At 44.7% G+C, this 143,701-nt stretch overlaps 7 protein-coding genes and 1 long non-coding RNA gene across 12 annotated transcripts in view; 2 read left to right on the top strand and 6 right to left on the bottom strand.

Annotated features, from left to right (window-relative positions):
• si:dkey-6n6.1 (uncharacterized protein LOC100170811 homolog) overlaps positions 1-667 on the bottom strand; it is a 16,618-nt gene extending 15,951 nt beyond the window's left edge. The window contains exon 1 of the mRNA XM_060930961.1: positions 523-667. Within this exon, the coding sequence (XP_060786944.1) occupies positions 523-667 (145 nt within the window). The remainder of the gene's footprint in view (positions 1-522) is intronic.
• A 7,370-nt stretch (positions 668-8,037) lies between these two features.
• Positions 8,038-14,616, top strand: tpk2 (thiamin pyrophosphokinase 2). 2 transcript variants are annotated; one of them, XM_060932609.1, is made up of 8 exons: positions 8,038-8,222; positions 9,006-9,244; positions 10,672-10,735; positions 11,370-11,500; positions 11,871-11,989; positions 13,049-13,181; positions 13,747-13,843; positions 14,154-14,616. In XM_060932609.1, the coding sequence occupies exons 1-8, from the start codon at positions 8,147-8,149 to the stop codon at positions 14,198-14,200; spliced, it is 906 nt and encodes a 301-aa protein (XP_060788592.1). In that variant the 5' UTR covers positions 8,038-8,146; the 3' UTR covers positions 14,201-14,616. The 2 variants fall into 2 exon arrangements, with proteins under 2 accessions (XP_060788592.1, XP_060788593.1); XM_060932610.1 differs by having other exon boundaries at positions 9,006-9,193.
• On the bottom strand, positions 14,326-21,172 carry rhoaa (ras homolog gene family, member Aa). The gene is made up of 5 exons (XM_060932611.1): positions 21,071-21,172; positions 19,692-19,847; positions 19,422-19,542; positions 15,536-15,666; positions 14,326-15,425 (listed from the first exon to the last, which is right to left on the bottom strand). The coding sequence occupies exons 2-5, from the start codon at positions 19,845-19,847 to the stop codon at positions 15,252-15,254; spliced, it is 582 nt and encodes a 193-aa protein (XP_060788594.1). The 5' UTR covers positions 21,071-21,172; the 3' UTR covers positions 14,326-15,251.
• A 648-nt stretch (positions 21,173-21,820) lies between these two features.
• ndufb11 (NADH:ubiquinone oxidoreductase subunit B11) lies at positions 21,821-28,336 on the bottom strand. Of its 2 annotated transcripts, none has more exons than XM_060932613.1 (3): positions 28,091-28,336; positions 22,320-22,450; positions 21,821-22,039 (listed from the first exon to the last, which is right to left on the bottom strand). In XM_060932613.1, the coding sequence occupies exons 1-3, from the start codon at positions 28,277-28,279 to the stop codon at positions 21,910-21,912; spliced, it is 450 nt and encodes a 149-aa protein (XP_060788596.1). In that variant the 5' UTR covers positions 28,280-28,336; the 3' UTR covers positions 21,821-21,909. The 2 variants fall into 2 exon arrangements, with proteins under 2 accessions (XP_060788596.1, XP_060788597.1); XM_060932614.1 differs by lacking the exon at positions 28,091-28,336 and adding an exon at positions 25,489-27,595.
• A 3,038-nt stretch (positions 28,337-31,374) lies between these two features.
• Positions 31,375-62,446, bottom strand: def6a (DEF6 guanine nucleotide exchange factor a). The gene is made up of 11 exons (XM_060932615.1): positions 62,272-62,446; positions 57,777-57,917; positions 53,233-53,412; positions 46,645-46,872; positions 44,440-44,586; positions 44,097-44,205; positions 37,185-37,483; positions 36,924-37,090; positions 35,019-35,217; positions 34,831-34,921; positions 31,375-32,455 (listed from the first exon to the last, which is right to left on the bottom strand). The coding sequence occupies exons 1-11, from the start codon at positions 62,365-62,367 to the stop codon at positions 32,289-32,291; spliced, it is 1,824 nt and encodes a 607-aa protein (XP_060788598.1). The 5' UTR covers positions 62,368-62,446; the 3' UTR covers positions 31,375-32,288.
• A 135-nt stretch (positions 62,447-62,581) lies between these two features.
• Positions 62,582-81,100, bottom strand: sin3b (SIN3 transcription regulator family member B). Of its 3 annotated transcripts, none has more exons than XM_060932619.1 (20): positions 80,939-81,100; positions 80,516-80,804; positions 72,731-72,837; positions 72,204-72,357; positions 71,798-72,091; positions 71,557-71,709; positions 71,342-71,464; positions 71,151-71,240; positions 70,928-71,046; positions 70,617-70,830; positions 70,260-70,376; positions 69,520-69,758; positions 67,796-67,979; positions 66,921-67,608; positions 64,891-65,060; positions 64,573-64,746; positions 63,938-64,030; positions 63,760-63,854; positions 63,469-63,667; positions 62,582-63,288 (listed from the first exon to the last, which is right to left on the bottom strand). In XM_060932619.1, the coding sequence occupies exons 2-20, from the start codon at positions 80,615-80,617 to the stop codon at positions 63,055-63,057; spliced, it is 3,549 nt and encodes a 1,182-aa protein (XP_060788602.1). In that variant the 5' UTR covers positions 80,618-80,804; positions 80,939-81,100; the 3' UTR covers positions 62,582-63,054. The 3 variants fall into 3 exon arrangements, with proteins under 3 accessions (XP_060788602.1, XP_060788599.1, XP_060788601.1); XM_060932616.1 differs by having other exon boundaries at positions 71,798-72,094; XM_060932618.1 differs by lacking the exon at positions 80,939-81,100 and having other exon boundaries at positions 71,798-72,094; positions 80,516-80,932.
• An 11,657-nt stretch (positions 81,101-92,757) lies between these two features.
• Positions 92,758-143,701, bottom strand: part of xpr1a (xenotropic and polytropic retrovirus receptor 1a) — a 151,350-nt gene continuing 100,406 nt past the window's right edge. The window contains exons 3-15 of the mRNA XM_060932620.1: positions 114,156-114,257; positions 110,377-110,588; positions 109,796-109,945; positions 108,182-108,265; positions 107,994-108,075; positions 107,241-107,428; positions 106,928-107,107; positions 104,370-104,538; positions 103,778-103,972; positions 94,020-94,186; positions 93,556-93,692; positions 93,258-93,479; positions 92,758-92,848 (exon numbers count right to left, since the gene is read on the bottom strand). Of these exons, the coding sequence (XP_060788603.1) occupies positions 92,791-92,848; positions 93,258-93,479; positions 93,556-93,692; positions 94,020-94,186; positions 103,778-103,972; positions 104,370-104,538; positions 106,928-107,107; positions 107,241-107,428; positions 107,994-108,075; positions 108,182-108,265; positions 109,796-109,945; positions 110,377-110,588; positions 114,156-114,257 (1,946 nt within the window). The 3' untranslated portion in view covers positions 92,758-92,790. The remainder of the gene's footprint in view (positions 92,849-93,257; positions 93,480-93,555; positions 93,693-94,019; positions 94,187-103,777; positions 103,973-104,369; positions 104,539-106,927; positions 107,108-107,240; positions 107,429-107,993; positions 108,076-108,181; positions 108,266-109,795; positions 109,946-110,376; positions 110,589-114,155; positions 114,258-143,701) is intronic.
• LOC132893461 (uncharacterized) overlaps positions 112,631-143,701 on the top strand; it is a 113,403-nt gene continuing 82,332 nt past the window's right edge. Inside the window, exon 1 of the long non-coding RNA XR_009655561.1 lies at positions 112,631-112,978. This is a non-coding gene — a long non-coding RNA (uncharacterized LOC132893461). The remainder of the gene's footprint in view (positions 112,979-143,701) is intronic.

Raw genomic sequence — 143,701 nt, forward strand, 5'->3', positions numbered from 1 at the left:
GTGTGTGTGTGTGTGTGCAGATGAGAAAACACTACAAAAAAAGCATAAGCTGCTTTATTAACAGGATTTATGAATGAGTGTGTCTTTCATATAAGCCAAATAAGATTGTTTTTCAGATTTGCATTAATTAATATGCAAAAAAGAGAGACAGGGTGGAGACAGGTTAATTAGGGTAAGTAATCACTTGCAGTGTGATTTAGTGCAGTCTGAGAAGTACTTCGGGAACAGAGACTGTGTGTGTTAATGAATACGACTGAAGGGCAAATAATAAACATGAGAAGCCTGTTTTCATTAAATCTCAAAATTATGAATTAATTTTACAAATTGGCTTCAATACAAACATTTCACAAGGCTGTAAAAATGTTTTCTTTCCATCTTTTCCACCTTCACACTGCTTCCAAAAAAGACAGACTCTGTTATCTGGGCCGAACACGTCCCTGTCATGTGTGTGATTTGAGACACCGCTAACTTCAGATAAAAAGTTTGAGATTCAGATAATATACAAGAGTCATGAAAACTCACCTGGATTTGCAGGTGTGTTAAATCCAGCTGTTGCTGCCACAGTCCGGCTCTTCTGTCTCTCATCCCTCCAGCTCACTCGTAGGCCGTATGTGGCACTCACACACACAGACAGATACACACACGTGTAGAATAAATGCAGATGCATGATTTGTGTGTATGTATGTGAGATTTGCGTAATGCTGAGTAGTGAGTGTACGAGTGAGTGTGTGTGAGCCTCTTATACTCTCAGACTGGGGGTGGAAAACATCTAACAAAACCCCTCTTTCATTCCCCCTTAACACTCCAATCCACCCCCTAACACACACACTGAGCTCAGTCGGACAGAGAGGGCGTACCTGTGGCCAGAATAATTACTACAGAAACACACTTCGCCTACCATCAAGTTGCGTTTGAATCCTGCACTCTGATTGGTCAAAAAGTGTTGATTAATTTTCTCTGACAGTCATGCCACTACAGCACTGTTTATAGCTGCTATACCATAAATAAGAACACAAAGTAACTTCCAAACCATTAACTGTAACTGTAAAACTACAGGTTGTTATTTAATTAATAATAATTAATATAAGTAAATGTTATTGAATTGGTGTGACGTGCTGTTTATGTCTCTCTGTCAACGTGCTTAGCTTAGCAGCTGCAGGATGTTAAGAGGCCAAACATATGTGTTAACAGCGCCATAAAATAAATCATCATCCATACAGCACACTTTTTGAATGGAATAAAAACGTGTTCTGTTCCCTTCTAGCGGGCTTCATTCATTTGGTTTGATAGTATGCAATATTGTTAGCATATCGCTTATCCTACGTGTATTACGTCACTCTACCCAATGGAGAAAGAGCGTTGAATATGGTTTACGATATTGCACATTGTCAAGACAACATGACGTCACACATCGGGGCTCATGTGAATATCCAGTGACTTTTCTGCTGCACATGTACAGAAGCATTTCTTTGTTCGCCAGGAAAGAGAGAAGATGAGGCTAATCCAATGCTACTGCTAGGATTAGCTATGCTAATAAACTGAAAACTGAAACTAAAGACCTGCTGAAAAACCGAAAGGCTACCAAAACTTCATTGTAGTTTCTTCACGCATATTTACAAGAGAAAAACATACCAACAGTCATCAAAAAACTGGAAAAGAGACACGTTGGAGATGTAAAACTTCTGCACTAGTGAGCAACTATGACAATTTGTAAGAAACATGGCCGCCAGGTTTGCTTTGTTAAATACGGAAGATTCTGAGAGAATTTTGGCTGCCAGATCACTCCATTGTGTGTAGCTGTCGATGTTGATTTTAAAAGTAACTAAGTAAATTACACAGGGAAATGAATACTTAAGTCTGAGTGAAAAATACTGTGACGAGCGTGCAGCATGGAAGAAGAGTCTGGAGACAGAAATCTTAGTTTCTCAGTTGTTAGCCTATGCTACTTGCTTTCGATAGCACTGCCTCATTAGCATTCACTAACATTACTAATGAACGCTACACCGGCTGGAAGGTGACTTCACTGCTGCACTAACTTGCGGGTAAGCTAGTGTTGGCCTTTGAGAATGCTGATCTGCTGATATGAAGAGAATGTGGATGTATAATAATAATAATAATAATAATAATAATAATATTGGCTGGCTGTTTTCGTGGTCTATCAGATATATTCCATTCAGCTACTCATCTTCGACTCGTTCAGTATCATGCTAGCTGAATGGAATATATCTGATAGACCATGAAAAAAGCCAGCCAATATTTTTAAAATATTACATGCAAACAGCTAGCTAGTAATCACACTGGTCAGTTGGTGTTGAAGTGGCTAGTAATCTTGGTGGTTAGTTAGTATCACACTATAAAAAATAATATATTAAATAAAGTCAGAGTTACAGCTAGAGGCCTCACTGCATTAGCTACACATTAGCTACAGAAACTAGCTACCTAGCTTGGATTGGGTTCTAAAGGGAGACTCTTTCTGTTACAGCGATAATAAAAATTTTATTTTATGTAGTTAGGGTCAAAGTTAAATTAATAATAAAGCGGGATAAAAATGTCTGGCTGCATTTGCAAGTATCAGAGTCAATGTCCTGTAGCCTGGAGCTAATACAGGCACTTTAGTGTTCAAGTGTTTAGAACGATAAAGTCAGACGAGGTGAACTTCCTTTGAAGTTTCTGACTGTAACTGATCTAGCGGACCAATCAGAGCGGAGTATTCTACAGAGCCGCAGTGTGAGAGAGACGCTGGAGTGTTTCCTCGCTAACGGCTGGAGTGAAGGTGCACTGTATCACACACACACGGCAGTGAAGGAAAGCTTTGTGTGTGTGTGTGTGTGTGTGTGTGTGTGTGTGTGTGTGTGTGTGTGTGTGTGTGTGAAATTCCTGTCTGAAAACAGTGTCTCTCTGAGGCAACCACAGTCTGATTTACATAAATATTACTGGATAGAATAAAGACACTTACTGCTAGTGCACTCAGACATTAGGGCCTAAGTGTACATTAGTGTACATGATTAGTGTGCACTTACTCAACATACTCAAATAAGATGTACTGTATTTATATAAGCGGTTTGGACAGAGAGCGCCCTTCTATATTACTGACATCAGCATTACAGCCTCAGATGTACCTACAGACTTCAACATGGTTCAGAAGTTACGGTACGCGAGAGTTACGCGTCTGTGGGCGAAGCTTGTCTAAATCAGAGGCGGCTCAAGTTACGCTTGATTCTGAGTTTTTTCTTACGTATTTTTTTCTCGTGTGATTTCAGCTCCAGTGAGGAGCAGGATTAAGTCCAGCGCCACCATCTGACAGTGTGATGTCACCATGTTTGACGTTACGCTGAAACGTATTTAATTTTGGCTGTAAATTTACTGACACACTATGGAACATTATTCAAGGACAAAATTAAACACATACATAACATTGACTCATTAATAACGTGGCACTCGACGTCTTTTCTCAGAGCGAGGACACCGGAGGAGACGCATCATAATCAGAAACATCGTTTATCTCGAGGAGTAAATTGATGAACCTGAAGTTTGTCTGTAAGTGTAGCGGATGAGCGCTCAGTCAGATTATCCTTCAACCTTCAAACCATGCACTGGTGTTAATTTCATTAATTCAACAAATCGAAATAACTCAGTGTGATCTAATAGAGTATGAGTATATCCACAAACACATGATGATTTCATAACCTTTCATAAACATAATACTGGAATAAAATATAAAATAACAGCGTGTGCTGGATCAAGTGCTATTCTACGTCCTGCTGAGTAATGAGTGTGGAAGCCATTTGTTGAATTAAACCAGTGATTAATGAGATTACAACTAGGACTATTCCTGCAGTAATATATTAGCAATATAGTATACCATGAAATACTTTCTCATTCATACATCATCATATGCAATTTGCTTTTATTTTACATCATAATTCATTTGAAGGCATAGAAATGAAGCTATTTCCTTTTTCAGTCCGTATTTTCTATCCCTGATTTTTTTAAAGGGTGACTTTGTTTAAAGTCAGTGGTCTGGATCAGTGTTTCTCAAACAGTGGGCCATCTAGTGAGCCGCAATTGTTTTTTCAAGTTAAAACTAATTTTTAGTAGGGTACAATTGCTGGGTTGCATCCAATATCACATCCACCTCATTAGATATGTGAGACAGGAAGTGGTGGTCAGCTGAGCTCACTGTTCACAAAGCGTTACCATCACTGGAGTGCCTTACTAGTCGTTAAAATGCCCTAAGCTTGCTTTGCACTGTTCAAATTGAACAAACCATGAAACTGATGAAAGGTTCTTCTGCGTTCCTCATGAAATGATAAAAAAGGGTGAAAGGGCAAAGAATTTTACCAAAAGACGACAAGAAAGGTGGCTCTTGAACCTTTCACTGTGATGGAAGGGAGCCGAGTCGCAGAACGCTCGAGTTTGCAGTGATCACTTTGGGAAAGGTTTGTAAATTCCTCTGATTTCTTTAGCTTGGATTCGCAGATCACTGACTTTGCTCACCATTTTCTGTTATTTCATGGTATTTTGAAGTTGAGGAGACGCTTCAGTCCTCAGATGTGTTTTTGTTTACTGTTTGATCGTGGTCGCCATATTGTAAACTAACGTGTATGTAATATATATAATCCCCAGGTCTTTAAAGGGGTTTCTGTGGATCTTTGTGAATGATTTACCTGGAAGAGAAGAGCAGGGAGGATTGAGACTCGAGCAGCTGTGGTTTGTTTACACCCGATACTAAAACATGTAGCGTCCTAGCAACCATCACAAAGACCTGGACAAAAAGCCCAGAAACTCCTCCTTACCCGGGCAAAAACGATACAGGATTTATCTTGTAGTGTCCTGATCCCCAGATCTTTAACCCAGACACATATAAAAAAGTTGTTCTCCTCCAGGATCTTCCAGGTTTCCATCTGTGTGTCTGTGTAGAACGATGTTTGAGATGTCGGGGAACTCAACGGATGGATAATTTTCCAACTCATAGGAAAAATCCTTCTTTGTTAGTGTGTAAGGATCTAATCCCATTGAGTGGTTTCTATATCCACTTCTTTTGAGTGTACTTCTTGGTTTTAATAACTTGCTTATTTGCTGAACACAAACATGGCAATAAGTTCTTGTGTTAACGGACCAGACTCCACTTTTGGATCATTAATCCCTTTTGACTGAGAATGACTTGCACGCATGGGCTTGGCTTCTGGCACATCCATACAGTTTTAAATACAATACCTACAATTAAAAACAGTTTATTTTTATTGGGGACTGATGTTGCCTCCCATTAATGCACTTTACAATAGATTATTAGATTCTAATAGAATAGATGAGCCAAAATAATTGGGGGTCATTTAGGGTCACATTATTAGTCTTTGCTCATATTAGGAAGCTGTTTGCTATGATGGTTGTTGATTCACTTCCTGTTGTTCAAATCCAAAATAAAAAAGTTAAATAGGGAATCATTTTAAACACATAAACAGTCTCCAGCAGCTTCCTGTCTGTCTGTCTGTCTGTCTTTAATGTATTCTCAAACTTTCAGACGAAAAACAAAACATTATATGCCTGTAATAGACACGAGTGGGACGTTTTTAACCATGTAAGTGCACTTCAGGATGTGTTTGGGATGTGACAGCAGAGCCTCGGAGGGTTTGGGCTGAGCGTAGGCGACCCCTCACATCACGCCACACTGTTTTCTATTTTGTTCATGACCAAGTGCGAATCAATGGCTCCAAGGTTGACCTACACACCTACACACACGCACACACATGTATATAGTTGGTGGAGCCAGACATGTCAGAAATACGATTGCACTCACCTCACATGAGGATGGATTTTCACAGCCAGTGTAAACAGTGCAGACTGTGGAGGAGACGCTGGTGAGGGAGTTCAAACCGCAACCTCAGCTCATACCTACACACACTCACACTTCAGCAATAATAATAACAGCAACTCAAAAAACTAATTTTTACAAAGTCGTGCTTGAGTTGGGTCATAATCTTTATTGGCAAACACACCCATCAGGCATATCATTTAAACCCACTGACAGGTGAAGAAGTGAATAACATTGATTATCTCATTACAGTGGCACCTGTCAAGGGGTGGGATATATTAGACAGCAAGAAAGAGAACAGTCAGTTCTTGAAGTTGATGTGTTGGAAGCAGGAAAAATGGGCAAGTGACTTTGACAAGTTGTGATGGCTAGATGACTGGGTCTGAGCATCTCCAAAATCTTGTGGGGTGTTCCCGGTATGCAGTGGTTAGTACTGAACAAAAGTTGTCCAAGGAAGGACAACCGGTGAACCGGTGACAGGGTCATGGGCATTGAAGGCTCATTGGGGCATGAAGGCTAGCTCATATGGTCCAATCCTACAGAAGAGCTACTGTAACACAAACTGGTGGAAAAGTTAAAGCTGACACCTTTCTGTTTTATCCAGCATTAACTTTTTCAGTAGTTTGTGCTACAGTAGCTCTTCTGTGGGATTGGACCATATGAGCTAGCCTTTGTGCCCCGTGTGAGTCAACGAGCCTTCGACACCCATGACTCTGTCGCCAGTTCACCAGTTGTCCTTCCTTGGACCATTTTTGTTTGGTACTAACCACTGCATATCGGGAACACCCCACAAGATGTGCCATTTTGGAGATGCTCAGACCCAGTCATCTCACCATCACAACTTGTCAAAGTCGTTCAGATCCTTACGCTCGCCCATTTCTCCTGCTTCCAACACATCAACTTCAAGAACTGACTGTTGTCTTGCTGCCTAATATATCCCATCCCTTGACAGGTGCCACTGTAATGAGATAATCAATGTTATGGTTTTAACGTTATAACTGATTGGTGTATTTATTTACTTTTATACCATACCACTGCTGAATTCTGGATTCTGAGTCTTTTCTGGAAGGAGTCTCCAGTGTCAGAGCTTTTTAACAACAAGTGGTAAAGCTGTAACTTTACCATGTTTCCAAACATGCTGTGTTTTTTTTATCTGATTAGCTTCAAGAGAGAGAGAAAAGAGAAACCAATGAGGGAACAACTGTTTATAGCTGCTATAATGTAGATGATAACAGAAACTAGCCTGTATTATGGATGTTCCACAACAGTAAATGTTTTGTTAGCTGCAATTTGAAGGTTGGATTGATGTCGTTTTCCAACTCGGCACGTTTGACTTGCGAAGTGGGGAAAAAGCACGGATGCCTCATTCTTCTGTTAGCAACAAGCCAGAAAGCTAACTGTGATGAGTGATATACAGTATTTAACTCCTCAAACCACAAACTGTGTAGTCAGTGTTTTAGATTTAATGTCTGTATGTTGATTGAGCTAAGGCATGGTGGAGATGGCGGCAACATAAACAGATCAAAAGTATGATGTGTTGTTCTTTAATCAATAAAGCTGCAATCACTGGCAAATCGTTGTGTTATGGGAGAAATAAATCACTTTAGTATGTGTTAATAGGAAAATAATCAACGTTTGAATGGTAACTAATGTTACCATCACTCAGGATTTAACTGTAGCAACAACAAGAAGACAAGTTAGTGAGCTATGGCTGTACTTTAAAAATTTAAATTCATTATTAAGATTATTTGTGGGCGGCACGGTGGTGTAGTGGTTAGCGCTGTCGCCTCACAGCAAGAAGGTCCGGGTTTGAGCCCCGTGGCCAGCGAGGGCCTTTCTGTGCGGAGTTTGCATGTTGTCCGCGTGGGTTTCCTCCGGGTGCTCCGGTTTCCCCCACAGTCCAAAGACATGCAGGTTAGGTTAACTGGTGACTCTAAATTGAGCGTAGGTGTGAATGTGAGTGTGAATGGTTGTCTGTGTCTATGTGTCAGCCCTGTGATGACCTGGCGACTTGTCCAGGGTGAACCCCGCCTTTCGCCCATAGTCAGCTGGGATAGGCTCCAGCTTGCCTGTGACCCTGTAGAACAGGATAAAGCGGCTACAGATAATGAGATGAGATGATTTGTGATTCTAAACAAGCATCGTGTTTCTGAAATAAAATCACTACCAAGTATTATTTTGTCGCCACCTCGTGGCCGCTCGTGTTACTGCAGCTGTATTGTAAATGGCGTCTATGGGAAGTTAATGGAGTTTTCACTTCTGGCTCTAAAACGATCACTCGTTAAGTGTCTTATGATCATTATTTCAGTGTAAAGATCAGCACAGCGCCTGAAGATGAGCACAACGTTGTTGTCTTGGTCTGAAAAAATACTGCAGCTTCTGCGCCGGATGAACAGCTTTCATTTGCCAGGTCTGTAGCCGCCGGGGGTGTTTTAACATTTCACTGCACCGCTGTATATCTTGCATCTGCCTGGACTTCCGGTTTCTATCAGAGACTGTATTTCGTGTTGGAATGTAACAATAGATAAATAAATAACCAGGAAAGCACAAAACTAGACGACCACAACATATAAAATCTCACTTTTTTTTTAAACTGATATCCTGAACTACTGATATCCTCGATAACCGTGATCATTGAATTCGGTCTATGTATTTATTTACTTTTATCCCGTGTTACTTTCATATAATTCAGAGTGAAATAACAGTTAGAGTTAATTAATTTAAATATTATTTGGACGACTTTAGATTGAGTGAATACTCGCCCGGTTTGATTGGTTTTAAATCAGGCGCTGATAAAGCCACCTCTGAAAAGGTCCTTGGGATGCAGAATAAATCAGCAAACCGAAAGTGACAGAACAATATACAGCACTAAATGGTGTCAGGATTGTAGAAACAGTTAAATTAACTACTTTCTGGTCTAAAATGTGAAACGTGAATAAAAGTTGTATGTGATACAAAAGTTGAGCTGTTTTGAAAATGTTTATTCAGGAACATTTAGCCAAAATGTAGAGACTAGCATTAATGCCTTACATTTCCGGGGGGCGGGGTTTGATCCTAAGCTCCAGTTTCTATCTAAATTCATTTAAATTTATCCAAAAACATAATGCTAGGTGGATTCATGGATCGAAATTGCCCTAAGATGTGAATAAGTGTGATTCACGTGTTTTGTTTGTTTGTTTGTTTGTTTTTGCAGGCTCTAGTTTAGAGAAATGTCTGCGGTTCGAGATTGCAGGTCAGCATGTGGGCTGGATCAGGCCGGATGTAGCGTCAGTGCTGCACCGTTTCCCAGATGTCTTCTGTACAGTAGCGGGCGCTATAGAGCTCTGCCCCACGCTAGACTCGTATGAGCGCAGGACTCAGGCGGTGGAGGTCGTGCTGCAGGTGCTCAGAGAGGAGGCGGGGTTTACATGTCTAAAGGGGTGGAGAAATGAGGTCAGAGCTGAGAATGTTTGTTTTGGTCAGTAATTCTAAGGTCTCACATAGCCGATTGATCCTTGAGAACCGTGGCTGGGGCTGTCGTGGCCATTCCGGCAGATTTTGGGGGTGATCTGTTGCCTAAATCTCATCTCATCTCATTATCTCTAGCCGCTTTATCCTTCTACAGGGTCGCAGGTAAGCTGGAGCCTATCCCAGCTGACTACGGGCGAAAGGCGGGGTTCACCCTGGACAAGTCGCCAGGTCATCACAGGGCTGACACATAGACACAGACAACCATTCACACTCACATTCACACCTACGGTCAATTTAGAGTCACCAGTTAACCTAACCTGCATGTCTTTGGACTGTGGGGGAAACCGGAGCACCCGGAGGAAACCCACGCGGACACGGGGAGAACATGCAAACTCCACACAGAAAGGCCCTCGCCAGCCCCGGGGCTCAAACCCAGGACCTTCTTGCTGTGAGGTGACAGCGCTAACCACTACACCACCGTGCCACCTTCTGCAGAATGTTGTTTCATGAAAATTTTGAACTTGATGGTTACAGTGGAATGCTACAGTAACCCCCGGTAGCCCAAGTAAGCCTCACAAATGCCCTCACAGTTGCGATGGATGAGTTCATCCAGCACTTGACCCACAATTTTCAACATGACCAAACTTTCCGGGGATGGAAGCCACACCCTCACGGTTGTCAAGGTAGCTCCCTGGCTGTCACGCATTCCAACGGAAGGGCCTGGAACGTGTACCCGTTGAACCCCAGAAGGTTCAAAATCATCTACCGTGAAGTGACTCCTGCTCTGTCAGACCTTAGCTTTACAGAACCTTAATCTCTGAGCTGCGATATTTTAATATTTGTAATCTAAAATGTTCTTCATAACCTGAACTGTTCTCTATAATTTCAGATGATCTTCCTATGTGCTGCTCCTCATAATTTGAGATGTTCTCTGTAATCTAACAGATTTGTAATCCATGCTGTTCTTCCTAATCTCAGCTGTTCTTGAGATGTAATATGAGATGCTTTAGGTTAGCTGAGATGTTCTCTGTAGTTGCAGAGGTTCTCCATATTCTGAGGTGCTCTCTGTAATCTGAGAGTTTGTTCATAATCTGAACTGTTCTTTGTAATATAAACTGATATTTCCTGTTCTTTTTCGTAATGTAACCGATGTAACTGTTCATCATAATCTGAGGGGTTCTTAATATACCAAGATCTCCTCTATAATCTAGACTGTTATTCCTAATCTGAGATTTCCTCCATAATCTGAGATGATCTGTGTAATCTACAGTGTTCTTCATAATCTGAGATGTTCTTTATAGTCTTTGAGTATAAACTTTCCTGGAATGTGAAATGTTCTTTATACTTAAACAGTTCTTCATGATCTAAACGATCCAGTGCAGGATTGATGTTTTGTTTTTAATCTGTAGAAGTACGCGGTGATGCCAAGGTTCTGTGACACTCCGCTGATGGACATAGAGAGAGCAGCGACAAGTACGTGTTCATACGTCACACACACCAAACGCTTCACTGAAAGGCGCTGTGTGATCATGCTAATGCTAATCGTTTTATTTTATAGTACATTTTAGATGGTATCATTTTAAACTGGAGAATAAATCCTAAATATAAAAGCAAAAATTTTCGTATCATGTTAATAAAACCAAATTATAAAAGTGTCATCAAAGTATGTACCAGTAGAGGGCGCTTGATAAATGTTACTTAAATATTCAGCAGCACATGTATTTGGTATGAAATGTTCATTTGACAAAACAGGTTTTTCTGAATCGCTGGACTTGACTGGTTCGAATCGACACCAATCATTTAAAAAAATTCCACTGACTGAATGTTATTTAGCGCTAAACTAATGCGCTAGCTGTGTGACATTACTACATTCGTGTTACTGAAAGTCTGAATGCAAGCTTGCGAGATGTTTCACAACAGAATTTATAAAGTTACTGTGATTATTTAATAGACTTGAAGCTACAGTAAACTAATGTGCTCACATTGGGGAAGTTTTCTGTTAACTCAGTTGTTGAAAATCACATCCAAGAATGTTTTTTAATTTTCGCTCCTCTCTGTTGTGTGTGTGTGTGTGTGTGTGTGTGTGTGTGTGTGTGTGATGGTGCAGGTCTGTTTGGAGTGAAGCGTTATGGCGTCCATGTTAATGGATTCAGTCGAGACAGAGAGGGGAAGCTGAGCATGTGGCTCGGCAGGAGATCCAACACTAAACAGACTTATCCTGGAAAACTGGACAACCTGGTATACACACACACGAATGAATGCTTAATTTAATCTAATCTCAATAAGATGATAACATGATGTTATCAGGAAGTCAGAGTGAGTCATGTTAGAATGAGATTAGCGAGAGACCGGAGTAATGTTAGCATGAGATTTGCGTGACATTAGTGAGAAACCGGAGTCATGTTAGCGTGAGATTAGCAAGAAATTGGAGTAATTTTAGCATGAGATTAGCGAGAAACCAGAGTAATGTTAACCTGAGATTAGTGTGAGACTGGAGTAATGTTAGCGTGAGTTTAAACTTTACTTTAAGTTTAAGCAATCTCAGAACAAGATACAACACTTCTATGACCACTTGTGTGTGTGTGTGTGTGTGTGTGTGTGTGTGTAGGCAGCAGGGGGTCTTGCGGCCGGATGCAGTGTTAAACACACGCTGGTGAAAGAGTGTGAGGAGGAAGCATGCATCCCTCCATCACTGGCACAGAGAGCACAACCTGTAGGAACCATCAGGTACATCATCCTAATCCTCTGACATCACTTTCTGTTTAGCCTGGGCCCGCCCATCCTAAGCATGACGCAACATGAGGGCCTGTTGCGAGCTTAGTCTGGCCAGGCAAGCTATCTCCAGCTCTTCCAAGCTCCCGAAAAATCGGGAACCAATCAACTTTGAGCATCTCCAACGGCCCTGGGTAGAGGCGTGTTCAAGGCAGTGACGTAGTAGAACTGCGACCGGAAGCCATAGATTGTTTACAGAATCTATGCCGGAAGCGCTTCATTCACTAGAAACATTACGAACATGGAGCAAGTTCTCATTGAAAACGGAGCAAAGAGCAGCCCTGGAGGTATTTATTGAAAGGAAGGATGTTTTCGCCTTGCTCCCGACCGGCTTCGGTAAGAGTTTAATCTACCAGTTAGCCCTGTCGCGTCACATACAGTGGATCATTGTCCTCAATAAATAAATGAGCAAGTATAATATTTTTGTCTCATTTGTTTAACTGGGTTCTCTTTATCTACTTTTAGGACTTGTGTGAAAATCTGATGATGTTTTAGGTCATATTTATGCAGAAATATAGAAAATTCTAAAGGGTTCACAAACTTTCAAGCACCACTGTATGTCAGAGGAAAGAGTGATGTGATTGGTTTAAGCTTCGTCACAGCCTTTTCTGGCTTCGACCAGTAGCAAACTGAGGCATTTCAGGGAGGCGGGTCAACCACGGGCTCTGGGAAACGGTTGGGTTTAATATCTTGGCCAGACCAATAGCTCGGAGAGCTTTGCAGTCGGGTTAGCCAGACTAGTTTCTGTTATCATTTTCAAAACAGTGATGTCAGTGAGGTCCTCTGTAATAGTGCGTGCTAAGCTTGTGCTTGGTGCTTCAGTAAAATGAGCCATTGCATCATCAGATGGGTGGGTGTGTCCTAATGATCACTATAACCATGACAACAGGTGTGATGGATTAGATTGGAGGTTTAACGAAGCAATAGAACTACAAAGCTCTGTTCTCTAACTTCGATCCTCAGGGTTCTGTAGATGTACGTGTTTTAATTACATCTGTCCTGTTTCCTGTTCAGCTACACGTACGAGGACGATGAGGGCGTGTTCCCCGAGTGCCAGTTCGTCTTTGATTTGGAGCTCCCAAACGATTTCAAGCCTCAGATTGGAGACGGAGAAGTGCAAGAGTTTTATTTCTACCCCATCGACAAGGTAAAATATCTAGTGGATAATACACTATATCGCCAAAAGTTTGTGCACCCCTGAATCACAGCTTGTCATGTGACTGAGAAATCACAAAGAAGTGTAAACTCATCTGTCCTGAAGACGTCAGACAACTTAGTTACATAGCGCTGACACTGGAGACTCCTTCGAGAAACGTACGTTCAAGTGGAGCGTCTGCTATACATGTCCCTGTGAATGAGCTGTTACTATAGAAACAATATAGCGGATAAGAATGACTGTGTGAGCTGCCATTATAGAAAATTAATCAACACTTTTAGATTAGAAACTTTGTCTGTTCTTCAGTAAAAAAACAGAAATTTGTCTTAGACACGGCTTCAACAGAAATTAAAAACAAACACATTCACACACAACAACAAATAGTGCAGCCTATTTTGTGCTGTTTAGAAGTTATTACAGTTATTTCTGACTTTTTATATTTCAAGCAGCGCTGAAAACTTCTGCTTCATTACACAACAAGGCACATTAGCTGGACAAGGCAAAATTATTCGTTTGAGGAACATTTTGGTAACGGTGTGTGTGTGCGCGCACGCAGGTGAAGGAACTGATCACAAGTGAGGAGTTTAAGCCAAATTGTGCCATGGTGGTGCTGGATTTCCTCATCAGACACTCCGTCATAGAACCTGACTCAGGTGGGTTACACCTCATCAACCCATTCTCTAAACCTGTGTGTGTGTAGCATGAAATTAAATTCTCAGACCTCCCCATGTGAAACTAATCCTATCCAAATAGGGCTTTAAACAGCAACATACTATCCAAACCTTCCTTAAATACTTGCAGTGTATTAATGCTTTCATTTTTGACAGTTTACACACTTTTACAGCACGCTAGCATCCGTTTTGTCTTCAACATGCAGCCCTTTGTTTAACCTCTACAGTCAGGGTGCATGAGAAACAAACCAGACTCTTGTTTTTAATGTCGTTTTGCACTTTTCTCTTTCAGAACTGTATTATCAGGAGTTTGTCGTCGGTCTGCACAGATCATTATAGAAGATGGACAACTGACTTTTTATATTTACAATCATTATAGAAGATGCAACCAAAAACACACCACTGTGAGATATGAACCTCCTAAAACATTGACCCAAGGCTGAATGAAACTTGAACACAGCATGACAGAGTTACACAAAGTTTATTTTCCATCTGCTTTTGTATACAAAAGATCATTGCTGTATCAAAAGCTTTTAATTTTATAACAATATCAACAAGAAAACGCAGAATCCCTCAAGAAATCATTTGTGTTTTATAGCCTGGCATTAAACAACAACTTTTAACTAAGTTTTCTTAAAACCGTAAAACTTCTTTTTGATTTTAGATTAAATGAAAGCGATGCAGAAAAGCCAGCAGAATGTCACAGAGCTGTTAAAGCACAGCACAGACAAGAAGTAGAAAAAAAAAAAAACAACCTAACATCACCAGAAAAAAATATATATAATATAAAACTCTGAGACGCGCCGTCATTACAGCTGAACAGTGAGAGCTGCAGGTCCGAGTCGTCCTCAGTTTACCGTGCCGAGCTCTAATCGACCTGAAACAGCTTTTAAAATGTTACAGTACGTAATTGAGCGTATAAAAAGTGAGGCGTTAGTAATGTTACTGCTAAATGCGTTTTACTCTGGAGCGCTTACACTCCAAATCACTGAGTGCCCTTCAGAGTGTGTGAGACTACAGCACTGTATCATGTTAAACACCACTAGAGAGAGAGTGTGTGTGTGTGTGTGTGTAAAATGACCAGTTCCCTTAATTAATTAAACCACATGATTCCATGCACCTGGACAGCTGATGGAAGCACACGGCTGCTCACATTCAAGAACGTTGCTATGGGAACAGCGCATGTCATGGGGGAAAACGACTCAATCCCTTTTACATTGTTACCCCACTCTCTTTGGGTCCTTTGGCCTGCTTTAGTAAATGACTTTCCCCCAGGTGTTTATCTAACCCCTAGGTTTCTCTCTCTCTCTCTCTCCACCCTTCCTTCACTTCTATGGCCTGTATTTCTGTCCCTCCCTCCCCCACTCCCTTGTTATTCCCTCATCCTCCTTTATAGGAGAGCACAAACGTTCTTCTTGCTACGTTTCTTGGCCTGCAGCGCCGCCCTGGTAGCCATTTCAAACACTTCCCTCACGCCGTCTTTAGTTTTGGCAGAACACTCCAGATAACCGGAGGCGTTGATGCGATTGGCCATGTCTCTGCCCTCTTCTGCTTTAACAGGCTCCTGTTTACAAAGAAAATAAAATATTGTTGAATAAAACTAGCATAGCAAAATTAAATATAATAATATTAATCCTAAATAATGGACTCAAAGAACCACTGATCCATAATGACCTGTTTCATCTTGGCAAGCTCCCTCCGTGTGTGTTCATCGTTCCGAAGGTCCTTTTTGTTTCCCACCAGGATGATGGGAACGTTGGGACAGAAGTGCTTCACCTCTGGTGTCCATTTCTCTGGAATGTTTTCTGTGAGGACAAAATGAAATAAGTATAAATAAACACTAAGCCAATAGTCAGATGCTTGGTTCTAACCAGGAGTCTGAAACCAATGGTCTAGAACTAACCAGCATTTAGAGCTTGAATGACTGGGACTAACAACTGGGTTTAACCAAGAACTAGAGACAAACACTGGGACTAACAAGTGTCACAGACCTAAAATCCAAAACTGACTCACCAACACAATTCGGGCTAATGAAAAAGCAAAATCAGAGACCCTGGGATCAGGCTAATGTCAAAGGCCTGTAAACTCTTCGTAAAGACTGACTACTACACAGAACCCTAGACTTGGACGAGACAAGACCTAACTATAAAGATTGAATCTAACCAAGAGTCCGAAACCCAAACTCAGGGAGCCATGACTAACCATCAGTCAGACTTATAAAGGCTGGTACCAACCACAAGTTAAACCCCAAATACTGGGAATAAAACATGTAAAGACTAACAGATAGTCAAAATACAAAGGACTGGGATTAAGCCAAGAGGTGAGCCCTAACCAAGCAACAGAACCCCAGAGACTGGGATTAACCAAGAGTTAGAACCTCAGAGACTGGGAAAACCAAAGAGTCAGCACCCCAGAGACCGGGAAATCACTGAGAGCAAAAACTCCAGACACTGGGAATAAACAAGGGTAAGAACCCCAGAGACTGAAAATAACCAAGAGTCAGAACTGCAAAAATTGGGAATAAGCAGGCATCAGAACCCCAGAGACTGGGAATAACCAAGGGTCAGAACAGCAAAAATTGGGATTAACCAGGCATCAGAACCCCAGAGACTGGGACTAACCAAGGGTCAGTACCCCAGAGACTGGGAATAACCAAGGGTCAGAACAGCAGAAATTGGGATTAACCAGGTATCAGAACCCCAGAGACTGGGACTAACCAAGGGTCAGTACCCCAGAGACTGGGAATAACCAAGGGTCAGAACAGCAGAAATTGGGATTAACCAGGTATCAGAACCCCAGAGATTAGAAATAACCAAGCGCCAGAATCCCAGAGACTGGGAATAACCAAGAGTCAGAACTGCAATAATTGGAATTAACTAGGCATCAGAACCCCGGAGATTGGGAATAACCAAGCACCAGAACCCCAGAGACTGGGAATAACCAAGAGTCAGAACCGCAAAAATTGGGATTAACCAGGCATCAGAACCCCAGAGATTAGAAATAACCAAACACCAGAACCCCAGAGACTGGGAATAACCAAGAGTCAGAACTGCAATAATTGGAATTAACTAGGCATCAGAACCCTGGAGATTGGGAATAACCAAGCACCAGAACCCCAGAGATTGGGAATAACCAAGCACCAGAACCCCAGAGATTGGGAATAACCAAGAGTCAGAACCACAAAAATTGGGATTAACCAGGCATCAGAACCCCAGAGACTGGGAATAACCACGAGTCAGAACCACAAAAATTGGGAATAACCAGGCCTCAGAACCCTAGAGACTGGGAGTAACCAAGCACCAGAACCCCTGAGACTGGAAAGAGTCAGAACCCCAGAGACTAGGAATAAACAAGGGTCATTTCCCCAGAGACTGGAAATAAACAAGGGTCATTTCCCCAGAGACTGGAAATAAACAAGGGTCATTTCCCCAGAGACTGGGAATAAACAAGGCTCATTTCCCCAGAGACTGGGAATAAACAAGGCTCATTTCCCCAGAGGCTGCGAATAAACAAGCATCAATCGTTGTCGGCTGTCCATCGCTAGCAATGATGGCTGCTTCATTAGGATGCACAGAAATGGAGATGGGCTGTGAGGCCCGCACCAGAGCTCCTCTCCTAATGAATCACCTTGCACAGTAAGGTAAGACAAACAATGTTGTGCCCCCATTATGTTGTCTCTCTGGACCTCTAGACCTGATGCCAAGTGGTGAACAAAAGTGCCACAGACCTGACAGGTATGGAAGTTGTGCCGCGACAACTGACTTGCTGGGTGATGCCATCCGTTGGCCATTTGAGTGGCTCTAACGCATGCCATCTGGTGATGTGCCATTGCCCCTGTTGGGTTCATCTGCCACTCTGCACCAAAAAGCATCCTTCTGCCAGCGCCTTATTGGTGATGTACTATTTAACCCATAGCTGGAACCCAGGCAGGTGCTACCACTCCGGGTCAGAGCAGACCTGGGAGCAATGGTGATTATGGGGTAATTCCACTTTCCCCAATACTCAAGGCCTCCTGGGCCTGAGACTCATCTCCGGTTGCAATTTAAAAAGCCGTACCCAGGACTAGGAATGACAGTATAACGCTTAATGGATAGAAATAGAGAATAGGATAGACTAAGATAACTTGGGAGATAACAGAATAGAATGAAAAATTAGAATATAGAGAAATAGAAAGTATGTTCACAGAACAGAAGAGAAAATGACAAAAAAAATAGGATAGACATTAGGACAATATAAGAGAGTATATTATGAGAAAACAGAAGGAAATATGATCGAATAGAAAGCATTTTGAAGATGTAGAAAAGAGTATGACAAAATGCTACACATATTCCTTTTAGTTCGTAGAAAAGAATACACAATCATCACAATACAGCAGAACAGATTAAAAGAAAGAAGGAAATATGCCAGAATAGAAAGCGTTATGAAGATGCATAACAGAACACGACAAAACACTACACATTTTATCCACAGAATAGACAGCCACCACAATACAACAGAATCCATCCCAAGAGAAAAAAAAGAAGGGAACACATCAAAATAGAACAGAATAGAACAAACCATGGTGGTATAAAACAGAACACAACAAAAGTGTCAGTAACCCAGTACCCCAAGGGTCAGTACCCCAGAGACTGGGAAACCACAGAGTCAAAACTCCAGACACTGGGAATAACTAAGTCATTACCCCAAAGACTGGGAAGAACAAAAGGCCAGTTCACACCAAAGACTAGTAACAAGACGAGCTGCAACTACTTTTTACCAGCAACTTCTTGCAACTTGTTACAACAAAGCATTTTAAAACCAGGGAGTTCACACCACTGCTTGCAACAGCACCACCATTTCAATAACAATCCCTTTGTTATACACCATTTGTTGTTAGCCTACTTCAAGATGGATGCAAACACAGCGGTAACCACTTTACTGAGAGTAATAACCACTACCGGTATGAACAGGTAACAGAGATAGAGCTGTATAACAAAAAAGGAACCCTGGATATGGACTTGGAAGCGGATACTACATTGGCAGACACTTGGAGCGTACACTACGCTTTGCAGGGAGTTGGAAAGTGGTGACAAGCAAGTGACATTCTACAATGGTTTCATTATGTCGCAAGTCTTTGGTGCGAACTGGCCTTAAGAGTCCCAACCACAGACACTGGGATTAACCAAAAGCCAAAACCACAGACCCTGGGACTAACCAAAAGTTAGAACCCCAAGGAGTACGACTAACTGAGTGTGAAAGATCTAAAGACTGGGACAAAACACAAGAGTCCTAAAGAAAAGGAGTAACCAAAAGTCAGAAACTCAACAACAAAGAGACAGACCCCCAGAAACTGGGAATAACCAAGTGTCAAAACACCACTGACTGGGAATGAGTCAGAAACCCAGGGAATAACTAAGAGTCAGAGCCCCAGAGACTGGGAATAATCAGGAGTCTCAAGGACAACAATTAACCATTAAAATTATATACTTCTTAATTAAATTCTAATCCCAGAGTGTGTTCCATGTGTAAAATTCAAGATACCCTGTATGTTCAGTTGTGTTGTTGTGTTTGATGGACTCACCCAGACTGTCAGGGCTGTCAATAGAGAAGCACATGAGGATGACATCAGTATCGGGGTAGGAGAGTGGCCTCAGTCTGTCGTAGTCTTCCTGTCCTGCCGTGTCCCACAGTGCCAGCTCCACCTAACACACACACACACAACAGAGTGTTAATTACGCACACAAACAGGTTCATATCTCAGTTTGTTAATTAGTTAGGTACAACAGCAGGTGAAAGGCAGCACAATCAAACTCGTTCGCATAAGTGTGACCGTCTGGGGTGAAACACTCACCTGTTTACCGTCTACCTCGATATCTGCGACGTAATTCTCAAACACTGTGGGGACGTAGACCTCAGGAAACTGGTCCTTACTAAAAACGATGAGTAGACAGGTCTTTCCACATGCTCCATCACCAACTATCACCAGCTTCTTGCGAATTGCAGCCATCTGAACATCAAGGCAAAGCGACTTAGCAAAAGATCGTCCAGTAATAATATTCACTATGTAAGAGACAAAGTTTCTAAGAAACAAGAATTGTTTGTAGTATCTGCATTTTCGTAAAAAGATTACACAACAAATTTTTCTTTTGATTTTAACCGCTAGATTGTGCGTTTTAAAATGGTAAGTTAAGACCATGATATTTTTATCATACCGTGTGAATTTCGTTCTACTAAACAACACTAAACTGTCCTGAAATAATAGGACGACTTGGTATCTGGAAACTTTTAGTGACAGAACGTTCAGGCTCAGCTAGCTAACTATTTTGGCGAATATTAATGATGAACAAAATTGTAATTGTTGTGGCTGCGTTATAGTTGTACAGGTTTGGCTTCTGTTAAATAAATTACAGATACTTTGACTATATAAATTGTTGACAGCCTACAAAAGTCCCTCTCATGACATCCTGTGACAGACCTGAGTAAGTTTACTAGCAGATAAATATCCAACTAGCTAACATTGGTAATATTAGGCTACATGGGACGTCAAAGGGGCGTTCCTAATTTGCATATTCATAAATTCTGACGTATTTTCTCCGGATAAAGGACTAGACGTGTTCCTAACCTGCTTTTAAAACCTTTAGACATTACAATTATGTTACATTCTACAAATCAGTTTAATTTGTTTACAAATGAGTTCTGTGGAACTTTAATTTTTTTAAAGCCATTTCAACACAGCAACATTGTTCTCTTTTTACCTGACCTAAAATATCAGGACGAAGGGGCTTGTTACAGAGTCTTACATAATTTGATCACTTATAAAGTTTTGGTTTTTAGCTCAAATTTAAAGTGCTTTCGCTCGGACTCGGATTCTTTACTTTGTTTCCGTCATCAGAATTAGCATCGTTGTTTTTTTTTCACACCTGTAATAATAAATCCTGCCTTCTACACCAGGACTGGGCAAACGATCAATAGCTGCCCACCCATTGGACAGTTTAACTCATGAGTATGACCCACTAGCCAATCCTACGACAGAAGGCGGGATTTCAGAAAATACGGGTAGGATATAAAATATCCAAAGTAGCTTCCTTGCTAATTACCGCATTCGTCACTTTAATTAAAAGTGTACGACGTGTCAGTAGTTTATCGGATGTAGTAAACTCGATATTATATTCACGGTCTTTATGGAGATTAAGCCAAGAAGTTTATAACAAAAGAGAATATAAATTTTACCGTTCTGCTTTCGAAGGTCCTCCCGCTTTCTTTTCCTGTTCACGACCCACAGGCCCCGCCCCCTCAGTACAGTTCGGTACCTCCTGACCAATCAGAGCAGAGCTACCGCGACAGAGAACTGAATACCGGAAGTGCGATCACGGTTTTTCTTTTATGAGTAATAAATAAATAAATAAATAAATAAAACAAATAAACAAACAGGAAAAAGTACACAACATTTATTCATTAATTAGTTGGTTTTAAAAATCAACGAAGGAACAAACTAAGGATTTTTTGGACTATTTGATATAAGAAACGATAAAAATTCAGTAAAATATTTTTCATTAAAACAAACAAAGCCAAAAACAAAACCTTTTGCTCATCTGCTGTTGGAGCTGGAGCTCTCTCTCAACTACTGACTGAAATTAAAATTATTCTTTAACAAATCAATTTTAAATGAATTTAAGGAATAATTTTAACCAGGTGAAACAAAATTAAAGGCAGGATAAAATACAAAACACGAATTAATTTATTAACTTAAAAATTAAAATCATTTTAACCATGCAAATCAGGAAAAAAAAAAAGTCACATAGCTGCGACATTAAAACTTGTTATAAAAAACTAGACCAAGATTTTAATTTAATGGAATAAAATCCTTTTAGTGATATTTTAAAATGGGTACACAGTCTGTTCTCAATAGTTTAGTCGCAATGATTTGTACGATGTGATACACAAGGCTGAAATTTAAAGATAAAACTGAATCACATGACACTGAGTAATAAAGTTTTATTGTGAGTTTACTAGAATTAAATGTACAGTTGAACACAAATGAACAGGAAAACATCCAAATCAGTCATTTTTTACTCGTCTGAAGACGAAGGGAGGACGATCTTGCTCGGGTCGTAGTAGTTCTCATCGATCAGAGGCAGACCCTGAGCCTCTCGGAGTACAATGAGCCGCTCGGCCTCCCGTCGAGCCCACTGCCTCATACTGCGGAGAAACGACATGCGAAAGAGGAAAAACAGGACGCAGGAATGAGCAATCATGTGCAAAAATCTGAGCCCACCACTTTTTCCTCCATTTCTGATCAGGACTACGATTTTCTGTCAAAATTCCCCATAGGCCTAGATCTTCATTAGAAAAAAAAAAAAACACACAAAAGGCTCATAAAATGTCCATCATTCAGGACCAACATTCATTTCACCCAGAGCTCATGATTTGTAGCTGAAGATTACATTCAGCTCCGTCATGGAGGCTCCTGCTTACGTACCCGTGATCCGGTAAATAGTGGATGAACGTTCCCCCGATAACAATGGCCATGGAAATGCTGAAGAAAAAAGACAACCTCATGTTCCACTCGTCTACAAACGGGTCGTCCGAGAAGCCATGGTAGTCTGGGTTCTGTCAAAAGAGTGCACACACAAACACACAAAAATATTGGCACCCCATCTAATTGCATCATTCAATGAAACTGGTTTATTCTCTGTACAGCGGTGACACTCTAACGAGAACAAGAATGTCCCTCAGAGTGTTAGTGACTATCCATTAAATACTGACGCCCTGGTGCATGACGCCTGTATCGAAGCGAGTATCACTTTAAAGAGAACCACGTGACCGATACAGTCAGAGTAGTGTATAAGGAGGTGAAGTGTTGACTGACCATCAGTGCCAAGAGACGAGTGTGAAGTTTTCCTGATGTCTGTGGTTAAGAAATGGAGGAGTATATGAGAGGGACACGACATGTAGGACGGCTTGGAGACGAGTGAGAGATGAGATTGAGATGGTTTGGACACGTACAGAGGAGAGATCCAGGGTATATTGGGAGAAGAATGCTGGAGATGGAGTTGGCAGGTCGAAGGAAAAGAGGAAGAGATGAGGAAAAGACGAGATTTGTGGATGTGGTGAAGGAGGACATGAGGACGGTTGGTGGGGCAGAAGATACAGAGGACAGGAAGAGATGGACCGACATTATCCCTCCATCCCAATTATATTACCCAGTACAGAAAGGAAGTATTATTTGGAAAGAAGACCAAATTCCTACACCCGTGTGTCTCCATGGAAATGTTTCTTTACACTCCAATATTCATATACACACACCATCAACACATCAATTATTCATTTGGTTTATTCATCCAAACACAATTCCACAGTTATGTGCATAATGCATGGAGCGAGGCTGAGCTGTCAAAGGAGGGCGGGGCTGGGCAGAAAGGAGAAGTGATATTAGTGGAAAAGCTCATCATCAGTATGTTTTAAAACTGTGGAACAATTTAGAGCAAAGAAAAAAAAAAAAAAGCAACTGGTCTGACGTGTCAGAATCTTCACCGAGCCGTAAACACCCCCCCAGCGTGTGCCGCACATCGTCATCCGACATGTTCCTGAAGACATCCGAGTGAAAAGCAAAGGTCTGAACTGAAGATAGAACTGGTTTATTCTCGTACTGCTTTCAGCTCTGCCTCTGAGAAACACCTCTTCTCTTCTTTCAGCTGTGAAGTCGTTTTGCTGAATTTAAACACACCTCAGATGTTCATTTTAATCTCGCTAATATAAAAAGGAGCTGATCAATGATGCGAAGGATAAACCAAATCTCATCCCCGGTCCTAAAGAGGAAACGAGTGCTGAAATCAACACTTCTAGTAAATTCTGTAAAATGTCGGAGAAACCATCAGCCGCTCGCACTTTATCAAACGGCTTCACCGAATGCTTTCCACGTCATCCATCAGGACTCCGCCTTTATTCATCTTCTACAGCGTTCGACATTAACGGGAGTCCCACTGTCCGTGACGACCAAACATCTGGTCAAATCCGCATCTCTCTGTCCGATGTGACGAGGTGAATATTTGTTGAAAATCACCATTTTTATAGTAATTATTCCAGAGTTAAATAAATCACAGAGGAGCTTCTGTAAAATAGGAAAGGACTCCATGTATATCTAATCCCACCCAAATAGGGCTTTAACCCACTGTATTAGCGCACCAGGAGCACACTGTCACTCTCACACAGAGTCCGATAGTTAATTGGACACAATGGTTTAAATGGTTATTTACTCTTCTATTTTAGGGGTGGCACGGTGGTGTAGTGGTTAGCGCTGTCACCTCACAGCAAGAAGGTCCTGGGTTCGAGCCCCGTGGCCGGCGAGGGCCTTTCTGTGTGGAGTTTGCATGTTCTCCCCGTGGGTTTCCTCCGGGTGCTCCGGTTTCCCCCACAGTCCAAAGACATGCAGGTTAGGTTAACTGGTGACTCTAAATTGAGCGTAGGTGTGAATGTGAGTGTGAATGGTTGTCTGTGTCTATGTGTCAGCCCTGTGATGACCTGGCGACTTGTCCAGGGTGTACCCCGCCTTTCGCCCGTAGTCAGCTGGGATAGGATCCAGCTCGCCTGCGACCCTGTAGAACAGGATAAAGCGGCTACAGATAATGAGATGAGACTCTTCTATTTTAACAGATTATTAAAAGGATATTACTCCACCTCGTGTAAACAGATCAGTCATTTCATTTCATTTCATTCAGCCTCAGTTTCCTGTATCGTGACTGAGGTGTTTATAGGAACGTTTTCTGTTCAGATTGAGCTCTCGGACGGATTATTAAACAGCGCGAGTGTAAATTGTGTCACTGAGCTCTGTATAAAATCTTGTGTGTGTTAAACAGCCTCAAGAAAAGCATCTGCTGACTCTCTATTCCCTGCCATTACCTTATTTTCTCAAGTTCACCCCCATTCCTTACATATTTTTACAGCTATTTTACATATAAAATTTCCCAATTTATGTCCCATTTCCCAATCAACTGTCAGTGAAATATAAATATAATAAATGTCTCCCGTTCACTTTGTACAGGAGATCGTTTATCGGACGCCGTCCAGGAAATCTGACAAACCCTGATTTAAGAGTATTCAATATACTCTCACTCGATTTAAACTAAAATCACGAAGTTGAAAAAGAATCACACCCACTTTGTCAATTTGTCGAAGCAGGTGTGACGTGTAGATGATCTACATAGTCAATTGTGCTTAGCCTGAGGTAAATGAAAACTCCTGACCAAGCGAGAACATTAACATCTCTCTTTATTTGCATCCCTCACTGCCATTTCTGCCTCAGGCTCTGGTCCGTCTTTCATTAAGGCTCCTGAGGCTAATTTACTCCGTTCATTTTTATTTTTGAATTTGAGCCGTTGAGCTTGAGCACCCTCATTCAACATCAAACACGTCTTGATTCTGATCTAGTCTGGAACATTTCCATCGAAAATCTGACAAGAGTCACAGTGTTTATCACAGACATCACAGTCAGATTTTCAACAAAAACAGGCAAAACGACAAGATGGATTTTCTGGGGGTTTTTTTTCCCTTTCGCTCTTGCAAACCATCCTAAAATGCTACAGGGGGTCCACGCAAACGGCACTGTGCACACACACGTGTAGAAACGATCACACACCATCAATACTCACAGGTGAAATGTCCATCCCATCCATAACCTCTGACGTGACAGTTTGTACAGGTCACTGCTGCACATGCAGCCATTTTTCTTGTAATTTTTCTCACCAGCTACATCAATAACTCGTCCAGTTTTGCGTAGCTTCCCGTAGAAAGATAAATAACCATTCCGCTACGCGATGTGAGTGGTAAGATGGTGGCCAGATGGCTTCACTCTGACGAGCCTATGAGCTCTCCAGATTTTTACATCGAGCTCTACACTCAACCAATTAAAACTCTCCTCCAGCAGCCAATCAGAAGCTGCCCCGATGAAGGCGGGTGTTTACCCCAGACAGCTGTGATGACAAACCGGACGAGATCAAACAGAATTAATACCAGTATGACATTTAGTACGTGAGATTTCAAATTTTTTGGGAGAAAAATGTTTTTCATCGATTTGTGTGGACAGTTCTAGAAAAATCACAGATTTTAGGTCACAACTGATTAATTACTTAATATTAAATCTTTATTATTTTAGTTAGTTATTAACAGGTCACTGAAATTGAACTGGTTTAATCTGAAGCGCAAATGTTCAGGAAGTTAGTAATAAACCACCGCATGTCATTCTGTAACAGGAAACTAAGTAGTGAAGGCGTGGCGTGATGAGGCGGAGTTACTCTTCCCACCCTGAAGCTGATTATTTTCCAATAACAGCACATCCCGGAGTGTTTTATTCTTCTGACACCACAGAAACTTACCAGCCATTACGATGAGCTTTATTACAGAACGACGTGTCAAACTTTTTATCCATTTATAGTTACATGGAAGTTAAATCGGTTCCTGGTCTCACTTACGTTAAAACACCAGGCTCTTGTTAATAAGACTAAAACAAACAAACAAACAAACAAACAAACTCTCTCCTCTGTCCTGAAGATGTAAGGAAACAAAGTTCCAGCTTGACCTCTGACTGTTACACAGCACTGATACTGGAGACTCCTTCCACAAAGCTTACATGGACACACCCCTGTGAACGAGCAGTTGCTATAGAAACAATAGCCTATTAGAGTGAGCGTATTTATTATAAATAAACCTGTGATGCAGAGTTGCACTACAGTCAGAGCTGCTGTTATAGAGAATCAATCAACACCTTCTCTTCTGACCAATCCGAGTCCACCGTGGAGTAAGAAGAAGAAACCTTTATTATTTGTCACATGCACAGTTCAAGCACAGTGAAATTCATAGTGCTGCCGCGATTAGTCGGCCATAAAAAATGGTCGACTGGAATTTTTTTAGTCGATGACTTTTTTTTTTGTCGGCCTATTTATTTTTGGTCTTCAGTCTCAAACGGCTCATCCGTGTTCAGGTAATTCCGCTCCACACCACTAGTTTTGATGTGCGCACCCCACCGGTCAAATTGGCTCTCTTTCCCTCTCCCATTATGATCTTCCTTTGGTTTTGAGCATGCCTTGACATGAAAATGGCAGCGGCAAGTGACTCTGATGAATCAAGGACGGCGACTTCTAACGTTACGAAAAGACCAAAAGCATCGAAAGTATGGGAAGACTTTAGGGCAGCTGGTGATAGGGTGGTTTGTACACTAAGACTTTGTTGGCTTATCACGGGAGCGCATCCACGATGCACGAGCACCTTAAAAGGAAACACACAGGAGCTGTTGAGGATGCTTCAGAAAAGGAAAAGACAATGTGAGTAGCCCAACACTATGATTACTGTTTACATGCCTAGCTAGCGTGTGCTTTTTATAAATCTTGTGAAGTACGATGACCGACTGTCTTTGGATGTTAAGCAGGCCCCCTCGACTCTTTGGTAATGTTTTAGTTGAACAATGCTAGTATGCACGCGCATTTATAGTAATTTTAAATGGTGTAACACTTTCGAGACGGCACCAGACTCGAGACAGAGGGTTTATTGAATAAGCACACAACATAGATAAAAGCCATAACTTATGCAACTTGGAAATTAGTCGAAAGATTAGTCGTAGCACTAGAAATTCATCTTCTGCATTTAACCCATCTGAAGCAGTGAACACACGTGCGCGCACCCAGAGCAGTGGGCAGCCACACCAGAGCGCCCGGGGAGCAGTCAGGGGTTCGACACCTCGCTCAAGGCCACCTCACGTTAACCTAACTGCCTGTCTTTGGACTGTGGGGGAAACCGGAGCACCCGGAGGAAACCCACGCGGACACGGGGAGAACATGCAAACTCCACACAGAAAGGCCCTCGCCGGCCACGGGGCTCGAACCCGGAACCTTCTTGCTGTGAGGCGACAGCGCTAACCACTACACCACCGTGCCGCCCTAATAATAATAAACAAAGTCTAATACTAAATAACTTTAAACTAAACCAAAAAAGTGGTGTTGTGATTATTCTAAAACCTAGAGCTGGAAGTTCTTGAATATAAAGCCAGACCTCTAATGACTCCTGAAACGCTGGGTGCAAAAGTATTGGCCCCCTGACCTGTGTGTCCCTGAGGAGGTGTTGATTAATTCTCTGTAGTGCAACTCTGCACCACAGCTTTACTTATAATAAATAAACCAGACACGTGATGACGTCACGCAGGCCGGATTGGCACCGTTTCCTCTCTCTCACTGGCCGCAGCGCGCGCTGCCGGTGTCGCACCTTGTCGAACGGGTTGACCTCTGCGTGTCCGTGGCTGTCGTCCGCGTGCGCCGCCGGCTGTAAATCCGTCACGCTCGCGGTTCCGGCGGCTCCGGAAGTCCGGCTCTGAGACACCGCGCGCCGCAAATGAGCCGAATTTACCCGAGTCCGGCACAAACCGGCCCAGACCCGGCTCAGCTGGGACGCCATTTCACTGCAGCTGCCTGTCTGCTGGAGGACAGCGGCGCCTCTTCCGGATGTAAATAAGTACTACTTCCGGGTCAGACAAATAAAATCCCGTCACCAAAATATTTATAGTTATTTTTATTGATTGATAATAAAAATAATAATTTTTTTTTTTTACAAATGATTGTTTTAAACATGTTTGAAAAGACTGAATATAAATCTCAGAAAAAATAGCGATGTGTAGCTTACACTTTAAGAATATTAAAATACACACGGTGGTGTAGTGGTTAGCGCTGTCGCCTCACAGCAAGAAGGTCCTGGGTTCGAGCCCCGGGGCCGGCGAGGGCCTTTCTGTGTGGAGTTTGCATGTTCTCCCCGTGTCCGCGTGGGTTTCCTCCGGGTGCTCCGGTTTCCCCCACAGTCCAAAGACATGCAGGTTAGGTTAACTGGTGACTCTAAATTGACCGTAGGTGTGAATGTGAGTGTGAATGGTTGTCTGTGTCTATGTGTCAGCCCTGTGATGACCTGGCGACTTGTCCAGGGTGAACCCCGCCTTTCACCCGTAGTCAGCTGGGATAGGATCCAGCTCGCCTGCGACCCTGTACAGTGGTCGAAATACTTTGTTCCAGTGTTCTGCAATATTGCAGAATGTCAAAATTTTGTTCTGCAATTTGGAAATATTTTCTGCAAATACACAAGCCTCCATACTACACCCCTCTCAACCTAATAATGCCTCTATTTACATCATATCTAGCTTTACAACTCATAGCATTACTGTAATTCGTTATTCTCTCACTCTGTTTTTAATTTCAGTCTTCACAGATCCTTCTCTGCAGCAAAGTTATCATTCCATGATCCCTCCACAGGTCTTTCATCCCCCTCGCCCTGACACTACGGGCTACTACAACTTGAAGTACGGTATACCAACTAATTCATAAATGTACTAGTTATCACACCCACACATTATCCTTCCACACAACATACTAATAAAGGCATCACCACAATAAAAAATAGAACACAACTGTTCTTCAAGAAACAAAACATTCATTTTCATGTTACACGTCATGTTACATTTTGTCAAGATTAAGTAAAGGAACAATAGATAGAACACTGCCGAGGTAGCTGTCGGGTCCTCCCGGCGGGTATTAAAATTGACGAAATCTCATCTCATTATCTCTAGCCGCTTTATCCTGTTCTACAGGGTCGCAGGCGAGCTGGATCCTATCCCAGCTGACTACGGGCGAAAGGCGGGGTTCACCCTGGACAAGTCGCCAGGTCATCACAGGGCTGACACATAGACACAGACAACCATTCACACTCACATTCACACCTACGCTCAATTTAGAGTCACCAGTTAACCTAACCTGCATGTCTTTGGACTGTGGGGGAAACCGGAGCACCCGGAGGAAACCCACGCGGACACGGGGAGAACATGCAAACTCCGCACAGAAAGGCCCTCGCCGGCCACGGGGCTCGAACCCGGACCTTCTTGCTGTGAGGCGACAGCGCTAACCACTACACCACCGTGCCGCCCTTGACGAAATCTTACATCAGAAAATGGCAACTGCCCTTATTTGGTTGTTGTTGCCTTTCTTTGGTATTACGTAAATATTGCTCAACTTTGACCTGGAAAACACCATCAGGTTCACGCGGCACAGGTTTCAGTTTATTTACAGCGCCACTAGTTTGCTAAATTGAGAACCATTGAATCCCGAGCCTGACTTTTTCATTCTGCAAAATTGCAGATTGTTTAATTTTTCTTCTGCAATCTTGAAAATCATTCTGCAAAATGCAGACTGCAGACGGGTATTTCAAACACTGCTGTAGAACAGGATAAAGCAGCTACAGATAATGAGATGAGAGACAAACACTCAATTAAAACCATGATAATTCAACCAAAATCGAAGTCACCATGATTATTTCTTGCGTCATTAAGGCTAGGAAGCTAAACTAAATACTGTATGAGCAAGTCGATGTAAACTTGTGTGAAAGTTCAAATACAAAAAACAAAACTGGAGACGGTTTTATAACACCACAGTTTAATTAAATACTCCAAATATGGGGGGGGGGGGGATTGTTATATTCTTCTTACTCATTAGGTGATATCTGTTATCACCCAGATGAGGATGGGTTCCCTTTAGAGTCTGATTCCTTTCAAGGTTTCTTCTTTGTCATCTGAGAGAGTTTTTCCTCACCACCGTCACCACAGGATTGATCGTCAGAGATAAATTAGGGATAAAATTAGCTCATCTTTAAAGCCTTTAATTTTCTGTAAAGCTGCTTTGTGACAATGTCTGTTGTTAGAAGCACTATATAAATAAACTTGACATATATAATTTAAGGGCGTGGAATATCTAATATCGTATTTTGATATCTTCAGTTGGTGCCAGATCGCCATGGTTACCGTGGCCCAACCCAAAGGCTGTGAAGTGACAACAGCGCCCTCTGGTGTCCAAGTACACTAAACAGTTATAGCAGTTTTAATTTAATTATAAAGATGTAATTAAATTGTGTGCAATTCTACAGCTACAGTATAAATTCTATAAGTACCATGTAATATTTTCTAAACTCTGCACGTACAAGATTTTTAAAGGGTCTTTTTTTCATTACATGTTAAAGCAATAGTTGTCTTGGTTCATATCCATTGTGTTTCCTTAAACACAAACCTTATTCAGCAGAACATTTAAAGATGTTTAGAACCAGGACTCAGTGGAGGCATTTCATGTCCCAGCTGATTCAGAAGTCAAAGCAGAGGCACAATTTGGAAAAAAACAAAAAGGAAATCTGATGTTCACTTCACACCATTTTTTGGACAATCAATCAATAATTATTCATAATTCACTGAAGAAACATTTCAAAGCCTGGCATGTAAAGCACTGTAATAGTTTGACTAAAACTCAAGCGTTTGGCCTGTGTGTGCATTCTCAGTTTTGACATGCTTTCTGCAGCATGAACAGGAAGTGCAGAAACCACAGTGGGTGTCTTCAGAGTTTCAGCTCATTTCCTTCAGTCTTATACACCCTGTAACTTAAAATCTGAACAGAAAACCACCAAGGCCCTTCAACCTTGTATGTGTTCGTATGACTGGAAACCGTGTTTATCATCACTTGGGACTCTGGTATTGTGCCATTTTGATTTATTGTACACTTAGCCTTTACATGCAGACGAAGCAATAAAAACTACAATGTGAAATACAGAATAATCGTTAGCCACGTTTACAAGCACACAAAAGGTCTCAGCATACTTCATGACATCTGCGAGGTTTACATGAAGGTGAAACCACACCCTCAAGCTTATTTACTGAATTTGTGGTCCTGTATGAGTCCTCCAGTACTGCAGGTGGCGCTGTTAAAATTTCAGGACTATTTCTATGATTACAGGAAGATGACCGGTTGCTGGTGGGTGAACAGAAAGACATGATGGAACAAGAGGAAGAGCTGCTTCTGTTATTCCATATTTACAAAAAAAAAGGGACAATTAAATAAACTGAGGGATGAGGATGGTGAGGACGGCGAGTGTGATACATTGACAAGGAGACCCACTTTTCTACTTTTTTTTTTATACCTTGAGATGATGTCTGTTTGCTCCACATTACCGTCACGTTGTTTGTGGAAGCTAGCCGAACGTCATCTTTGCTTGAAGTACACCGAGGCCTTTAATGCTCAGGTCCTCTGAGAAAATCCAAGTCTCGCTAAACCGAGTGTAATCATCACGTGTTTGTAACGTACAACATGTATACATCTACAAGCAAAATTCAGGATTAAAACTGTTGTGAACAGTTAATATTTTCCACAAGGAGTGTGTAAACACAGGAGTTGTGTTGGATTCTGCATTAGTTGCATTAGTAGCTGTATGCTTTGCTTCGATTCCGTCATGCATCTTAAAGGAAGCGTTAAGTATTGAGGTAAGTCACTGAGTCTGTGGGGTTTTGGGAGATTTACACTGCTGAAGTGGTGGCTTCTGTAGTGCGCTCTCGCTCTCTCTCTGCCAATGAAAACTGAAACCGAGGTGTGGATCTTGTTGGCCACGCCTCTCAGTGTGTGTTCATGGTTCCATTGGAGGGCTTTGAGAGTCGGTTCTCTAACGTGTTCTCTTTGCTCTCCTCATCCTGTTCGCTGCTTGTCCTTCTGAGCCGCAGCCCCGGATCCTTCTGCGGCGGGATACGGAAACTGGAGTAGCCTCCTGGCGACATCCGCTTCTCTGCAAAACACACAGAGGATTCAAAACACACACACACACACACAGCCTGAAATGCAAATCATAACTTTAATCTATCAAAGCCAACAGGGGTCAAGGTTTTAAAGCACCATTTTAATATATAGGTAGGCAGAAAGAAAAAGAAAGGTAGGTGCTAATATTAGACAACTTCATCTCACAGAAAGCAAGATATGCACACGGACAGGTGAGGAAGTGAATAACATTGATTATCTCATTACAGTGGCATCTGTCAAGGGGTGGGGTTTATTAGGAAGCAAGAGAACAGTCAGTTCTTGAAGTTGATGTGTTAGAGCAGGAAAAATGGGCGAGCATAAGGATCTGAGTGACTTTGACAAGGGCCAAACTGTGATGGCTAGATGATTGAGTCTGAGCATCTCCAAAATGGCACATCTTGTGGGGTGTTCCTGGTATGCAGTGGTTAGTACCGAACAACAGTGGTCCAAGGAAGGACAACCGGTGAACCAGTGACAGAGTCATGGGTGGCAAAGGTTCACTGATTCGCATGGGGCATGAAGGCTAGCCCATATGGTCCAAATCCACAGAAGAGCTACTATAGCACAAACTGCTGAAGAAGGTAATGTGTCGTCATTCACATTTCCAGCAGTTTGTGCTACAGTAGCTCTTCTGTGGGATTAGACCATATGGGCTAGTCTTTGTGCCCCATGCAAATCAATGAACCTTTGACACCCATGACCCTGTCACTGGTTCTCCTTCCTTGGACCACTTTTGGTAGGTACTAACCACTGCATACCGGGAACAAGTCAAGTCAAGTCTATTTTGTATAGCGCTTTTAACAATAGATATTGTCACAAAGCAGCTTTACAGAATTTGAATGAATTAAAACATGAGCTAATTTTATCCCTAATGATGAAGCCTGTGGTGATGGTGGCAAGGAAAAACTCCTCCAGATGACACAAGGAAGAAACCTCGAGAGGAACCAGACTCAAAAGGGAACCCATCCTCATTTGGGCAACAACAGACAGCATAACTATAACATTAACAGTTTTAACATGAAGTCAGTTTCGTTGATGTTATAAACTCTTCACTGATGGAAACTTGAGTGCAAAACTGTTCATGACAACTGCAGTCCTAAAGTTAGCAAGTCAACTGTAGTCCTCAGCCATAAAAGCATTACTGTAAGAGTCCAGAGCGTCTTCCAAGTGTGACTTTCAACTGTCCTCATGGGGCCGTCCTCCACAGGAGCGATGTGATGAGACTCCAACCAGACACAGGGCACCAGGATGGATCAGGCAGGTCTGAGGAGCAGAAGAGGTTCAGCACCTCGATCCCAGGACCGACATGTAACTCAGAGGAACAGATTGGGGGGGGACGTGACACACTCCACAAGATGTGCCATTTTGGAGATGCTCAGACCCAGTCATCTAGCCATCGCAAAAAGGATGGAACAGAGATGCTAATGAAGGTTTTCTCGCCAAGTGAAATCAAAGTGAGCTCCCAGATCCCCAGTTCACTCCTCAACTGTCCAGAGAGATAGAGAACGAGAGAGATGGACAGGTTTCCTCCTTACCTCCCAAAATGGAGGCCCACTTCTCAGCTCCCCTAGGAAGCATTACAACAGCGTCTAGTAAAGGAGGATCTGACAGACACTCAAACCTAACATTCAGGAGAAATAATCTGGATTTCGTTACAGGACCAGCTTTTAATCCTCTTGCTGATGATCAAAGGGGTCATCAGCGTTGACCAAGCCAGTCTACCTGATGAACATGTGCACTGAGAAGGATTAGGACCATGTTCACTGAGGTTCTCTGGAAGTAGGGATTGGTGTGTCCAGTACTGCGAGTCATTCGGTCCCAGTGAGAGCTGCACTCACATTCTTAAATGTTAAATCCATGTTAATTCAGGGTCGTTTCTGCAAATGATGCACCTTTTGAAATTGCCATGTAAAGAATATCCAGTCAGGAGAACATCTGAAGATGATATTGATTGACGTTGTCCTGTTTACAGCTGAATCTGAGGCTTTGATGCGAGAAGGTGGAGATTAGAATTATGCCACTTTCAACCGCCGTAGCTTCAAGCTACAAATTGGGTGAAAATCTTGGACACATCCATGTTCATCTTTTGTTAGCAACAAGCTAGCCAGCTAACTGTATAGTCAGTGTTATTGATTTAACAAGTGAATATGTCGATTGATCTAAAGCTAATATGTGTGTACTGTAGTGCTACTGTGTGTACTGTCAATGCTGTTGATGAGCGGCCATCTTGTTTTGATGTTTTAATAAATGGAGGATAACCAAGTGCAAGTGGAGGAGATTGAATCAACTTGGGCCAAATTCACAAGCAATGGGATGAAGGAGCATGAGATTGAACACCCACCCACCCAACACACACACTCCTACCTCCAGGTCCAATAGGGTGCATCAGTCTGTTCATCTGAACGTTCCAGTGTTTGACATTAGTGCTCGCTTGCCGGAGCTTCCTCTGAGCAGCCTGATGATCGAACACACACACACACACACACACACACACTTAGCAATCAACAGAACCAGTGAATCCAGGAATATATATTTATACACAGTGTACCGACCACCACGTCCTGATCCACTCTGTGTCTGTTTGCTCTGATCTCTTCCAGCTGTTTCTGCGCCTCCTCCAGCGCTCGCGTTTTGTTTTCCATTTCCTGTTTGAGCTCCTGTTTTTCCTTCTGCTCTCTCTGAATGAACTCCTCCTGCTCCTCCTGCAGAGTCATCAGGGACTTCATCTTGTCCTCCTCTTCCTCCAGCAACCTGCACAATCATCATCATCACTACCAACATCATCTGCTCTTCCTCCTCCAGAAACCTGCATAATCACTAGCTCCATCACAATCATTACCATCATCACCTTCAACATCGTTCCATCATCAGTGATCAGAGCCTTCATCATTCCCCCTCCTCCTCCTATACATTTTAAAAGCTGGAGGGCTCTGCTAGGAGTTGTCACTCAAAAATACACAAAAACAATTTCCTCTCAATAAAAACCAATCAACATTCGACTCGAGAATGATTGACAGCTGGATACGAGTTCTGAACTCTGATATTACAGACACCCTGTAAGCCCCGCCCCTTTCCTCCATCTCGTATTTTTCCAAATGCTGTCTCTCATCTGGACTCGAATTTTCCGGCTTGAACTACACACTGACATGCTGTCCTCACTTTCTGTCACAGTAAATGGAAAAAGTTTTGAGTTCAACAATATGAAATAAAATCCTTCAGTGTGTTTGACTTCTGCTAAAATTAGACAAGTTAAATCAGATAAATATATTTACGAGGGGGGCGGCACGGTGGTGTAGTGTTTAGCGCTGTCGCCTCACAGCAAGATGGTCCGGGTTCGAGCCCCGTGGCCGGCGAGGGCCTTTCTGTGCGGAGTTTGCATGTTCTCCCCGTGTCCGCGTGGGTTTCCTCCGGGTGCTCCGGTTTCCCCCACAGTCCAAAGACATGCAGGTTAGGTTAACTGGTGACTCTAAATTGAGCGTAGGTGTGAATGTGAATGGTTGTCTGTGTCTATGTGTCAGCCCTGTGATGACCTGGCGACTTGTCCAGGGTGAACCCCGCCTTTCACCCGTAGTCAGCTGGGATAGGCTCCAGCTCGCCTGCGACCCTGTAGAACAGGATAAAGCAGCTACAGATAATGAGATGAGATATTTACGAGGGATGTCGAACGATGTGAAGTTTACTTTACAAAAAAAAAAGTATTTTCAAATAATTTTAATGTTAATGATAATTACAAAATTAAGCACATTTGCAAATAAAAAAAACCCTGAAATTTTAAAAAATTTATAATTAAAATAAAAAATTAGTATTAAAAATGATTAAAACATTTTGGTAGAAACTGTAGTGTGTGTGTAGACATGGTGTGTTTTTGCTTTGTTTTTTTTTGGGGGGGGGGTGCAGCGGCCTCTTGTCTGTTCCAGATAAAACACGAGAAAAAAAGTTTACATGCACACTTTCTTATTAACTGTATTAGGTAACATCTTTCACCTACAGTATGAGAGGAAGAAGGAAATTGCCCTTGTAAACTTTTCTCGTGTATAACATTTTAATTAAGACGGACAAGACAGTTTTTTTTTTTTCCTGATGCACACGCGCGCGCGCACACACTCCGGCTTCTACCTTAGGAAATGACTACAGCAAAAATGTTCTGTGATCATCACCAGAGTGTACATTGTCTCCTCCTCCTCCAGAAAACTGTACAGTCATTGCCTTCTCATTCTCTTTTAGTGATGTTCACCTTCTGAAAATAGCTGTGTGTGTGTGTGTGTGTGCGCGCGCGCACACGCGTGTGTCCATCCTTCAAGTTGAGTGTGAGATTAGCACTTCCTCTGGTGACTTCCTGATGAATGTTGTGTAAGTGCTTTATAGGGGAAGTTGTACACACTGTACTGATACACGAGGCCTCGAGCCCTTACAGCATTTCAAATCTGCGATATGTGTGTGTGTGTGTGTGTGTATACCTGGCTTGTTTGTATCGGTGCTGCTCCTCATCCTGTCTCGCTTTGATCTCCTGTCTCAGTGCCTCCTCTAATCTCTGCTGCAACTCCTCCAGCTCTTGGATCCGCCTCTTCTGACGCTCTGCCTCCTCCTCCTTCAGAGCCATCTCAGCCTGCATAAACACGCGTGCCTATACACACACACACACACACACACGTTAGCACTTATCATATTACTATTGCCCAGCTATAACCCCCCCACCACCACCAGAAACCCCCCAGTACCTCCTGTGCCTCCCTTAGCTGGAGCTCCAGTCCTTTTTGGAGCTGTTCGTGCTGTTCACGTCTCCGCTGTTCCTCTTGTTCGAGCAGTAGCTGTGCTTGTCTCTGCGCCTCCTTCAGGAGCTCCAGCTCAGCATTCTTGCGCTCGCGTTCCTCCTGTAGCAAATGGAGGTGCTGCAGCTCCTGCTCCTTCTCCTCCCGCCTCCTCTCCCTGCGTTCACGCTGCTCCCGCCGCTTCAGCTTCAGCTCCTTATGTAGGGAGCACTTCCCCTCTGCGTGTAGCCGGATAGCCGTCTGGATCGCTGGGGGACCAAATACAACATCCCACTTCAGTCTATGATGGACAAATTCATCACAACTTCTCACCATCATCATGCCATTGTGGAAACATCTCAAACCACATACTATTCACGATACAGACCATCACTGGTCCATGATGACACAATCAAAAATGTCACATCAGTCCACACTGGATACGTCTCAAACCACACCCTATTTACCATCACAGACATCTAACTATGCCATTCCTGAGCAGTCCGTTGTGGACCTGTCCAGAACCACACAGTGGGGCAGTGGTAGCTCATTGCCATTAGGCCACTGATTGGAAGGTTGCAAGATCAAACAATAACATCATCAAGCTGCCAATGTTGGGCTCTTGAGCAAGACCCTTAAACCTCATCCTGTCTCCACTGTACGTCACTTTGAATGAAAGCATCAGCCCAGTCACTGGCTCTTCATTTCAGTTTAATTTATACAGCACTTTAAGGAAAGACAATCACAAAGCAGCTTTACAGAAATACAGATTTAGATCTCTAATGTGTAACCCAGAGGTGACAGATCTGTTTAGTCAAGCCTTGTGTTAATGGTGTTTATGAGGTAAAGGAGTAGATCTGGAGGATCCTCAGACAGAGTGTTTTGGTAAACTGGGATGTACGGATGCTGTCAGTCCCCACTCGCTTGCTCACTCGAGTTTGTTGACGGTGTAGTGGCTGCTGCTTTATGTCCCGGGGCTCCCTCATACCTGTGTTACCTTCTGGCTCTCCCCTTTTAGTTATGCTGTCAGAGTTAGTTGCCGGAGTCCCTGCTTGTACTCGGTGCAATATGTATACTGTTCCTACTTATTCAGGTGACATTGGGCATACCTAACAACCTGTGTTTTCTCTCTCTTCTCTCTCCCCCTCCAATCTGTCCCTCTGAGTTACATGTCAATCCTGGGATCGAGGTGCTGAACCTCTTCTGCCCCTCGGACCTAGTTTGGCTAACGTGACTTCAAAGCTCTGCGAGCATTTGGTCTGGCAAAGATATTCAGCCCAATCGTTTCCCAAAGGCGTGGTTGACCCGCCTCCCTGAAATGCCTCAGTTTGCTACTGGTCGAAGCCAGAAAAGGCTGTGACGAAGCTTAAACCAATCACATCACTCTTTCCTCTGACGTATGTGACGCGACGGAAACTGCTTGAGTAACAGTAAGATGATAAATACCTCCAGGGCTGCTCTTTGCTCCGTTTTCAATGAGAACTTCCCGTTGAATGCTTTCAATACAGCATCTACCGCTGTGTTAAAGGCTTGCCGCTGCTCCATGTTCGTAATGTTTCTAGTGAATGAAGCACTTCCGGCATAGATTCTGTAAACAATCTATGGCTTCCAGTCGCAGTTCTGCTACGTCACTGCCTTGAACACGCCTCTACCCAGGGCCGTTGGAGATGCTCAAAGTTGATTGGCTCCCGATTTTTTGGGAGCTTGGAAGAGCTGGAGATAGCTTGCCTTGCCAGACTAAGCTCGCAACAGGCCCTCGTGTTGCGTCACACTTAGGATGGGCGGGCCCAGGCTACCTCGGACCTGCCTGATCCATCCTGGTGCCCTGCGTCTGGCTGGAGTCTCATCGCATCGCTCCTGTGGAGGACGGCCCCATGTGGACAGTTGAAAGTCACACTTGGAAGACGCTCTGGACTCTTACAGTAATGCTTTTATAGCTGAGGACTACGGTTGACTTGCTAACTTTAGGACTGTAGTTGTCATGAACAGTTTTACACTCAAGTTTCCATCAGTGAAGAGTTTATAACATCAATGAAACTGACTTCATGTTAAAACTGTTAATGTTATAGTCATGCTGTCTGTTGTTATCCAGGTGAAGATGGGTTCCCTTTTGAGTCTGGTTCCTCTCGAGGTTTCTTCCTCATGTCGTCTGAGGGAGTTTTTCCTTGCCACCGTCGCCACAGGCTTCATCATTGGGGATAGATTAGGGATAAAATTAGCTCATGTTTTAAGTCGTTCAAATTCTGTAAAGCTGCTTTGGGACAATGTCTATTGTTAAAAGCGCTATACAAATAAACTTGACTTGACAGTGGTGAGGACGACAAACTCCCTGCAATGACATGAGGAAGAAAGAGCCTTGAGAGGAACCAGGAGTCAAAAGAGAACCTGTTCTCTCCTGGGTGACGTCGGACAGTGTGATTATGAGTCATTACTTTTCCACAACTGTGTGCTATAAAACAGTCAAACAGTACTGAGCAGATCTTCAGTATGACTATCGGAGTCTTTTTTTAACAAACGAAACCTAAGCACTCTTTTGGCTTTGCAAGTCAAACCACTCTTCTCTTGCTTTGGTGTACCTACGTGGTACAGTACCAGTCTCCTCAGGACAGCCACACAAACACCATCCCGTTCCTCTTACATCATCAGTCCACTGCAGACGCAACCCAAACTTCACACACTGCTTACTCTACAGGCCACATAAACCCCATCACTGGGATCAGTTCACGTTGAGTGCATCTGAAACCATACAATTCTTATTCTTCTTCCAGTTGCTCCCGTTAGACGTCACCACAGCGGATCTGTTCTGCCAACCTATCCGGGCTTGAGACCGACACAAAGTATGCACTGGCTTTCAGCATGTAACCCCAGTGGCTGGGTATTTTATCTAACCTTCATGTCTTTGGACTGTGGGGGAAACCAGAGCATCTGGAGGAAACCCACACAGACACAGGGAGAACATTCAAACTCCACACAGAAAGGCCCCCGTTGGCCACTGGGCTCGAACCCAGAACCTTCTTGCTGTGGGGAGACAGTGCTAACCACTACACCACCAACACATACAATGGAATTCTCTGGTCCAAATTTTTTTAATGAAATATTTTTTTGAAGCCTAATGCTAATGACTAACCCTATCTTACACAATACTGAGCTCATTTTTACACCATATTATTATTATTATGATTATTATCTCATTTGGATTGTATTTTCAGTGTTAACATACACTCCCTCATACACCAAGACAAACACTAGATGAACATCCAACCATAAAATAACAACAATCAAGACATTTGTTCGAACAAATTTTGGTTCTAGTATTTGGGACAGAGCCTTTAAATGACAGACACTGCAGCATGATGTGAAGTTTTGGTGTTTCAGCCAGAATCAAAATGCTTCCCCCTTTGTGTAGTACAGTTTCAAATTTTCATCCAAGTGCACTGAGAAGCATGCTTGAATTACTGGTTGACCTCGTCTCGTCTCGTCTTCTTCCGCTTTATCCGGGACCGGGTCGCGGAGGCAGCAGTCTAAGCAGGGAAGCCCAAACTTCCCTTTCCCCAGACACCTCGGCCAGCTCCTCGGGAAGAACACCGAGGCGTTCCCAGGCCAGCCGAGAGACATAGTCCCTCCAGCGTGTCCTGGGTCTTCCCCGGGGCCTCCTCCCGGGGGGACATGCCTGGAACACCTCCCCAGGGAGGCGTCCAGGAGGCATCCGAAAAAGATGCCCGAGCCACCTCAGCTGATTCCTCTCGATGTGGAGCAGCAGCGGCTCTACTCCGAGCTCCTCCCGAGTGACTGTGCTTCTCACCCTATCTCTAAGGGAGCGCCCAGCCACCCTGCGAAGGAAACTCATTTCGGCCGCTTGTATCCGCGATCTTGTCCTTTCGGTCATTACCCAAAGCTCATGACCATAGGTGAGAGTCGGAACGTAGATCGACCGGTAAATTGAGAGCTTCGCCTTTTGGCTCAGCTCCTTCTTCACCACAACGGACCGGTAAAGCGACCGCATCACTGCGGAGGCTGCACCGATCCGCCTGTCGATCTCACGCTCCATCCTTCCCTCACTCGTGAACAAGATCCCGAGATACTTAAACTCCTCCACTTGAGGCAGAACTTCTCCACCAACCTGGAGAGGGCAAGCCACCCTTTTCCGGTCGAGAACCATGGCCTCGGACTTGGAGGTGCTGATTCTCATCCCAGCCGCTTCACACTCGACTGCAAACCGCCCCAGTGCATGCTGAAGGTCCTGGTTTGAAGAAGCCAACAGGACAACATCATCCGCAAAAAGCAGAGATGAAATCCTGTGGTTCCCAAACAGGATTCCTTCTGGCCCCTGGCTGCGCCTAGAAATTCTGTCCATAAAAATTATGAACAGAACCGGTGACAAAGGGCAGCCCTGCCGGAGTCCAACATGCACTGGGAACAGGTCTGACTTACTGCCGGCAATGCGAACCAGACTCCTGCTCCGTTCGTACAGGGACCGGACAGCCCTTAGCAAAGAGCCCCGAACCCCATACTCCCGAAGCACCCCCCACAGAATACTACGGGGGACACGGTCGAATGCCTTCTCCAGATCCACAAAGCACATGTGGACTGGTTGGGCAAACTCCCATGAACCCTCGAGCACCCTATGAAGGGTATAGAGCTGGTCCAGTGTTCCGCGACCAGGACGAAAACCGCATTGTTCCTCCTGGATCCGAGGTTCGACTATTGGTCGAATTCTCCTCTCCAGTACCCTGGAGTAAACCTTCCCTGGGAGGCTGAGAAGTGTGATTCCCCTATAATTGGGGCACACTCTCCGGTCCCCTTTCTTAAAAAGAGGGACCACCACCCCAGTCTGCCACTCCAGAGGCACTGTCCCTGACCGCCACGCGATGTTGCAGAGGCGTGTCAACCAAGACAGCCCCACAACATCCAGAGACTTGAGATACTCAGGGCGGATCTCATCCACCCCCGGTGCCTTGCCACCGAGGAGCTTGCAAACCACCTCAGTGACTTCGGCTTGGGTAATGGACGAGTCCACCTCTGAGTCATCAGCCTCAGTCTCCTCAGTGGAAGACATGACGGTGGGATTGAGGAGATCCTCAAAGTATTCCTTCCACCGCCCGACAATGTCCCCAGTCGAGGTCAACAGCTCCCCACCCGCACTGTAAACAGTGTTGGCAGAGTACTGCTTCCCCCTCCTGAGGCGCCGGACGGTTTGCCAGAATTTCTTCGAGGCCGACCGATAGTCCTTCTCCATGGCCTCCCCGAACTCCTCCCAGTTCCGAGTTTTTGCTTCCGCAACTGCCCGAGCTGCAGCACGCCTGGCCTGCCGATACCCGTCAGCTGCCTCGGGAGTCCTGGAGGTTAACATGGCCCGATAGGACTCCTTCTTCAGCTTGATGGCATCCCTTACTTCTGGTGTCCACCACCGGGTTCGGGGATTGCCGCCACGACAGGCACCGGAGACCTTGCGGCCACAGCTCCGAACAGCTGCATCCACAATGGAGGTAGAGAACATGGTCCACTCAGACTCAATGTCCCCCGCCTCCCTCGGAAGCTGGGAAAAGCTCTCCCGGAGGTGGGAGTTAAAGACCTCCCCGACAGAGTGCTCGGCCAGACGTTCCCAGCAGACCCTCACCATACGTTTGGGCCTGCCAGGTCTGTCCAGCTTCCTCCTCCGCCAGCGGATCCAACTCACCACCAGGTGGTGATCAGTTGACAGCTCAGCCCCTCTCTTCACCCGAGTGTCCAAGACATAGGGCCGGAGATCAGATGAAACGACTACAAAGTCTATCATTGACCTCCGACCTAAGGTGTCCTGGTGCCACGTGCACTTATGGACACCCCTATGCTCGAACATGGTGTTCGTTATGGACAAACCGTGACTAGCACAGAAGTCCAATAACAAAACACCACTCGGGTTCAGATCGGGGAGGCCGTTCCTCCCAACCACGCCCCTCCAGGTGTCACTGTCATCTCCCACGTGAGCATTGAAGTCCCCCAGTAACACAATGGAGTCCCCAGTCTGAGCACTCCTCAGTACCTCTCCCAGGGACTCCAAGAAGGCCGGATACTCTATACTGCTATTTGGGCCATAGGCACAAACAACAGCAAGAGCCCTCTCCCCAATCCGAAGGCGCAGCGAGGCGACCCTCTCGTTCACTGGGGTAAACTCCAACACATGGCGGCTGAGCTGGGGAGCTATAAGCAAGCCCACACCAGCCCGCCGCCGCTCACCACCGGCAACTCCAGAGAAGTGGAGAGTCCAGCCCCTCTCGAGGAGCTGGGTTCCAGAGCCCAAGCTGTGCGTGGAGGTGAGCCCGACTATCTCTAGCCGGTACCTCTCAACCTCCCGCACAAGCTCAGGCTCTTTCCCCCCCAGCGAAGTGACATTCCATGTCCCAACAGCCAGCCGCTGTGTCCGGGGATCAGGTCGTCGAGGCCCCTGCCTTCGACTGCCACCCAATCCACATTGCACCAGTCCCCTACTGCTACCTCTGTGGGTGGTGAACCCACAGGAGGTCGGGCCCACGTCACCTCTTCGGGCTGAGCCCGGCCGGGCCCCATGGGCAAAGGCCCGGCCACCAAGCGCTCGCATACGAGCCCCAACCCCGGGCCTGGCTCCAGGGTGGGGCCCCGGCTGCGTCATCCCGGGCGACGTCACGGTCCTCGGATTTCTCTCCATAGGGGTTTTGGTGAACTGCTCTTAGTCTGGCCTGTCACCTAGGACCTGTCTGCCTTGGGAAACCCTGACAGGGGCATAATGCCCCCGACAACATAGCTCCTAGGATCATTCAAGCACACAAACCCCTCCACCACAATAAGGTGGCAGTTCAAGGAGGGGTGGTTGACCTTAAAAAGATAAAAACAAGAAGTAAGATGAGGAGAGTGGAGGACACTGACCTGTTGTCCACTCCTGACGCTGTTTGGTGTCTGAGGCACTGAGCTCAAACGTCTTTGAGATGGTCTTCAGGCAGAACATACACCTCTTCCCATCTCTGTCTGGTAGAGCCTGCAGAACACACATACATGGTAAGGGCTGATTGAGTTTGAGAGCAGGAAGCAACTCAAACTTTTCCTCCATGTCGACTTCAAAATATCTTCACAATAGAGACATATCAAGCTTCCTGAACTCTGCGTTTTTTTTCCTTTATCACATGCACCCTTGACCAACTATAGGATGTGCACTTTGCTGAGTTGGAAGATGACCTCAGGGTTTAACCTGCCATTTGGGACACACACCTACCTCTACACAGCAGTTGGTGTCCAGTGCGATGCTGCCCTTACGCTCTTTGCGGTCTTCACTGACGTAGTAGTCCAGAGAGCTGGGCTTGAGGGTGAACCAGCGCTCCGTCCAGTTCCTCCTCAACTGACCTTTCTTCCACAGGTAACCCTGGTACACACACGTACACACACTTTAACTGAGACTCACATGCTGTAAAAGTACTCATTCACAATTTTATCCCTGTACATCACCACCACAAGAGGAAAGAACAGTGTCTTCCCTGCCATCACGTTTCATCTGTCTAAATGAAACAGCCGATTTTTTTCCGATGAAGCCTGTAGATGCCGGACACCAGTTTGCTCAGTGCAAGATATCCCTGGATTCCTATTCTTCTAGCTTCCAATATACCTCATCTCCTAGTCTCTTTCTTTCCCAAGTGTCCCTAGATTCCCAGGATCCTAATCTCGGAGTTTCAGATCCTTAAATTCTAGTTTCTCATGTAATTTGCTCAATGTTTTGTTGTTTTTTTACACTTTCCAAGGTCTGAGAGTCTCCTATTTCCAGGATTCCTCATTTGATCATCTCCTAGCCTCCCAGATACCCGATTTCCCAGTCCCCTTGGTTCATAGGTTACTTTAGGGTCCACTAGATTCCTGCTAGATTTGTATCATAGATTCTTAGTTTAACGTGTGATTTAGTCCCCAATTTCTCATGTCTCTTGGTAGTGCCTTACTTAGTTTTTCTTATGTCTAATATTGAGGTTTCTTCCTTCCTAGTCAGTCTTTCTGTTTCCAAGAATCCTTGTTTAAGTCTCCTAGTTTCTGAGTGTCTTTCACAGGTTTCTAAGCTTCTAGTCCCCTAGTTTCCAAGGCTCCTAAGCTTGGAAATGTTTTTAATCTCCAAGGACTGATAGTTTCCTATTTACTGTGGTTTCTTCATGTTTCCAAAATTCCTTGTTTCCTGCCAGGTACCTCGTTTCCTAGTCTCATACTTTCACAGGTTCCCCATCTCCCAGTCCTGTTGATCCACAGGTTGCTTTACAGTCTACTAGATTCCTGTAGTCTCTTATCTCACAGGGTTCTAGTCTTCTTGTCATCATTCTGTCTGGTTGCATGTTTGATAGCACACAAGCTTTCCAAGCTCCTTGCTTGATAGTCTCCTAGTTTCGAGAGTTTATTGCTTCCAAGGTTCCTGGTCACCAACTTATGGATATTAAAAGGGGTTGGCTCACAATTCCCAGAATCCAATTTGTTGTTTTTGTAAGCATGTGACCACTACCTGCTAGCACTCTGTGCAGCAAGTCCTTCCCTCCTGCACCATGCCCTGGTCTTCCCAGGCAGTCTGCCGTCCCAGTACTAACCAGGCCCTTAAGGTGCATTGGGTGGTGCCAATCTCCGTTTCCGTAGCCCTTGGCCTCTCACCCATACAATTAGGGTTACAGTGGGGGGGGAGTCCTCTAGTAACCGTGAGAGTTTGACTCCCCACTTGCATCTATATTGCAGTGCGTCTTGCCAGACGACAGTAGGTACCATTTTTATGATGGTCTTTGGTATGACCCAACTGTGAGTAGAACTCGCGATCTCCCAATTGAGAGGCAAACACGCTAACCACTAGGCCAGCTCGCAGTATTCTGTGCAGTAAAACCTAAACAAATTCACCATTAGTGACCTCTTCAAAACCCATTTCAATCTTTTTCTTCATGTATACGTCATACATAGGGGCTTTGAATAAAATATGGCTGATATTTCCTTTCCTTTGTGGCCACAGGTTCAGGTTGGGTCGGGTCTGTTAAAACAGAACCACCATATGAAAATGGACTGGATCGGTTGAAAGAATTTAAAATATAGATACTTTGACGATATCTTCAATTTCAGTTACAATTTAAGATATACGGTCTAAGGTGTGGCTGTATTGCTGCAGATTGTTTTTGGAATATTGTGAGCATTGAAAATAGCAACTTGCAGAGGATTCTGGGAAGGGTGAGCCGCCCCTTTAAGGCAAGGAAGCAGTGTATTAACTCCAACACTTTTTAACCATTCATTAACATGGTTAGCCAACCCTGCTCCTTGGTATTTGCTTGAGTTAGTTAGCTAACAACATCCATGCCATCTTGACTAGGTTATAGGTCATAACCCCATAAGTACCATTCCTTAACCCTTTGCATGAGAGTTTCTGTTCACTCTGACACAGGTACTACTGCAGTCTTGCCTTTCGCACTCCCCCTACCTCCTTCAGCACATCTCCCACGATCTCTCGATACACTTCCTCGATGGCCATGCTGACAGTTTCCTCGGTAAGTCCTCTGGTGAGCTTCCCAGAATTCATCATCTGCAGAAATGCCCACACACTGAAACCGTTCTGCTGAATGGAATCCTGGGAAATAAAGTCCTCCAGCTCCACACAGTTCAGCTCCACACTCATGGCCATGCACAGCTTCTTCAGTAGGTACTCCACCTGAGGTTGAAGAGCAGCACATGTTAGAAGGTGTTCTTCACTTTTCCTGTATGGTGCAGTAACAAAAATGTGACATTTTTCCATTATTTCTATTGCAGAGGGGGACGTGCGATAAGAAAGTGCCCACAAGGTTGAATTTGGTTACCCGTTTTGGCAGCAATTGAAGAAGAGAACTGAGTAGAGCTTGAAATAGTGCAGAATAACGACAGGTCAAACAGCTCATTTTGAAAAATTCAAGGCTGTTACCTTAAATCGCATCCCATCCAAATAAATAGAATGTTATTAGTAATCGTCCCCTGTTGGGATGCATTGTCTGGTAGGAAAGTGCCATTACAGCGTGTTAGTGGGAGTTGTTAATTCAGCAAAAAGAACACCAAAACTGGGTGAGAATTAAAACCACCAGTATCCATGTGCTCGAGCTGTGGTGAGGAACTTCAAGTGAAGACTACTGAAGCATCTGGAAGTGTGAAGCAAAATCTAACACACACAATGCTGCTCATATGCAATATTTACGTGGCACAGTGGACAGTTCTTCAGCAGTGACACTGATCTAGTGGTGTTGTGGTGGAAGAGTGGATCTGATGGAGAAGTGTTGCTGGGGATTTGAAGCACCTCAGGGTCTCTGGGCTTTAAATATCGGTCCAGTGGTACTCCTATGGTGGTCCTTTCACATGGACAAGGTACGGGGTGATTACTGATCATCACGGTTCTCAACAACCAATCACTGGTTGGGGTTCCATTTCAGTTTTATACAAAATAGAAGCGATAGTTTAAAACATTTTGACCAACCACAATTGCAAATGTTCTGTGTTTCCACTGAGTGATGTTATGCGATTAAGAGAGTTTTCTCCTTTCAAGATGGCTCTTTTTTCCCCAGAAAGGTCGTGTTTCCATTCGCTCCTCATGTCATGTGACTTAAATGCAAAAAAACATGTTTCCGTTTCAAATTTGTGAAGCATCGCTTTATTGAATCATCTGATAAATAAATCTTATGCGAGTATAAAAACTTGTGATATTTAAGAGTTTTTTAAAATTCACGTTTCCATTACTCTTTTTTTTTTTAAATACGCAATTTCATATTATACATTAAGCAGGTTAATGGAAACACGGCTACTGATCACGACTCATCGTTTGTCCACGCGCTCATGTCTTTGTTCTAGAGTTTTAAATTATTTTCTTATTGATATTTACAGTAATAAAAGCAACTTAAATTCTATTCATATTCACAACATCATCCTTCTTTGTGTAGCATGCTTTGATGTGCAAACGTTCATGATGATTCAACAAATATGCAAATTAGTCTGTGAGACCATCTGGTGACTTTTTGAGCACAATTTTGTACTTTCCCCTGAAAAGGGGTCTGAACACTGCTGATGCGCTGAAAATGAAGCAGCAGCAGCGGATAATACACCTGACTGGATACCTGATAAACAGGGAACTGTGTGTGTAGCTGCGTTCAGTGTGTGTTAATGTAAATAGTGATGTATTGCGTGACACTAGATTAGATCATCAGGAGTATAAACTGCTAAGAACACATTCAACCACAAACATTATTCTGCAACGTAAGTGGCATCTGCTTTCTCTCTCTCTCTCTCTCTCCCTCTCTCACACACCCCTTCTTGCAGTAAATGAAACTGATAAATGCCACACTGCCAACAGGAAATAACCAAAATGTCACGGAAAGAGAAGCTGAAAGGCAGCGGAAAGAGTGCAAGCATGAGAGAGAGAGAGAGAGAGAGAAAACGTCAACCTTATTTTCTGTGCTAAGATGGAGGAAATACACACACACACACACACACACACACACACCTTTATATTCACTGCACCCAAAGCTGCTGTTTGATTTAGTGATGGGCGTCATTACATTCACTCCTTCAAGCAAAACAGGGAAACATTATACACGTGTTTGGGTTCATTTTTAAATAAATCTCCACTACTTTTATAGCACATGTTATTTTCAGAGACACATACTGACATGTTTCACAGCGAAAAGAACAGTGAATCTGTTTACTTGCTTCTGTACAAAAACTCACTGAGGGCAGATGTTAGAAAGCATAAAGACTTCATCACATGAATTCAAAACTCTCTAGCGATAAAGGCTTTAGGATGAGACACACATGAAAGAAAGTATGACCAAATCTGTTCTTAGGAACTTTTAACCAGTTTTCTAACACTGGAGCAACACTGTAAAAAGGAGTCCTGGTTACTCTACATTTTCCTGAAGGTTTTGTGGTTATTTAAAAAAAAAATCATAATAATAAACAACAATGAGACCGTCAACGAGGGCATAGCTCACTCCGGCCCCGTCTAGTCCAGAAGGAACGATCTAAAGTGGGTCACATTGCACAATAAATGTTGCAAGCTATATATAGAAGTGATATCCACCCTAGGAATACCGACCTATTTAACCAGAAAGAATCCAAAACAGCGAGGAATTGACCGAGAAGCGATTTTTGTTGAACTGCTCATTAAGGCTTAATTAGTCCATAACTTCATTAATAATTGGAATTGTGCAAATTTGTGTAGAAGCTACATGCACCCCAGGCAGACCCACCTTCCTGCCAAAAAGAATGAAAATCAGTGAAGACTTGAGAGAGAAGAAATGATTTTTGTGAAATGTGGACGACACATGATGGGATAAACTCATCGCCTGTCAACCGGGTGAACTAGTAACAAACAGAATAAATAAAAATATACAGTAACAAACAATGGCGGCACGGTGGTGTAGTGGTTAGCGCTGTCGCCTCACAGTAAGAAGGTCCTGGGTTCGAGCCCCGGGGCCGGCGAGGGCCTTTCTGTGTGGAGTTTGCATGTTCTCCCCGTGTCCGCGTGGGTTTCCTCCGGGTGCTCCGGTTTCCCCCACAGTCCAAAGACATGCAGGTTAGGTTAACTGGTGACTCTAAATTGACTGTAGGTGTGAATGTGAGTGTGAATGGTTGTCTGTGTCTATGTGTCAGCCCTGTGATGACCTGGCGACTTGTCCAGGGTGTACCCCGCCTTTCGCCCGTAGTCAGCTGGGATAGGCTCCAGCTTGCCTGCGACCCTGTAGAAGGATAAAGCGGCTAGAGATAATGAGATGAGATGAGAAACAATAATAAAAATATTAAAACTTACAGCAATTTGTACTGACAACGGGAACTTTAAGAAATAGTGTGAAAATTATAATAACTTATAAGCTGTGGTATCCATCCGCCACGAGAGCCACACGACGGACACAAATTCTTGCCTCTGTAAAAATAATCCCTGAATTCAAGAATATTATTTACAAATACTTTTCTCTGTAGAGTTTCTGAAGCATTTTGTTTGGTAAATCCAGCAAAAGAAGCAAAAATAAAACTGCAGCAAGCGTCAAGAATCAGGATTATTCAACACAGTAGCTATGATTGCGAGGTTAGCCTTCACTCGCTAGGTTAGCTTTGTTTTGATATATTAGATTTCACTCACTATGTTAGCGTAGGGTGACCAGATTTCCCGAGTCTGAAACCAGGACACTTTTGCGCGCGACCATGCTCGTGCTCGCACACCTTTTTTTTACGTAAACGTGACACTCAGAGAGGTGCTCTTATCATTGTGTTGAAGCTCACATTTATCAACATCTCACATGAAATAAAACAAACAGGCATTTTGTTATCTAGTAGCATAGTGGGATACAGATCAGTTAAATTATGGTCAGAACAGATGTTGTAATGGCTGAGAATAGGCCAGGCTATGTCCATAGGCCACATTTACACTGATTTATTTCACCTGTTTGTGAGACACCAAGAAGAATGCATATGCACATGTAGGCTAGATCTCTAAAATTGTATGCACTATAGCATGAACTTAAAAAGTAGATATGCAACCTCAACATAGCCTCGGTCAGAATCAACCTTACTAACCATTCCCCACAACTGAATGAATAAAGCAAGATGATGTGGACAAAAGTGAACACTTTAATGGAAGGTGCAACAACAAGCTGTTCAACACAGCAATATGGCCAAACTGTCAGAATGGTATGTTAAACAGAAACAAAAAAGAGACAAGTGATTTGAGAATATATACTACGGAAGCCGAGAGAGGCTCTTCATATAATCCTTTTTTTATTCACCTTGTTATCCCGAGATAACGACATAATTAATTCAGGATCTCGAGAAAACAACACAACTAATTCGAGATCTTGAGAAAACAAAATTATTTCATGATCTCGAGTAAACAGCTGTCAGCCCTGTGATGACCTGGCGACTTGTCCAGGGTGTACCCCGCCTCTCGCCCATAGTCAGCTGGGATAGGCTCCAGCTCGCCTGCGACCCTGTAGAACAGGATAAAGCGGCTAGAGATAATGAGATGAGATGAGATGAGATAATGAGATGAGTAAACAGCTGAGAAATGGTTCATTCAGGTGCGCCAAGAGACTTGTGATATGCTGACCTTGGGGCTATTTCTCATTCTGTATAGACGCAACTTTGATCATTAGAATGTCTGGAATAATCGATCACCTAATAAGGCAATATTTTGATCAGGGGTTGACACAGGGAGAGATTGCATTAAGTCTTTTAATAAGGGATAATTTCAAAATTAGTCCGCGGCACCTCCGCAGAAGACTGGCCCGGCTTCGTCTCTACCGACGGAGATACAGTGATCCAGCGGAGATCATGAAACAATTGTTTTGTTTTCTCGAGATCTCGGAATAACGGTTTTATTTTCTCGAGATCTCGAATTAGTTGTGTTGTTTCCTCAAGATCCTGAATTAATTATGTGGTTATCTCGGGATAACAAGGTGAATAAAAAAAGATTATATGAAGGGCCTCTCTCAGCAGTAAAGGAGGAGAGGGGCGACGGCCCGAGGAAAGCCCCCACAGGAGCGCACAGCATTTGCAGCATAGGCTACCCAACTCAGTACAAGAACAAAACACTTAGTGTGTGCAGTCGGCTTCGTGCGCATTGTTCTGCACCTCTCGGAGGAAGGGGTAGGTGTCCTGTAAATCTTTGGAAAAGGTACATTTTCTTTTCGGCATAATTGCTGCAGCATTACTGCTGCTAGCTGCTAGACAAAGAACATTCGCGCCAGTTAATGTTTATTTTATTGTTGCATGGCAACACGTTCTGTTGTCTGGAATAACGTGGCTAAATAAACACCCATGCCACAGGGCCAGGGGGCAGTAACCAGGAAAGTCTGCGATTCCTGTCAATTCATCAAAATAGTAAATGCAGACATTTCTCCGCTAATGATTCCCACGCTGCTCAGTCGCAAACGTCGCGAGTGGCGAAAACCGGGACATATCCGTGTCCCGACAGACTTTTGTCGGGACTTGGGACACACAACCCCAAACCGGGACTGTCCCGGTAAAACCGGGACGTGTTAGCTTTGAGTCAGTAGGTTAGCTTTCAATCATTAGCTGAGGTTTTACTCAGGTGGTTAGCTCTCTTGACACAGTAGCTTTTACTCACCTGGTTAGCTTTCATTCACTAGATTAGCTTTTACTCAGTAAGTTAGCTTGTCTGTTAGGCTTTCACTTGCTAGGTTAGCTTTCATGTGACTCACTCGGTTAACTTTCTCTGGATACATTAGTTTTGCTCACTTGGTTAGCACTCACACAGTAGATTAGCTTTCAGTTGCTAGCTGAGATTTACTTGGTATGCTAGGTTACACTCACTAGATTAGCTTTCTCTCAACTTGCTCAGCAAACATTTGACCAAGTTGTTTCATTTAGCAGTTTGCGTTTACACAGTAAGTAAATTTTCCTCATTATGTTAGTGTTTGCTCACTAACTTGATTTCCAGTCACTAGTTTAGCTTTCACTCGCCAGGCTGCTCAAATGAGAGCGCACCGTTCTGATAAAACTGTGTCACTGGTTGAAGTGAAGCTCTTATAAGTTCTCCTTACCAATGGTTTAACCTACTTTACTGCTAAACCACACTGCAGATGAACTTATGGCGCCAGAACATTTCAAAACCTTACAGTCTCTCAGTGCTTTCTTACTTCCTGCCCGAATGCACCCTGAGGTTTAGGCTTCAGAAACGCCTTAACACAAAACACACACTCAGCACCACAACACAGCAGCTAGTGCCACATCTCACCATGCTAACATACTAAACACAAATAAACCCACACACCCAATAACGTTACGTATTCACAAGCAGGAGTTAGCACTTGGGTTAGCACCTAGTGGCACCAAGTTTATTTAAATCCTAGCATTTATGAGAGTGGCGAGCCTGGTGCTTGTGATGAGTTAGTGCTAGGACGAGTCTAATGCATTAAATGCAGTTATGTAAGCTGAATACTGTTATATATTTTATTCTTAATGACCAATGTAATCATGACTCAGATGTTACACTCCTCTGAGTATACTCCGTTATTAGTGAATTATCAAGGTGTCTCACCTCATCAGGGATCATCACCAGCGGGTATTTGTCCTCAGACAGGAAGATGAAGAGACACCAGAGCCGGAAGGCATCTTTCTTGGGCAGGATGTCGTCCCCCTTCGGCCTGTAGTTCTTCTTGGCTGTGAGAGTCCAGCAGAGCTCGTCCACCTCCTCCTTCACAAAAGTACCCTCCTCCACCTAAACACACACACGAGTCAGTAACGGTATTGGTGGTGGTGTTCTCTTGGGTCAGCGTTGCTCGGGTTTCTTTGGGTCAGTAATGTTCTACTCCTGTGTTGATGGTAATATCTGGTTCTACTGGGTCAGTGTTGCTCTGGTTCCGTTAGGTTGCCACTGCTGGGTTTCTGCAGACCTCCCAAGTGAACCGTATCTGGTGGGTCAGACCCACAAAAAATGGTACCCAAACCAGCTGACCCGACAAGACATGAAAAAAACCTACATCCGAAAAACCTAATGTCAGGATCTGTCAGGATTTATCAAAGCTTAAACTTGCCGATAAGTGTTTTTGGACTGATTAACAGCTTATTAAACAAGTACACACACACACGTATGGGGATTAGGTGATTGGGCTCCTCTGCCTGTCATGCTGACAAGTAATGAATGAAACCTAGTCTTTTCCTTCACAGCAGTCCAACTACTCGACCTCTTCCCAAACTGCTTTTTGCCGTTTCACATGCCGAGGTTTTCTGATTGCTTTGACAGACACGTGACAGCTGCTGGCACTGCATGCATGTACATCTACAGGGGCGGAGCTAGGATTTTTCAAAGGGGGGGGGGGGGGTCACACACTGACTGGCAGCCTGAGTGCATTATCTCATCTCATTATCTGTAGCCGCTTTATCCTGTTCTACAGGGTCGCAGGTGAGCTGGAGCCTATCCCAGCTGACTACGGGTGAAAGGCGGGGTTCACCCTGGACAAGTCGCCAGGTCATCACAGGGCTGACACATAGACACAGACAACCATTCACACTCACATTCACACCTACGCTCAATTTAGAGTCACCAGTTAACCTAACCTGCATGTCTTTGGACTGTGGGGGAAACCGGAGCACCCGGAGGAAACCCACGCGGACACGGGGAGAACATGCAAACTCCGCACAGAAAGGCCCTCGCCGGCCACGGGGCTCGAACCCGGACCTTCTTGCTGTGAGGCAACAGCGCTAACCACTACACCACCGTGCCGCCCTGAGTGCATTATGTAACAAAAAAATAATTACCATTGCTAGTTTTAGGCAGCTTAGAAACCGGCTCTTCCATTATTGCTGTTTCTTCCACGTTTTCTTGATGTTGAGTTCTAGAAACGGCACTAAAACTTAGCTTCGAAGCCACAAAATGCAACTTTGATGGAAAAAATAAATAAATTGCTTACCACTCTTCACATCGAAAGAAGGAGGAAAGTTTTGCTTGTTTTGACATGGCGAATTATTAACACGAGGAAATACTCGTAATTCGCAACTAAAGACTGCAGCTACACTGGCAGCTTGACCCTGCTTTCTAGTGCGATTGTGTTGCGCTTGCACAGAACTGTTTCAGTCCTGCGCGCCTTGGCTTGTGCACCGGAAGGTGCACCTCGGGCTGCGCGCACGCCTAACGAGCTCCGGCACATGCGCCATTAACAAAGAACACCTGTCTTTAATCAGTGAACTATGTTTGGGGTATTTAAGGACCGCGCCCATGCAAGGATGCAAAGTATTATGCCACGTCTAGTGTGCCTCACTGAGCCTTGTTTCCTGGCCCTGTCCTTGTTGACCTCCTGGTTTTTCGACTCCTGTTTCTTGTCCCTTGATCTTGTATAGTTTTGCCTCTGATATTCTGTCCGCGCCTCGATTGACCTCCTGTCTGTTTCCTCGATTACGACTTTGCCTGCTGTTTCGGACTGTTTGCCCGTTGTGTGCGTTTCACACACTTTATGCTCATATCGCACCGTGTATTATTTAACATATCTGCACTTACATCCATGTCTCCCACACACACTGACAAACTGGGTTTTCGCACCCAAACCACAGGAAGTCAAGGTTATAGAAACCCTAATGGGGCTGAGGTGACAATCTAGTTTAAAAAAAAAAAAATTTAGAAAAATTACAGTTGGCGCTTTTCTAATATTCTTATGCGGCTATTGAAAAAAATGTATGGTCCGGGGGGCAGAGGCACCCCAGGACGCCCCCCCCAGCTACGCCCCTATAACATCTATAAGTTAATTTTTATAATTATTGATCTCTACCATTTATTTTTTATCTCACACACTATCGATCATTTGTGTAATCACATCAGATTGTGATGGACCAAGTACAAAAGATTCAAAGATTTTTATTGTCAATTCACTATATATCCAGGACATACAGGAGAATCGACATGCCGTTTCTCTCTCACCTTACTTGTAAAAACATAAATATTACAAAAAAATAATAAATTTAAGAGAAACAATATATATTTATAAATATAGATAAAAATACACTCTAAAATCAAACAATGTACAAAATAGCAGTAGTGCAAATACAGTACAATATCTAACGGAGAAGGTGCTTAGAAGAGCAGCTTATGAGGTGAATATGAACAGTAGTGCAAATGAGCAATAGCAGCAGATACAGCAGTAATGCTAATGTTTGTAGTGTGAGATGCGGACGGATGAGAGAGAGTTTCTTGTGTGAATGAACGTGTTACAGACCAGGGGTAGAGGGTGGGTAGTGGACAGAGTTCAGCATCCTGAACATCACAAGTGCACCAAAGAAAAGAAAAAAAAAGTGTGTGCATTCTAAAACGAAGCTCAATAAAGATTGGGTCTTTTACATTTCCATGCGTGCAGCCTGTGAAAGATGAGCCAGACAAAGCTTTCTGCACAGCAAGGAGATATTTTTAAATCGCTTATTTATAAGATCTAGGCCCCATGCTTACATTTCTCTTTATATTCCTGGTGTGTAAAGAGATCCATATCCTGGAAACATCCCAGGATTTTAATCTCTAAAATCTAGATCTGCATCTGATAGACTCAAGTATCAGCCTATAATAGCTGAATGTCTGTAATGATCTAACACTAATGTGTGATTTATCAAATGTCAAAATAAAACACTGCATGGTGCTGTGAGACACTAAACATGTGCTGTTATAAACCATCAGCAGATACACCATCCACTGGCAATTGGTTTAATACCAATGTAAATGTCATTAAAATAATATGAAATTCTTGGAAATTGCATATTTCAATGCCATTTTAAAAAATATATTGGGAAGACCCACCCAGACACCCTCTCCCCCCCCCACACACACACCCCTGTGGAAGGGTGAGACCCTGTCCTGCACATTCCTTCCTCCCTCCCCACCACCGATCAGTCGCTGTGTGGCCTCAGCTTCAGGGATCACTTCAGAAACGGACCAGCATTTGGAAGTTCGAAACTTGGGATCCATGATTCTGGTTATGCTAGGTCAGTAGTGTTCTGGGGGGGTTTGAGTCAGTAATAGCCGTTCTGATTCTTTAACCCCTTTACCACTGCATAACTTCACACACAGGGCTTTCTCTACTACAGTGAGACTGGAATAGCAGGCTGCAGCGGTGAAAGGGTTAAACCAGGAGTACATTCTCTTTCGAGTCAGTAGTAGCTAGATGTTCTGAATAATCTAAGTCAGTGGTGGAAATTACAACCCTTTATCATCAAAGTTATTGTGCCTATAAATAACGGTCAAGTGGAATCTAATTCAAGTTTTAATAAATGGGTTCTGTGTAATTGTACACATTTAAATTGGACAGCGTGTTTAATAGAATCGTTTGTAAAATAAACTGGGCTGAGGGGCTGGTGAATTATATTTTACAGTTAAAATCTGTCCCAGCCCTGTGATGACCTGGCGACTTGTCCAGGGTGAACCCCGCCTTTCGCCCGTAGTCAGCTGGGATAGGCTCCAGCTTGCCTGCGACCCTGTAGAACAGGATAAAGCGGCTACAGATAATGAGATGAGATGAGAATCTGTCCCTGAATAAAAGATTTTGAGAGCTGCTGATTTAAAGCACTGGTCAAACATTCACATGCACTTATAGAAGTTTTTTTTGTTGTTGTTGTTGTTTACATGCAAACATTTGAATAATAATGAAGACATCAAAACTAAGAAACAGCACACAGAGTGGATGTGAATTACCTGGAAGAAACACTGCGCCAAACAAAAGCAAAATGGGGAAAGGAAGAGAGAGAGAGAGAGAGAGAGAGAGAGAGAGAGAGAATAAATAGTAGAGTGCTCAGACTTTCAGACATCAGTGCACTTTTACAGGATGAGTCAAGAATCATTCATAAAGGAAGAAAATAATAGAAAGAAATAAGGACATAAAGGACGAGAAAACAAGTGGGGAAAATTAGCACCAGTTTAGAGTGAGAAAAACATTTGGGGGGAAAAAAGGAAATGGAGGGGGAAGAGACAAACAGAGGGGGGGCAGGCAGAGAGAGAGAGAAGGAGAGAGAGAGAAGGAGATAGGGGGAGACAGACAGAGAGACGAGGGGGAGACGGGGGAAAGAGAGAGACAGATGAGGGGGAGACAGAGAGACAGAGAGAAGTGGTACCTTATCGAGGATGTATTTGTTGAGGTATGGCATGTAGCCCTGACTCGAGACCGGTCCGTCGTCATCATCACGGAAATGTTCCTCCAGAGCGGCCGGATCGTGGGGGATACACAACACTGTACACAGATTATGAGACAGAACCTGGAACAGAGAGACACACAGACATCTGTTTAGTCAAGCCTTGTGTTAATGGTGTTTATGAGGTAAAGGAGTAGATCTGGAGGATCCTCAGACAGAGTGTTTGGTAAACTGGGATGTATGGATGCTGTCAGTCCCCACTCGCTTGCTCACTCGAGTTTGTTGACGGTGTAGTGGCTGCTGCTTTATGTCCCGGGGCCCCTCATGCCTGTGTTACCTTCTGGCTCTCCCCTTTTAGTTATGCTGTCAGAGTTAGTTGCCGGAGTCCCTGCTTGTACTCAGTGCAATATGTATACTGTTCCTACTTATTCAGGTGACATTGGGCATACCTAACCACCTGTGTTTTCTCTCTCTCTCTCTCTCTCTCTCTCCCCCCCAATCTGTCCCTCTGAGTTACATGTCGGTCCTGGGATCGAGATGCTGAACCTCTTCTGCTCCTCGGAACTGCCTGATCCATCCTGGTGCCCTGTGTCTGGCTGGAGTCTCATCACATCGCTCCTGTGGAGGACGGCCCCATGAGAACAGTTGGGGGTCATGCCTGGAGGACGCTCTGGACTCTTGCAGTGGTGCTTTTGTGGCTGGAGACTGCAGTTGACTTGCTGACTTTGGGACTGCAGTTGTCGTGAATGGTTTTGCGCTCGGGTTTCCGTCGGTGGGGGGTTTATAGCATCAACGAAACTGACTTCATGTTAAAACTGTTAATGTTATAGTCAGGCTGTCTGTTGTTGCCCAAATGAGGATGAGTTCTCTTTTGAGTCTGGTTCCTCTCGAGGTTTCTTCCTCATGTCGTCTGAGGGAGTTTTTCCTTGCCACCGTCGCCCCAGGCTTCATCATTGGGGATAGATTAGGGATAAAATTAGCTCATGTTTTAAGTTGCTCAAATTCCGTAAAGCTGCTTTGCGACAATGTTTATTGTTAAAAGCGCGATACAAATAAACTTGACTTGACACACACACACACACACACAATCATTATCCACAGATTATGAGACATAACCTGGAACACACACACACACACACTTCCTGCTCTGGTTAATTGATTGTCCCCTCTAAAGTGCTTGTCATAGGGGGCGTGGTCACGCTTGATCATTAGTAGGTCACATGACTGACATATTCATAGTCTGGGTGTGTACCAGGAACTCAACATCTTCTCCCAAACCCTCTGAAGCTTTGTGTCTCTAACGTTATTTTCAAAGTTACTTTAACAGTCTGCTCTTTAAACTTTTGGAAGACAACGGAAAAGAGCAAAGACTTCCTGGAGTGTCTTTTCCCTCACCGCAATCTTTACCTCCAGACAGGAAACACTGTACGTACAGCACATCAGCTGCAGTTAGTTATTCCATCTGCTCATTTTAATGGATGGGGAAAATAACGACTCGGTGTAAACTGTCCACACACACACACACACACACACACACACACACACACGGTCTGTAAAAACTGACGGATTAATCAGTTTGTTTACACACCTCCACATGGAAAACTCATCCAGTCTAAATAGGGCTCCAGCCAGCTCGAAAGAACAGGGAAGGGTTTTATTCCACACTGGCTGGTCACGGTGGCTTAAATCACTCCTCTGTTTGTATTTTGAGAAACGGAACCAATTAAAATATTGTAGGTGTGATTGGTCGAGTTTTTACTGAAGTAGGACTTAAAAAAAAAAGTCCCACACATCTCAAGCACATCATCTATAAATGTGATGATTTAAAACTCTTAATAAACCTCCATGAATTAAAACTGTCATTTTCATTTTTAAAATAACTTTTTGTTAGTTAATACCAAATCCATGTGTTTTTGTTCTTTCAGCTGAAGTAATCCAGGTGATGATCACCACCTTCCCTGATTTCACTTGGCATGTAACACACACCTCACACAAGTGTGTTAACACTCTGCACGCTGAGTTATTTCTGACTGAACACCGTCAGAGCGACAGAGCGGACTGAAACATGCCGTAGTGACGACTCAATAATCGCGGCTTAGTGTTTTTGACAGCTTTCATAATTTCCACAGTGTTTTTGACTTCAGTGTTTGACTACTGTGTTATCAGGTACTGTGTGTTATCTGATTTTCACACACACACACACACACACACAGAGAGAACTCATCACCACATCCGCCGGCCTTGCACTAATGTCTGAAACTCAAAAAAAAAAAAAAAATCCATCTTATCATGTATTATACTTTCTGAAAAGTTTCCCAGTTAAAATGTTTTACTGCTCCATTTGTCAGTTGTTCAAACAATAAAACTGCTACAACAAGCGAGAAAATACTTTCAGGTGAACAAAAAAAAAAAAAAAACACTGTTACAGTAAAAACACAACTGGCCAAAGTAGCAAATTACAGATAAGTGCTTTTAGGTGAAAGATTTTCCTGTTAAATGTGTTCAAATCATTAACAATCCAGAGCTATAATAATAAACAGAATAACAAGCTGCTGCTATATAGCCATTGCTAATAGCTGTAGGTTAGCATTAGCATGTTCAGATAAGAATTTGTTGTTGTTGTTTTTTTTTTTAAACCTGCATTTCAACCTTTAGTTTAGTTGAAAACCTCCAGTTGTCATGGTTACCATCAGTCCTTCAGTTTTATATTGATTTTTGGTACAAAAGACTGAATTGACTGAAATTTGTAAATTTGTTCATCAAATCACGTCATGATTGAAACATTTTTGTGGATACTTCTGAAAACCATCACGCTCTCCAGTTTGTGGTTGTGTCCCAATTCTCCACTTAAAACTTGTAAAAATAATGAAATAAATCCTTAGACACTGTGATTGAGGTTCTTTTCTGAATTTCTTTCCCCCCCCCCCATACTGAAAAAAAAAATTGTTTACACTTCATATGAAATGAGAGCAAATTTGAATTCCAACCGACAGGTGGTGATGTCATAATGAGCATTACACCAGCCAACCAATCAGCGTCAACACACACAATGTATAGATAGATAGATAGATAGATAGATAGATAGATAGATAGATAGATAGATAGATAGATAATATTCATACATTTTTTTTCTTTTGCCATATTTACCCTCTGTTCATTCAGTGAATGGTGTCAGAGGAACAGAAAGATCTACAGCTCCAAGAATAGTTTAGAATTTTAAATAAAATGTTCATGAGGCCCAACAACACCAAAGCTGTGGGCCCTTGAGAATGGCCCTTAACCCTTTCTGCTCCAGAGGGACGGTATCACGGCTGACCCTGTGCTCTGACCCCAGCATCCCAACATGCTGACACATGAGGAAAAAGACTTTCACTGTACTGTAATGTATATATGATAAACAAAGGCATCATCTTTTCAATAAAGCCACACTGAGGGGCTCCGTGGAGTTTATTTTACACTTAAAGGGATCTCTGCTCGAGTATCTACAGTAGGTCTCTTTCTCTCCATTTTCCTTCCCTTCTTGTCAAATACGAAGTGGGTTTTTTTTACATATATAAACAAGACACTCGTAGCCAATGTCTATAACAGTGTCCTGTATGTGTGATTAACTGAACATAATTAATCTGAATAACAGCTTTAACACAACAATAATAATAATAAATTTTATTATTAGTCCTGCAGTTTTTAATATTCTTTATTGTTCCTTGTTTTAAATTAAACCGTGTATCTACAGCATTGCTTTTCTTGTCATCTATTCTTTTGCTTACTTTAACATTTTTTGTGAATTTTACATCTTATTTTAAATAAATACCTCTTTTGGATTTAAAATAAGATTTTAAGTTCAGTTAGAATTTGGCTCTGAGATGGAACTCGAGACGCTGATTCAGAGCGAGTCAGACTGCACGGATACTCACTGTTCAGGACAATAACAAAATATGGGAGCTTTCTACAAAAAATATTTTACATTTTTCCTTTTCTCCCCCAAACCAAAATCCATCCATCCATCCATCCATCCATCCTTAACATTTAAGATTTAAAATATAAACTGCTGAGGGAAAAAAGTAAATCTGTTGGTTTGAGAGGATAGGAAGAGAGTGGCCCAACATCACCACATTATTTTATCAAACCAAGAATTTTTGTCCTACACACACACACACACACACACACACACACACACACACACACACGATCCTTTAAAAAAAAAAAAAAAAAAGGTTAAATGAGTTTTGAGCAGCTTCTATTCACCATGTGGTGGTGGAGGCCACACACAGGAAATGAAGCTGTGTGAGAATAGTAGCTTTTGCATAAATAAAATAAAATGACAAAACACCATCAGAAAGGCTGTTATTACTGCTAATACACACACACACTTGGATGCAGTGTGTGTGTGTGTGTGTGTGTGTGTGTGTGTGTACATTAATGAGATTGTGTGCATTTGCACGCACCAGTTCTGGTTCGATTTGGTTCTGTTACTCACCTTCAGCTGGGACTTGGACACTTTGCCGCTCTTCTCCACATCCAGAGCCGTGAAAGCAAACCAGATGGATTTGAGCAGCTCTGAGCGCAGGTCCATGACTGCACACACACCAACACACACGCATGCACACACGCTGACACATACACACACACAGCTTTCTCTTCCTGCTCTTTCACTCTCCTTCTCTCTATCTATCTATCTTCCACTGGGGTGAAAACCCAACCCACACACACAGTGTACAGAGAAGCCAACACTCATGTGGCGCCACTTAGTGACTGACACTGACTGACACACACACACACACACACGGTTTAAGAACTGCACAACGTGGTTGTTTTATTTCAAGATAACTGATACAGGATCCGTGTTATACATTTCTCTCTGCAAAACGCTTGGATTTCATCATCTCATGTTTTTAACATGTAAAAATTACATCAAACAAAAAAGGAAGAAAATAAAAAGCATTGTTTGGCGAGTGTTGATATGGTACATGATGATTCAGATGATAAGCAATAACACACCGAGTCTCCAGCGTCCACTGGGCCGATGATGTCATTCATTCAATTACAGCCGAGAGAAGTGCACATACAGAACACACACACACACACACACACACACGCGGCTGGTTTCATATGCTAAAAACTACAATGGGAAAAAATTGAGTCATTCATTCTTTCACTCGCATCCGATTGGCTGTTCAAGTCCACATCATGATTACATCATCAATGCTGCATCTGTCCTTGTGTGCGTGTGTGTTGGGTGAAGGGGGCGTGGCAACGTGTGTCATGGTGAAGCTGGGGCCTTGCTGCTGTACCGCACCTGGTACCTGTTGACGGTTTGACCTTTGACTTGTGAAGTCATGCAGGTGGTCTTGCAGGGCAGCAGGTCATCGAGGTCGTCTCCGAGGAGCCAGGCGTGGACGGAGCGGGCTGCGGCAGAGGGGACGTGCTCGCTCTGCCACGCCCCGTGCCAGCGGGAGAAACGCTCACGCTGCAGCCGGGACACGCGCAGGTGAGTCTGTGAGACAGACCGAGAGAGTGAGACCTGTGCACTCACATTTCCTGTCTACGTCTACATGCTTACCTGTCTGTCTGTCTGACTAACATTCTGTCTACCTGTAAAACTGTCTTGTAAATCTCCGAGTAATTAGTGAGAGCAGAGTTGTAGTGCACTAGGTAGTGCTCTAGTGTACACTACCTTCCTGGCCTTGATGAGCGCTCCGCGGCGGTACATGTAATCCTCAGAGTTCATGACGAACACCATCTTGTGCGTGTTGAGTTTGAACCTGCAGTCCAAGTTTCCGGCGCTTTCCACGCCCAGCTGATCCCGCAGCTCGCGCCGACTGCGCAGAGCCTCGACCTGCCGCAGCTGCCAGCGCCGGAACTGGCGCAGGTTCCTGCAGTCACACACACACACAGGGAGGAGTCACACACCACTTCAAGTAAGTATGCAGCTGAAAGTGTGTGTGCGCATGTGTGCGAGAGTTACCTGGGCAGGAACACAGGTTTGAAGTAATAACCTTCACTCTGTGAACACGACGAGGTTTCAGTTCCAACAAACTGCTCCATGTAGTTAGACAGGCACTGCAGAGACCACACACACACACATTGAAAACATCACAGCATGTCACTCACATGAACAAAGAGCTAACACACACACACGCTACCTGTACTTCGAGTGGATCATCAGCCTGAGCCTCCTCAGTGTCGAGCAGCTCGATAGTCATCGTCACCTCCCCTTTATTCTGAATAAACATCACCTGCAACAAACACACACCTGTCAGACTCCGCCCACTTTATTCTTCATCCATTTATTACTCACCGTGTGTGTTCCTCTTATTTCTCACTGAAAGTTGCACGTTTTATAAACTTCTTCTGAAACTGTTACCTGATGACACAAGTGTTACAGCAACCCACCAATCAGCAGCTTTGCTTCAGCCTTTCTTTTTCAATACTTTCTTCCTTCCTTCCTCTCTCATATTCCCACTTCCTTCTTCCTTTCATCTGCTTTCTTCTTTTAAGTACTTCCCGCTTTTAGTTCTCTTCAATTTGTCATTATCTTTTTCCTTTCCTCTTCCTTCCTCCTACTCCATTTTACCTTCTTTCCATCTCCATTACTTTTTCTTCCACTCCCTCCATCATTCTTCCTTTCTATTTTTTCCTATTCTTTATCCCTTTACCTCATTCATTCCTCCTTTTCTCCCATCTGCTTCTGTCCAAGGTGTTAAAATGCTGAAATGGGATTCCATGCTCAAACACACACCAAACACTCGTGTGTGTGTGTGTGTGTGTGTACACGTACCTTGAAGCAGTTCTCCTCAGCCATCACTCTCTCAGCTTTCCACTGGTAGCTGGTCTCCCAGGCGGCTCTCACACACTGAGAGGAGAGATTTCCCCCCGCAGCGCCCCGTCTCCGCTCACACACATACAGCTCAGCTACCTGAACACACACCTCGTCACTCACCAGGTGCTGCAACTACACACACACACGCGCGCACACACACACACAGTTTAGTTCTGCAGTATTATTGTGAACAGTTGAGCATTTATAATATGACAGACAGGCCACACCCATTTTATTGACCACTTCCTGTTGCACTACACACCATCTCCCCCTCACCTGTCTGACGATGTTCTGGATGAGTTTATCGATGGTGAAGCCGATGTAGGCGTGAATGGTGAACATCTCGCGCAGTGTGTCCTCGTATTGCGTTGACTCCAGGTTTCCGTCCAGCAGACTGCGCACCATGTCCAAAAACGCCGGGTAATACTCCTCCAGCTCCACCTCACCTACACACACACACAGTCAACAACAGACTCCTCCCACAACTGTCCATGTCTACCTCACTATAAACACCTTAAGCCCTATTCGCACGGGATAAGTATTACCTGTGGACCTCTGGTAATTCGGAATAATTACAGAGAATGTCTGAGTTCTTAGTCCCGTGCGAATGCGCCATGTCCGTAATTTGCCAAGTAATAATTCCGCCGCGAATTACCTACTGTGTTTCGGCAAAACACAGACGTCCAGTGGTAATACAAGTCCCGTGTGAATGCGCATGTCTGTGTTTGTAATTATTAAACGCGCGTCTCTTGTACTTTTCTGGAGTGAATAATGGAGGATACGGGCGAAATTTTGATAAACAGCATTTCAGGGGCAAGTGGTAGTAGGCCTATCCCGTATTTGAACCAGATAAGCATTTTGAACTCCTGTCTACTAGTGTTGTGACATTCGCGAACGAACCGATTCTTTTGAACGGCTCCTAGGCATGAACGACGAGAACCGAGTCTCGAGCTGGGGGAGCCGTTCTTTCTGTCGTTCTTTTTCTGTACTGTGTTTCAGATGAAAAAGCTTTTGCCCAAGGACAAGAAGTAGGCTAAACAGCATTTGCCTTTTATTTATTCAAGTTTTATCTGTTTGCCTAATAGTTCAAATTGTTTTGTATATAGTTTATAATGTTGTTGTGTGATATTAATGATAATATTGTGGGAAAACTACTTTGCACGGACGTTCATTTAATTTATTCTATCGTCATTTTGTTTGTTCTATTTTTGTGTATTTTATTTATTTATCTGTTTGTCTAGTTGTATCTATTTTTCTAATAATAATATATTTTTTGCATTAATAGTTTGTTTTTTCCTATTAAAATAATCGTGTTCTTGTTATAACTTTATTTATCTGACTGTTTAGTTGTATCTATTTTTGTTACAATTTCAATATTTTTAATATAGAAAGTTTGTTTTTTTCTATTAAAATGTTCTTGTGTGATAACCAGTTCTTGTGTTATATTTATTGTAGTTGTATCTATTTTGTATCTCAGACTTAAATATTTTTGTAAAACAAGTGTTTTTCTATAAAATATTCTTGCGTTCTTGATAACTATGTTCTTGAGTGGGTTCTTTTTTTTTTTTTACAGAAAAGCCGTTCTGCATGGACATTCATTGAAGCCCTCATTGTTTTTTAATGGTTATTTATGAGCGTTTAGGGGTTACAATAATGTAAGTCTAGGTTGCTTTATATAAAAGGTATGTCCAGAAATATTGATGTCACTGTCTAAGAAGAGGGATCTGGCTTCTTTAGACGCTGTCTTCTTAAAACTGAATAAATATTTAAAAAGAGCTGAATGAGCCAGTCTTTTGAACGGCTCTTTTCAAAGAACGGATCACAAAGATGCGGATCCCATCAAAGAGCCATAAATCCCATCTCTACAGTCTACAAGACGAAACAGGATGCTGCGAACTTACGACACATCCGGTCACAATGTCTGTAAATTCAGTGAATTACAGACTTTTGCTTATCCCGTCCGAATGCGCCACACAATAACACAGAGGTGCGGGGGTAATTGCGAATTACCAGAGGTCCATAGGTAATACTTATCCCGTGCAAATCGTACTTTAGACATTTACCCGGAGTTCCTGGTGCAATATGAGGAGCGTTCAGAGCACCACATACAGAAACATCATGGGAAAGAGCTCCTGAGATTAACAATTAACCTTTTATACACCGTGTGTCTTGCATTGAGAGATAAAGAGCAGAAGGAGACCCTGCTGAGGCCGTGTGTCCAGGGATTAATCTAAACTAAAATCGGATTAAAAACAATCCATTCAGACTGAAGAGCATCTCTGGATGTAAACTCGTGTGCATCTTACTGGGTTGCTTGAGTCGCAGCTCCATGGCAAGATCAGTGGCCTTGTCTCGGCGCCCCTCAGCCACCAGGAGGCGCTCTGCGCTCTGTTCGGCGCGGTGCTCCAGCAGCTGTCTCTCAGCCTGCCGGTACACCTTCAGCAGCCGTGAGCACAGCGTCTGGTGCAGCCGCAGGAAGAAGTACCAGTTATTATTGACGAAGAAGAGGTTGTAGATCCCGTCCTGCTCCTTCTGCTGCTCCAGCTGCTCCTGTTGCTCCGCCCCACGCGGGGACGCACACCGCCGCTGCCTCGACTCGCCGTTCACCTGCTGCTGACCCCCTGTAGGCCCTGCTCCTGACACCGCTCCTCCTTCTCGCTCCACCATCTGCGTCTCAGACATCGACCCGGCAGCAGGCCTGCCCCCGTCCTCCGTCTCCGCCTCCTCGTCCGTCCACTCTTCCGTGTCGCTGAGCTCACCGCGCCGGGAGAAGAACAGGTCGGGGATGAAGTGGTGGACGATGCGCTTGATCTGGTCCTTGTCCTCCTTGTGGATGGTGGGCTGACGCTTCACGTGGTAGATGATGAGGGATGCAGCGTCCTCCAGGATCTGCTTGTCCTCGTAGGAGAAGATCAAGTGAGGTTCGCTAGAGGCTCCGCCCCCTTCACGACTCTGCTGACCAACTCCGCCCTCTTCTGTGCTTTGCTCCTGACGCTACACACACACACAGCATGACAAACACTTCCTTCAGAAGAGCATGAGGTCACGGGCTGTGTTCCAAACCTCAGATTACATTACTGAGAAATGAAATGCAGTGTTTTCAAAACGTTAACACGTTAACGCCCGTGTTATCACATTAAGGAGTGTGTTATAATAATGTAACAGGGGTGTGTGTTAGTACCTCGTCATAGATGCTCTCGATCTCATTGAGCAGGCTTTTGGACCTCAGCGCCTTCATGTCGTTCTGTTTGAAGTTGACCCCCTGGTGGTCCAGAGATTTGAGGTAAGCTTTCTCATACTGCTCCCTCCAGATCTTATTAAAGCCCTGCTGAGCTTCTCGCCACTCCTCCTCCTTCGCTTTCAATCTGAAAACACACACACACAGACACTAAGCATTCTACTGCTCCAGGGTAGAGCTCTGCACTCCCGCGGGAGTCCCGCGGGACCCAACGCAAAGCAGTGCGGCGCGGGACAAATTTTGAAAGCTCAGTGCGGGCGCGTGCGGGAGGGGGAGTGCACAATGCGGGCGCGGGCGGGAGAGGTGATAAGCCGCAGTCCTGCTAACTAAAAACGTGTTTAAAATAAAATTTATAAATTATTAATTTATGTCCATCATATATAATTTGTGCTGGATATTTTATTTGGCATTAACAAAAACATTTTAAGATGCCTAAATTTGCGGATGTGGTCTAATCTCGCGTACGCTTCCGATTCCTTTCCGCTCTTCCGTGTTTGAGATCTCCGATCATGGCAGAAGAGCAGAGCTCCTCTAGTGAAGCTCACAGTGCTTCAGAAGGAAGGAAGTGCTGCTTTTAAAAGAGGTACATTTACCGTTAAAAAGTCAAGAGTCCTGAAATCAGACATTTGGAAGTCGTTCTCACTCGTGTACGACGCACCCCTGAACGTGAGCTGTAGATATTTATGCTCTAATCCACTCAAAGTAGGGGGCGGGGCACCATCACGCTGTGTCTTTACATTATATTAATTTCTTATAGGCCTACTTGTGTTTCCTAGAATGTAAATGTGAGGAGTGACATATAAGCTATGTGCAATGTACAATATGCTTAATATCCACTGTAGCTGTTGGTCGGTGTGTTGGGTATCTCTGTAAAGCCTCAGCTGCGCATGCCGCCTGGCAACGCGCACCCTCGCTACGTGCGCTAGGTGAAGGATCGGTCAGTGGAGAGCTCAGCATGTTTAATTCCCCAAAGCCAATGACGAGAACTTTCATGAGAAATAACGCGAACGTCTGCATCATGCGGGATTTGCGGGTGGGAGCGGGACAAAATATGGCAGGCGTGGGTGACAGCGGGACTGCACAATGCGGGAGCGGGACTGAAAATTCTGTCCCACGCAGACCTCTACTCCAGGGCCCTGTACCGTGCCTGACCTTGACCCCTGACCCCAAGATTTTTCCAAGAAAGTCAGACTCATAGTTGTTTGTCTAACATTTGAAATTTAAGCCTAGGTCACAACCAGACGTACGATTTTTTGGCCGTGCGATTTTTGGCGTTTCCCCAAATCGCTGCGTTTTTTTTGTTCATGGAGAAAGACGCACGTTGGCCGTAAGTTTGTCTTGCAACCTGAAAAAAACGTAAGCGCCCGTAGAGTTTGTTTGACATGACAAAGAACCTCTGCGGCCGGTCTACGGCTCGAAAATCAGCACGTCACACGCGCGCCCTCCGTGCGTTTCACACGCGCCCTCCGTGTGTTTCTTGCGTTTTTTGCACGTAGACCGGCCGTAGGAGCACGTACTGCCGGTTGTGACCGAGGCATTAGAGAGAGCAAGAGATAAAGGGTGGATAGAGACACACACACAGAGATATATGAAAAGAGACAGATGTAGACAGACAGAGAGATAGACACACTGTATGAAGGGAGTCAGACAGACAGACAGGTTTGTACCTCTTGAGTACTACAGGTACTGCAGTTGCCGGGTTCCTCTTCAGTCCCTCGATGATCTCGGGAGCTTTATCTCCGTAAATGCGGTACACGGCACGTCGCTGGATCACCTCCGAGGTCCCGCCCAGACAATCGTCCAATCGGAAGCGGTCCTGGTCCTCCGGGGAGAGGCGAGACAGCTTCTTCTGCACGCTCTCCAGAACCCTGATGGTGGCCAGGTTGGTCTCCAGAACCACGTCCAGCTATGAGGACAGAAAGCGCTCGCTATGACCTTTCACTTCATTGCTTTATTTCTTTCCTCCATCATGGCTTCCCTTCATCTCCCCATCCACCACTTCATTTCATCACCCTCTGTCTTCAGTCTACTACTTTTATCTGTTCATCAGTTTATCCTTCCTTTTCATCCAGCTACCACATTATATACTGCTATTACTTTTATTCCTCCATCTCTTTATCTATTCAAATGTCCATCACTATTTCCTCATCCTTTTCTTTTACCTCCATTCTCTCAATCACTTATCGTTCATCTTTCCAACTACCCTTCCTTTTATCTCCCCATCGTTTCATTTTCTTTCTTTTTGACTTTCCCCCACCTCATACTTCCTTCTCGTTCTTCCTTCCACTTCCTCCATCCCTCTCTCCTCTAATCATTCTCAGGTATTAGTTATTTCCACAATCGACTCGAGTTCCTCTGTTCATGCTCGAACCGGTGTTGAATCGTGCGTGTAGTTGCAGGGTCTCACCTCGAACCTCTCGTCCTCGCAGCGGTGCAGCTGCTCCTCGTACGGCGTCTTCTTCGAGCTCACAAACGTGGAGTCCTCCGACCACGACGGGAAGGACACCCAGGTATCGTTCAGCACCTGCACGTGCACAGAAAGGAACAGGAAGTGCTCCAGTGAGTCAGTCACAGTTCAGAGTACCTCACATGGGCGTGGCCTGATATTCTAATGAGCAGGCTTGACTGACAGCTCTGTAACATTTATACAGAACTTGCATCTTAGTAGAGTGAGCACACTAGGTTGCACTTGCATAGTTTTGATGCCAGCGATGTGGGCGGGGCAAGCAACATCAGGCTTCTGATTGGCTCGTGTGGTGTGTACCTCTTTACACAGCGCTGTTCTCCCGCTGCACTTGGGCTGTTGGTATGTTTTTGGCAGGGCTCTGTAACTTGAACCGAGTCTCTTACAGGATGCGTAGTCCACCTCCCTGGCTCCACCCCCTTCCATGTAGCGCTCCGATAGGCCGGATACAGAGTGTGACAGCTCCTTCTCACCAAGGAACGATTTAAACTGAGTGTACAGCTCTGGAAATTTCCTGGCGCACAAACACACCCGTACATACAGCCTTTAATCATCTCATTTATTTAAAAAAAAAAATTATATAAACAAAGCAGAATGATCTTTATTTTTACCCAAGGAACGGCGTGACGAGCTGCAGGAGCTCAGCTCCCGACACCACCTCCTGGTTAAACAGGGCGATGCAGCGCAGGAAGTTCTCGTACACCTCCTGACTCTTAAACAAACGCCGAACCTGGAAGCACAGGAAGAAAGGAAAAAAAAAAAAATCCCATGAGACATGAACAGAGAAGAGAGCGTGAAAAAGAAATCCCGGCACCAGAGACGTGTCACGTTTACCTTGTCGAAGAAAGTGAACTCGCGGAGAACGCCATGCTTCCCAACTGATGCGAAAGACTGGTCTTTAGAGCAAGAGAACTTCATCTTCTTCTGCGGTAACAAAGAGAAATACATTCAAATACAAATGACACAGGGGCAGGTATAGAGGTGGTTTCCAGGTTAAAGAGAAGGCGTAGGAGGCGGGGTCACACCTTAAGCAACGGCGTCATGTGAGGCAGTAAAAGTGGGCGTGGCCTCTTCTTGCCCTGCTTGTTTAAGTCCTCCTCGTCAGATTTCTTCACCTGCTCCTTGCCTGTTAAAGAGCCGCTAGTGAACTGCAACACACATGGAAACAAAAGCTGCATTACACACCTGCCTGAGATACACACACACACACACACACACACGAAAGACGTCCTCTCCTCACCAGCGATCTCTTCGCGTCGGGGAGGAACTGTCCAAACTCCGCCAGCAGGTCCTCCTGTCCTTTAAACAGACTCGCCACTTTGGAAAAAACCTCGTCCTCCGTCATCCCCGTACTCATCCTGCTCCTGTTCTCCTTCAGCTCCAGCTGCTCCTTCTGCAACACACACGGTCGGTCTACATGATCCTCTGATCTATAAACTGCCTGCTGCCTGACTCCGCCCCCTTCCCTTTACATCATCTACCTGGTAGGTGTGCAGGATTTCCAGGAAGGACCTGTAGATTTCCGGATGATCCAGGAATCGACTCTTGATCTTGTTCACGTAGCTGATGGCGCTGTCGAACTCTACGGGACTCGCTTCCGAAGTGGGTGGGGATGCCGACGAAGTGGCGGGCTGCGATTGGCTGGGCAAGGGCAGGGCGAGTCTTCCAGGTGGTTCCGGCAGGACTCCTGACGACGGTGAGGCGCTCTGAGGTGATGTCACCGTCTCGCTCTGAGTTGAACTCGACTCGGTGCTCTTCCCTTTGCCGGGAGAAACCTGCTACAGAAAACGGATCGGGACGTTAACAAACAAACAACGCTGTGTGCGCGCGCGCGCGTGTGAGAAAATACGCATTTTATTCAGGAGGAGGTTACCTGAGCTTATTTACCTGTGGAGTGAAAGGCGACTGCAGGAAGGCCATTCCGTTTTTCGGGATTTCTATCCGATATCCGGGAGGCAGGAAGGCGTTGAAGCCCAGGACAAGGTCCGGGTGGCCATGGAACAGCTGAGACACGCGGTTTATTACGCCTGGTGTATCGATACTGCAGGATAAAGTCAGCCAATCAGGAAGCATTAAAGAGATTAAAAGTTAGTGAATAGTTAAAGTTAGTATATACGTGCATACATTATATTTACATATGCAAAATAGAGATTAGCGTTATAAAAAGACATTTGGAAACATTTACGAATCAAAATAATTTGGTTTACTTTTAACATTTACAAAAACATTCACTGCTACAAAGACGCTAAATTTAAACATTACTTAATTTGTACTATTTAAACCTTAAACTAAAAAGCACAATAAACACTTAAGACACGTCCCGATAACCTTGATATATCAGATATCACGATATCGATATCAGTCATATCGCTCAGCCCTAATGTATAAAAACGCAGTGTGTAATTGTGCATCACCTCTGAGACTTAAACTCCTTCATAATGTCCAGGAACTTGTTGTATATCCCAGGATCATTTGCAAACCGGATTTTAACCTGATCCAGGTACGATAACGCATCTTCTACCTGCAGACGGAGGGGGATGAATGAATGAAAGAAAACCCCGCACAAGAACCCCACTTGAAAATCAGATATTCAGCATACTGACAGAAATATGATCATAATTATCTATCGTTAAACTCTCAATACTTTTCGCTTGATCAGAACTGTGTGGCCGTGTCCAATCCTATTTAGCTCCTCCCACTATAGACATCACGAGGAAGTCACTCATGAAAATCAGTATTATTACTTTAAAATTAAACTCAAGGAAGAAAGCTTTAAAACTGTAGTGTTCTTGTATGAACACTGGGTGGCGCTGGATCCGCACAACAAGTTCAACTTGGGAGTGAGGAGATGCGTTTAGCTCTTGGTTATGCATGTGCCTACCAGCAAAACATCTTTCGATACAGACAGTAATGATCTGTTCGCTTAGAAGAAGGGCTCCCATTAGAACTACTGTATCCCATTGTTCATGCAGAAACAGCTGTCTGTGATTGGTCGATTGCAGTGTCAGTCAAAGCAATAGCTTCCTGTTATGCTTATTGATGAAAAGTGCCAGACTCTCCAGCGATATATAGAAGTTTTTACTTCTTCCCCCCCCTTCGTATTATCTATTAAGCCACGCAAGGTTATCAGTTCGTTTGGATTTTAAGAAAAACATTAGCGGTTCTTTTTAGTTTTAATAACACACAGCTGTTCACGTTAGCCAACAACACTATTAGCAGCTCTGGCTGTTCACTTGGGCTTTAGCATCAAGACGAGCGGTAACACGAAACCGTATTAATGCATGTAACGTTAGACTGTTCATCCATTTTCATAGTTTTAATAACAGTGTTACGTGTTTTAAAAAAAGAAAAATTAAAAAAAAACATGAGACTAATCAGCACCTAAACATTTTCAACACAGTCCGAATCAATCGTACTGACCAATCAGAAAACTCAGCAGTGAGGAGGCGGTCCTTTGTGTCTGTTGTTTTGAGGGTGAACAGCCGAACAGCCCATACGACCAGGAACGGCCATCTTGATGTGATACAAGTATGCCATTACGGTTACAGACGTTTTCCCGATCAGAAAATAACTTTTTTGCCATGATGAAACGTCTGTATGTTTTACATTTTTATCAAGATAGCAAGATTAGAGCTTTGAGCACCACTGAGCCTTTACACATCGTCTTCAGGACATTTGGCTTCGAGTGGAGTTTCACGTACAATAAAGCATCCGTGTCACATCACCCAACATCACACGTATTCACGACACACAAAAACACCCCGTCAAATTGGATCACAGCTTCAAAATATTTTGTTAATCACTTACAACAGTATGTGTAGTGAACAGCTAAAACAGCTGTGATTAAAAAGTGCATGTGAACAGCTAAATCATGAGAAGAATTTCAGATTGTAACAGCAAATGATGTTAATCTCAATCAAAACACTAAAAATGGTGTTCATAACATAGATATAAAGAGCTAATACCAGCTACTAGTTGGAAAGGAAGCTTAAACGAAGCATCAACGTGTTCTTAATGCTCAAATGAACAGCTCAAGTCGGTAACCGTATTCCTATATGCAACATGCAGATAAATGGTGTGAATCAATCTGAAATGATCAGCTAAATGTTTGTTATAGAGCAAAATGAAGGTCTTAATGCGTTTTGAGTTACTGCTCCAGGTGTTGAAGCGCAAACGAACAGCCCTGTGTTTTTAAAAATTATTTTAAAAGAACAGCTAATTGACAACACAAATGAACAGCTAAAATAGATTAACAAATCCTTACACAGCTTAGCAGGTTTCCTGTTACTCCTCCTGATGTTACTTAAGCCCAGATGAACAGCTAAAACCCACCAAGGATGTTACTAAAACTCAAGTGAAGAGTTAAATGTTTAATGCCCAAGAGAACAACTGAAACAGCTTAAAATAAATAAACAAACAAATAAATAAATAATTTTCCTAAAGTGCAGTCTTAAATAGCCAACAGTTATGGCCCTTTTCCACTACCCTTTTTCAGCTCGCTTCAGCTCACTTCAGCCCGACACGGCTCGCGTTTCGACTACCAAAAACCAGCACGAGTCAGCTCGCTTCAGCCCTGCTTAGCCCCTAAAACTCGCACGGTTTTGGAGTGGGGCTGAAGCGAGCCAAAGCGAGCCGAGTGAGGTTGGGGGCGTGAGCAGACACTCCCCTGTGCACTGATTGGTGAGGAGGAGTGTCCTCACATGCCCACACACGCTGGGATCTGTAAACACTGCAAACCCGGAAGGAGAATAATTACGAGAATTTCTGAAGCCTTATGCGCCTCGCCTCATCTATACGCTCTTGCCAGTATCTGTTCGCGTTGTTGGTGACAACAAGCCACAGCACCAAGACCAGCAACACTAACGACTCCATGTTTATTGTTTACTATTCGGGTCGTGAGACTACCGCTTAAAAGATCACTGATGTCACTGTTTGCGCTGCTTAACGACATCACCTGACGTCCACCCACTTTCGCTAACTCCACCCAATGTGTCCACCCACTTCCAGCCAGCACGGTTCAGCGTGGTTGTAGTCGAAATGCAACTCCAACAGCCCCGCTCAGCTCGACTCAGCACGGCACGGCTCAGCCGCGTTTGTAGTGGAAAAGCGGCATTAGTAAAACTAAAACCAACATTTCATTCAAGTCCAAATGAGCAGCTAAATGAGCGAACACTGCTGCACCAACAAGAAAGAACAGCTCATAAGAAAATGAACAGCGAGTGTTATTAAACCTAGAGTAAACACAAATCACTTTTAGGCCCAGGTGAAAAGTTAACAACTTTCTTACAGTGCAAACAAACAGCTAGAAGAACAGCCAAAACAGTGAAGAGTGTTAAGAAACCAAAAGCGAACAGCTAAAACAGATAACGTTTAAGTGAACAGCTCAACAATGTAGTAAAAAAATAAAACCAAAACAGCTGAAAGCTTTCTTAAAGCAGATACGCAGAACCTTTATTTTTAAAATAAATTTCTGAGTGGATAGTATCTCCATCCTTGACTCTTTTATGCTGCATAAATGGGAATAAAATATATATTTTTGACAGTTAAAACTGACCACAAAGTTGTGATTGGAGCCGCCCCGCTGAGCCAGCCAGCCCTGAGCGCGTGACGTCACAGCGGGAACCGGTTTTAAGGCCGAGGCCTTTTACAGCTATAGACCAAAGTCATATAAATAAAAATTTATGGTGAAAGTAAGAAACACCGTTACCGACTCGCTCAACTAAGACTGATTTGACTTCACTGATTGTGGGTTGACTCTCATTAAAACAGGATGGGTGCTATAACTTATGCAACATACATGTACATGCATGCATTTTCACTGATGAAACGTAAAAGGCTCATTAAATAATCAGATGAACTGAGACAATCACATTCTGAAGCAAATTAAATAATCTCATACCGCTAACTTAAACACACAATACAAGTTACATGGATTAATCTAAACGCAGGTAAACGACGAGTGTTGGTGTTTTTGTTGTTTTGTATCCAAATGAGAGTCGGAGCTTACCCGTCTGTGTTCTCGCTTCTCGAAGGCCAACTTTGTGGCCAACTGTTTCGAAACAATCTGACTTTCAGTTGTTCGTTCAGTTCTCCGTTCCTTCGCTTCTTCCACGTAAGGGTGAGATATTGCTGCTGAGGCGAGCAAATCCAGCGGAGAAATCAGACGACTGCTCCACTCATTCTCCATTTTCTCCATACTGAGTACTCCGCCATTACTGCTCGGCTCAGGCAATTACTAAAACCCAGGACGGAAGAGGACATCACCGATTTTAGCAACAACTGCAGGGAGGTCACTGCCAGAGCAATAATACGTCACGTCCCGTTCCGGGTTTTAGCAACAACCCTCGGCTCAGACTCCAGGAGAACTGGTGCAACTGAACTTACTTTCCTTTTCCTTTAATTGTTGGTACTGCACCCTCTTTCAATCCGGGCTTATAGCCAACACTCCTCAACAGATCAGAGGTCTCGTACGAGTCTTCAGTAAAATGTGCAGAGCAGAGGAGAGACCACTTTGTAGGTGCCCAATGTGCCCGTGAACTTCTTGCAAAATGCGTCCAAATCTTTGCAGTTTGAACATTCTTGGGCCATGAATGCAACTTAAATCCACCTTCTGTCATGTTGCTGCACCGGCCAGCAACACATCTACGTGGCATGGCGATAAATTAGCTCAAAATGGAGGATCGGAGTTGCAGTCAGCTCTGTGTTTTAGTCTAGCGGAAATGGTGATGAGACCGATAGACTTCCTGCTGTGACGTTACGGATGTCAAGGTCATTCACTCAGACCGCTACCTATATAAATCACTTTAATCATAAAAATTACTGTATTAGATTTATTGTTAACACTTAAAACTATTCCTGTGCCATTCTTGAGGTCTCAAGGCATTTATAAACGAAAAGTGAACAGCTCGCTCTGTATGGGTCAATAAGATTCATGTTACTCATCCTGAGGTTCATCTCATTATCTGTAGCCGCTTTATCCTGTTCTACAGGGTCGCAGGCGAGCTGGAGCCTATCCCAGCTGACTACGGGCGAAAGGCGGGGTTCACCCTGGACAAGTCGCCAGGTCATCACAGGGCTGACACATAGACACAGACAACCATTCACACTCACATTCACACCTACACTCAATTTAGAGTCACCAGTTAACCTAACCTGCATGTCTTTGGACTGTGGGGGAAACCGGAGCACCCGGAGGAAACCCACGCGGACACGGGGAGAACATGCAAACTCCACACAGAAAGGCCCTCGCCGGCCACGGGGCTCGAACCCGGACCTTCTTGCTGTGAGGCGACAGCGCTAACCACTACACCACCGTGCCGCCCTCATCCTGAGGTTATTGAAATAAAAACAAACCGCTAAATCCGTTAAGGATGTTAGTGAAACTAAAGCGAACTGTGAAAGGGCTTTTTAGGACCAAGTGGAATCTAAAGGGAACAGCCGACAGGGTTGATAAAAATAAAATGAACAGCTGGGTGGGACCTTAAAGCTTTCGTGAACAGCAAAAATGGAGGCACATCACTAAAACTAAGCTAAACAGCCAACACTTAATTAAACAGCTCAAAAACTAGGAATTGCTCAGAAAAATAAACTGAACAGCTGAAAAGTTTCTTAAGACGAGCAGCCGAACCGGCGAGTGGTGTTATTAACCCTAAAGTGAACAGTTATAAACAGCTAACGCTTAAGTGAGCAATTCTCAAAAAAGCTTGTAAAAGTACGAGTTAAAACAAACCCAACACATTAAATATGTTTCCGAAGGTCCCAACGAACAGTGGGAAATAAACAGCGAAGAGAGATGAACAGCTTGCTCTGCACGGGTTAATACGCTTCATGTTACTCATCCTGATGTCACTGAAATCAAAATTAACAGCTGAACACGTCGAGGATGTTTCTGAAACTGAAGCGAACAGTGAAAGGGCTTTTTAGGACCAAGTGAACAACTACAGCAGCCGACAGCGCTGGGAGAAAAACAGAGTGAAGGGTTGAAAATGCAAAACTGCTGACACTGGTGTGGTCAGTAAAACAAACAGCTGAAGGGTTTAGGAAGCGAAGACAAACAGTCGTGATGGTAAGCGGGTTACTGAACCCAAAGTGAACAGTTAGAACAGCTAATGCTTAAAGACAGCAACTCTCTCTCTCAAGAAAAAGGGTAAATGGAACAGCTGAAGGGTTTATTAAGGTGTAAACGAACAGTCGTGATGGTAAGCGGGTTACTGAACCCAAAGCGAACAGTTAGAACAGCTAATGCTTAAAGACAGCAACACTCTCGCTCAAAAAAAAAAGGGTAAATGGAAGAGCTGAAGGGTTTAGGAAGCGAAGATGAACAGTTATGATGGTAAGCGGGTTACTGAACCCAAAGTGAACAGTTAGAACAGCTAACGCTTAAAGACCGCAACTCACTCTCTAAAAAAAAAAAAAAAAGAGTAAATGGAAGAACTGAAGGGTTTATTAAGGTGTAAACGAACAGTTGTGATGGTAAGTGGGTTACTGAACCCAAAGTGAACAGTTAGAACAGCTAACGCTTAAAGACAGCAACTCTCTCTCTCAAGAAAAAGGGTAAATGGAACAGCTGAAGGGTTTATTAAGGTGTAAACGAACAGTCGTGATGGTAAGCGGGTTACTGAACCCAAAGTGAACAGTTAGAACAGCTAATGCTTAAAAAGACAGCAACACTCTCGCTCTCAAAAAAAAAGGGTAAATGGAAGAACTGAAGGGTTTTTAAGGTGTAAACGAACAGTCGTGATGGTAAGCGGGTTACTGAACCCAAAGTGAACAGTTAGAACAGCTAATGCTTAAAAAGACAGCAACACTCTCGCTCTCAAAAAAAAAGGGTAAATGGAAGAACTGAAGGGTTTTTAAGGTGTAAACGAACAGTCGTGATGGTAAGCGGGTTACTGAACCCAAAGTGAACAGTTAGAACAGCTAATGCTTAAAAAGACAGCAACACTCTCGCTCTCAAAAAAAAAGGGTAAATGGAAGAACTGAAGGGTTTTTAAGGTGTAAACGAACAGTCGTGATGGTAAGCGGGTTACTGAATCCAAAGTGAACAGTTAGAACAGCTAATGCTTAAAAAAGACAGCAACACTCTCGCTCTCAAAAAAAGGGTAAATGGAAGAGCTGAAGGGTTTAGGAAGCGAAGACAAACAGTTGTGATGGTAAGCGGGTTACTGAACCCAAAGTGACCAGTTAGAACAGCTAACGCTTAAAGACCGCAACTCACTCTCTCAAAAAAGGGTAAATGGAACAACTGAAGGGTTTAGGAAGTGAAGACGAACAGTTGTGACGATAAACGGATCACTGAACCCAAAGTGAACAGTTAGAACAGCTATCGCTTAAAGACCGCAACTCACTCTCTAAAAAAAAGAGTAAATGGAAGAACTGAAGGGTTTATTAAGGTGTAAATGAACAGTCGTGATGGTAAGCGGGTTACTGAACCCAAAGTGAACAGTTAGAACAGCTAACGCTTAAAGACAGCAACAGTCTCTCTCTCGCTCTCAAAAAAAGGGTAAATGGAAGAGCTGAAGGGTTTTTTAAGGTGTAAACGAACAGTCGTGATGGTAAGCGGGTTACTGAACCCAAAGTGAACAGTCAGAACAGCTAACGCTTAAAGACAGCAACACACTCTCTCTCTCAAAAAAAGGGTAAATGGAAGAGCTGAAGGGTTTTTAAGGTGTAAACGAACAGCTCGGAGGACAGACAGTGGTGTCCCCCTGTGACTCGTGCTGATGTGAATGAAAGCCCAGGTGAAGAGCTGCTCATGGTGAGAACAGTGACAGCTCACACAGAAGGCAGTGAGAGATGAAGAGCTCAAAGCAGTGTGTGAACAAAGAGTCAACAAACAAACATTCAGATTTTTTTTTAGCCACAAAAGAAAGAAAGAAAGAAAGAAAGGTAGGTGAGTTCGCTGAGCGAGGAGGAGATGAACTGATCCTGCAGGGCTGCTTTATTATTATTATTTATTAGGATTATTATAATTAATAAACACTCCGAATGCAAATACTGACAGGATGGATGTGAAGTGGTGAGCGGTTTTGGCTGAAATGAGTAAAGTGTAGATAAACAGTGAAGTAGTTGCAGAGACTGCGGAAGGCTGTGAGGAGGTGAAGCTAAAGCTAAAGCTAACGCTCGGAGCTGCTTCAGGCTCAGTAACACAACAATGGTAGAGTAGCGGGGGGGGAGCGGGGGGTCTCGGTGTGCTTTACCTTCAGTTTCTGGAAGTGCTGCTGGTGTCTCTGGGCGCTGAACGCTTTGTCCTGGAGCTGGCTGATGTGCTTGGTGCTGCTGTGAGCCTGAATTTTCGCCATTGTGCTCAGAGCAGCAGCCGAAACACCGCGGCAGCCGGGCTTCGCTTGGCTTCTCCCCGCTCTCCCTCCCTCTCTCCCCTCAACACATCCAGCAAAGTTACAGTCAAAACCAGGGAACCGGGCCGGGCCGGGGTCGCGCCGACACTTCTGCTTCCTCTGCCAGCCGGGGGGTCTGATCCTCTGCTCCCTGTGCGGGAAGGAGAGAAATAAATAATAAATAAATAAGGAAAGAAAGAGACGCTGGCCGAGCGGCGGAGCGCCGGAGCCCCGAGCTCCACAACCAGCCCAACTACCCGAGCATCGCCGCGCGTCTCTACAAACCTGCTCCAACTGCACACCGACCAACAAACACCACACAAACTGTACAGACTTCCGGCCGCCGAATTACTGCTGTTACTGTTATTACTTTTATAGGATTATTGTGATTTTTCTCTCCAGCGACTCGGAGCGAACTGCGCCTGTCTCTTTAAATCTGGCCGCAGCTGAGCGCGCGGGTGAAAGGGGAGGGAGCTCAACTTAAACCGCGCACGCGCACGCAAAGAGGCGGAGCTTGCCGGACGCGGGAGGCCAAACTGCGCGTGCGCGAATCCGAAACTAGGCGGAAGTTGCCGAGCCGCTGCGATTCTGATTGGAGGAATGGATTTTTTTTTTTTTGAAAATATCATTTTATGCTTTTAAAAATATATATTCAAAAATAAATTTATTATTTTATTATCTAATTTGTGCTGTCTTTACAGCCCTTGTTCTACTGTAATAAAAACAGTACTGTATGGAAATTAAAATATATCACGATATCAAATATTAAAATATGCAAATATTACATCCAACGGACATATTTATAAAGCATCATAAATCCTCTGAGGTGGTGTGGTGGTTAGCGCTGTCGCCTCACAGCAAGAAGGTCCGGGTTCGAGCCCCATGGCCGGCGAGGGCCTTTCTGTGCGGAGCTTGCATGTTCTCCCCGTGTCCGCATGGGTTTCCTCCGGGTGCTCCGGTTTCCCCCACAGTCCAAAGACATGCAGGTTAGGTTAACTGGTGACTCTAAATTGAGCATAGGTGTGAATGTGAGTGTGAATGGTTGTCTGTGTCTATGTGTCAGCCCTGTGATGACCTGGCGACTTGTCCAGGGTGAACCCCGCCTTTCGCCCGTAGTCAGCTGGGATAGGATCCAGCTTGACTGCGACCCTGTACAGGATAAGCGGTTACGGATAATGGATGGAAATCCTCTGAATTCTAATACTGAGGAGATCTGTAACATAATAGCATCTCATCTCATTATCTGTAGCCGCTTTATCCTTCTACAGGGTCGCAGGCAAGCTGGAGCCTATCCCAGCTGACTACGGGTGAAAGGCGGGGTTCACCCTGGACAAGTCGCCAGGTCATCACAGGGCTGACACATAGACACAGACAACCATTCACACTCACATTCACACCTACGCTCAATTTAGAGTCACCAGTTAACCTAACCTGCATGTCTTTGGACTGTGGGGGAAACCGGAGCACCCGGAGGAAACCCACGCGGACACGGGGAGAACATGCAAACTCCACACAGAAAGGCCCTCGCCGGCCACGGGGCTCGAACCCGGACCTTCTTGCTGTGAGGCGACAGCGCTAACCACTACACCACCGTGCCGCCCTGTAACATAATATTTATTTTTATTTTATAATGTTTATATTTGCAGTGACTGACAACTTCTTGTACACATGATGCATAAATAAATATTCAGATTTTTTCTACGTTATTATATATATAAAAATAAATATAATTATAATTATTATAATAAATTATTAACAAAGTATGCAATACAGCAAAAATGTTAGTTTGCTAATTTATATTAACAAGGCACTTTCAGAGAAGTCATTATTGCAATTATTATTAGAAATATTAATTAGTGAAAATAATGGCACCCTTCCATCTTCTGAATGTCACATACACACTCCCCGGCTACTTAATAGAACTCGTTGTTGGTTCTAAGATCCCTGTTCTTGGCTGCAGGAGTGGAACCCAATATGTTCTTCTGTTTTCTGTTGCATGCTGAGATGCTTTTCTGCTCACCACAGTTGTAAAGAGTGATTATATGAGTTACTATATCCTTCCTGGCAAAAAAGCTCAACCCAATCTGTCCATTTCCCTCTGAACCTCTCTTATCAACAAGGCGTTTGTTTCCACCCACAGAACTGTCGCTCACTCTCACTCAGTGTTTTTTGTTTTCTGCACCATTCTGTGTAAACTCTAGAGACTGTTGTGTGTGAAAACCCCAGGAGATCAGCAGCTTCTGAAATACTCAAACCAGTCCATCTGGATCAAACCAACACCCATACCACAGTGAGAGAAAGTCACACTGTGAGATCACAGTTTTTCCCATTCTGATGTTTGAACATTGTGAACATTAACTGAAGCTCCTGATTTGTATCTGTGGGATTTGATGCATCGTGCTGCTGTCGAGGGATCGGCTGATTACAGAACTGCAGAAAACAGCAGGTGGATGTAGGGGTGTTCCTCATCAAGTGAACAATGATTGCATACAGTATATATACACTACATTTTCTAATAATGTGCATGTTTACTTTTATAACTGTCTCCTACCTCATTTACATTCTCTTTTGGATTCTCTCAGTTTAACATTTGACCTCTTCTTCTTTATGACTCTCATGTTTGTTAAACCTCCAAGAATTTGGAACATAAAGTCTTAAATAAATTAAATAAAGTCTTGATAAAGCTCTCATCAGACCACTTCACTGTTACTTAGGTTTGCTGTCTTGCTGCAGCATAAACTCACATTTATTTCATAAATAAATCATAAAACTAAGGGTGCATTTTCAACTATTTGACCCAGAAATTATTGGGGATGCAAACTTTTGCACCCAACTTTTTTTTCCATGTCCATCCATCCATCCATCTCATTATCTGTAGCCGCTTTATCCTGTTCTACAGGGTCGCAGGCGAGCTGGAGCGAAAGGCGGGGTTCACCCTGGACAAGTCGCCAGGTCATCACAGGGCTGACACATAGACACAGACAACCATTCACACTCACATTCACACCTACGCTCAATTTAGAGTCACCAGTTAACCTAACCTGCATGTCTTTGGACTGTGGGGGAAACCGGAGCACCCGGAGGAAACCCACGCGGACACGGGGAGAACATGCAAACTCCGCACAGAAAGGCCCTCACCGGCCACGGGGCTCGAACCCGGACCTTCTTGCTGTGAGGCGACAGTGCTAACCACTATACCACCGTGCCGCCCCTTTCTATGTTCATACAACGAAATATACATACTGTATATTTATTATTTCAAGGCTAAAACTTCACATGCAAAGCAGAAATATTTCAAATATTTAAAAATATCTATCATTTTCTTTGTTTTGCGGAGTAATTGCCAAAATCAAATTCTTTCTGAAGCTAGAAAACAAAACATTTTCTGTGAAGGACACTGGACTCGCCTACAGAACCAGTTAAAACCATGTGATTTTTTTATTTTATTTTTCTGAAGAAGGAGGAAGTAAAGTGAAGGAAGTGAGACAGGAAGTGGGTAAGTGAGTAAGGAAGTAATAGTGAATAAAAGAAGAGAGTGAAGATGTGAATGAAAGATGAAAGAAGCCAGAAAGATGAGTAAAGGAGCGACTGTGAGGGAGGAAAGAAAGAAAAGCAGTGTGCAAGTGTGCATGGAAACACAAGGTAGTGAACGAGAAAGTAAGGAATAAAAAAAGGAAGGAGGGCGTGAAGGAGGAGGTAGGAAACTCGGGGCTGTGTAAAGGAGGAGGAAAGGTGGAGATCTAATGAGCAATAAAGGAAGGAAGTGAGGGAGTGAAGAAGGGGTCAACAAGGCAGGAAGGAATCAAGGGAAAAAACAGCAAGTAAGAAATTGGGCAAGGGAATAAAGGAGCAAGAGAAGGAAAGAGGGAGATATAGAGAGAAAGGATGAAGGTGAGCAAGGACTTGAGCAGGTCTGAAAGTGAACGAGAGAGAAGGAAAAGGAAATCAGAGGATGTAGTGAGTCAGGGAACAAGGGAAAAGGGTGTAAGTGTGTTTCTGAGGGAAGGAAATGAGAGAGGGAGCAAAGTAGGGAGGAGGAAACAAGGGGAAGAGGGAGTAATGTGAAGCATAGGAGGTAGTGAGTTAGTGAAGAGTGTAAGTGGGAGAGTGAATGAGTAGGGAGGATATGAATGGGTGAATGTGTGAGGTGAGAAGAGACAGAGTGGGTTAGTGAATGAGTGAGTAGGGTATAAGTGAGGAAGTGAATTGTGAGTAAATGAGTAGTAAATGAGGGAGTGAGCAAGGTGTATGGAGTGAGTGAGTAGGATGTAGGCAGTAGGGAGTGAGTGAGTGAGTGAGGAGGGTGTAGGGAGTGAATAAGGTGTAGGACAGGGGTCACCAAACTACGGCCCGCGGGCCAGATCCGGCCCGCCACCCCCCTTTGACCGGCCCTCCAGCCCCTCTGCCCCCCACCACTTGAACCGGCCCTATGAGGCAATCCCCAAAAGTGGTCATGGCCTATTTTTTTAAATTGCTTTTTGTCAAATAATAACATGTCTGCATCTTGTATTTTGTTGATTTTATCAATTAAAATTTATATTTAGTTATAAAATGAACTATTCATATTTTCCGAATTTTCATCATATGCTCGCGATCAAGCAGTGACAGGCAGCGCACGCGCAGAGAACTGTCAGTGTTCAGGACAGCAAAATGGCGAGCGGTCAGCGAAAAGCTGGCAGAGAGTGCAGAGTTTTTAAAGAACAGTGGACCACCGATTATTTTTTCGTTCAGTGTAAGGACCGTGCAGTTTGTCTTGTATGTAAAGAAAGTGTGCCGGTTTTCAAAGAATATAATCTGCATCGTCACTATGAAACCCGCCACAAAGCAGGGTTCGAATTATACATTTGACCCTATGGGGGTCTCTATTTAAAAAAAAAAAGCAATGCATACTCGCTCTCCTGGACCTGCGCACTGCAGTGCACAGCTTTCACACACAGGCGCGCGCATGCATGCACGCACACACACACACACACACACACGCGGTGTTGCATGCATATATATATATATATATATATATTGTTAAACAAATTATATATATATATATATATATATATATATATATATATATATATATATAATTATATATATTGTTAAACAAAGGAAGATCGTTGTGAGCTAGAGGACAAGTCTTCTTCGGACTTAACTTCACATTCGATTTCGCAGGCTGCAAATTTCAGTTTGCGCGCATAGTGGTGTGGTGGTGAAGTACAGCCGTACATGTTGCGGTTTAATAACACGTTCAATACAAAGTTATGGCTGCATGGTGATCGGAAATGAAATGAGTTTTATTTATATTTATATGGTGATATAGGCTATTCAAGCTTATTATGGTGATATATGACGTATTTGAGAGAGTTGCACAGAAAATTAAGTTTGCTTCTTTCATGGGAGCCTGAGGGAATGGGAGCTCAGCTCCCATTGGCTCCCACGTAATTCGAACTATGCCACAAAGAGTATGCTAGTTTGCGAGGGCAAACAAGAGAAGACAGGATTCGGAGGATGAAATGCGGACTGGCTGCACAACAGAATGTATTCCTTCGCCAAACCCAGATCAACCAGGCTGCTGTCCGAGCTAGCTATAAGGCAGCTCACCTACTAGCTACCCATGGAAAGCCGTTTACTGATGGGGACTTTGTTAAAGTATGCATGCTTGCTGTGGCCGAGGAGGTGTGTCCCGACAAGAAGGATGCGCTCAACGCGGCGAGTCTCTCCGCACCTACTATGACCAGGCGAACCGAAGATTTGGGGGACAACGTGTATGACCAGCTGAATGAGAAAGCGTCAGAATTCGAGTTTTTTGCTTTGGCCATGGATGAGAGCAATGACGTGCAGGACACAGCACAACTGCTGTGATCTATTGCTCATATTATTATAATTTCACTGTTTTTTTAAATGTATTTATTTTATAGGCCTGTTTATTTGACCTTTATTAAGTGCTGCATACAATTATTATTAATAATATCAACAGGCCTACCTACAATTTATAATTTTCCACTCACCTTTGCCAGTGTCAATCACCTCAACTAGGCAGATGTTTCTTACCTTGACAGCTTTGATATTATTTTTATTAGAAAATAAATAAATGGAATATCTGTGGTATTTCAAATTAAAACAAAGTGTGAAGACTTGATTACTACTTTTGCAAACCACTAGTAAAGATAAACAAATATGTGCCAGGAATCAAGTGTTGATATAGTAGTATGGATATAGTAGTGAGGATATAGTAGTATGGATATAGTAGTGTGGATGTAGTAGTATGGATATAGTAGTGGGGATATAGTAGTATGGATATAGTAGTGGGGATATAGTAGTATGGATATAGTAGTGGGGATGGCCGTGCCAGGCTAGTAATCTCTACTACACAATGAGGCCTGCTGGTGGTCATATTTGTCTGGGTTATACAATTCTATGTGATATAGCTGACCCGACCCCGGCCCCCATCACAGTCAGGAACGACAATGTGGCCCCCAGAGAAAAAAGTTTGGTGACCCCTGGTGTAGGATGTTTTAGATTAGATTAGATAAAACTTTATTGATCCCTTTGGGTGGGTTCCCTCAGGGAAATTAAGATGTGACTAGGTAGTGGGGAGTAAGAAGGGTGTAGGAGTGAGTGAGTGAGTGAGTGAGTGAGTGAGTGAGTGAGCAGGGTGTAGGGATTGAGTAGAAATGAGTAGAGTGTAGAGTGAGTAGAGCTTAGAGAGTGAGGAGTGAGTGATTATGGAAGGAGTGAGTTTGGTGTAGGAAGTGAATAGTGTATGGATCAAGTGAGTGAGTAGGGTGTAGGACATTACTAGGGAGTAAATAGGATGTAGGGTGTAGGGAATGAGTGAGCAGGATGTAAGGATTGAGTAGGAGTGAGTAGGATGTGGAGAGTGAGTAAAGTGTAGAAAGTGAGTAGGGTATCAGGAGTAAGTAGGAGTAGGGTGTAGAGAGTGAGTAGGAGTGAATAGGGTGTAAAGAATAAGGTGTAGAGAGTGAGTAGGAGTCAGTAGAGTGTAGAGAGTGAGTAGGGTTTAGGGAGTGAGTAGGGTTTTGGGAGTGAATAGGAGTGAGTAGGGTGTAGGGAGTGAGTAGGGTATCGGGGTAAGTAGGAGTAGGGTGTAGGGAGTGAGTAGTAGTGAGTAGGGTGTAGGGAGTGAGTAGGGTATCGGGGTAAGTAGGAGTAGGGTGTAGGGAGTGAGTAGGGTATCGGGGTAAGTAGGAGTAGGGTGTAGGGAGTGAGTAGGGTATCGGGGTAAGTAGGAGTAGGGTGTAGGGAGTGAGTAGGGTATCGGGGTAAGTAGGAGTAGGGTGTAGGGAGTGAGTAGTAGTGAGTAGGGTATCGGGGTAAGTAGGAGTAGGGTGTAGGGAGTGAGTAGGGTATCGGGGTAAGTAGGAGTAGGGTGTGAGTAGTAGTGAGTAGGGTGTAGGGAGTGAGTAGGGTATCGGGGTAAGTAGGAGTAGGGTGTAGGGAGTGAGTAGGGTATCGGGGTAAGTAGGAGTAGGGTGTAGGGAGTGAGTAGGGTATCGGGGTAAGTAGGAGTAGGGTGTAGGGAGTGAGTAGGGTGTAGGGAGTGAGTAGTAGTGAGTAGGGTATCGGGGTAAGTAGGAGTAGGGTGTAGGGAGTGAGTAGGGTGTAGGGTATAAGTGAATTGAGTTAATGTCCTTTGATCTTTGTACTGAAATAAAAAACTCAGAGACGGAGGCAGGTTTTAAAAATAGGCGTGGTTTATAAAACCAAGTTATGACATCATCACCAAAGTGTTGTACAGAAAAAGAAACAAGAGAATTGTTTACGAGCATCATAGTTCACTCCACATTTACACACGACTCCGCAGGACGCGTTTTTCTTCTCTGTCGAACACACAACGCTTTATTTATCTATCTATTAATAATATTATCCATCGATTAGCTAACAAACATCGTCACAGTCAGCAAAGTATGAAACGGACACAACATCGAGATAGAAAAGATGCAGAAATATCAACAAGCACGGAACATCGTAGGTTTAGCGTGCACAGAACCCGACACAGAATGATGCCCCGCCCCCCTGTGAGAACACACACGATGTCAGAGCTTGTAGATGTATAAAAATGTAATGTACAAAAATGACCCTCGCGTTTGGAGGTTAACGACGCTGAGTGAGCAGACACTGGCCACTCATGAATATTCATCACACTTTCCTTCACCATGTGACCCAAACACCAATCTACGAAGAAGTGCCGATATTTACATTCTCACATCGCAATACTGTATTATAGCAAATTTATAAAACGTAGCATTCTTTCACTCCTGTAGCTGTAGTTGTAGCTAGCTAGTAGCTCGCCAAATTCATTAAAAAAGCTAAGTATTGTGTCGCTAAAACCAGTACTCGCTAACTAGCAAGCTAACATCAGGCTAACCGTTATATTTTTATTCCTGCAACTTTAAAATTAGGTTCATCATTTATTCACACATCTGTGGGAAATGCTGACATTCTCGATGGTACGTGTTTTGTTTTCATAGTTATTCAGTCTTTTAATCATCTGTGCTAGTTGGCTAAATTGTTAGCCTCGATCATAAGCTAGCGTATCCCCAGGAGCCATATTTCCAACGATGTTATTAGCTTCATTTAATAACTTTTTAGTCATGTTAATGACTGAAACCGCGAACATATTGTGTGTATGTGTGCGTGCCTTCGCAACATCAAAGGCAAATTTACGAGTTCTGTTTTAACACCAGGAAAAAAAATAACAGCCATGTTTGCTAGCTAGCTAACTTTAGAAGAGCTAATGTTATCAGGTTTGAAATTGGTGAATCAAATGTAATTAATGTCTTTGTTGTCCCAGAGATCTCTCTTCTTTCAGCAAAACAAGGACTTTAGTAAGATATTGGCACGTGGAATGGAAGGAGTCGACGTTTCCACAGTCACAAGAGTGTCACGCGTGAGACGGAGTCCCATCGCTAATCATAATACTGTTCTATCTATAAATAACAAGACAATAAATTACCCATCATTCCTCTAGAAAATAAGTTAAATCTATTTACAGGGAAACATCAAAGTAGCATGCAGGCGAGACGACCACTGGCACAGCGACAATGGAACTAGCGTGTGTGTGTGTGTGTGTGTGTGTGTGTGTAAGTATTTGAAGGTGTGTATGTGGTAACAGAGAAGCTCTTTGGTGGTCGATGTCACTGAATCATTTATGACACTGTAAAAAAAAAAAGATTCCTTTTTAGTCTTGTAAAGAAAAATAGCACACACTTTCTTCTGAAATGTCCATAAACATCTGTTTTCCCCATAATGCTGTTCTTCACACACATTCACTTTTCAGCCTCGAGATATGAACATGATTAATATCAGAACACAAATCAGTGAGTCAAATCATTTGGCTCAGCTCACTGAGAAGAGTCGACTTTTTTCGGCTCCCAAACGGCTCACTGAAGTTTTTTTTTCTTCTTAAGTTTATGATATTTTGACTAGTGAGAAAGGATTTTCAAATAACAACAACAACAACAACAACAACAACAACAACAACAACAACAATATCAACAAACTGCATTGTGAGAAAGACAGAATGATCTACAAAAATATAAATAAAAAAATTCACAAATATGCGTCAGCTCTTTTAAGTGAACGTTGAGGGCCGACTTGTGAATGACACATCACTGTCAGAGAGAGAAGGAATGGTGGAGAGAGAGAGAGACAGAGAGAGGAGACAGAGATTGAGAGTCAGCGACAGAAAGAGAAAGCAAGAGAGACAGACAGAGATACAGAGAGAAAAAGAGACAAAGAGAGAGACAGAACGAGAAACAGGGACAAAGAGAGAGAGAGATGGCGAGAGAGCAATTGAGACAGAGAGAGAAAGAAAGCAAGAGAGACAGATATTGAGAGCAACAGAGAGAGAAAGAGAGAAACAGAGAGAGAGATGGAGAAAGACAGACAGAGAGAAACAGAGACAAAGAGAGAGAGGCAGACAGAGAGAGATGGAGAGAGTGATTGAGACAGAGAGAAAGAAAGCAAGAGAGAGACAGAGATTGAGAGCGACAGAGAGAGAGAGAAACAGAGAGAGAGACAGACAGAGAAAAAGAGAAACAGGGAAAGAGAGAGAGATGGAGAGACAGACAGAGAGAAACAGAGACAAAGAGAGAGACAGAAAAAGAAACAGAGACAAAGAGAGAGAGGCAGACAGAGAGAGAGAGATGGAGAGAGTGATTGAGACAGAGAGAGAAAGAAAGCAAGAGAGAGACAGAGATTGAGAGCGACAGAGAGAGAGAAACAGAGAGAGAGACAGACAGAGAAAAAGAGAAACAGGGAAAGAGAGAGAGATGGAGAGACAGACAGAGAGAAACAGAGACAAAGAGAGAGAGATGGAGAGAGAGCAATTGAGACAGAGAGAGAAAGAAAGCAAGAGAGAGAGACAGAGATTGAGAGCGACAGAGAGAGAGAGAAACAGAGAGAGACAGACAGAGAGAGAGAGAGAGAGAGAGAGAGAGAGAGAGAGAGATTGTGTTCACTAGTTGTACAGCTACTGTGAGGTTGAACAGATTTGAACCCGGACATTCGCGTGAGCGCTGACAGTAGAACAGCTGGATAACTTGGACGAGTAGGATGGAGTAATAAAACACACACTCCTTCCGATATGCGTGTGTGTGTGCGTGTGTGTGTGTGTCTTGCATTTTGTTGCTTTTTCCTTCTCATCATTGTTGGAAATAAATTTAAATTTTTAATTTTTAAGTTTATATGAAATAATAAAAAATAATAAATTTACTTCCAATGAAGGTAATTATTGGCCTCGTCCCAAACCACACACGGCCGTGTAATAAATAATGAACACTAGCAGTTTGTACAGTGGTTGGATGGGGATGCGTACTTTGCAGGATTTACCTTTCAATTTTAAGTAATTTTAAGTCTCTGCCCCTGTATAAAGGCTCCGCCTCCAAAGAACTTGTGTCATATGAAAGTCTCCATTTCAGCAGCCCTCAATATCTGAAAAGCTCCACCCTACACCCCAAATGAGGCTCCACCCACAATGACCCACCCGCTTAAACTGTGCCATCTGGAAGGCTTTGCCTTCATTGATCATATTGTCTGAAAAGAAGGCTCCTCCTACAATCACTCTGCCTTGCATCACACATCATCAAAAATACTCCGCCCCCTGAATCGCATGTCATCGGAATAGCTCTGTCTTTCTGGCTCACATCCGAAAGAATGACATCATCACTAAGTCTCCGCCCCTCAACTTTAGCAACCTAACATGCATTTTACAAAGAATTTACGTCGACTGATTTTAGTAACGCGTTCTAACACACACTCATCACATGCTGATGAAGTGCCCTAATCCTGGTGCTGCTACCACCACCGGGCTTCACAGCAAGGTCCGTGTTCTTATATCAAAGCCGAAAGTTCGTAGATTCACAACATTAAATCCCAGTTAAGTCCATTTCAGTTCAAAATGTGCACAAGTTAAAAGGCGTACTGTATGTGAATACTCATGCCAGCTTCAGCAGGGTAGAGTGCGATTTGGGACGCAGCCATTTCTACATCAGAACGCAGAGGTTACTATACTGTTACGAAAATTTCCTGTTTTTAAAAACCATCAGCAGGTCAGTGTGAGGCTCTTACGCATATAAATAATATACAAATAAAGAATAAAAATAAAAAAATAATGTAGAAGAGGAAGTGAGGCGGCACTGCGTAGTGAACATGGTGCCGATGCGCACTTTCCCTGCAAGTGCTCGGAGAAAAAGCAGGTACAAAAAGCACAAATAGAAATACCACATGCCGTCAGTTTCAAAGTGTGTGTGTGTGTGTGTAGTCCAGAGCTGAAGTTCGCACATTAGTGTTTGTTGATGTTGCATTTCAGTTCTCCACTGTAATGATGTCACTTCCTGTAGATTTGTAGTGATTGTTATTATTATTAAGTTTGTAAACAGTCACGTGATTGATAAGTTCTTAAAAAAGAAACTAAACTAATATAAAAACTAACAACAAATTAAAAATAACAGTACCCTGTGTGTGTGTGTGTGTGTGTGTGTGTGTGTGTGTGTGTGTGTGTGCGTGCGTATACGGTTAGTGTTTTGAAATGTCAGTTAATTGTCTGTGCTCAATTCCTATTGTTTTGTGTGTGTGTGTGTGTGTGTGTGTGTGTGTGTGTGTGTTCAACATCTTCGTGTTGTTCAGCTGAAGGCTTCGTCATCCGTGTCCTCAATCAGCACCTTGGTGTCCTTTTTGGACCTGTAACACACACACACACACACACACACACACACACACACACACACAAAATGTCGTATTAACACCCTGTTTACAGACTGATGTCATCAGTATGGGTATGGGTGTGTCCTCATGTGACACTGTTACCATAGCAACAATCATAGAGGATTGTTACAGAGAGAACTTGCGGCTCAAAAGACTGTAATTTCCTGAAACTCCGCCCACTAGCACTTATTCCTTTCTCCTTCTCCTCCCCTTGTTAGTGCACTATAAGAGAGCGGCTGTGGTGTGTCTGAGCTTTTCTAGAATGTTCTATTGATTACAGCGTAACACCAGGCCTCTGAATGCTGATATTTCTGACGATATTTTTGGCGAATCGCTGCAACCCTAAGATTTAAAAATCCATCATTACGTGTCGACTGGGACGTACTGGGGGTACAGCAGCGGGCGGCGCAGTGTGAGGCTGTAGCTCCGCCTCCAGGGTTTCTTGCCCTGCCGGTGTTTGACTCCATCCTCGAGGTCCATCATCTGCTCTAGCAGCGTCTGATCGTCGGCGTTCAGAGGAGCCACAGAGATGTCCCTCACTGCCCGGAACTCACCACAGTTATTCAGGTGCTCGTTCTCCAGACGGAAGAAGTTCCACACGAAACGCCTTCAACGCACACAGATAACAAAATGTAACAAGTGTCCTGTGCTCTGTGAGTGAGTGTGTGAGTGTGTGTGTGTACCTGAACACCTCCAGCGGGGCGAGAGCGGTGGCCACGACATCAGCGGAGGAGACATGTGTGATGTTGGTCAGAGCGATCTGAAGAGTCCAGGAGAAACGCAGGATCACGTCCTCCACGATGGCGCAGTAATAATATGCCTGCAGGAAACAGGAAGTGACATCATCATCATCACACATCATTATTATTATTGTAGTAGAAATCAGTACTGGAAGAATGTTAGTATCACAACAATATACTAATAATGTTGAAGTGTTTGGTTAATAACTAATTATAACATTATAATAAAAAGTGAATCATGTGATATAACGACATCCAATCAGATCTCAGTTCCTGGACTGTGCTGTATCATGACATAAAATTATGACCATGGAAATGTCATATGATTAAATCCGACACCTTTGGGTTGTGGGTGTGAGTCTGTAGTTTCCTGTATGTGTGTGTGTGTGTGTGTGTAAGAGAGAGACCTTCTGTGGATAGACAATCTCCTCCCGGAGGAAGGTGTGCTCCCCGGCGTTGCGGTCAAACAGACCCCAGTCCATCTTCAGATCCCAGATCAGTGTGTAGAGGGAGCTGATGGTGGAGAAGATGATGAGCAGGTAGAGGAACGCCTCGGCATCGGTATCGCTCTGGTCTGAGAGAGAGAGAGAGAGAGAGAGAGAGAGAGAGAGAGAGAGGAAAGTCACTCTATCTGTACACTTGTTTATCCCTCCCCATCATTAATAACACACACACACACACACACACAGAACAAGTCAAAGTAAATAATGCCATTACAGATACCTGCTGTTCTCACAGTGTCCGCCAGGGGGCGACAGTTCATCATTAATAATGCACATTACACACAAGTGTATCCGGGCCAGAGGTTTTTTGTGTAGCTGAACTGTACTTTTGCTTAAAACTAATTTTTAAAAAGAAACGTCTTTACTTCATACTCAATACTTTTAAAATACTTTTCAGTTTGTTTGAAATCATTTTATTGGCCAAGTAAACAGATTTCCACATACAAAGAAATTGATGATAATGCAGATTAAATTGAAAGAAAGTAGTTCCAAACAAACATAGATAGATAGATAGATAGATAGATAGATAGATAGATAGATAGATAGATAGATAGATACGTATAATTTCTGGAAGGAGTCTCCAATGTCATCGGTTTGTAACAGAGTCAAAGCTGTAACTTTCCGACGTTAATTTCCTCAACTTTCTCAGTAACGTGACAACTTGCATCATTTTTTTGTTTTACGTTCCACAAAACTACTTCCAACAAAGTACGTTCTTTAATAAATAAAATTGTCGCAAAAAGAAAACGCACTGGATTAAAATGATCTCAGAAGGGTTTGCTTTTTTTTTTTAAATTACACTGGAGCGCCGTTATAGTACGGATCGCTATTACATGAAAACCGCTGTAACACGATCAGCTCATGGCTCCTAAAATTAAATTTTAACGTTATGCAGCTGCATTCAAGAACTCAACAGCCTCAGACTCAGAAGAAGAGTCACCTGAAAATGTGTTACAGTTTGAATGCAGCGATGTTTCTGCAGTGAACGTCACGGCATCTACGAAACACGCTTCATGTCATCTGTCGACAGGCTCGCGCAAGGTTTCAACAAATGAAAGCTACAGAGTTTTTCAGTAAAACTAAGGACTAAACTGTGCTGTAAATGAACTGTGCTTGTTACACAATAATCACTGTTCGATTCTTTGAACACTTTCGTTTACTTATTATTACATGCAGTGAATTATTATACGATTGTCCATATTCTCACTGCTATTGTGATTTTAGAATAACCGGTGGTGCAATTACGCTGTAGAGAATTATAATTATGATTGTTCAGGACAAAAGCTGCATTTTTAATACCTTGCAATGCAAACACAGGATGTCGCTACTGAAAAAACGAATTTTGTTAAAGGTAGACCACCTTTCAGATTTTACAAATGTAGGCCATAAAAAGAATTTTCCCGACACCCAATTATTTTTGTTGAGTGACCGAAAGCTACTGAATTCAAATCAGACTGCCAATTTTATTTGTTTTTTAAAAACAGAACAATTAATGATTTTAAAGCTACGTGGCCCTAAATTCTCCGCTATTTTTTCCTGCTTCACCATGACTCAATTCAAGATACTACGTCATGCATCACATGGTGGGCTTTCCCCGTTCACACAAGGCATTGTGGGATACAAATTTGAAACAGGAGAGAAAAATGGAGGACGTGAGTGTGCGAATGAAACGTGAAAGAGCGACTACAGTAACGGAAAGAAAGCGAGAAGAAAGGATGTTATGTTCTATACGAAGGAAAGGAAACGCAGGACCAAACTAATAAATATGGGCGCTCAGCGAGCACCTCGGTGTGATCAGCTGTTCGTTTAGCGACAGAATGATGGAACTGTCAGTGCACGCTCAAAGGGAAACCTGTAGATGGCAGTAATGCAACACTGTGGATGCCAGCTGCTGTAAAACCCAAAAGAAGAAGAAGAAGGTAAACCTGCGCATGCGCACACGGACTTCCTCTGTCTGCTCGACTGCGCCAAGCGAGCGATTTCATGCACATTATTTGCTTTAATCCCCTTGTAGCAGTTCGGATGGGTGGGTGGAGCACAGAAGGACGGCAGGCCAGAAATGAGTTCACAAAACCCGTTTATTATAGCTTTTCAGCTCACTTTTCAGCTTTCTTTCACTCAAACTTTCACTCACTCACACACATCTGCTGTGGTCAGGTTGGGGAGAGAGCCCGCTCTGCTCTCGCTCTCTTCCTTAAATAGGGCGCGGCTGCTGGGAAGACACACAAACACAGGTTAATTCACATCAGGTGTAGTGATTCTGCCACTTACCTTCTCTGACTCCGCCCTCCGGTCACAGACCGACGCTTGACCACGCCCCCACTGCCACATGCCCCCACCGCCCGACTCAGGCCAGGCGGCTGTCCGGCCCGCAGCCGACTCCCCCCCCTTGAGGGGAGGAAGTCCGCCACGACCATCTCCGCCCCCGGCCTGTGGACCACCTTGAAGTTAAAGGGTTGGAGTGCCAGATACCAACGGGTGATCCGCGCGTTGGCATCCTTCATGCGGTGGAGCCACTGGAGGGGTGCGTCGTCCGAACAGAGGCTGAAAGGGCGTCCCAGCAGGTAGTAACGGAGGGCGAGGACCGCCCACTTGATAGCCAGGCACTCCTTTATGGTATTGTAGCGCCCCTCACGCACTGACAGCTTTGGACTTATATACAGCACTGGGCGATTCTCCCCTTCCACCTCCTGGGACAAAACAGCCCCCAGCCCTCTGTCCGACGTGTCCGTCTGCAATATAAAAGGGAGAGAAAAGTCAGGGGAGTGTAACAGTGGCCCCCCACACAGTGCAGCCTTTACCTCAGAAAAAGCCCACTGGCATTGCTCCATCCACTGGACCGGATCTGGTGCCCCCTTTTTAGTGAGATCAGTCAGCGGGCTGGTGACATCTGAATAATTAGGTATAAACCTACGATAATAGCCAGCCAGCCCCAGGAACTGTCTCACCTCCTTTTTGGTCTTGGGTCTCGGGCAGGCCGCAATTGCCGCTGTCTTGTTAATTTGGGGACACACCTGCCCGTTGCCCAAGTGGAAGCCCAGATAGCGTACTTCCACCCGCCCAATCGCACACTTCTTCGGGTTGGCTGTGAGACCCGCTCGCCTCAGCGACCTAAGGACGGCCTTCAGATGTTGGAGGTGCCTCGGCCAGTCATTACTATAGATAATGATATCGTCAAGATAGGCGGCCGCATAGGTGGCGTGGGGGCGGAGGACCCTATCCATCAGCCGCTGAAACGTAGCGGGCGCCCCAAACAGCCCAAAAGGAAGTGTGACAAACTGGTGTAAGCCGAACGGTGTGGAAAAGGCCGTTTTTTCTCGGGATAATGGAGTCAAGGGGATCTGCCAATGACCCTTTGTTAAATTCAGTGTCGAGTAAAAGTGAGCCGTGCCTAGTCGATCGAGCAACTCATCAATACAAGGCATTGGGTATGCGTCGAATTTAGACACCGCGTTGACTTTCCTATAGTCCACACAGAACCGGACCGACCCGTCGGCCTTGGGAACCAAGACCACCGGGCTGCTCCAGTCACTGTGGGACTCCTCGACGATGCCCATTTCGAGCATGGCCTCGAGTTCTTCCCGAACCACTTTTTTCTTGTGTTCAGGTAGCCTGTAAGGGCGGCTACGCACTACCACCCCCGGGGGCGTCTCAATGTGGTGCTCTATGAGGTTGGTGCAGCCGGGCAGGGGCGAGAATATGTCCGAAAACTTGGTCTGCAAATGGGCAACCTCTGCGAGTTGGGTCGGGGAGAGGTGGTCTCCACAGGGGACCGGAGAGGTACGTGATGCCAATGTTCCTTTTTGAACCTCCGGCCCCAGCTCCGCCTTCTCTGGAACCACCGACACCAACGCCATGGGGACCTCCTCGTTCCAGAGTTTGAGCAGATTGAGGTGGTAAACCTGTAGCGCCCCACCCCTGTCCGTTCGCCTCACCTCATAGTCAACGTCCCCGACTCGCCGTGTGACCTCAAAGGGTCCTTGCCACTTGGTGACTAATTTGGAGCTCGATGTGGGCAACAGTACGAGTACTTTATCTCCCGGTGCGAACTCCCTGAGGCGCGTACCCTTGTCGTACAGGCGGGTTTGTGATTCTTGGGCCTGCCGCAAATTCTCCTGGGTTAGGTGGGTTAGTGTGTGGAGTTTTGCGCGCAGGTCAATAACATATTGGATTTCATTTTTACTTGGTGAAGGTCCCTCCTCCCAATTTTCCTGCAGCACATCTAGAATGCCGCGCGGCTTATGCCCGTATAACAATTAAAATGGGGAGAACCCCATGGAGGCTTGGGGGACCTCTCGCACTGAAAACAACAAGGGTTCGAGCCACTTATCCCAATTACGTGCGTCCTCACTTACGAATTTTTTAATTATATTCTTGAGGGTGCGATTGAACCATTCAACTAAACCGTCCGTTTGTGGGTGATACACGCTGGTGTGGATCGGCTTAATACCCAACAACCTATACAGTTCATTTAGTGTACGTGACATAAACGAGGTGCCTTGATCAGTCAGAATCTCTTTCGGGATTCCAACTCGGGAGATGACGCGGAAGAGCGCTTCTGCAATACTGTGTGCTGAGATATTGCGAAGCGGCACTGCTTCCGGGTATCGCATTGCATAGTCCACCAGAACTAATATAAAGCGGTACCCTCGTGTTGACCGATCTAAGGGCCCGACGAGATCCATCCCAATTCTTTCGAACGGGGTCTTGATTAATGATAGAGGGCACAAAGGCACTTTTGGAATGGCCGCTGGATTTACTAACTGGCATTCGCGGCACGCCGTACACCACCTACGGACATCGCCGCGAATCCCTGGCCAATAGAACCGGGCCATTATTCGGGCTAGTGTCCCTATAATGTTAGTGTTCCTGCCCTAAGTGTCCAGCCATGGGATTAAAGTGAGCCGCCTGGAATACCAATTCCCGGCGGCTCTTCGGAATCAAAAGCTGCGTGATTTGCTCTTTAGTCTGAATGTCCTGCGTCACTCGGTATAATCTATCCTTCATAATCGCGAAGTAGGGGAAGGATGGGGTGGCGTTTGGCTGGAGCATTTGACCATCGATTACTCTCACTTGGTCAAATGCATGCCGCAGAGTCTCGTCTCGCGACTGCTCTAAATCCGCGAGGGATTCCCCAGGAGAGAGAGGAGGAGCCGGCAGCTCCTCACTCTGACGCGGAGCTGACGTAGACGGCTCTGTGACAGCTGCTCCCGCCAACGCGACACCGGGACCTCCCCTTATTAAACTACAGCAGGACCCACTCTTCACTAGGTGACTCATTAATTCCCCAAGTCCCGGCCAATCCGTCCCCAAAATTATCAAGTGGGTAAGGCGAGGATTAACCGCCGCCTTCACTATAAATTTTTCCCCTCGAAAAAAAATGTGGATCGACACTAAAGGGTAGCTGTGAACATCCCCATGCACACACAACACCTTCACCAATTGTGCTCCCCCCAATGCCTCGTCTTGCACCAGGTTTTGGTGGATTGAGGTCTGATTACAGCCAGAATCCACCAACGCCTGATGTGTATCCCCTTGGATACTCACCGGTATGCGATACGCTCCGGCCCGATCGAGGGCGGCTCCTGGCGCGTCAGGGATCCAAACCACCGCGCCCACCTCCATTACTGAGCACTGCTGTTGGAGGTGGCCCGGCTCCCCGCAGCGCCAGCAAACCGGCCCGGGCTTCCTCTCTGCACTGGTGCTCTGGGGCTCACTCACCTGAGGGGGGGAAGAGACAGACACAGAAAAGAGAAACGGAAGGGCACCGCGGGTGCGGCAGGCCGGCTGGGGTGGGGCCGGCCCCTGCCTCCGTGGTGGGGGAACGGGGCCAGGATGAGGCACAGGAGGAGAGGGGGAGAGAGAGAGAGGAGAGGGGAGAAGGGGTTGTCTGCTGTCCTGCCGTCGGGACAGCCGCCAAATGGTCCTCCGCCAGCTCGATTGCCTGATTCAGCAACGCCAGGCGGTGGCACTGGACCCACTCTGCAGCTCCGGCTGGTAGACGCGCGATGAACTGCTCCAGCGCCACCTGGTCGATGATCCCCTCGGCGTCGCGGTTGTCGGCCCTCAACCACTGCCCACAGGCATCCCGGAGTTGCTGGCCAAATGCGAACGGCCGGCCGACTTCCTCCAAGTGCAAAGCGCGTAAGCGCTGCCGTTGTTGCTCGGGGGTGCGCCCCACACGCTGGAGGACGGCCTGGCAAAGGTCCGCGTAGGCCAGCCGGTGGTCGGCGGGGAGCTGTAGCGCGGCCAGCTGCGCCTCTCCCGTTAGCAGGGGGAGGAGGCACGCCGCGCGCTGTTCCATCGGCCACCCCGAGGTTTCTGCTACCTGCTCAAAGAGCGTGAGGAAGGCCTCGGAGTCATCCTGCGGGCCCATCTTCATCAGGGTGAAGGGGGACGGCCCCGCGGCGGTGGACCCCGCCGATGCGAGGAGGTGCCAGAACGCCTGTCGCTCTTCCTGCTGAGCCAGCACCAGGGCCTCAAACCGCTGTTCCTGTTCCTTCCGGAGGGCGACTAGTGCCTGGTGCCGGCTTTGCTGGGCCGTGGCGAGGGCGTGGACCAGCTCGGCGAAAGGGGAGGACTCCATGGGGCTGTTCTGCTTCGGCGCTCCAAGTCCCGGGTTTCAGCACCACTGTAGCAGTTCGGATGGGTGGGTGGAGCACAGAAGGACAGCAGGCCAGAACTGAGTTCACAAAACCCGTTTATTATAGCTTTTCAGCTCACTTTTCAGCTTTCTTTCACTCAAACTTTCACTCACTCACACACATCTGCTGTGGTCAGGTTGGGGAGAGAGCCCGCTCTGCTCTCTCTCTCTTCCTTAAATAGGGCGTGGCTGCTGGGAAGACACACAAACACAGGTTAATTCACATCAGGTGTAGTGATTCTGCCACTTACCTTCCCTGACTCCACCCTCCGGTCACAGACCGACGCTTGACCACGCCCCCGCTGCTACACCCCTCAAATTAAATAACTTCCCAGCCACAGAATGGCCTGATATTTTGTGAGATATTACAGAAATAAACAGATATCACAATCACCACATTTCAGACGGAACTAAATTTCACTGATTTTATGAAATCGAAAGGCCGTCTCGCTGTAAGAATAAATGTATTTTATATATGCATATACATGTAAATATAATTTATTTAAATAACATACAGAAGCATCTGTTGCACTAATCCGGGACAGGTGCCTGGAATCAGTGTTCGAGGTTTGTGCTGCTGAGAGCGTGAAAGTGTGTGAGTGAGAGTTCAAAGTGTGCAGGTGTGAAAGCACGTGGATGTAACAGGCAGCAAAATATTTTATTACATATTGACAGTCAACAGTTTTGGGGTTTTTTATTAAAAGAGTTATCAGGGTGGTAAAAACAATTGTATTTCTTACAATTTCTTCGTCAGATATCTTCAGGGACTGGCTTATCTACAAAATAAAGCTCATGGAATGTTTTCTACTCGAGCCGTGTCATATTTTCCGTACCGTTCGAACACGGATTCACTCAGAACACGGTCGGATTCTCTGGACCCCAATGACCGGGTTATAACGGCACTCCAATGTACAACTGAAAAATATGTTCATGAGATGTTCATGTGTAAATCAGAACCTTGCGTTCACCATCACTCAGCGTGGTGTGAACTCAGGCTGTACCTTATACACAGTAAAAAAATAAAAAGAGGAAGAATTGTGAGAACCACCAGCCCTGCTCTGATCATAAAAAGATTAAAAGCAATATTTTTGACCAGAACAGAAGCAGGTTTTCAGTGATAAAATCCCGAGGGTGCTTCACATCAAAGAACAAATTACAAGCGGCAGTGAAACGACTCAAAAACAAATAAGGCGTGAAAAAAGGCAATCACAAAAGAGTTTACATAAAGGACCTGCTCTCAGTCGGAGCCTCATCCGTATTCCACAATCATCACACACTCGTCTGTCTCACTGCAGGCGAGCAATTACAGCCCCGCCCCCTCCACCCACACCATTCCATCCTCTTTTCTTCTCTCTCTCTCTCTCTCTCTCTCTCCCCTCACCTACTGCACACTGTCTCTCACATCTGCTTCTTCCTTTTATCTTCACATCTGTATGGAGAACATTGTTCTCCACACACACACACACACACACACACACACACACACACACACCTGAGTGACACAAACAAATCTATAGTGCGAAATTGTCAGTACAAAGAACAACAAGCTGGTTTACATAAAAATAACGCACTCATTCTTATACATTATTGTTGCCATAGTAACAGCTCATTCATTGGGACTTGTACGGCGGACGCTCCACATAAACAGGGTTATTTTATCATGTTTATCGCTGCTATAACATCAGCGAGAACAGGAACTAACCTGTTACACAACATTAAAGGTAACTATAAACGGATAAAAAGTCCAATGTGTCATATAAAAGGAATAAAACACTTCAGGATGTGCCGTAACAGGAAAATAATCAGCTTCACAACGATCTGCTGATAATTACATTTACAGTGTAAGGTTTCAGGGTTTAGATTTACGATTTGATGTTTGATTCATGATTTCTGTGAGATCAGGAACACGGACTTCGTGTTTAACGGCGCATCAGTGCTACTGCCGAGAACGTCAACTTTACTCACGCATCCTAAACACGTTAGACAGGAAATAAAAGCCCCGATGGATCGAATCCCACAGAGGCACAGTGACTCAGCAGCTCTGTACATGAGCTCGGCTCCGGCCTGAACGAATTTCCTCCATCTGAGTGAACAGTAAACAGGAAGTCTCGCACGTTCACCCTGCAGCCTCCGACATCACGACTGAAATCTGATCCACGCAGGAGAAATCGCCGACAAACAGCGAGTGTGTTCGGTCCGAGGGAAAAGATTTTTCAAAAAAACCGGAAGAGCAGCAGAACAGTGTTTAGTTTAAAAGGGCGACATTTACAGGAAATAAATAAATAAACTAACAAACAAACAGATAAACAAACAAATAAATAAATAAAACGGCCGCTCTGTATATAAATAATAAAATGGATCAAGCAGCTTAGTGGAGCGTTTTAAACTGATCGATTCAGACTGCGGTTCTGTTTCTGAGAAGATACACGAGTTCTGAGAGAGAGAGACAGAGAGAGAGAGAGAGAGAGAGAGATTGAGAGAGAGAGACAGAGAGAAACAGACAGATTGAGAGAGGGAGAGAGACAGAGAAGGAGAGAGGAAGATGGAGAGAGAGAACTAGATAGATTGAGAGAGGGAGAGAGAGAGAGAAGGAGAGAGGAAGATGGACATATAACTAGATAGATTGAGAGAGGGAGAGAGAAAGATGGACAGAGAGGGAGAGAGGGAAAGAGAGAGAGGGAGAGAGAGAGAGAGAGAGGAAGATATAACTAGATAGATGGAGAGAGAGGAAGAGAGGGAAAGAGAGAGGGAGAGAGAAAGATGGAGAAATAGATAGATTGAGGGAGGGAGAGAGAGAGAAAGATGGAGAGAGACGAAAAGACAAATGGAGAGAGAGGAGGAGAGAAACTGAAACCTGAAACCTGTAAAGAGAGACAGAGAGAAACCAGCAGATAAACATAAAGAGACAGTGAGAGAGAGAAAGAAACAGAGACACACACAGAGAGTGAGACAGAAAGACATACGGAGAGAGAGAGAGAGAGAGAGAGAGAGAGAGAGAGAGTACTTGTGTACCATGTACCTTTGTGTGTGCTGTACAGAGCCGAGAACGCCACCACGAAGAAGGTGGTGGAATATTTCCCAGCATTCACCAGATGAGGAAACGCCCGTTTGGTGTCACGGTAACGGCGGAGACACTGGACGAATCGGAACCAGGCGGGCAGACACTGGATAATGGCACGCAGTCCATACGAGTAATTGTTGCATTTCTTGTCATCTGTAAACACACACACACACACACACACACACACACATACTGGGTCAGTAATGTTCTGATTTCTCAGGGGCAAGTAAGGTTTTGGTTCAGTTTCTCTTGGGGTCAGTGTTTCCCTGGTTCTGGTTCTGTTGGGGTATCAGTACTCTGGTTCTGGTTCTGTTGTGGTATCAGTACTCTGGTTCTGGTTCCGTTGGGGTATCAGTACTCTGGTTCTGGTTCCGTTGGGGTATCAGTACTCTGGTTCTGGTTGGCTGAGAGGCAGCGATGTTTTGTTTCTGTGAGTCAGTTCTGTTTTTTGGGGTCAGCATTAACCGTTTCGGAATTACAGCCATTTTCTTTCTCAAAGTCCGTCCATGGCTCAGCAGTGTCATGGTTCTGGTTCTGTATGGTCTGGTACCTGAATATTCCGGCAGCAGGCCATCCACGTCTCCCCACTGCAGCTCCACACTGTAGAAACACACCAGATACTCCAGATCCATCAGCACGATCACCAGAGAGTTCAACTGATCAGCCAACCAGAAATCGGCGAACTCCACGCGGTGGAACGGAGCCGTGAACACGCGGAACTGCGGAGCAGAACACAGAACATTGTGAACTTTCAGTTTAATGCATGAGCCAATCACAGGGCAGTGGGCAGAGCCAGCATGGCGCCACCTTTTACTCATCTTTACTCACTTTATTATTTACAGTAAGGATATATTTATGACGTGGACACTGACATCAGGAGCTTCTCATAACTGAAAGTCCGTGCGGTAAGCTAATGATGCTAACCTAAAAATGCTAACCTAGCAATGCTAAGCTAACGATGTTACCAATAACAGACTTTCCTTACTGTAACCACAGATGTAAACGCGTCGCTATCTTTCTACGTTCTGGAAATATATTTGCTGTTCACAATTTATTTATTAGAATTAGTTTCGTGCTGTTCAACCAATGGCAATGTTTTGGAGGCGGTGCTTAGAGTCGCGAAGAGACTGTGTGAATATAAAATATTAGAACATCACATTCTAACTGCTGTCAGTTAAGACAACAGTTTGTGTGACTTAGTAAAAACTGACTTGACATTTAATGATGTAATTAAAACTGATGACTGAAAATTAAAGTAATTAATTATTCAATTAAATAATTGTAATTTAATAATTAAAACTATAATAATCAATAATTATTTATAATATTTAACAATTATTAAAATATTAAATATAATTTAATAACAATTATATAATAAAAACAAAAATAATTTAAAATAAAATAATAAAAAATGTAACTAATTAATTCATTAGTAATTAATATTGATGCTACAGAAAATCACGTGACATTCAAAAATAAGCAATTTATTTTTGATCATTTTTCTAATATCATTTTAGACTTAATAATTATGATTATAATTGAGTCAGTAAATTATATATATATACACAAACAACATAATTAATAATCTATTATTAAAAGTATAATTATATAATACTCATTAGGATATATGTTTATTGTTTGCCGCTTGTAATCAATATAAATATCTACAGTAATTATAATTATCAATATATTTATAAATATTTCCTCATTCACTGAATTAGCATTTATTTCCTGATGCTCTGATTAATCGTTAATAACAGATTAATGTTATTTTAGTCATTTTATAGTTTCTCCTGCATCACAAATTGATTCCAAGCAAATTTACTATATTGCACTCATTGTGTGTAATGTGTTTTGCGCACGCGCGCGCACACACACACACACACACACACACACACACACACACACACACACACACACTGTGCCTGCAGGATACAGGAGACATTTTCCACATCAGAAAAATCCATTTAATAACATTTACTGTTCTTTCACCTCTCTGACCTGCACAAACACAGGAGAACTGACTGTGTGTCAATAACGTTCTAGTAACGTTCTAGTAACGTTCCTTTTCTTGTCAGTAACGTTGTAGTTCTTGTCCTGTTTGTAATGATTTAGAATGTTCTGGTCAGTACAGTTGAATCGGTTCTGTTTTCTTCCTGCTGGTGTGTGTTTTATTTGGTATGTTATTTTGAGTGTGTGTGTGTGTGTGTTGGTGATAGCTCTATCTCAGTAATGATTGCACAGCCACAGTCACCGTCGCTGCAGAGATGGAGCTGCATTTCATTATCAAACGCGCACACACACACACACACACACACACACACACACACACACACAAAAGAGAAAACAGCAGCTTTGTTGAATACAAGCAGATCAATTCAGTGCTGATTGAGTTCACTGTCCCACTCATCTACGGCTAATGGCTAATGCACATTTAACCCTTAAACACACACACACACACACACCAGCACTTTCACAAAACACTCATACACAGTAAAGCCTACTAGTGACATAACCATCCAACTAACAGTAATCAATTGTAGTTTCATTTTCTTGTGTGGCCATACTGAAAGCCCTGAGCAAAAGATAGGACAGTGTCAGAGGTCCCCACAATTGTAGGACAGTGTCAGAGGTCCTCATAATGATAGGAGAGTATCATAGGTCCTCAGAAAGATAGGACAGTGTCAGAGGTCCTCAGAAGGATAGGGCAGTCTCACAAGTCCTCACAATGACTAGACAGTCTTAGAGGTCCTCACAATGATAGGATAGTGTCAGACGTCCTCATAGTGATAGGACAGTGTCAGAGGTCCTCACAATGACTAGACAGTCTCAGATGTCCTCATAATGATAGGACAGTGTCAGAGGGCTTCATAATCATAGGAGGGTATCATAGGTCCTCACAAAGATAGGTCAGTGTCAGAGGTCCTCACAATGAAAGGAGAGTATCGTAGGTCCTCAGAAAGATAGGACAGTGTAAGAGGTTGTCACAATGACAGAACAGTCTCAGAAGTCCTCATAATGACAGTTCAGTGTCAGAGGTCCTCATAATGATAGGTTTTGTGTGTGTGTGTGTGTGTGTGTGTGTGTGTGTGTGTGTGTGTGTCTCACCAGCAGTTTGAGAAGCCAGAAGCGGGATTTGTAGTACCCTGTTTTCAGCGGGTTGATGAGGAAAAGGAACATGAGGCCATACAGGATGAGAGGACTCGCCTGCATCGGCAGTCCGGTGGAGTCAGCGTAGAGACACAACAAGATACTCACACACCATAACACGCCCAGAAAGCCTGCGATCTACACACACACACACACACACACACACACACACACACACAGTGTTTATTCCTTAGATGATTATCTAATTGTTAGGATAACAAACTATTATTCAAACCACATGTAATAACACCTACAGTGTGTGTGTTTGTACCTCGAACAGGTGTTGGTGAGACAAGTTGTTGCGTGGGTTCAGTTCGAATATGAGCACGTGATTGACTCCAGCCTGTCTCCAGCCGTATGTGTTGATGCCCAACAGGAAGAGGAATTGGATGAGCAGGAAGCCTCCGCGGTACATCCGCACCATCGGCCACACGTTCTTGTCACGGAAATAAAACGCACCTGCAGAGCACAAGCGTATCATTTACAACGAATGACACCATGTGTACCTTGTAAACTTTTTTTGGCCAGTAATGCCTTTTTAAACCCCAGCATTTACACAACCGCAACTGCAGGCTGTGGGTTTAATCAGGGGACTGGGCTTGTGTGTCACACTGCAGCGTATCAAAGTCACAAACAGACAAATGGGCGGGGTCATCAGTGTAGTAACATACTGCATTTCAGGTAATACGGACAGTTTATTTCTGTGCTCATTAGTACTGTATACAGACACATAAAGTTCGTTAATGACGTGAGGTGTGCCTACGCATGAAACTGCATTAAAAATAACAATTGGTAAAAAGCCCCCGTGACCCCATCCACATCACAAGTGACCCCATGAAGCTAGTGTAGATTATTAGTGTGTCGTCAGTCTCGTGTACGATAAGCGAGAAATGTTGGAGGAGGTTCGTCTACGATTCACTCAACAGGAAGTAATAATTAATTACTACTGTAACACTATGGTAATATGTGGTACTGTGCTTTAAGGTCGTAGTGTTAGTGCACGCAGTGAGGAAGAGGACAGTACCGCTGAGGATGAAGGTGACGGTGAGGACGATGAAGATTCCGCAGTACAGTCCGACCCTGAATGTCGTCCACGCAGGAGCGGGCTGAGGACGAAACGTAAAAATCAATATACCTTTCCAGACATGTTACATATATATATATGTGTGTGTGTGTGTGTGTGTGTGTGTGTGTGTGTGTGTGTGTGTATACCTGTGCTGCCCCCAGTGGTGGGACTCTTAGTCTCTTCATGGCTTTCTGTCGGTCTCCGCCCTCCAGCTCTGTGGTCACCAGGGTCTTAAACACACAGGGTCAAAGGTCAAAACAGGCATTTAACGGCATTTAACCTTCACTACAAAGCTTTCTTTAATGTGGCTGTGTCCCAAACGTCATGCGACATTACTGATCCCAAAATACTGTCGTGTGTCACCACGGCACCACATATCTGATGTCCTCTTCAGTGAAGTGGTGTGTGATTTGGGATGCAGTCCATTTGATAAAATCCCGATTAATTCCAAATGCACACAGCTGTGGGTTACATCCCAAACCACACACTATCTTTTCTACTAAACAGGGTGTCAAAACAGCCTGTAGGTGAGGTACCAGGTGTATGTGGTTGAGGGCGTGGCCATACACAGCTGTTTATGAGGTAAAGGTGTAGATCTGGAGGATCCTCAGACAGAGTGTTTTGGTAAACTGGGATGTATGGATGCTGTCAGTCCCCACTCGCTTGCTCACTCGAGTTTGTTGACGGTGTAGTGGCTGCTGCTTTATGTCCCGGGGCTCCCTCATGCCTGTGTTACCTTCTGGCTCTCCCCTTTTAGTTATGCTGTCATAGTTAGTTGCCGGAGTCCCTGCTTGTACTCAGTGCAATATGCATACTGTTCCTACTTATTCAGGTGACATTGGGCATACCTAACAACCTGTGTTTTCTCTCCCTCTCTCCCCCTCCAATCTGTCCCTCTGAGTTACATGTCGGTCCTGAGATTGAGATGCTGAACCTCTTCTGCTCCTCGGGCCTGCCTGATCCATCCTGGTGCCCTGTGTCTGGCTGGAGTCTCATCACATCGCTCCTGTGGAAGACGGCCCCATGAGGACAGTTGAAAGTCACACTTGGAGGACGCTCTGGACTCTTACAGTAATGCTTTTATGGCTGAGGACTACAGTTGGCTTGCTGACTTTAGGACTGCAGTTGTCATGAACAGTTTTGCACTCAAGTTTCCATCAATGAAGAGTTTATAACATCAACGAAACTGACTTCATGTTAAAACTGTTAATATTATAGTCAGGCTGTCTGTTGTTGCCTAAATGAGGATGGGTTCCCTTTTGAGTCTGGTTCCTCTCGAGGTTTCTTCCTCATGTCGTCTGAGGGAGTTTTTCCTTGCCACCGTCGCCACAGGCTTCATCATTGGGGATAGATTAGGGATAAAATTAGCTCATGTTTTAAGTCGTTCAAATTCTGTAAAGCTGCTTTGAGACACTGTTTATTGTTAAAAGCGCGATACAGATAAACTTGACTTGACTTGACACAGCTGCCAGCTGCTAAATGATTAACAATGTACAACTATTTGATACAGAACTACATAGTTTGGGACACAGCCAAGAAAACATACTAAATCATTCATTCCAAACATGCAGCCTGTGACGGGCTGCGTCCCAAACCACACATTACAATGCTAAAATAGTACGTCGGCATAAGCACATGCTATCAATCAAGAGATGTTAGCTAGCTGAGTGTTCCAAGTGTTATGGCAGCATCACAAATAGTAGGTTATGACTTTGTGTAATATTAAAGTTGTGTGTGTGTGTGTGTGTGTGTGTGTATACCTCGGTCTCAGTGATGAGCTGTGTAATCTTTTTGCACGTATAGAAAGGTGCGACCTCCACGTGTGAGACGCGCCAGTCGGCTCCGCGCTGCGTCTCCAGGATCTTATCGTGTTTCTTCAGGATCTTACGGAACCCAGTAAAGTTGAGGTTCTGCAGAAGAACAGGGGGAGAACCAACGAGGTTTCCTCAGACAAGCAGACAGACAGAGAGACAAACAAACAGCAGAACCAGGTATTTCTGCAGGAGGCACACAGACAGAGAGACAGCCAGACAGATGTACAGGGTAGTTCTTCAGGAGAATGAGGCTGAGGTAGACAGACAGGTAGACAGATAGACAGGTGTAAGTTTTCCAGGAGGCAGAAGTAGACAGACAGACAGACAGACAGAGAGAGAGAGAGAGAGAGACAGACAAGTACACAGACAGATAGAGAGACAGACAGGTACACTTGATAGTTCTGCAAGACGATGAGGCTGAGGTAGACAGACAGGTAGAGAGATAAACAGTTTTTTAGGAGGCAGAGGTAGAGATAGTCAGACAGACAGACAGATACACAGACAGACAGAGAGACAGACAGGTGTACCTGGTAGTTCTGAAGGAGGATGAGGCTGAGGTAGAACTCGCTGAAGGCCAGTTTCAGGTCTTTGATGTTGCGGTGTTTGTTCCTCTCCTCGTTGCTCAGTGCCAGACCCGTCTTCCTGCTCTTTCCCATGATGCTCTCTCGCTGAGCATCCACAGACGACTGCAGCTCGTTCTGCAGTGTGGAGAAACGCCGTTGAGCTTCTGCTAACTTCTCTACAACACACACACACACACACACACACACACACACACACACAGGAAATAGCCACAGATCTTCATTAGAACCCAGGACAGCTGCTGACATCATTTTATCCACAGCTACATGAGGTGTTGTTGATCTTCAGCGACGTCTTGCCACAGAGACTCAATCGGACCGAGGTCTGGTCTTTGATTGGACCAGTCTAATGTTATAACATTCTTTGTTTTTCCCTTCGGAACCACTCTAGAGTTGCCATGGATTCGGCTTCAACCTTCCTGCCCTTAACCCTTTCCAGTTTCCGAATCCCTGCTGATGAAAAGCATCCACACAACATGATGCTACCACCACCACGCTTCATTGTGAGGATATGGTCTTCTCAGTGTTGGGGTTCCGCCAAATGGAGCACTTTGTGCCAAGGCCATAAAGTTTAATTTTGCTCTAATCTTAAAAGACCAAAGAACCTTTGAAGACATTTGCTGAGATTCCAACATGCCTTCTGTCGGACTTGACAAGGTTCAGAAAAGGTTGAACTCAAAACATATGGCTTTGTTTACAAATTATTTCTCCACCATTTTCTCCATAATTTGGTTTGGCTAAATTCTTGATCATACATGGAGTGTGAAGGCTAACACATGCTTTTTCTGAGACACATAAAGCCATCAAACTCGTGCTGCATCACTGGGCGGTGTAACAGACTCAGAGTAAAGCGCTATCTGCCCTCTTCCGCACACATGAACTCACAGACGCCCACGATTGGCTACTGTCCCTCTGATTGACAAGGAGAGACAGAGCATGCCCCTCCCACCCAAACAGCACTGCCAATGTTGCTTTCTTGGTCTCCTAGACATGAATATCTGTGACATCATCTGGATTCGAATGGATGGCAGGCGACAGAGATCCTGTAAGCACCTTCTCTAACGGTGTTTTTTATTTCTATATGATAATGTTTATGATGTATAATCCCAATGAAGTCCATTTCAGTTCCATTACAAAGGGGTGGGGGTGAATACTTATGCACAGCACTGTATATGAAAATAATTAGCTAGTATAAGTTAGCTAAAGATTTTTTTTTCTAATTTGATCCCAGTTCAGCTGCTGGAGCTTTTAGTCCTTGTCTTCCTGTAGTGGAACTGAGCTCCTGATATAGACCTGGCTTTCCTGGAACACTTTCATGAACGTGTGTGTGTGTGTGTGTGTGTGTGTGTGTGTGGAGGGTAAACAGGCATCTCTGTTTCATAGGAAGTGGGCCGGCAGATCGAGTTGCGCAGACTTGTGAATATGAGGCAGTGTGTCACCGAGTGTGAGAGACCCCCAGACGAAACACACCCTCAGGAGCCAACAAGAGCACACGCACGCACACACACACACACACACACACACACACACACACACACACGCCCTTCTCCAAGGTTGGTTAACATAAACTTCTGTGTGTGTGTGTGTGTGTGTGTGTGTGTGTGTTAACTTCAGCAAAACACTCCACCACGCCCACACTATTAATAATCAGAGAGGCAGATAGAGAGGAGCAGGGGCATATCAGGGTCAGAAAATGATTAAGAGGGTGACAGTGTGTGTGTGTGTGTGTTCAGCACAACTCTGTTGGAACAATACGAGTGTGTTTGAGGTTTAGACAAATTGCTGGCAATGCAACACTTCCCAGAAGAAATTTGTGTCATTGCCAGCTAATCGTTAAGTACACACACACACACACACACACACACACACACACACACGATTTATCACTTACCTATCATGCGACACTAAACCTGAATGTCAGTAAATTACAAACATGAGTTAAAAATAAAGCTGTGTATTATGGACAAGTGTGTGAGCTGTGAAGGTCATGTGCTCCATTAAGGACATGCAAAATACTGACCACACACACACACACACACACACACACACACACACACACGGTTATAGAGTTACAGTATTTCTCAGGTGTTTAACCACAACTCCAAATCCATCTCGGCTAAAGAGCAAACACCTTCCCGTTGTTTGTTCGTCGCTCCTCATTGCTAAAGGACGTTTCGCAAAACTCAAGACACAGTGATCATTTAGTGAAACAAAAATCACATGGGCATGTCTGATCAAGCAAATCACTACAAAATGGCAGCAGGTGCTCATGCTCACTTCCTCACTGGGGCAGGTTAGCACCTGGTTAACTCCTTCCTGCAAACCAACTCTCAACCAATCAACAGACGCCAACACAATATCAAAGGTTTTGGTTTTAAACACACAATGGAGCAAGACGGACAGGGACGAGGTCAGAGAGGACGTGCAAGACAAAGGGACAGATGGAAAGGTGGACATGGACAAGAACGACCAAGAACAGAAGTCATCAGTGAAATCAGAGACACTGCTGTAGACCATGTGTGTGTCATCATTTTATTCAGGAAAATCGGTAAGTTGCCAAAACATTCCCATGCTGTATCTGCACACGTACGAAGGCTACAACACACAGTAATCAAACTGATGTACTGAATACTACAGCCGGGCGTGGCAGGTGATCGAGCTGAGATATCAGTATGTACAGGTAATGAGCCATTGCCACTTTAATAGGAACTGATTCTCAGATCCCTGTTCTTGGCTGCAGGAGTGGAACCCAGTGTGTTCTTCTGTTCTGCTGTTGCATGCTGAGATGCTTTTCTGCTCACCGCGGTTGTAAAGAGTGATTATATGAGTTACTATATCCTTCCTGACAAAAAGCCCAAACCAATCTGTCCATTTCGCTCTGACCCTCTCTTATCAACAAGGCGTTTGTTTACTTTCCACCCACAGAACTGTCGCTCACTCACTCAGTGTTTTTTGTTTTCTGCACCATTCTGTGTAAACTCTAGAGAGTGTTGTGTGTGAAAACCCCAGGAGATCAGCAGCTTCTGAAATACTCAAACCAGTCCATCTGGATCAAACCAACACCCATACCACAGTGAGAGAAAGTCACACTGTGAGATCACAGTGTTTCCCGTTCTGATGTTTGAACATTGTGAACATTAACTGAAGCTCTTGATTTGGATCTGCGTGATTTTATGAAAACGCCTTGTTGATAAGAGAGGTTCAGAGGAAAATGGACAGATTGGTTCGAGCTTTTTTGCCAGGAAGGATATAGTAACTCATATAATCACTCTTTACAACCGCGGTGAGCAGAAAAGCATCTCAGCATGCAACAGCAGAAGAACACATTGGGTTCCACTCCTGCAGCCAAGAACAGGGATCTTAGAACCAACAGCACGTTCCTATTAACCTCCTAGGGCTTAGCGGTCACATGCGTGGACAGCACTTTTTAGAAATTCGGAACAAGAATCCACATATGTGGACATACTTTTTCTCTAAAAGTACATCATATCAAAGATGATGCTTAGTTTTTATTCTAATCAGGTTCTAATAAGCCCAAATAGCAAAGAGAAATAAAAAATTCATGTAAAAAAACAGCTTGGGCCTTAGGAGGTTAAAGTGGCCGGGGAGTGTCTTTATTGAGGTGATTGATGTACAGATGTGTTATGCAGGCTGTGTTGGCTGGTTAGAGAATGTGGTTAATTAATTCTGATCAACGTGCTGAAGCTGTAATGAGGAACGTTTACCTGAGTAGAAGGTGTTGATCTTGGACAGCTCCTTCTCGCATGTCTGAAAGAACTTCTCCTCAAATTTAGCGTAGTACCGCTTAACTGTGTCCTCATCCGTCACTGAAACACACACACACACACACACACACACACACACACACACACACACACACTGTTAGGACTAGGACTGTTTTGGCCTCTAGAGGCCGCTGTTATTTCCTTTTCATGTCGTGTTTATTTTGGCCTCTAGAGGCCGCCACTGTTCCTGTGTCTTGTGTTTGTGTTAATTGCCTAATTATCTTCACCTGTGTCCTTAATTAGTTTGTCTATTTATACCCCTGAGTTCAGTCCTCTTGTCACGGAGTCTTTGTGCTGTTATGTTTATCTCCAGTTTCCTTTGTACTGTGTTTTTTTGATCTTCTTAGCTTTTGTATTTTTGCACTTTGCTTTTCTTTTGGATTACACTCTTTGGTTTTTTTTGTCTTTTGTTTTGCCCTGTATATAGTGTATATAGTTTAAATAAACCTTTTTGATTCTTTTTCTACTTCCGCCTCACGCCTCTGCATTTGAGTCATCCCCCTGGTGGCCTAGTGGGGGTTTGCTGGATCATCACACCAACGAACCAGGTTCGAATCCCAGCAAAACCCTAACAGAAAGACTCCGTCATGACCGACTCAGCAGAGGCTGCTTCAACTGTCTACCCGGCCAACCTTCAGGGAATTATGGCAGCTTTGACACGCTTCGGAGCAACCATGGACGCTCATGGACGTACGCTCACCAGCCAACGTGAGGCCCTCGCTCGCCACGAGGAACTGCTTCAGCAAATTGGGAAAACCCTGGCACAGCTGACATCTCTGCCTGCATCTCCTGCTCCTGATCCAGTTCCTGCTCCTGATCCAGCTCCCACTCCTGCTCCAGTGCCTCCTGCAATGCTGCCTTCTTCACCTCGCGAACCCAGCCTTCCTGCACCACAGAGGTATGACGGCAAGCACAGTGAGTGCCGAGAGTTCCTTACCCAGTGTCAACTCACCTTTGAGCTTCAGCCTACCACCTACACTACGGATCGCCGCAAGATTGCCTTTGTGATCACCTTATTAGCTGGTAAGGCGCGAGCCTGGGCTACTGCTATCTGGCAAAGACAGGGACCTGAGTGCTTTGATTTCCAGCTGTTTTCTGAAGAGATGCTTCGGGTCTTCGATCAGGCAGACATCAGTACCGACGCAGCCCGAAAGCTCATGTCCATCCGGCAAGGAGGAAGCGTCGCAGATTACGCCATCTCGTTCCGAACACTCGCAGCAGTAAGTGGATGGAACGAGACTGCCCTGGTGTCAGCCTTCCACCATGGTCTGTCTGACCCCATCAAGGACGGTCTGGCCTCTATTGGATGCCCAAGTGACCTCGAAACCCTCATCTCACATGCTATTCGTCTGGACAACAGGATGAGAGAACGCCACCAAGCCTTGAGCCCCCCCAGCCTCCCTACCTCTACCTGGAGACCGTCTACCTCCTTCAGTGACTGTCCAGAACCCATGCAAGTGGGTCGTACTCGCCTCTCCGCATCTGAGAGGGAGCGCAGAAGGAGAGACAAGTGCTGCATCTACTGTGGCAAGCCTGGTCACTTCCGAGCATCATGTCCCGAACTCTTGGGAAAAGGACCGCCCCGTCCAGCCGAGGGAGGGTTGTGACGGGGCCTACTCTCTCTCCCGGACTCCCTGGCCAAGGAATCTACATCCCGGTCTCCATCTCCTGGGGTGAGTCTGTCCACTCTTGTCAAGCTTTGATAGACTCAGGGGCGGCTGGGAACTTTATGGATATTCACTTCGCCCAAAGCATCAATATACCTACTGCACCTCTTGAAGTCCCTCTGTCTGTGTCTGCCCTCGATGGCCAAGCGTTAGGTGATGGAAGAGTCACTCAAGTTACTTCTCCAGTCTTCCTCCAGTCTCAAGGTCACAAGGAAGAAATATCCCTGCACCTGATTCCTTCACCTGAGTTCCCAGTTATTCTAGGCCTTCCTTGGCTTACTCGCCACAACCCTCGCATAGACTGGGTAACTAGCCAGGTTGTGGAATGGGGCCCTGCATGCCATGCCTCTTGTCTGCTCTCTAGCTCTCCTGTGTCTCCTGCCGAGCCCCCTGATCTCACCGAGTTATCTCAAGTTCCCACAGAGTACTGGGATCTCAAGGAGGTATTCAGCAAGAGCAGGGCCGCCGTTCTTCCTCCGCACCGGGCCTACGACTGTGCCATCGACTTGCTCCCTGGGACTACCCCTCCTCGTGGCAGACTGTTTTCACTCTCTCAGCCAGAACGCAAGGCCATGGAGGAATACCTCAAAGATGCCCTGGTCTCTGGGTTTATTCGACCCTCCACTTCACCTGCTGGAGCCGGCTTCTTCTTTGTCGGCAAGAAGGATGGGGGGCTCCGACCATGTATTGATTACAGGGGCCTGAATAAGATCACTGTGCGCAACCGATATCCCCTTCCGCTGATGTCCACAGCTTTCGACCTGCTCCAAGGCGCCACCGTCTTCACCAAGTTGGACCTACGGAACGCATACCACCTCATCCGTATCCGACAGGGAGACGAGTGGAAGACTGCCTTTAACACCCCGTCTGGGCACTACGAATACCAGGTGATGCCCTTCGGACTCACCAACGCACCAGCTGTTTTTCAGGCCCTAATCAACGACGTCTTAAGGGACATGATTAACCTATACGTTTTTGTCTACCTCGATGACATCCTTATCTTTTCCAAGACCGTGCAGGAGCACCGCCACCATGTCCGCCAGGTTCTCCAGAGGCTGCTACAGAACAATCTGTTCGCCAAGGCCCAGAAATGCGAATTTCATGTTCCCGAGGTCTCCTTTCTGGGATTTATTGTACGGACAGGCCAACTCCAAATGGACCCTGCCAAGACCCTGGCCGTCCGGGATTGGTCTACTCCCAAGTCCGTTAAGGAGGTTCAGCGGTTCTTAGGATTCGCTAACTTCTACCGCAAGTTCATCAGGAACTTCAGTTCTGTGGCAGCACCCATGTCAGACCTCACCAAAGGGACAGGTGGATCTTATGGCTGGTCTCCTCAGGCAGAAAAGGCGTTCAAAGACCTCAAGGACCGCTTCTGCACGGCACCCATTCTGGTTCTCCCGGACACCTCCCAACCATTCATCGTGGAGGTGGACGCCTCGGACAGTGGTGTCGGCGCGGTGCTCTCTCAACGTTCGGAAGGAAAGCTGCACCCCTGCGCTTACTTCTCCCACCGCCTGAGTCCTGCTGAGTCCCGGTACGATGTGGGGGATCGAGAACTGCTAGCGGTCAAACTGGCCCTTGAGGAGTGGAGGCACTGGCTGGAGGGAGCACAACATCCATTCCTGGTTTGGACTGACCACAAGAACCTGGAGTACCTCCAGCAAGCCAAGAGACTGAACCCTCGACAGGCTAGGTGGGCCCTGTTTTTCAGTCGATTTGACTTCACCCTCTCATACCGCCCCGGCTCCAAGAACACCAAACCTGACGCACTGTCCAGACTGTTCTCTGCCACTAACAGGGAGAATGAAGTCGGGCCTATTATCCCTGTGTCCCGGATTGTGGCCCCTGTCCGCTGGGGTATTGAGGAGGCTGTCCGACGAGCCCAACGCCAGGACCCCGGTCCTGGGACGGGGCCACCAGGCCTCTTGTACGTCCCACATCAAGCCCGGGCCAAGGTTCTCCAGTGGGGTCACTCTTCCCCTCTCACCGCCCACCCGGGAGCTCGGAGGACCCTGGACTTCCTGAAAAGACGCTTCTGGTGGCCTAACATGGAGCAGGAAGTAAGGTCATTTGTCCTGTCCTGTGAGGTTTGCACCAGAACCAAGAACCCACGACAGCGTCCCCAGGGTCTCCTGCATCCTCTGACCATTCCCCGGCGTCCCTGGTCCCACGTGGCAGTCGACTTTATCACGGGTCTCCCTGAGTCACAAGGTAACACGGTCATTTTGGTCTTAGTTGACAGATTCTCCAAGGCCTGCCGCTTCATACCACTGTGCAAACTCCCCTCTGCTCTTGAAACTGCGAAACTTTTGTTTAATCATGTCTTCCGAGTCTTTGGTCTTCCACAGGACATCGTCTCAGACCGAGGGCCCCAGTTCTCCTCCCGAGTGTGGCACGGGTTCTGCAAGGTCATCGGAGCCACTGCCAGCCTCTCCTCTGGGTTTCACCCACAGTCCAATGGTCAGACGGAGAGGCTCAACCAGGACCTGGAAACCACCCTGCGAGGCCTGGCTATGGATAACCCGACATCGTGGAGCACCTGGCTGCCATGGGCGGAGTACGCCCACAACACCCTGCAGTCATCGGCCACCAAGCTGTCGCCATTCCAGTGCCAATTCGGGTTCCAGCCACCTCTGTTCCCGGACCAGGAGGAGGACGCGGGGGTGCCCTCGGTCAACCAATATGTGAGACGGTGTCGCAAGACCTGGAGCAAGGTCAGGAAGACCCTCATACAGACCTCCAGAACCAACCAGACTCAGGCCAACCGCCATAGAAGACCTGCACACGCTTTCCGCCCTGGGCAGCGTGTTTGGCTGTCCACTAAGGACCTTCCACTGCGGGTGGAGAACCGCAAGCTTGCTCCTCGCTACATTGGCCCCTTCAAGGTGGTGCGCAGGGTGAACCCTGTCTCCTACCGGCTCCAGTTGCCCCGGACTCTGAGGATCAACCCCACTTTCCATGTTTCCCTGTTACGGCCCGTACTGACGTCTACGTATGCCCCTGCCCCTAGGAACCCCCCACCCCCCCGCATCTTCCAGGGGCAGACTGTGTTCACTGTGAATCGCCTGCTTGACTCCCGCCGGGTCCGCGGCGGGTTGCAATATCTGGTGGACTGGGAGGGCTATGGTCCTGAGGAGCGCTGCTGGGTTCCTGCTCGGGATGTCCTTGATAAAGAACTATGTCGGGACTTCCATTCGGCCCATCCGGATCGCCCTGGGAACGTCAGGAGACGCTCCTAGAGGGGGGGGTCCTGTTAGGACTAGGACTGTTTTGGCCTCTAGAGGCCGCTGTTATTTCCTTTTCATGTCGTGTTTATTTTGGCCTCTAGAGGCCGCCACTGTTCCTGTGTCTTGTGTTTGTGTTAATTGCCTAATTATCTTCACCTGTGTCCTTAATTAGTTTGTCTATTTATACCCCTGAGTTCAGTCCTCTTGTCACGGAGTCTTTGTGCTGTTATGTTTATCTCCAGTTTCCTTTGTACTGTGTTTTTTTGATCTTCTTAGCTTTTGTATTTTTGCACTTTGCTTTTCTTTTGGATTACACTCTTTGGTTTTTTTTGTCTTTTGTTTTGCCCTGTATATAGTGTATATAGTTTAAATAAACCTTTTTGATTCTTTTTCTACTTCCGCCTCACGCCTCTGCATTTGAGTCATCCCCCTGGTGGCCTAGTGGGGGTTTGCTGGATCATCACACCAACGAACCAGGTTCGAATCCCAGCAAAACCCTAACACACACAGGTTAGTTTGGATATAACACTGAGACCTTGAACACTGAAACAGATCCGCTGTGTGTTAGCTCGCGCTCAGGTTTGTCGTTCGTGCGGTGGTTAGTCAGGTCCTGGGTTGCAGGCGGACGCGTTGTGATTCGTCCTGAGCATTTTGCTGATATTCGAGCTAAATTAGTTATTAGCGTTCATATTAGCATTTTTGAAATGAGCTGTTAGTGTTAGCTGTAGATGCTAACGTCTGCATTATTCACTCGCCTCAACGACTGATAATAAAAATAAAACAATATAAAATAAAGGTCTCTCTCTCCATCAGTCTCTCTGTCTCTCTCTCTGTCTCCCCATCAGTCTCTCTCTCTCTCTCCATCAGTCTCTCTCTCTGTCTCTCTCTTTCACTCTCTCCTTCTGTCTCTCCATCAGTCTCTCTCTCTCTCTCCCTCTGTCTGTTTCACCCTCTCTCTGTCTCTCTCCCTCTCACTCTGTCTCTCTCTCTCCCTCTCTGTCTGTCTCTCCCTGTCTGTCTCTCTCTCACTCTCTTTGTCTCTCTTTCCCTCTCTCTCTCTCTGTCTCTCCCTCTCTCTCTGTTTGTCTCTCTCTCTCACTCTTTGTCTCTCTCACTCTGTATCTCTCTCTTTCTGTCTCTCTCTGTCTGTCTCTCTCTCCAGTCTCTCTGTCTGTCTCTCTTTCGCTCCCTCTCTCAGTGTCTCTCTCTCTCTCTCTCTCTCTCTCCTTCTCTCTGTCTCTCTCTCTGCATCTCTCTCTCTCTGCCCCCTCTCTGTCATGATGGTATGATGTGTTTCTGTGTAATGAGGTCGTTATTGTTCAGACCCTGAGAGAGTGAGACAGAATCTCTTATTTTCTGCCTCATTTCCTGTCTGATTCACTCACACAGCGCTCTCCTGTCACTCCTCTTTCTCTTTATCTCCTCAATTCAACAAACATTCAATCATGTGTGTGTGTGTGTGTGTGTGTGTGTGTGTGTGTCCCAGTGATACTTTTACAGTTTTTTTCTCCTGATATTGATGTGAAAATTGACCTGAACTCTCACACGCTAATAAATCATCATCTGTCGCACTGAACACTGGGATTTCCAGTCAGAGTTCCAGCGGAACCAGTAAACGGTGGTTATTAGTCTTAATCCCAGAACACACTCCATCAGTACAGTGTATACAGCTTAATGCCAATAAGGCTGTGGTAAACAAGGCGCGGAAATAAAACTGATACCAGTTAGTAAATCTATCTATCTATCTATCTATCTATCTATCTATCTATCTATCTATCTATCTATCTATTAAATTAAAGTAAAAATGTTTTGGTGAAATGTACACAAGCATATACAACATCATAAAAAGAACAATTAGAAAACAAATAAATAAATACACAAATTAGGGTAATGCTGGCAAAAAAACAAGCAAAAACGGAAACATTACTAAATAAAAACAAAATAACTAACAAATAGATTTATTCAGTAAGAAAACAATCTTATTTTTGTATGTTTGTGTTTTAAGTAAGGAAATAAAACAAACAAAACACAAGAAAATAAACACAAACAAAACAAGCACAGAAATTAAACAGATCGTAAATAAATGAAAAAGTTCAAATTTTTAATATAATAGTAAAATAACAATAGTAAACAAACAGACAAAAAATATATAAATAACCAAATAAGCAAAAAATCTATTATAAAACTAATGAAAATTATAAACATATTGTATAATTTTATAAACAAGTGAATGAGTGAAAAAACAAAATGTGTTTACATCAATTGATTTTTGAAGCCTGAAAAAATAAGATTGTTAATGATTATTGCTACAGTTTACAAACAAACAAACAAACAAACAAACAGGATTTCTTGGGAATATGTCCGGTTAAGTCCTCAATGGTAAACTAACAAATAAATAAAATCAGGTTTTTTCGTTTAGTCCAGCTGATCTTCACCGCACTCTAAAACACTGAACTCTAAAACGTCCTCCAGACAAAAATCAGTCTAAAGTAAGTGTCGCTTATTACGGAGAGGATTTCATGTGAACGTGACGTTTGGGACGAGGAGAAAAGCCATCAGCGTGGCGTGTTATCTCACAGCGAGCAGCACACAGAAACCTCGCCATGTGGAAATGCAGTGTGTATCAGTCACTGGAGTTGTTTATTGTGTGACGTGAAGAGAACACGTCTTAGTGAAAATTAAAACCATCATTTCACTGTTTGCATCTTGTTCAGCCACAAAACATAAAAGCCATGTAAAGAGATTAAATTAAACACGCACACAATTTAACGATGAAATCGTCACACACCACACCGAAATCTTTTCAAAAAGTACACACACAAATCACACCCTCAGGAAATACAATCAGTGTCCAATCACAGCTCTCTAGCAAAAAGGGGGTGTGGTTAAAGAAAATAGCCTGAGATAGCCACTCAAGAAGGCGTGTCCTGTCAAAAGTTGGGACACACCTTCTAATTACCTCGCCCGGGACGGAGTCCACCAGGGGGCGAGGTATTGTTTTCGGTCGGGTTTCTTTGTTTGTTTTGTACACAATGAGAGATGGGTGATGGTCTCAAATAGAACCTCCAACATTTTGGGGGTCATCCAGCCAAGGTCAAGGTTTTTGTAGCTACTGCTTCATATAGAGGCGCTCGCCACTATGTCATCATGCTGTAAGAATGTAACAATCACGCAGTGCAGTGTGAGAGCAGTACGGTGTGTTCTGATTGGCTGAGAGCAGTACGGTGTGTTCTGATTGGCTGAGCGCAGTACGGTGTGTTCCGATTACTAAGCACAGTACCATGTGTTCTGATTGGCTGAGAGCAGTACGGTGTGTTCTGACTGGCTGAGAGCAGTACGGTGTGTTCCGACTGGCTGAGCGCAGTACCGTGTGTTCCGATTGGCTGAGAGCAGTACGGTGTGTTCTGATTGGCTGAGAGCAGTACGGTGTGTTCTGACTGGCTGAGTGCAGTACGGTGTGTTCCGATTGGCTGAGAGCAGTACGGTGTGTTCCGATTGGCTGAGAGCAGTACGGTGTGTTCTGATTGGCTGACAGCAGTACAGTGTGTTCTGACTGGCTGAGAGCAGTACGGTGTGTTCCGATTGGCTGAGAGCAGTACGGTGTGTTCTGATTGGCTGACAGCAGTACAGTGTGTTCTGACTGGCTGAGTGCAGTACGGTGTGTTCCGATTGGCTGAGAGCAGTACGGTGTGTTCCGATTGGCTGACAGCAGTACGGTGTGTTCCGATTGGCTGAGAGCAGTACGGTGTGTTCTGATTGGCTGAGAGCAGTACGGTGTGTTCCGACTGGCTGAGAGCAGTACGGTGTGTTCCGATTGGCTGAGCGCAGTATGGTGTGTTCTGATTGGCTGAGAGCAGCTGAGATTCAGAATCAGAACCATGTTTATTGGCCAAGTATGCTCACACACAAGGTCAAAATCAAGGTCAAGGTCAACATCTCATCTCATCTCATTATCTGTAGCCGCTTTATCCTGTTCTACAGGGTTGCAGGCGAGCTGGAGCCTATCCCAGCTGACTACGGGTGAAAGGCGGGGTTCACCCTGGACAAGTCGCCAGGTCATCACAGGGCTGACACATAGACACAGACAACCATTCACACTCACATTCACACCTACGCTCAATTTAGAGTCACCAGTTAACCTAACCTGCATGTCTTTGGACTGTGGGGGAAACCGGAGCACCCGGAGGAAACCCACGCGGACACGGGGAGAACATGCAAACTCCACACAGAAAGGCCCTCGCCGGCCACGGGGCTCGAACCCGGACCTTCTTGCTGTGAGGTGACAGCGCTAATCACTACACCACCGTGCTGCCCTCAAGGTCAACAAAAAGGTCAAAATCGTTTTTTCACGATATCTTCCTTCATATAAGTGCTACCGGGCGCGGTTTGTTTTGCCTGGCAACACTTGTTCAGTGTTTTTTCTGAATTATTTTTCTGAATGATAAGTCACTTCATGTCCTAAAGTCAGGATGGATATCGTTTCTCTTTACTCAGTTGTTTGGTTCTTGATATAATACTGTATGGATTACTGCAGTTGTGGAATAGGGCTATTTATTTATTTAGTATATTTAGTATTACTATTTATTGTTTGATCTCAAACGCATTAAGATGGGAAGAAACTTGTCCACTAATGACCTTTTGATGAGACACAGCTGTTAATTGAAAAGCGTTCCAGGTGACTCCCTCGTGAAGCTGGTGAAGAGAATGCCAATAGTGTGGAAAGAGTAATCAAGGGAAACGCTGGATACACTGAAGAATCTAAAATATATAAGATTTTGTTTTTTAACACTTTTTTTTATTTAACATCTAATTCTAGATGTGTTCCAGATGTTATTTCATACTTTTGATGTCTTCAGTTTTGTTCTACACTGCAGAAAATAGTCACAATACCCATTTTGAAACACCAATGAATGAGCAGAGTATGGGGTGTACAAACTTTTGACTGCACGAAGCAGATGAACACTGAACGCTGACATGGTGTTGGAGGTTGGACTGTGGGGGGAGGAGCTCAGCAGCCTGGAAAAAGGAGTCACACTCATCTAAAAATAATGAGAGGAGTAAAGAGCAGGTTTGGAACTGCTGGGCGTGTCGGGGGATGGGCGATGATGACATCATGATTAACATGCCTGACTCACAGTGATGTCATGAATATAATATCCGCTCTGAGCGCGGTGGCGTTAATGAGGCATTTCACAAACACGTGAAAATAAAGCTCAGTTTAAAACCAGCTGTGTTCAGTTTATTACATTCCTCATGTCGTCTCCTGCTCCTCACATCCGTCCACGCAACGGCGTAAACGCACGACGTCATCTCAGAAATATAAACCGAACCCGAAAACGTCACACACACTGTCTCACACGCACTGTCTCACACACACACTGTCTCACACACACTAACGCACACACTGTTACACACACTGTCTCACACACACACTGTCTAACGCACACACTGTCACACACATACACTGTCTCACACACACTGTCTAACGCACACACTGTTACACACACTGTCACACACACACACACACACTGTCTCACACACACACTGTCTCACATGCACACTGTCTCACACACAGACTGTCTCACACACACTGTCTTACACGCACTGTCTCACACACACTGTCTCACACACAGACTGTCTCACACGCACTGTCTCACACACACTGTCTCACACACACACTGTCACACACACACTGTCTCACACACACACTGTCACACACACACTCTCACACACACACTGTCTCACACGCACACTGTCTCACACACAGACTGTCTCACACGCACACTGTCTCACACACAGACTGTCTCACACACACACTGTCTCACATGCACACTGTTTCATACGCACACTGTCTCACACACACTGTCTCACACACAGACTGTCTCACACACACTGTCTCACACACAGACTGTCTCACACACAGACTGTCTCACACACACACTGTCTCACACGCACACTGTCTCATACGCACACTGTCTCACACACACTGTCTCACACACAGACTGTCTCAGACGCACTGTCTCACACACACACTGTCAATAGTGTCACTTGTGGGCGTGTATTAACATCAGTTAATACACGCCCACAAGTGACAATAGTGTCAGTTAGTACACACCCACAAGAGAGAACAGCATCAGTTAGTACACGCCCACAAGAGACAATAGCATCAGTTAGTACACGCCCACAAGAGACAATAGCATCAGTTAGTACACGCCCACAAGAGACAACAGCATCAGTTAGTACATGCCCACAAGAGACAACACCGTCAGTTAGTACACGCCCACAAGAGACAACAGCATCAGTTAGTACACGCCCACAAGAGACAACAGCGTCAGTTAGTACACGCCCACAAGAGACAACAGTATCAGTTAGTACACGCCCACAAGAGACAACAGCGTCAGTTAGTACACGCCCACAAGAGACAACAGCGTCAGTTAGTACACGCCCACAAGAGACAACAGCATCAGTTAGTACACGCCCACAGGAGACAACAGCGTCAGTTAGTACACGTCCACAAGAGACAACAGTATCAGTTAATACACGCCCCCAAGAGACAACAGCGTCAGTTAATACACGCCCACATATCTTCACAGATATGTTTCTACACACTTTGGGATGAGTACCCTTCGACTAGTGCGGGAGTATGAGAGGACTTCCAGAAAACTGGCAGACATCTTAGCCAGAGAGGATCGTTCAATTTTGTCAGCCTGGAACGACCATCACTGAACAGAGACAGACAGAACTGATGATGCCTTTCGGACGAGAGGCGAAACGTCTTCAAGACTTTTCAAGCAAGTCCAGTTGCTCTCTTCTACCAACCACAGATTACACGCCCACAAGAGACAACAGCATCAGTTAATACACGCCCACAAGAGACAATAGCGTCAGTTAGTACACGCCCACAAGAGACAATAGCATCAGTTAGTACACACCCACAAGAGACAACAGCATCAGTTAGTACATGCCCACAAGAGACAACAGTATCAGTTAGTACACGCCCACAAGAGACAATAGCATCAGTTAGTACATGCCCACAAGAGACAATAGCATCAGTTAGTACACGCCCACAAGAGACAACAGTATCAGTTAGTACACGCCCACAAGAGACAATAGCATCAGTTAGTACACGCCCACAAGAGACAACACCGTCAGTGAGTACACGCCCACAAGAGACAACAGTATCAGTTAATACACGCCCCCAAGAGGCAATAGCATCAGTTAATACACGCCCACAAGAGACAATAGCATCAGTTAATACACGCCCCCAAGAGACAATAGCATCAGTTAGTACACGCCCACAAGAGACAATAGCATCAGTTAGTACACGCCCACAAGAGACAACAGCATCAGTTAGTACACGCCCACAAGAGACAACAGCATCAGTTAGTACACGCCCACAAGAGACAACAGCATCAGTTAGTACATGCCCACAAGAGACAACAGTATCAGTTAGTACACACCCACAAGAGACAATAGCATCAGTTAGTACATGCCCACAAGAGACAATAGCATCAGTTAGTACACGCCCACAAGAGACAACAGTATCAGTTAGTACACGCCCACAAGAGACAATAGCATCAGTTAGTACACGCCCACAAGAGACAACACCGTCAGTGAGTACATGCCCACAAGAGACAACAGTATCAGTTAATACACGCCCCCAAGAGACAATAGCATCAGTTAATACACGCCCACAAGAGACAATAGCATCAGTTAATACACGCTCCCAAGAGACAATAGCATCAGTTAATACACGCCCCCAAGAGACAATAGCATCAGTTAGTACACGCCCACAAGAGACAACAGCATCAGTTAGTACACGCCCCCAAGAGACAACAGTATCAGTTAGTACATGCCCACAAGAGACAACACCGTCAGTTAGTACACGCCCACAAGAGACAACAGCATTAGTTAGTACACGCCCACAAGAGACAACAGCGTCAGTTAATACATGCCCACAAGAGACAACAGCGTCAGTTAGTACACGCCCACAAGAGACAACAGTGTCAGTTAATACACGCCCACAAGAGACAACAGCGTCAGTTAGTACACGCCCACAAGAGACAACAGTGTCAGTTAGTACACGCCCACAAGAGACAACAGCGTCAGTTAGTACACACCCACAAGAGACAACAGCATCAGTTAGTACATGCCCACAAGATACAACAGTATCAGTTAGTACACGCCCACAAGAGACAATAGCATCAGTTAGTACACGCCCACAAGAGACAACAGCGTCAGTTAGTACACGCCCACAAGAGACAACAGTATCAGTTAGTACACGCCCACAAGAGACAACAGCGTCAGTTAGTACACGCCCACAAGAGACAACAGCGTCAGTTAGTACACGCCCACAAGAGACAACAGCATCAGTTAGTACACGCCCACAGGAGACAACAGCGTCAGTTAGTACACGTCCACAAGAGACAACAGTATCAGTTAATACACGCCCCCAAGAGACAACAGCGTCAGTTAATACACGCCCACATATCTTCACAGATATGTTTCTACACACTTTGGGATGAGTACCCTTCGACTAGTGCGGGAGTATGAGAGGACTTCCAGAAAACTGGCAGACATCTTAGCCAGAGAGGATCGTTCAATTTTGTCAGCCTGGAACGACCATCACTGAACAGAGACAGACAGAACTGATGATGCCTTTCGGACGAGAGGCGAAACGTCTTCAAGACTTTTCAAGCAAGTCCAGTTGCTCTCTTCTACCAACCACAGATTACACGCCCACAAGAGACAACAGCATCAGTTAATACACGCCCACAAGAGACAATAGCGTCAGTTAGTACACGCCCACAAGAGACAATAGCATCAGTTAGTACACACCCACAAGAGACAACAGCATCAGTTAGTACATGCCCACAAGAGACAACAGTATCAGTTAGTACACGCCCACAAGAGACAATAGCATCAGTTAGTACATGCCCACAAGAGACAATAGCATCAGTTAGTACACGCCCACAAGAGACAACAGTATCAGTTAGTACACGCCCACAAGAGACAATAGCATCAGTTAGTACACGCCCACAAGAGACAACACCGTCAGTGAGTACACGCCCACAAGAGACAACAGTATCAGTTAATACACGCCCCCAAGAGGCAATAGCATCAGTTAATACACGCCCACAAGAGACAATAGCATCAGTTAATACACGCCCCCAAGAGACAATAGCATCAGTTAGTACACGCCCACAAGAGACAATAGCATCAGTTAGTACACGCCCACAAGAGACAACAGCATCAGTTAGTACACGCCCACAAGAGACAACAGCATCAGTTAGTACACGCCCACAAGAGACAACAGCATCAGTTAGTACATGCCCACAAGAGACAACAGTATCAGTTAGTACACACCCACAAGAGACAATAGCATCAGTTAGTACATGCCCACAAGAGACAATAGCATCAGTTAGTACACGCCCACAAGAGACAACAGTATCAGTTAGTACACGCCCACAAGAGACAATAGCATCAGTTAGTACACGCCCACAAGAGACAACACCGTCAGTGAGTACATGCCCACAAGAGACAACAGTATCAGTTAATACACGCCCCCAAGAGACAATAGCATCAGTTAATACACGCCCACAAGAGACAATAGCATCAGTTAATACACGCTCCCAAGAGACAATAGCATCAGTTAATACACGCCCCCAAGAGACAATAGCATCAGTTAGTACACGCCCACAAGAGACAACAGCATCAGTTAGTACACGCCCCCAAGAGACAACAGTATCAGTTAGTACATGCCCACAAGAGACAACACCGTCAGTTAGTACACGCCCACAAGAGACAACAGCATTAGTTAGTACACGCCCACAAGAGACAACAGCGTCAGTTAATACATGCCCACAAGAGACAACAGCGTCAGTTAGTACACGCCCACAAGAGACAACAGTGTCAGTTAATACACGCCCACAAGAGACAACAGCGTCAGTTAGTACACGCCCACAAGAGACAACAGTGTCAGTTAGTACACGCCCACAAGAGACAACAGCGTCAGTTAGTACACACCCACAAGAGACAACAGCATCAGTTAATACATGCCCACAAGATACAACAGTATCAGTTAGTACACGCCCACAAGAGACAATAGCATCAGTTAGTACACGCCCACAAGAGACAACACCGTCAGTTAGTACACACCCACAAGAGACAACAGTATCAGTTAATACACGCCCCCAAGAGACAATAGCATCAGTTAATACACGCCCACAAGAGACAATAGCATCAGTTAATACACGCCCCCAAGAGACAATAGCATCAGTTAGTACACACCCACAAGAGACAATAGCATCAGTTAGTACACGCCCCCAAGAGACAACAGTATCAGTTAGTACACGCCCACAAGAGACAACACCGTCAGTTAGTACACGCCCACAAGAGACAACAGCATTAGTTAGTACACGCCCACAAGAGACAACAGTGTCAGTTAATACACGCCCACAAGAGACAACAGCGTCAGTTAGTACACGCCCACAAGAGACAACAGCGTCAGTTAGTACACGCCCACAAGAGACAACAGCGTCAGTTAGTACACGCCCACAAGAGACAACAGCGTCAGTTAGTACACACCCACAAGAGAGAACAGCATCAGTTAGTACACGCCCACAAGAGACAATAGCATCAGTTAGTACACGCCCACAAGAGACAATAGCATCAGTTAGTACACGCCCACAAGAGACAACAGCATCAGTTAGTACATGCCCACAAGAGACAACACCGTCAGTTAGTACACGCCCACAAGAGACAACAGCATCAGTTAGTACACGCCCACAAGAGACAACAGCGTCAGTTAGTACACGCCCACAAGAGACAACAGTATCAGTTAGTACACGCCCACAAGAGACAACAGCGTCAGTTAGTACACGCCCACAAGAGACAACAGCGTCAGTTAGTACACGCCCACAAGAGACAACAGCATCAGTTAGTACACGCCCACAGGAGACAACAGCGTCAGTTAGTACACGTCCACAAGAGACAACAGTATCAGTTAATACACGCCCCCAAGAGACAACAGCGTCAGTTAATACACGCCCACATATCTTCACAGATATGTTTCTACACACTTTGGGATGAGTACCCTTCGACTAGTGCGGGAGTATGAGAGGACTTCCAGAAAACTGGCAGACATCTTAGCCAGAGAGGATCGTTCAATTTTGTCAGCCTGGAACGACCATCACTGAACAGAGACAGACAGAACTGATGATGCCTTTCGGACGAGAGGCGAAACGTCTTCAAGACTTTTCAAGCAAGTCCAGTTGCTCTCTTCTACCAACCACAGATTACACGCCCACAAGAGACAACAGCATCAGTTAATACACGCCCACAAGAGACAATAGCGTCAGTTAGTACACGCCCACAAGAGACAATAGCATCAGTTAGTACACACCCACAAGAGACAACAGCATCAGTTAGTACATGCCCACAAGAGACAACAGTATCAGTTAGTACACGCCCACAAGAGACAATAGCATCAGTTAGTACATGCCCACAAGAGACAATAGCATCAGTTAGTACACGCCCACAAGAGACAACAGTATCAGTTAGTACACGCCCACAAGAGACAATAGCATCAGTTAGTACACGCCCACAAGAGACAACACCGTCAGTGAGTACACGCCCACAAGAGACAACAGTATCAGTTAATACACGCCCCCAAGAGGCAATAGCATCAGTTAATACACGCCCACAAGAGACAATAGCATCAGTTAATACACGCCCCCAAGAGACAATAGCATCAGTTAGTACACGCCCACAAGAGACAATAGCATCAGTTAGTACACGCCCACAAGAGACAACAGCATCAGTTAGTACACGCCCACAAGAGACAACAGCATCAGTTAGTACACGCCCACAAGAGACAACAGCATCAGTTAGTACATGCCCACAAGAGACAACAGTATCAGTTAGTACACACCCACAAGAGACAATAGCATCAGTTAGTACATGCCCACAAGAGACAATAGCATCAGTTAGTACACGCCCACAAGAGACAACAGTATCAGTTAGTACACGCCCACAAGAGACAATAGCATCAGTTAGTACACGCCCACAAGAGACAACACCGTCAGTGAGTACATGCCCACAAGAGACAACAGTATCAGTTAATACACGCCCCCAAGAGACAATAGCATCAGTTAATACACGCCCACAAGAGACAATAGCATCAGTTAATACACGCTCCCAAGAGACAATAGCATCAGTTAATACACGCCCCCAAGAGACAATAGCATCAGTTAGTACACGCCCACAAGAGACAACAGCATCAGTTAGTACACGCCCCCAAGAGACAACAGTATCAGTTAGTACATGCCCACAAGAGACAACACCGTCAGTTAGTACACGCCCACAAGAGACAACAGCATTAGTTAGTACACGCCCACAAGAGACAACAGCGTCAGTTAATACATGCCCACAAGAGACAACAGCGTCAGTTAGTACACGCCCACAAGAGACAACAGTGTCAGTTAATACACGCCCACAAGAGACAACAGCGTCAGTTAGTACACGCCCACAAGAGACAACAGTGTCAGTTAGTACACGCCCACAAGAGACAACAGCGTCAGTTAGTACACACCCACAAGAGACAACAGCATCAGTTAGTACATGCCCACAAGATACAACAGTATCAGTTAGTACACGCCCACAAGAGACAATAGCATCAGTTAGTACACGCCCACAAGAGACAACAGCGTCAGTTAGTACACGCCCACAAGAGACAACAGTATCAGTTAGTACACGCCCACAAGAGACAACAGCGTCAGTTAGTACACGCCCACAAGAGACAACAGCGTCAGTTAGTACACGCCCACAAGAGACAACAGCATCAGTTAGTACACGCCCACAGGAGACAACAGCGTCAGTTAGTACACGTCCACAAGAGACAACAGTATCAGTTAATACACGCCCCCAAGAGACAACAGCGTCAGTTAATACACGCCCACATATCTTCACAGATATGTTTCTACACACTTTGGGATGAGTACCCTTCGACTAGTGCGGGAGTATGAGAGGACTTCCAGAAAACTGGCAGACATCTTAGCCAGAGAGGATCGTTCAATTTTGTCAGCCTGGAACGACCATCACTGAACAGAGACAGACAGAACTGATGATGCCTTTCGGACGAGAGGCGAAACGTCTTCAAGACTTTTCAAGCAAGTCCAGTTGCTCTCTTCTACCAACCACAGATTACACGCCCACAAGAGACAACAGCATCAGTTAATACACGCCCACAAGAGACAATAGCGTCAGTTAGTACACGCCCACAAGAGACAATAGCATCAGTTAGTACACACCCACAAGAGACAACAGCATCAGTTAGTACATGCCCACAAGAGACAACAGTATCAGTTAGTACACGCCCACAAGAGACAATAGCATCAGTTAGTACATGCCCACAAGAGACAATAGCATCAGTTAGTACACGCCCACAAGAGACAACAGTATCAGTTAGTACACGCCCACAAGAGACAATAGCATCAGTTAGTACACGCCCACAAGAGACAACACCGTCAGTGAGTACACGCCCACAAGAGACAACAGTATCAGTTAATACACGCCCCCAAGAGGCAATAGCATCAGTTAATACACGCCCACAAGAGACAATAGCATCAGTTAATACACGCCCCCAAGAGACAATAGCATCAGTTAGTACACGCCCACAAGAGACAATAGCATCAGTTAGTACACGCCCACAAGAGACAACAGCATCAGTTAGTACACGCCCACAAGAGACAACAGCATCAGTTAGTACACGCCCACAAGAGACAACAGCATCAGTTAGTACATGCCCACAAGAGACAACAGTATCAGTTAGTACACACCCACAAGAGACAATAGCATCAGTTAGTACATGCCCACAAGAGACAATAGCATCAGTTAGTACACGCCCACAAGAGACAACAGTATCAGTTAGTACACGCCCACAAGAGACAATAGCATCAGTTAGTACACGCCCACAAGAGACAACACCGTCAGTGAGTACATGCCCACAAGAGACAACAGTATCAGTTAATACACGCCCCCAAGAGACAATAGCATCAGTTAATACACGCCCACAAGAGACAATAGCATCAGTTAATACACGCTCCCAAGAGACAATAGCATCAGTTAATACACGCCCCCAAGAGACAATAGCATCAGTTAGTACACGCCCACAAGAGACAACAGCATCAGTTAGTACACGCCCCCAAGAGACAACAGTATCAGTTAGTACATGCCCACAAGAGACAACACCGTCAGTTAGTACACGCCCACAAGAGACAACAGCATTAGTTAGTACACGCCCACAAGAGACAACAGCGTCAGTTAATACATGCCCACAAGAGACAACAGCGTCAGTTAGTACACGCCCACAAGAGACAACAGTGTCAGTTAATACACGCCCACAAGAGACAACAGCGTCAGTTAGTACACGCCCACAAGAGACAACAGTGTCAGTTAGTACACGCCCACAAGAGACAACAGCGTCAGTTAGTACACACCCACAAGAGACAACAGCATCAGTTAGTACATGCCCACAAGATACAACAGTATCAGTTAGTACACGCCCACAAGAGACAATAGCATCAGTTAGTACACGCCCACAAGAGACAACACCGTCAGTTAGTACACACCCACAAGAGACAACAGTATCAGTTAATACACGCCCCCAAGAGACAATAGCATCAGTTAATACACGCCCACAAGAGACAATAGCATCAGTTAATACACGCCCCCAAGAGACAATAGCATCAGTTAGTACACACCCACAAGAGACAATAGCATCAGTTAGTACACGCCCACAAGAGACAACAGCATCAGTTAGTACACGCCCCCAAGAGACAACAGTATCAGTTAGTACACGCCCACAAGAGACAACACCGTCAGTTAGTACACGCCCACAAGAGACAACAGCATTAGTTAGTACACGCCCACAAGAGACAACAGTGTCAGTTAATACACGCCCACAAGAGACAACAGCGTCAGTTAGTACACGCCCACAAGAGACAACAGCGTCAGTTAGTACACGCCCACAAGAGACAACAGCGTCAGTTAGTACACGCCCACAAGAGACAACAGCGTCAGTTAGTACACGCCCACAAGAGACAACAGCGTCAGTTAGTACACGCCCACAAGAGACAACAGCGTCAGTTAGTACACGCCCACAAGAGACAACAGCGTCAGTTAGTACACGCCCACAAGAGACAACAGCGTCAGTTAGTACACGCCCACAAGAGACAACAGCGTCAGTTAGTACACGCCCACAAGAGACAACAGCGTCAGTTAGTACACGCCCACAAGAGACAACAGCGTCAGTTAGTACACGCCCACAAGAGACAACAGCGTCAGTTAGTACACGCTCACAAGAGACAACAGCGTCAGTTAGTACACGCCCACAAGAGACAACAGCGTCAGTTAGTACACGCCCACAAGAGACAACAGCATCAGTTAGTACACGCCCACAATACCAACTTATTAAATCAGCTGATTGGAGAAAACAGATAATCTGCTAAAGTTTTTTCGGTCAGTGATCTCAAACTCACTATAATGAGAACCACAGCTCTCTAATGGACAAGTGAACTTCAGAGTTCCAGGGAGTAAATGAGCTGCACACACACACACACACACACACACACACACACACACACAAACATACACACACACACACACACATACACACACACACACATACACACACACTAATGCAGACTAAAGTTCTCCTACATATTATAATTGTTTTAGGACTTCCTGTCTGCAATACATTACCCTGTGTGTGTGTGTGTGTGTGTGTGTGTGTGTGTGTGTACTGACCCAGTTTTGCCCTCGCTACTTTAGAATTAGTGTGTAAAATGAAGCACACACACACACACACACACTGTTCACTGCATGATGGAGACAGAATTTAACCAGATCAGAGCTGTCTGTCTGATTATCTGTCTGTCTGTCAGATGTCAGATGCATTTAACCTTGGCAGTGTGTGTGTGTGTGTGTGTGTGTGTTTTTGAAGTTAGATCAGAGAACTCATTGGATAAATTAATTCAATTAGAAAAAGCTGTACTGTGTCCATGCTTGTTTTATCTATCTATCTATCTATCTATCTATCTATCTATCTATCTATCTATCTATCTATCTATCTATCTATCTATCTATCTATCATGAATAAATTTAGTGTTGCTACTGAATGAGTGTCAGTGCTGTGCGTTCAGCTCTCCTGCACCTGTGTGTGTGTGTGTTCTCATTAATCTGGCTCCTATAGGGCAGTCCGCACTGTGAGTTAGCAGGAACTCGTGTTCTGACATCTACGCTAACGAGCAGGAGGTTTGAACCGAGCCGTCGATCACGAGTCACATGTGAGGAGAAGAACCTCCTTATAATACCAACACAGACGCAGGAAACGCGCGACCTGCTGAAAGCTGAGACCAGCTCAAGGCGGCCCTGGGTCAAATAGGGCGGAGCTTAAGCTCATTTGGATTAGCAAATCACAAACTTGATCATGTGACATCACTACAATGATTAAAGGGTTTATCTATAACTAAATGTCACAATGCTGTGTTTAGCTAGATAACTAGTTATACTGTTATTATTCGTGTTAGAGTGTAAACAGTACGAGAAGTTTATGCTAATTGTTTCAAAAAGGGAACTAAAATGACTAAGATTACTAAAACTAAAAGGATCTATTACTAAACAAATATCACTAAATAAACATTATGAAAGATAATGTGACCAAAACTACAAACTAATATTGCTAGACTAACTTTACCCAACTAGTATTACCATAGCTGCCAACTACTACGAATAAATCGTATTTATTACGATTTGTCGTTTTGATTACGAAAATACGAATTTACTACAATAAAATACGATTTTGCCAATTTTCATTGGTCATTTTCAAAGTCTATCACCGGTGGGATTCGTATTTGATAAAACACCGCTTCGTTCCAAGCGGCAGATACTACGCCAAATTTCATTGGCTATTGCTTGTTCTCTCAGCCAATCAATGATGCTATTAGATCATCCATGGCACGCTATCGTCTGGCCTTTGTTCACGAAGTTTCTGAACAAAGCATGGCGTTTCAAGCTTTTGTTATGAAGATGTAGCGTAGTACTAATCTCTAAAGAAAGCATGGCTAAGGGGAAGGGCCAGCGCTTCAAGGATTCGTACCGAGAGGAGTTTCCCTTCATTTCTAAGGCTACGTTTACATTAGACCGTATCTATCTCGTTTTCTTCGCAGATGCACTGTCCGTTTACATTAAACCGCCTGGAAACGCCAGGAAACGGGAATCCGCCAGCGTCCACGTATTCAATCCAGATCGTGTCAGCTCCGGTGCTGTGTAAACATTCAGAATACGCGGATACGCTGTGCTGAGCTCTAGCTGGCGTCTCATTGGACAACGTCACTGTGACATCCACCTTCCTGATTCGCTGGCGTTGGTCACGTGACGCGACTACTGAAAAATGGCGCGGACTTCCGCCTTGTATCACCTTTCATTAAAGAGTATAAAAGTATGAAAATACTGCAAATACTGATGCAAATACTGCCCATTGTGTAGTTATGATTGTCTTTAGGCTTGCCATCCTTCCACTTGCAAATAGTAAGTGATATGCGCTGGGATCACACACACAGCGGCTCAGTCCCGAATCGTGGCTTGTTCACTTCACTTGCGTGCTCTGTGAGCTGCGCAAGGCCGGAGTGCGCACCCTCCAGAGGGCACTCGCTGTTCAGGGCGGAGTGATTTGGAGCGCAGGATGCCTGCGGAGCCGAGCGTATCCGTGTATTAGGCTTGCCATCCTTCTACTTGCAAGTGGTGAGCCTTGCGCATGCCCTAAATGCACTGGGATCATGTTACGCGCCGTCTAAAGTCATGTGATTAGCGTATCTGCGTATTGGCGTTGCTGTGTGCACGGCTAACGGTTTTAGTGTAAACGCGAATCGTTTTAAGAACGTTAATCTGATGATCCGCTGATTCGACGTAATGTAAACGTAGCCTAAGTCAAGTAAGGGCGATCACTACGCATTTTGTGCTCCATGTCGGCGAGACATTTCTATCAGTCATGGCGGGCGTTCTGATATCGTAACACATGTGAAAACCTCCCTTCACAAGTTTGTGATTGATTGTTTGTGACTAATGAATGAATGGTGTTAGATATTGCCAAGTTTATGTGGTGCAATAACATCAGCTGTTGACTGAGTAAGCTCTAGTCTATTTCTCTAATGTGTACTTTGTCAAAAGTTATATGTGCCAATTGCATTGTTTGAAGTTTTTGCCTGATTCACTGACTATTTTCATACATTGTTGAAAAGAACTTTGCAAATTAATGTAAGATGATAGTTTAGTTTGTAGAATAAATTTTGTCAAACTATTTTGTTTTAGTGTGATTTTTCAGGGTAGTTTTGCTAGAAAGCTTTGGCGACCCCCCACCAAGACTCAGTACCCAACCTCGTCTCGTCTCTCGTCTCGTCTTCTTCCGCTTATCCAGGACCGGGTCGCGGAGGCAGCAGTCTAAGCATGGAAGCCCAAACTTCCCTTTCCCCAGACACCTCGGCCAGCTCCTCGGGAAGAACACCGAGGCGTTCCCAGGCCAGCCGAGAGACATAGTCCCTCCAGCGTGTCCTGGGTCTTCCCCGGGGCCTCCTCCTGGGGGGACATGCCTGGAACACCTCCCCAGGGAGGCGTCCAGGAGGCATCCGAAAAAGATGCCCGAGCCACCTCAGCTGGTTCCTCTCGATGTGGAGGAGCAGCGGCTCTACTCCGAGCTCCTCCCGAGTGACTGTGCTTCTCACCCTATCTCTAAGGGAGCGCCCAGCCACCCTGCGAAGGAAACTCATTTCAGCCGCTTGTATCCGCGATCTTGTTCTTTCTGTCATTACCCAAAGCTCATGACCATAGGTGAGAGTCGGAACGTAGATCGACCGGTAAATTGAGAGCTTCGCCTTTTGGCTCAGCTCCTTCTTCACCACGACGGACCGGTAAAGCGACCGCATCACTGCGGAGGCTGCACCGATCCGCCTGTCGATCTCACGCTCCATCCTTCCCTCACTCGTGAACAAGATCCCGAGATACTTAAACTCCTCCACTTGAGGCAGGACTTCTCCACCAACCTGGAGAGGGCAAGCCACCGTTTTCCGGTCGAGAACCATGGCCTTGGACTTGGAGGTGCTGATTCTCATCCCAGCCGCTTCACACTCGACTGCAAACCGCCCCAGTACATGGGGCAGACCTCAGACTCCCAGGGAAAGTTTACTCCAGGGTACTGGAGAGGAGAATTCGACCAATAGTCGAACCTCGGATCCAGGAGGAACAATGCGGTTTTCGTCCTGGTCGCGGAACACTGGACCAGCTCTATACCCTTCATAGGGTGCTCGAGGGTTCATGGGAGTTTGCCCAACCAGTCCACATGTGCTTTGTGGATCTGGAGAAGGCATTCGACCGTGTCCCCCGTGGTATTCTGTGGGGGGTGCTTCGGGAGTATGGGGTTCGGGGCTCTTTGCTAAGGGCTGTCCGGTCCCTGTACGAACGGAGCAGGAGTCTGGTTCGCATTGCCGGCAGTAAGTCAGTACCCAACCTTGTATTACTATTTACAATTTCGGAATGTTGGCAGCTATGGCATTACTAAAACTAGCCACTAGGAACACTGAAGTGATGTAAGCCGGCTGATGGTTGCTATAGCGACATCACTTGGTCGTTTGTTTTTATCTGATTGTGCGTCTTGTCCATCAGTGTTCTTGTGTCACTGTGAAACCAGTAAACCAGAAACATTAGGATTTAAACTTGTCCGCTTTCTTGTGTCATATTTCAGTTGCATGTTTCTATAGAAACTGTGCTGTAGAATGGGGGGAGACCAGGAAGTGTTAGTGCTGACATTAAGTTCTTTATTTTACATTATTAAGAGCGAATCAGTGCTGGGAAATTGTTAGTGATTGATTAAAACGTGTTTACTAACACATTCATGTGGATTATTATTTTATAACGAGCTTTCTTACCCATGGACGAGCACATTGAGTTTAATTAAGATTTTCATATTTTGCTTCGACGCATCAAATCACGCTGTATTTCCTCCGTCGCACATTCGCTCGATAAAGCCCAGACCTCACTGTTGTTTCTTTTCCATTTTTAAACACTTAAGAGTTGTTGTTTACGCGGCTAATATTTTACGTGGATTTTTAAAAACAGCGGTTGTCGGTGCTGCATTGGCTCATGTTCAACCAATCAGCGTACACTTCCACTATAGTCAAGTCAAGTCATTTTATTTATATAGCACATTTAAATACAACAAAGTTGGCCCCAAAGTGCTTCACAACATAACACAAGATTTGGAACAACGTTTACAAGGAAACAGAATAAATAGCGAAATTGGACTAGATTGAAACCCAAGCTAGCAAGAAAGTGTAGAAAAATGGCATAAATATGTAAAATATAAAGATAAATAAACAAAACAATTCATAAAAGTAGTTAAAATAATTAAAAAGGGTAGACTTGACATCACCAATTAAAATTGAAAATAAAATCAAAATTAAAAAATTAAAATAGAAATTACTACCTCAGATTGTGCCAAAAGCAAGGGAGAAAAAATGCGTCTTTAAATTGGATTTAAAACAATCAGTGGTGGGAGAGGATCTGGTATATATAGGCAGACTGTTCCAGAGCTTAGGGGCAGCAACAGAGAAGGCTCGGTCACCTTTGGTTTTTAGGCGTGTGCGGGGCACTGAAAAAGAAGTTGTGATGAAGACCTGAGGGATATGGGAGCAGAACAAGGTGTGAGGAGATCAGAAATGTACTGAGGGGCCAGACCATTTAAGGCTTTAAAAACAAACAATACTTTAAAATCAATTCTATACCTGCGCTAGGATGGGAGTAACATGTTGCCTTTTCTTTGTACCGGTAAGGAGCCTAGCTGCAGCGTTTTGGACCATCTATACACTCACGGTTCCTCTTGTGCTGGGAGAGAACCAACCCTGAAGTCAGAGCTTCTCAAAACGATGTTCTAAAAACTATGCTGCTCCTCAGTTCCTGCAGTGTGGGGACACAAAAAGAAGGAACTGCCTCTCACAGTTCTAAGAACTATGAAAAAGTTCCTCCGGTCTGAAAATGCTTAATGATCTAACATCATTAAAGCTAACATTACTCTCCTAACAGTGCTAAACTAAACCTAATACTGAAGAAAATAAGTCACTAACCAACAGATAACTAATGTTAAAGAGAACTAATACTAACGTATAAAAAAGCAATCGATACTAAACTGAAATTTAAATGCGAACTTGAAATGTTGTAAAAATTAAAATCCAGTAAAAGCAATAACATCGTAAGGAATCAGAACTCTGTTAACGCTCGCACGTAACAAGTTATCATCCGAGTGAGTAAGTGCTAATCTGGTGATTAAGTGTGCATACATGTCAACCTATACGGATTGTCCGGAAATTATACGGATTTTAGCTCATTTCAAGGGCGTACGGGCATATAAACAAAGTCTTACGGATTTTCAGTATTTTCTGACCTAAATTTATTTTGTGTATCTTACTTGAACATCGTCAGCTGATCGTCGCAAAAACATACAAAAGCTCGATTTATAGACAAAGAACAGCGTGTATGCAGGGGCAGATAACCCAGACTATGTGAAACCGGGTGTTTATTCCTCAAGCCTCGTGCAGTATCGCGACTGCGAGACTTCGCTCGTTCCGGTCATGCGCACGATCTGCACTTAAACGCGCCAAACGGTCATTGTTCGAACGATTTTCTCATTGTGCAGAGCGACATTGTTTACACCTGAGAGATTTTGAATAGTGGCTGCTGAGTGAAAGAATGGGAACACCGAGAAAGAAAATGAGATACGGCGGGCGGTATCTTCCTGAATGGAAGGAGACATTTAATGGTGTCATTGTTCAGGCGAAAAATGAGGAGTACGCGCACTGCACAGTTTGTGTGCGACATATAAAAGTTGCGGCATCTGGAGTTTACGACGTGAGGGAACACATGAGGTCCAAACTACATCAGCGAAATTGGCACTAGAAACAGAATCAGCCGCAAATGACGATGTTTGCAAAGCCTAAGACCGATGATCAACCAACAAGTGTAATAAGAGCAGGAGTTACGATCTGTAATTTTATTGCTCAGCACAATTTGCCGCTAGCCGTTGCGGACCACCTGACAGAACTGTTGCCGCGAATTTGAACGGACAGTACGATTGCGAAATCTATCAGCTGTAGGCGCACCAAAACAACGCAAATAATCAAAAAGAGCTCGGCCCCCGAAGCTACACTACCGATCATCCAGCACTGCCGGACGTCGCCATTTTCCTTGATGATCGACGAATCCAATGACAAAAAGACGGACAAGTGACTGGCCGTTTTGGTGCGGATCTTCGACGTAAACAGAGGGGCAAAGTCAATGATCATAGACATGCCCGTGTGCAATATCGGCACGGGCGAGGCGATTTTCGACATGCTGGACGAAGTTCTCAGGCAAGTTATATTTACTTATTTATTTATTAAGTTTGGTGCGATTCGAAGGCTATAAGGATTTTATGTTGATTTTATGGAGTTCTTCCTCTGATACTACAGGTGGACGCCCAAAGGGGTTGACATGTATGAGTGTGAACTGATGTGCCCCTTGAAACAATAAGCCCCTCCCCAAGCCCCGCCCACAAACCCACTGCATTAGTAACATGAGCCAGTATAAATCAGATCTGGAGATATTTCTGTTCTTCAGTTTATGGCTTTAAAGGGTTCATTTATAAAAATGCCACAGTGTGTGTGTGTGTGTGTGTCAGCAGGGAGACTGATGTTGTGGATATCGAGTGATGTTGCCAAGTCGGCGTTAGCAACCAGCGCCGAGGCAACAGCCTTCACAGACACACACTGCCAACAGCCTTTTAAATAGGAGTGTGTGCATGCATACAAATGAACAGGTGTCTACTCTGTGTGTGTGTGTGTGTGTGTGTGTGTCTAACATTTTCTCTACCACTAGCAACATTTCATTTTTCCTTCAATTTTCAATCCACAACGAGAAAGAGACAATCATTTACCAGAACACAAAGAGGAACAGAGGTGATGGTGAATCTCCCAGCATGCACTGCAGTTGGTGAAGGCGGGGGAGGGGTAAGAGAGAAAGGTGGGGGGCGGAGCTATACAGCAGGAAGTGCTAATCAATGCAGGTCTGATTAGAGCAGCCTGGGAAACAAAACCACCCGCCTGTATAACTTTACAATCAATACAGTCCAATCAATCTCACACACACACACACACACACACACACAGAATCAGAATTAACGAGGCAGTAAAGCGTGGATCAATGAGACTCAGAGTCTTATCTGCTGACGCGACTCTCTGGTATTTTTAATTAGTGTAATTTTGTGGGCGTGGCCTTTTTATGGTAATAGCTCCTTCCTATTAAAATTGTTTTTTTATTTTTTCTCCGAAATATTTCTGTTTGGTTTTCACCTGAATGTCATCTGTTGCTCGAGCACGTTAAAGGTGGGGTGTGTAAACTTTTCTTATCCACTGTATATGTCACAACTAAAACTTGGAAGGTTAAACACAATTTAAATAACGCACTAATCATGGTGAAAGTCGTGGGTGTGGTTTACGAGTTACTGCTTGCTTTCGTACGAGCTTCCTTTACAGATTAGATGAGCAAAGATGTGAGAACCAGAATCCTCATTCTAGAACCCCAGAGAGTTCTTCAGAAACCCTCTCGGAGCGAGACGACTGGCTCTGTCAGCAGTGTGTGTGTGTGTGTGTGTGCACGTGATGTCAGAGGTCAGTGAAACCATCATGATGAAATCGCTCAGTGTGTTTTTATCTGCCGGGTTAATTAAGTCCCCCGTTACCATGGAGTCCATGGTCATGTGACCAGCTGGGAGAGTGTGAGCTGCTCATATGGGACCTTGTGAGGTGTGTGTGTGTGTGTGTGTGTGTGTGTGAGGGGGAATACATTAGCACTGTCCTCATAAGAGGGAGCAGAGTGATGATGAGAGGAAACCTCCAGAGAGAGAGAGAGAGAGAGAGAGGACTTACTTTCTTGTTTTATTTCTTCCTCTTTTATTGTTTTCTTAAATTGTTTATCTCTCTCTCTCTCTCTCTCTCTCTCTCAGCTCTACTGTATGTCTCTGTAATGATTACTGCGTTTCCTCTCCTCTAACCTCATTAACGCGTGTTTGTTCATTTTAATCTTTATTTCAGTCTCATAAAGCTGATTTAATTAGCGTGTGTGTGTGTGTGCAGGTGTATTCTGACTTCTGCACTTTCAACTCTTATGATGTTCTAGCCTTGAACATTGGAAAAACACACACACACACACACACACACAGTAAGAACAGTGAATGCAGCTTGTTCTCAGGGAAAATAAGTGACCTTTCTGAGAGAGAGAGAGAGAGAGAGAGAGAGATGTATGTATATATAAATCTCATCTCATTATCTCTAGCCGCTTTATCCTTCTACAGGGTCGCAGGCGAGCTGGATCCTATCCCAGCTGACTACGGGCGAAAGGCGGGGTTCACCCTGGACAAGTCGCCAGGTCATCACAGGGCTGACACATAGACACAGACAACCATTCACACTCACATTCACACCTACGCTCAATTTAGAGTCACCAGTTAACC

Source organism: Neoarius graeffei, chromosome 10 (genome assembly GCF_027579695.1).
Source record: "Neoarius graeffei isolate fNeoGra1 chromosome 10, fNeoGra1.pri, whole genome shotgun sequence".
In the NCBI taxonomy this organism is placed as follows: Eukaryota; Metazoa; Chordata; class Actinopteri; order Siluriformes; family Ariidae; genus Neoarius; species Neoarius graeffei.

What these genes read in the sequence shown, in the direction of transcription:
- tpk2 (XM_060932609.1), top strand. Translation starts at nt 8,147, where the DNA reads ATGAGCACAACGTTGTTGTCTTGGTCTGAAAAAATACTGCAGCTTCTG. An exon ending in TAAAGGGGTGGAGAAATGAG is followed by an intron (nt 9,245 to 10,671) that starts GTCAGAGCTGAG and finishes TTTAATCTGTAG; the next exon opens with AAGTACGCGGTGATGCCAAG. An exon ending in ATTTCTACCCCATCGACAAG is followed by an intron (nt 13,182 to 13,746) that starts GTAAAATATCTA and finishes GCGCGCACGCAG; the next exon opens with GTGAAGGAACTGATCACAAG.
- rhoaa (XM_060932611.1), bottom strand. Translation starts at nt 19,847, where the DNA reads ATGGCTGCAATTCGCAAGAAGCTGGTGATAGTTGGTGATGGAGCATGT. An exon ending in TCGAGGTAGACGGTAAACAG is followed by an intron (nt 19,543 to 19,691) that starts GTGAGTGTTTCA and finishes TGTGTGTGTTAG; the next exon opens with GTGGAGCTGGCACTGTGGGA. An exon ending in AGCTTGCCAAGATGAAACAG is followed by an intron (nt 15,426 to 15,535) that starts GTCATTATGGAT and finishes CTTTGTAAACAG; the next exon opens with GAGCCTGTTAAAGCAGAAGA.
- ndufb11 (XM_060932613.1), bottom strand. Translation starts at nt 28,279, where the DNA reads ATGGCGTCCCAGCTGAGCCGGGTCTGGGCCGGTTTGTGCCGGACTCGG. An exon ending in AGGTCAACCCGTTCGACAAG is followed by an intron (nt 22,451 to 28,090) that starts GTGCGACACCGG and finishes CTCTTTTGACAG; the next exon opens with AACCCAGACTACCATGGCTT. An exon ending in CACTATTTACCGGATCACGG is followed by an intron (nt 22,040 to 22,319) that starts GTACGTAAGCAG and finishes GTTTCTCCGCAG; the next exon opens with TATGAGGCAGTGGGCTCGAC.
- def6a (XM_060932615.1), bottom strand. Translation starts at nt 62,367, where the DNA reads ATGGACCTGCGCTCAGAGCTGCTCAAATCCATCTGGTTTGCTTTCACG. An exon ending in TGTCCAAGTCCCAGCTGAAG is followed by an intron (nt 57,918 to 62,271) that starts GTGAGTAACAGA and finishes TCTCTGTTCCAG; the next exon opens with GTTCTGTCTCATAATCTGTG. An exon ending in ACACCAACTGCTGTGTAGAG is followed by an intron (nt 44,206 to 44,439) that starts GTAGGTGTGTGT and finishes TGTGTTCTGCAG; the next exon opens with GCTCTACCAGACAGAGATGG.
- sin3b (XM_060932616.1), bottom strand. Translation starts at nt 80,617, where the DNA reads ATGGCGAAAATTCAGGCTCACAGCAGCACCAAGCACATCAGCCAGCTC. An exon ending in GCTGCGACTCAAGCAACCCA is followed by an intron (nt 65,061 to 66,920) that starts GTAAGATGCACA and finishes GTGTGTGTGTAG; the next exon opens with GTGAGGTGGAGCTGGAGGAG. An exon ending in AAACCTGTGTTCCTGCCCAG is followed by an intron (nt 63,668 to 63,759) that starts GTAACTCTCGCA and finishes GTGTGACTGCAG; the next exon opens with GAACCTGCGCCAGTTCCGGC.